The sequence below is a fragment of the Scyliorhinus torazame genome, chromosome 11, assembly GCF_047496885.1.
Source record: "Scyliorhinus torazame isolate Kashiwa2021f chromosome 11, sScyTor2.1, whole genome shotgun sequence".
NCBI classification, from domain to species: domain Eukaryota; kingdom Metazoa; phylum Chordata; class Chondrichthyes; order Carcharhiniformes; family Scyliorhinidae; genus Scyliorhinus; species Scyliorhinus torazame.
Genome location: NC_092717.1, coordinates 112,748,579 through 112,892,757, shown reverse-complemented (window position 1 = coordinate 112,892,757; position 144,179 = coordinate 112,748,579). Strand labels below are relative to the sequence as shown.

Sequence of the window (144,179 nt, the reverse complement as noted above, 5' to 3'; positions counted from 1 at the left end):
TCTCAGGTCTTCTCTCCCAGAATTCTGACATAATAAACTGCTTTTTTTTTTACTTATACTCAGGCTTATATTTTCTATTTATATTTCTTTACTTATATTTTCACCTCTAACACTTGGCGTAGTCTGGCGGGATGTTGCTGAGCCGGTGGACAAGGCGAGTAGTCAAACCTTTGACCGCCAGAAATCAGAGTCACACAGCGAGACGGACGGACAGCAAAGCAACATCCAACGAATCTAGTATCAAGGCCAAGTGAGTAAAAGACTCAGTTTAAAATTTCTTTTTTTGGGTTTGGTTTTGTTGGTCCGCTATACCATTTTCTTTAGTACTAATTGGCTGCTCGAGGACCCATGCTGAGCCTGAATTAAGGGGGCAATTGAGCTCTCACATGACGGCCAGAATTAGTTGGGAATCCGAGACGCACAGGCTGTTGAGTGAATAACGGGTCGCGAAATTTATCGTGACACAGTGCCAAGCGACATGACCTCCAGTCTACGGGAGTGGACAATAGGTTCAGCCTTTGAGCACAGTCGCCTAGTCACACCGAATACGCAGGTGAGAGAGATGACACGGTTAACACATCATGGAAAAGAAAAGAGAGGCACAAGGACACTTTTCGGGGGTTCCCAGGGATCCATGAGTCTGGCGTTCGGGTAAGAGCAAAATACTCTGGTACAAAAAAACAATGATCAAAGATGGGTGGTGTTTTGTTATGCTCTTGTCGTAGCATAAGCTGCTTCCTTGATGTGCACTCTGACAAAGGAAGGTTCAGACTTGGAGATAGCTTTAACATGTTTATTAAACTATTAACAATTCTCCTACTTGGATTCGACTCTACTGTTAATCCTGATTATATCTACTCAGACTGACTAACCAGTCGGCTACAATCCACGTGGTGAGTGTGATGTTCAATGAACCCTGTGTCTGTACTCACTGAGTGTCTCCACTGGAAAGAGACTGAGCATGTGTGATGTGTCCTTTTATATGCGTTGGTGTAATGCCCTCCTGTGGTAGTGTCACCTCTGTGTGTATCATGACTGTCCATTGGCCGTGTCCTATCTTACTGATCTATTGGTTGACTGTCTGTGCATCATGTCTCTGGTGTTCTCTCTAGTATCTAGCTAGGTGTAGTTTATGTACATTAACCCTTTGTGCACTTACAGTGATGTATATCACCACAGCCCCCCTTTTTTCATGTTACATATTTTCTGCACAGTGTTAAAGAAAATTGAATAAACTAGGTAGATGAGTGATACTCTGTACAAGTTATGATAACAGTGATCATTAAACATTAAGTCCAAATCATATGCATGAGTCCAAAGTTCATTAATTATTATGGTCGAGTGGCTTTCTTGTTTGGTTGGTGTTTTGGTGATGTTGATGTTGCATTGTAAACGGCATCAATGTCCCTGTGCTGAAGGAACCAAGAAGTGGTCACATCACTTTGTTGTCTGATTTGGACTCTTTTTTTCTTCTTTCGATGCTTGTGGTGGTAATTCTTGATGGCATCTGTCCTGAAAGCCAGGTTGCCTGTTGGTAGTGCAGCAAACGTGAATTGGTAAGATGCATCGTCCTGCCATGACATGTCATTGTACTGAGCTGAGCAGTAACAGTATCCCTCATTTGCAGAGTTGTACCATGTCGTACCAGTCGTAGTCCCATAGGTGTTGTTTTTGTCGTGCTTGTTGTCGATGTTGTTGCCTTTGGTATGCTTCTTGCTATTGTCATTGATGTTGTTGTGTTGGTTGGTTTTGTTGTCGTGTTTGCTGCGCTCAAGGACCACACTCTGTGAATAATACGAGTCCTTCACACAGTTACTCGTGTTAGCGTGCTTTGTGGCATCTGCTGTTTCCTTGAGCGTGCCGTCATTGAGTTTGCGGCGCTCCCCGTCTGGAGTCATGTCCGGCTTACTTGAATCAGCTTTGGCTTGTCGATGCTCCCCGTCTGGAGTCTGGTCTGTTTCACCTGAATCAGCTTTGGTTTCTTGATGCTCCCCATCCGGAGTCACTGCAGGTTCACTTGAGTCAGCTGAGATTTCTTGATGCTCCCCGTCCGGAGTCATTTCAGGTTCACTTGCATCTTCTGAGGTTTCTTGATGCTCCACGTCCGGAGACAAAACATTCAGGAATGCATTTGCTTGTGGAGAGGCTCGAGCGAATGAGGTTTGAAGTAACGTGGTGTCACCGGAGTCACCAGTAGTCTCACTGTGATTGTCGAGTGCCTCTGTACATTCTAGCTGGGGTCTGTCATGTTGCACATCTGGTATGGGAAGTGGGATGCTGTCGTCACTTGTCTCACATACTGTGGGTAGAGCCTCAGTGTCTTCTTGTCGTTCACTTGAGCAGGGTAGACTGTCAGAGTCTTCTTCTTGTTCACTGAAGCGTGGTAGACTGTCATAGTCTGCTTGCTGGTCACTTGAGCAGGGCAGACTGTCATAGTCTTTCTGTTGTTCACTTGAGCGTGGCAGACTTGCATTGATTGCTGCTGGTTGCTCAGAGGAGGTTGCTAGACCCTCATGGTCTTGTTCAAGCAAGGACTGCGCTCTGGAGTCTTGCGTTCCTTCCATCGTGGAGTCTGTCCACGAGCTCGCTGTGGAGGCTTGTGTCACTCCCTCTGTGGAGTCTTGCAGCGTTCCCTGTGTGGAATTGTGCATTGGTCTCGCTATGGAGACTGTCATCACTTCTTGTTCATGCAAGGACTGCGCTCTGGAGTCTTGTGTTGCTTCTATCGTGGAGGCTGTCCACGAGCTCGCTGTGGAGGTTTGTGTCACTGGAGTCACTTCTTGTGTGGGGACGTGCAATTGTCTCGCTGTGGAGTCTTTCAGCGCTTTCTGTGTGGAGGCTGGGACCCTTCGTGGTGTGTGGACCACTCTCTGTGTGGAGTCGGGTACTCTTCGCGGTGCGTGGACCACTCTCTGTGTGGCAGCAGGCCGCTCTCTGTGGGCTTGTACCGCTCTCTGTCTCTTGGTGTCAGGCCGCAGCATCATCCTGCACTCACGAGTCGGGATGTCATATCTGCTGGGCTGAAGATTCCCCAATCCGAAGAACTCGTCGTCGGGGTTGTCAATGTGCAACACGTCTAGTTGCGGTTCGGATTTGGTACTGGGGTAGCCACCCAAGGTGAAATGTTCTTCTAGGACCATATCATCACGTTTTGTGTCGGAGCTGGCATTGGGCTCGCGATGTCCAAAGAAGAATTCAAGGTCTGAGTCATAGTCTTCAAGGACTGTATCATCTCTTTGGGAGGTGCTAACTGCTTGTTGCAGGGTTCTGCGGAGGTTACTTTCAGCTACTGGTCGAATGTCAGGCATTGTGCTGTCGTTCCAGGTGAAAGAATCTGGTTTTGAGGCTTTAAATTTTTTTTTGTGTGTTTTGGGACACTTCCCCTTTAAGTGGACGTGGTCCGATAAAATATTAAAACATGCTGCTGTGCAGAGAAACCTGGGTGTGCTAGTGCATGAGTCGCAGAAAGTTGGTTTTCAGGTGCAACAGGTGATTAAGAAGGCAAATGGAATTTTGTCCTTCATTGCTAAAGGGATGGAGTTTAAGACTAGGGAGGTTATGCTGCAATTGTATAATGTGTTAGTGAGGCCACACCTGGAGTATTGTGTTCAGTTTTGGTCTCCTTACTTGAGAAAGGACGTACTGGCACTGGAGGGTGTGCAGAGGAGATTCACTAGGTTAATCCCAGAGTTGAAGGGGTTGGATTACGAGGAGAGGTTGAGTAGACTGGGACTGTACTCGTTGGAATTTAGAAGGATGAGGGGGGATCTTATAGAAACATATAAGATTATGAAGGGAATAGATAGGATAGATGCGGGCAGGTTGTTTCCACTGGCGGGTGAAAGCAGAACTAGGGGGCATAGCCTCAAAATAAGGGGAAGTAGATTTAGGACTGAGTTTAGGAGGAACTTCTTCACCCAAAGGGTTGTGAATCTATGGAATTCCTTGCCCAGTGAAGCAGTAGAGGCTCCTTCATTAAATGTTTTTAAGATAAAGATAGATAGTTTTTTGAAGAATAAAGGGATTAAGGGTTATGGTGTTCGGGCCGGAAAGTGGAGCTGAGTCCACAAAAGATCAGCCATGATCTCATTGAATGGTGGAGCAGGCCCGAGGGGCCAGATGGCCTACTCCTGCTCCTAGTTTTTATGTTCTTATGTTCTTATGTCCGGGGTCTCTGACATCATGAAGCGTGTGACGTAGGTCGTAGGAAGCGATTGTGCATGTGCATATCGCTGTTCCTTTACTTGGGGCCTTGTTCTCAATTGCGCATGTGCGGCTTCTCCCGCATGCGCAAACAGACCTTCCCGTTCTGTGCGCTCTTCGCGCAACTGCGCATGTGCAGCACCTTTTCCAAGATGGCTGCAATTCAAACTGCCATTCGTTGCTGCAAGCCTACCTCGCAGTGAGTTTTGGCGCCTCTTTTACCTTTTCTTCTTGTATGTTCCTCGCAGAATTCTTGGACTTTGTCCAGGACTGCCTGGAAATCGCTCTTGTTTTGCCCCTTTGAGTATTTGAAGGTCTGGAAGATTTCAGCTGCTTCTGGACCCGCGATGGTAAGTAGAAGCTTTATTTTCTCTGCATCCGCCACGCCATCGAAGACGGAGCTACCAGGTAGATCTCGAATCTCTGCCTGAACCAACGCCAGTTTTCACTGAGATTGCCTTGGTACCTGAGCTGCTGTGGAAACGGAATCCCGAACATCATCTTGCCTGGCTGTTGTTGCTGGTTGTCACTGTTTGCTGAGTTGAAACTATATGGATTTAACAGTCACTCCTGGAACTATGTTTTGTTATGCTCTTGTCGTAGCATAAGTTGCCTCTGACAAAGGAAGGTTCAGACTTGGAGATAGCTTTAATATGTTTATTAAACTATTAACAATTCTCCTACTTGGATTCGACTCTACTGTTAATCCTGATATAGCTACTCAGACTGACTAACCAATCTGCTACAATCCACGTGGTGGGTGTGATGTTCAATCAACCCTGTGTCTGTACTCACTGAGTGTCTCCACTGGAAAGAGACTGAGCATGTGTGATGTGTCCTTTTATATGCGTTGGTGTAATGCTCTCCTGTGGTAGTGTCACCTCTGTGTGTATCGTGACTGCCCATTGGTTGTGTCCTATCTTACTGACCTATTGGTTGACTGTCTGTGTGTCATGTCTCTCGTGTTCCCTCTAGTGTCTAGCTAGGTGTAGTGTATGTACATTAACCCTTTGTGTACTTACAGTGATGTATATCACCACAGGTGGGATCCAGACGCAGCACCTGTAGAACAGAGAAAATGGTGAGATACACAGAAGCGAGATAAGACAAATAAAGCAGGAGTCATCTTAGTTCACCAGTTAAAAGAACAAATGACAGAAATTAAGCCTCACACCGTTTGAAAAACAGGCTAGTTCAAAGGAATTGAGCTCTCCCTCTCCCACATTCACAACAAATCATTTTAATCATAGCAATAAAGCGAGGAAAGATAGCGGCAGTACAGATTGTGCAAACTGGCAAAGAATCACAGGAAACTGCTACAATTATGGCTAAGGACTGTCCTGGAATGTCTCAAGGAGAGGGGAAAGAAACAGGCTCCCTGGGAATGGACATTTTAAATTAACTAAAAGTTTAGACATGTCCAAAGGAAAAGAAAGGAAAAAAATCAAATAAAGTATGATGTACCATCAATGACCACGAGATGAAAATGGTGAAACTATCGAGGCTTTATTGCACTAGATGTTGAGCCTCCTGCAGCTGGAACCAGAATGGAAGCAGCGCAGGAGAGCATACACTTTTATACATTGCCTGCTGGGAGGAGCCAGCAGACTGGGATTTACTGTGTTAACTGTAATACAGTGGCAGTACCATAATGCACGTAGTGTGTGATCAGTGGTGTTTACCACATTCACCCCCTGTTTAAATAAAAGTCCAGCGGGGGTGAAAAACAATGTTACAGATTAAGTCTGTCAGGGGCTGTGACCCTCCACTGTGATCGCCTCAGTCCTGGTTGTGGTGTGGGCGCCGATGTGGGTACCTTCGACTCTGGGAGCGTGTTGTCCTCTCCTTCTTCACCCAGTAGTGGATCCGGTGAGGGGACGGATTCTGCTGGACTGGGGGCTGCGGTGAGGGTCGCTGGTGGGAGGGTGAACGGCGCAGGTGTGGGGGAGGCAACTGGAGGGGGTGGGGATGGTACCAGGTTGGGGCTGGTGGTGGTTGTGGGTGGGGACCCAGCAGGTGCCAGGTCTCGGAGGGAGACTGTGTCCTGTCGCCCGTCGGGGTGTGCCACGTAGGCGTATTGTGGATTTGCATGGAGGAGAAGGACTTTTTCGACAAGGGGATCCGATTTATGACTCCTCACATGTTTCCGGAGGGGGGCGGGCCCAGGAACTGTCAGCCAGGTTGGGAGCGAGACCCCGAAGGTGGACTTCCTAGGGAAGGCAAACACACGTTCGTGAGGGGTCTCATTAGTAGCAGTGCACAGGAGCGACCGGATGGAGTGGAGCGCATCGGGGAGGACCTGCTGCCAGCAGGAGACCAGGAGATTCCTAGACCAAAGGGCCAGCAGGACGGCCTTCCAGACCGTCGCGTTCTCCCTCTCCACCTGCCCGTTTCCCCGGGGGTTGTAGCTGGTTGTCCTGCTCGAGGCGATGCCCTTGCTGAGCAGGAACTGACGCAGCTCATCACTCAGAAAGGAGGATCCCCAATCGCTATGGATGTAAGTGGGGAAACCGAACAGAGTGAAGATGCTGTGCAGGGCTTTGATGACCGTGACAGACGTCATGTCCGGGTCATGGGACGGCGAATGGGAAACAGGAGTACTCATCAATTATATTGAGAAAGTACACATTGCGGTCAGTGGAGGGGAGAAGTCCTTTGAAGTCCATGCTGAGGCGCTCAAAGGGGCGGGAGGCCTTCACCATATGCGCTCTGTCTGGCCGGTAAAAGTGCGGCTTACACTCGGCGCAGACTTGGCAGTCCCTGGTCACGGTCCTGACCTCCTCAATGGAGTAGGGCAGGTTGCAGGCCTTGATAAAATGGAAGAACTGGGTGACCCCCGGGTGGCAGAGGTCATTGTGGAGAGCCCGGAGTCGGTCCACTTGTGCGCTGGCGCATGTACCGCCTGGGGGCTCATTAAGCTCCCCGGGCGATACAAGATCTTGTAGTTATAGGTGGAGAGCTCGATCCTCCACCTTAAGATCTTGTCGTTCTTGATCTTGCCCCGCTGTGTATTGCTAAACATGAAGGCAACCGACCGTTGGTAAATGAGGGGAGTGAATTTCCTGCCGGCCAGGTAATGCCTCCAACGCCGCACAGCTTCCACAATGGCTTGGGCCTCCTTTTCGACAGAGGAGTGCCGAATTTCGCAGGCATGAAGGGTGCGGGAAAAGAAAGCCACGGATCTGCCCGCCTGGTTGAGGGTGGCGGCCAGAGCCACGTCCGATGCATCGCTCTCCACCTGAAAGGGGAGGGTCTCGTCGACCGCGTGCATCGTGGCCTTGGCGATGTCCGCCTTGATGTGGTTGAAGGCCTGGCGGGCCTCAGCCATCAGGGGAAAAACTGTGGACTTGATGAGTGGGCGGGCCTTGTCTGCATAATTAGGGACCCACTGGGCGGAGTAGGAGAAGAACCCCAGGCATCGTTTCAGGGCCTTGGGGCAGTGGGGGAGGGGGAGTTCCAGGAGTGTGCGGTCGGGGTCGGGCCCTAGGACTCCATTTTCCACAACGTAGCCAAGAATGGCTAAGCGGGTGGTGCGGAAAACGCATTTCTCCTTATTGTAGGTGAGGTTAAGGAGTTTGGCGGTATGGAGGAATTTCTGGAGGTTCGCATCGTGGTCCTGCTGATCGTGGCCGCAGATGGTGACATTAGCTAGGTACGGGAAGGTGGCCCGCAGCCCGTACTGGTCAACCATTCAGTCCATCTCTCGCTGAAAGACCGAGACCCCATTGGTGACGCCAAAGAGAACTCTAAGGAAGTGATAGGGGCGGCCATCTGCTTTGAATGCAGTGTATTGGCGGTCCTCCGGGCGGACGGGGAGCTGGTGGTAGGCGGACTTCAAGTCAACTATGGAGAAGACTCAATACTGCGCAATCTGATTGACCATGTCAGATATGCGTGGGAGGGGGTACGCATCGAGCTGCATGTACCGGTTGATGGTCTGACTGAAGTCGATGACCATCCGGTGTTTCTCCCCAGTCTTAACTACCAACACTTAAGCTCTCCAGGGGCTGTTAGTGGCCTCAATGACCCCCTCCCGCAGAAGCCGTTGGGACTTCCGACCTGATGAAGGTCCTGTCCTGTGCACTGTACAGTCTGCTCCTCGTGGCAATGGGCTTAAAGTCCGGGGTGATGTTTGCGAAAAGTGAGAGCAGATCAACCTTAAGGGTCGTGAGGCCACAGACGGTGAGAGGGGGCAGTGGTCCGCCAAATTTCAGAGTAAGGCTTTGGAGGTGGCACTGAAAATCGAGACCTAGTAACAGGGCAGCTCAGGGATTGGGGGAGGACGTAGAGTCTGAAGTTTCTGTAGTCTACGCCCTGTATGGAGAGGGTCGCAACGCAGTACCCCCGGATTTGCACGGAATGGGATCCGGAGGCCAGGGAGGTTTTCTGGGTGACGGGGTGTACCGGGAGGGAGCAGCGCCTTACCGTAGTGGGGTGGATGAAACTCTCTGTGCTCCCGGAGTCGAAGAGGCAGGTCGTCTCATGCCCGTCGATCCTTACAGTCGCCGTAGCGGTCGCGAGGTTGCGGGGCCGAGACTGATTGAGGGTGATGGAGGCGAGCTGTGTAAGATGTTGGGAATTGTTGGGCTGATCGGCGGTGGCTGAGGTATCGGCGGCCCGCGAACGGCCAGGGGTCCAGAGGCACGGTCCAAGATGGCGCCGAAGATGGTGGCGCTCACGGGGTGCACATGGCGGACGACATCCAAGATGGCGGCGCCCACGGTCCGCACGTGGCGGGCGGCGGGGAAGACAGCATGTGGGGGGTGTACCGATGCTGGGCCTGGAAACGGCAGCGACCTATCGGGCCTGGCAAATGGAGGCGAAGTGGCCCTTCTGCCACACCAATTGCAGGTCGCGCTCCGCGCTGGGCAGCGCTGCCTGGGATGCTTGCTCTGGCCACAAAAACAACATTTGGGCCCTCCGGGGTTAGCTGGCTGCCGCGTGGCGCAGGCTTGCGGTGTACCCGAGTCGGCAGATGGTGGGGCCCACGATGCCTACGAGAGTGCCGCGCGGTCGGAGGTGTAGGACTCCAGATTGGGGGAGGCCACTTCTAGGGAGTTAGCGAGCTGCACAGTCTCTGTAAGGTCGAGCGTACCCCCTTCCAATAACCGCTGGCGAACGTAACTGGACTTAATGCCCGTGACATAGGCGTCTCTGATCAACAGTTCTGTGTGTTGGACTGCTGACACTGCCTGGCAATTAAAGTTCCTACCAAGTATCCGCAGAGCACGCAAGAAATTGTCCTGAGACTCCCCCGGGAGTTACCGTATTGTGGCCAGGAGGTGTCTGGCGAACACTTGATTCACAGTCCTGATGTACTGTCCTTTTAGCAGCGCCATCGCTTCCGTGTTGCGTCACGAATGAGGGGGAAAACCTGTGGGCTCACCCGTGAGTAGAGGACCTGGACCTTCTGCGGGTGTGAGAGGGCTTCTGTGGATGCTCCGAGGCATCCATCAAAGCAGGCTTGCCAGTGCTCGAAGGTGGATGTGGCGTCGGCTGCGTGAGGGTTCAGCTCCAGTCAATCGGGCTTGATTAAGATGTTCATCGCTAAAATTCTAGTGCAATAAATTGATGTACCATCAATGACCATGAGATGAAAATGGTGAAACTATTGAGGCTTTATTGCACTAGATGTTGAACCTCCTGCAGCTGGAACCAGAATGGAAACAGCGCAGGAGAGCATACACTTTTACTGGGAGGAGCCAGCAGGCTGGGATTTACTGTGTTAACTGTATTACAGTGGCAGTACCGTAATACACGTAGTGTGTGACCAGTGGTGTTTACCACAAAGTAAAAATCCTAAAGATCAGAAAGGGGCTGAAACGCTCAATCAGCTTTTTGTTCAGAAATATCTGAGGATGACAAACCCCCCTCCCAAAACAAAAAAAAATGGGAGTAAAGTCAATACAAGGTTAAGGTTAGAAACTTAACAATGGATTCTTGTCCAGAATAACTTCAGATTGTTTCATGCCGTCCAGATAAACTCGGCAGTCATTCAATTCATTTGAATCAAAAAAAATAAACATCCAGTAATATCTCTTTCAAACACTGGTTAAATAGCGAACATTGAAAATTGAATTCAGTTTAAAGAACAAGAAAGATATTTGAGTAACATTAAAAGAAAGAATAAATAATGTTTGAGATCACGTAACGGACGCAAATGGCATCATTCCAAGTTCTCCGCCTCCTTCAGTACTGTACAAAAATTTAACCATTTCAGCAAGCAGGTCATCCGCACAAAAAGAATATACGTCTCTAAGAATAGCTAATTCCTATAGAATTAATCAGTGGAAATTGACTTAAATGGAATAACACAGACAAAGTTTTATGATGAAGGAGAATGGAAGATTTTGTTCAGTATTTTAATTCAGCAATTGTGAAATTGCTGTCTCTTTGAGAATCTGGGCTAACAGTTAACTTTGATATTTGCGACCTGTGAGAATGTGTGTGTGTTTGGTCTGTGAATGTTAATATCTCTCTGCTAAGATTTATCTTCTGAGTAGTAACCTTGAGTTTATAATTTGCAACTTAAGAATAGGCTCCAGAAGGATTTTTACCTAACTTATTTTGGTGTGTAGTCTGACATTGTGATTTAAAGATCATAGTTTGAGTATAGTTAAACAAATTTTTCTTTTCAAAGGTTATCATTGACATTTCCAGGGTAATTTTGATACACGAGGAATTTTAATCAGGGTACAAAATCATGAATGTAAGAATAAGAAAATATTAGTTTTATGGTGTTCATTGGAAGTTAGGATAGTTGAAATACATATAACAGTTGAAATATATATGACATATGACCTACCCGGTGTTTCATTAGTTCAGGGTTAAAACTTCCCTGACACAACGCAGATGTATTAATTCTGAGATTGCAGAATTAAGTGTAAAGGATGGGTAAATAAAATATGTCCATGATCATGTTTCTTGTTTAAACAAAAGAAGGGTGGTGACAAAATGACGTCTGGTAGAGAACTCTGGTAGAAAACCAAGATACAGCGCAAAATTGGTTCAGTCATATATTCAATGAGTTATTGTGTTTGATATTTTAAAATAAATGTTTTACATTAGCTTGGAAATTAAAACTTCAGACAATGTGGAAGCTGTTTTTAAAACAAAACACACAACTCTGATTAAAAGCAAATCTATATTCCAAGTGAACACATCGTTCTAAGACACTTGATAATGGGAATTTGGCAGCAATCCAGCTTTTACTCCATCCCCTTTTCAAACCAGTAGAGACTTGACCTGTGCTTGTTAACGCCTGGATTTGGTATGTCTCTCGTGTGGGGACCATGAATTTGGATTCAGTTGAATTGGTTTTTGAAGCAGGCGAGGAGCTGGATTAGGGGTTTGCCACTGTCCACACTCTGAGCTCTGGCTTTGTAACTCTGATAAAGTAATACATTTTAAAAAAGCTGAAGATGTATTTTTAATTGGAATTTAAAAGTTTTGAATTGGCAGATATATTCAGATTAGTTAACCCACTCTGTCCCATGCAGAATGGATCTTTTGTGTTAGAACATAGAACATGGAACATACAGTGCAGAACTTTACAAGTAACTACAAGTGCCACAATATTTGCAGTAGCTTCAGGAATTTGAGATAGTTGAGTTATTGTTAACTGGCTAATTAACCAGGCAAAAGCACGTCAAGGTCGGGTTCAAGCGCAACAGAATTAGGCGCGTAACCACGAGGAAAATAGATATGAAAAGGTTGTAATATATAAGAACTACTAACCCCTGAATAACTCACGTGTTCGGCCCATACAGGAAAAGTTTTATACGGACAATATCTAACACCTGGTGACGACCAGGACACTTTTCCACTTTTCCTTTAAATTTTTAGGTTAAACATTCAAGAAAGGCTGGAACGACAGCAGCAGCTGTGGGGACTCGTGATGGCTCTTGAGATCTCAGAACAGCTACAAGCACTTAAAAGAGCAGGAACATCACTGATTTCACAACGGACACAGGATGAACGTAGCTATATGAACTATGGTGCTTTATATAATTTTATTGACGGGATGTGCATCCCAGCAGCCAGAGACTGGAACAATTATATAGCTTATTTTAATGCTTGGCTGCAGCTACATTCGGGGAAAGACATCAGATGCATATACAACTTGTGTCTTTACTTCTTGCGCGTTCCGGTATTGTTGAGAGGGGCTGTTTAGCACAGGGCTAAATCGCTGGCTTTGAAAGCAGACCAAGGCAGGCCAGCAGCACGGTTCGATTCCTGCAACAGCCTTCCCGAACAGGCGCCGGAATGTGGCAACTAGGGGCTTTTCACAGTAACTTCATTTGAAGCCTACTTGTGACAATAAGCGATTTTCATTTCATTTCATTTATAATATGAAATAAATATATATAATGTTTTAAGTAAGGTTGTTATGAAGCAGGCTGACAATGACACGGGTGCCACTAGACTTTGAGGGCATGACAACCTACACAGGGTTAGAAGAGGCATAATCAATGATGCAATGACATGACTTAACACAGAAACTTCTATGGTAAAGTCACTAGACATGCAAAGGTTAAATGCAAAGGTGGAACAACTTACAGGAATAAGGAAGAGAATATTAGGGAAAGCAGAGAAAGGTCTAGCCAGCTCGGGAAAGATGGCCTGGATATACAATTGAATAGGACAATAGTGTTAGGGACACACACTAAGACAATCACATTAATTAACAAACTCATCAACCAATAAAGGGAGACAGCCGGAAGGCTCTGACAGGGGCAGCTAAGACACAACCTTGATCTTATCTAAAGGGAGGAGATGCCTGATTGAATAGACAGCCCGCAACTGGCTAAGCTAGCCAAATGACAAGGGATGCTGGACAACCGTACTCTGAAGGGAGTAACCAGAGTATACTCAGCGATCCCTGACTGCAACATAGACGAGATAACCGGGGTAGAGATGGTCCTGATGATCCCTATCATCACACCAGACTCAGGGCAACACCCTCACAACCAACTGGAGGATATTGGAATCGTACGGGCTAACACCTCCCTCAGGTACTATCTCATCGAGACCTCTGCTATACGCAGGTATAATATATGGGATATCCCTCACGTTTCACCCACCCGGTGGGACAGGGAGAGTTGGACGAATGTGGGTTAATCAGAACTCATGGTTGTGTCTTAGAGATTACACCTGCCCTCATGCATTTTAAGTTTACGGGGAAACGGAAATACTGCGTCTTCGCCGCCATAACCTCCTATCGCTATAATTTTTGTACCCCGTAGGCCCACCACTATAGGCCTAGCAAGGATCATTTGAGTCAGGATTATAAAGCGCCAGAGATGGTCTCACATCTTGCAGAAACTCTGAGGGAACGAAGACTCAAGATCAGTCAATCAGTTAAGCTTTACCACCAGATAATGGAAAAAATCCACGCTTTGAAAAATAAACACACAGAGGAACTACTTCAGTGACAGTTAGTGGCAGCGAGTATTGAACTGTTAGATGAGCTTACTTCAAAACTGCTATGAATAACATCATTTAATGACAGACAGCAGAGTTAGTCAGGGAGGCAGGAATGATTGATATCAAGACATTAAATGTGACATATCTGGGTTTGTTTGAGGGGTGATCATTGAATCACATGCACGGTGTACGTACGGAACATCTGGGAGGTTACATGCCCCAAAGGCCATATTAAACGCACCCTGCAGCCCTCGTATCATTTCATTGTGGTTGGTTGGAGTTCTGTAAACATCTTCCATGACCAAAAGAAGAGAATGTTTGTGGTGATCCACTGTAAAAGGAGATGTCAGGTAGGACCTGCACTACAGGTTCGCCGGTAGCTCCTGCCGGCTGGCTCCGCCCAGGGAGAACTGTATAAATATGCGTGACCTCCAGTACCCTGCCATTTCGCCAGCTGCAGCAGGAGGCCACGCATCTGACTGTAATAAAGCCACAGTTGTACCCAACTTTAGTCTTTGTGCAATTGATCGTGCATCAATTTATTACAGTCAGATTTTCCACAGAATGGATATCAGAATTAAGCCCGATCGCCTGCAGCTGGATCCTCACTCGCCCGACGGCAGGAAAGACTTTACTCACTGGCTAGCATGTTTTGAGGCCTACATCAACGCGGCGGACCCCGCGCCAACAGAGGCTCAGAAGATAAACGTCCTGTACTCCAGACTGAGCTCCAGTGTGTTCCCGTTGATCCAAGACGCCACGACTTACACAAAAGCGATGGAACTCCTCAAAGAACACTACACACAGAAGGCGAACACGCTCTTCGCCAGGCATGTACTTGCTACCCACTTGCAACTACCTGGTGAGTCCATCGAAGACTTCTGGCGGGCCCTAATTCCACTCGTCCGGGACTGTGACTGTCAGGCCGTCAAACACGCGAATCTCCTCATGCGCGATGCCTTCGTGACGGGGATTGCGTCGGACCACATCCAAGAATGATTGCTGGAAGGGGCCGCGCTCGAACTGGCGGAGATGAAAACCTTGGCACACTCCATGACGGTCGCATCCCGTAACGTACAATCGTACCTTTCCCGCCGTGCTGCCCACCCTTCTACCCCTTCCTACCCCTCCTGGACCCCGCCGACGAATTCCTCAGTCGGGGCCCTGCCTTCACAATACGCCTGCGCTGCACGCTGATCCACGCACCCCGCGGGTCCCCACTGCTACTTCTGCGGTTAGCAGAATCACCCCCGCCAACACTGCCCGGCCCGCACTGCAGTTTGTAAAGCCTGCAGTAAAAAGGGCCACTTCGAGGCTGTGTGCCAGGCCCACGCAGTCGCTGTGATCGCGCCCGCTATCGCCCCCTCCCCCATGCCAGACACACAATGGGAGCCGCCATCTTCTCCTCCCGGGTCCATGTGCGACCAATGGGTGGCGCCATCTTGTCCCGACCCCACAATGTGCGCACCATGGGCGCCACCATCTTGTCCCGACCCCGCAATGTGCGCACCATGGGCGCCGCCATCTTGTCCTGACCCTGCAACGTGCGCACCATGGGCGCCGCCATCTTGTTCCCCACAGGGTCCCCAGACATATCGACATTGGAACCACATCTGCTCGCCACCCGAAGCATCCGATGGCTACCCGCAGCTCGCTTCGATGACGCTGGACCAATCTCGCCCGCACAACCTGGCCACCGCGTCGACGACGGTTAAAATCAACGGCCTCGCGACCCTCAAGGTCGACCCCCCCTCCCTTTTTGCAAATCTAACTGCGGATTGCAAGCCCGTTGCCACTAGGAGCAGATGGTACAGCACCCAGGACAAGACCTTCATCAGGTCCAAAGTCCAGCGGCTGCTTCAGGAGGGTATTATCGAGGCCAGCAACAGCCCCTGGAGAGCCCAAGTGGTAGTGGTTAAAACTGGGGAGAAACACAGGATGGTTGTGGACTACAGCCAGACCGTAAATCGGTACACGCAGCTTGACGCGTAACCCCTCTCACGCATATCTGATATGGTCAATCAGATTGCGCAGTACCGGGTCTTCTCAACAATTGACCTGAAATCCGCCTACCACCAGCTCCCCATCCAGAAGTCGGACCGGCCATACACTACCTTTGAGGCGTACGGTCGCCTCTACCACTTCCTTAGGGTCCCTTTCGGCATCACAAATGGGGTCTCAGTCTTCCAAAGAGAGATGGACCGAATGGTCGACCAGTACGGTTTGCGAGCCACCTTTCCGTACTTAGATAATGTCACCATCTGCGGCCATGACCAGTAGGACCACGATGCCAACCTCGATAAATTCCTCCGCACTGCCACCCTTCTCAACCTGACCTATAACAAAGAGAAGTGTGTGTTCAGCACGACCCGGTAAGCCATTCTCGGCTATGTAGTCCAAAGTGGTCTTCTCGGGCCCGAGAAAGGCGGGAAAGGCCCGCCCACTCATTCAGTCCACCCAATTCCCCCTTGCGGCCGAGGCACAACACGCTTTCGCCCGCATCAGAGCAGACATCGCCGGCCTGGGATGCGCGCAGTGGACGAGTCACTGCCTTTCCAAGTAGAAAGCGACACTTCAGACGTCGCCCTTGCCGCCACTCTAAACCAGGCAGGCAGACCCGTGGCATTCTTTTCCCGCACCCTTCATGCCTCTGAAATTCGACACTTATCCATCGAGAAGGAGGCTCAAGCTACCATTGAAGCTGTGCGGCATTGGAGGCATTACCTGGCCGGTAAGAGATTCACTCTCCTTATGGACCAACTGTCGATAGCCTTCATGTTCAATAACACACAGCGCGGTCATGGCCAATCCACCTAACCTGCACATTTTTGGACTGGGAGGAAACCAGAGCACCTGAAGGAAACCTGCGCAGACATGGGGAGAGCGTACAAACTCCATTCACCCAAGATCAGAATTGAACTCAGTCCCTGGTGCTGTGAGGCAGCAGTGCTAACCACTGTGCCACCCATCTAAATCCTTGCTCATATTTCTTTATTCTCTTTGCCCCAAATGATTTTCTAGCTTCTTCTTAAATGCATTTTACTATCAGCTTCAAGCACTCCCTATGTCCCACATATGTTCCACATTCTCACCACTTTCTGGGTAAATACATTTATTTTTAATTCCCTATTGGATTTCTTGGTGACTATCTTATCCTGATGCCTTCCAGTTATGCTCTCATTCAGGAGGAAACATTCTCTCTTGATCTATTCTATCAAATCCTTTCACATTTGAAAGACCTCTTTTAGGTGGCCCTCAGCCTTCTTTTATCAAGAAAGAAGAGATTCAGCCTGTCAATCCTTTCCTACTACATATACCCATTCATTCAGGTATCATCCTTGTGATTGTTATGTGCACCCTCTCCAATATCTCTATATTAATTTTCTAATATGGTGACCAGAACTACATGCAGTACTGTTAGCATGAGCTAACCAAGGTTTGATACAGGTTCAGCATAACTTCCAAACTTTTCAATTCTATGCCTCTATAACTGAAGCCTAGTGATTGTTTTTTTTATGGGCTTTCTGACTAGTGGCACAACATTTAGCGATTTGTATATTTACAACCCGAGATCCCTTTGGTCCTCTACCCAGCTAAATTTACACCTTCCAGGTAATAACTACCTCACATTCATCTGTGTTGAACTACATTTGCCAATTATTTGCCCATTCTGTAAGTTTATTTGTTGCAGTTGCTCTCAGTATTGACCATCTTTTGACCACAATTTGGTGTCAGCTGAAAGTTTAGGGTGGGTAATTTTCTTTGGACCAAAGGTTGCTGGGGAAAGTTTAATTGAGTTCTACAACATTTTGAGGTGCCTAGATAGAGTATCCACTCTAAATGTTGTAGCCTTCAGGGCTAGGGACCAAGAGCTGGAAAATGGGATTGGGCCATATTTCTCTTTTTCAGCTGACACAGACACAATCAGCTGAATGACCTCCTTCTGTGCTGCAAACATTCCATGTTACTCCTGGTTTTAAAATATAAAACTTTGCACCACAATGGATAGAAATTAAAGCAAATTCAGCACTCTCCCAATCAAAGCTTTTATATTTGTCATATTTTAAAAATACAACATGGTCCAAGGCATTTCTCAGGAACATTATAAAAGCAAGTATGACACTGAGCCATATAAGGAGATATGGTCAATGTCCAAAAGCTTGGTCAAAGGGGTAGGTTTTAGGAAGTGCCTTAAAGGAGGAAAATGAGATAGAGGGGCAGAGAGGTGTAAAGAAAGAATTTGAGATCTTGGGCTAGGCAACTGAAGGTACAGCCAGCAATTATATTTGGAAATGCATAAGTGGTCAGAATTGAGGAGTTCAGATGTCTTGGAGAGTTCTGAGTTTGGAGGAGATTGCAGAGATAGGGTAGGGCAAGGACATAGAAATATTTGAAAACAAGGATAAGAATTTTTAAATCAAGATGTTATTTTACCAGGTCAATGTAAATTCACATATATAACACCTTTCATGACTCCCAAAGTGTTTTACAACTAATTAATTATATTGAAGTGTAGTCACCGTTGTAATGTGGAAAACATAGCAGACACCAGAGATCATTTCCCTGCTCCTCTTTGAAAGAGGGCCATGGGACCCTTTTCTATCTAAATGAAAGGGCAGATTGGACCTTGATTTTAGTGTCTTATTCGGAAGATGGCATGTGCAGTGGTCCCTCAGTGCTGCACTGGTGTCATGTTTGATTTTTGTGCTCGAATGTTGGGGTAAACCTTAACCCGTAATTTACTGTCTGAGGCGCGATTGCTACTAAATCATAAATCAATAGCCATCCTATGATGAACAGTGAACAAAATATCAACCTTCCTCCTCAGGGTGGGAGGGATTAAACATATAAATCAAATGTATGTATTCACGACATAGATGATGACTAGGAAGCCACATTTTTAAGTTTTCTGATGATGCAAAGACAGGTGACTTTGTAAACAGTGTGGATGGGAGCATAAAATCACAAAGATGTTAATAAATTAAGGGAATGGGCAAAACTGTAGAAAGTATATTTCAAAGTAAGAAAATATGAAGTTAAACACTTTCGACTTAAAAAGGATAGAAAGGAGTATTTCTAAATGGAGAAAAGCTAGAAACAGTAGCAGTCCAAAGAGATTGGGTGGGCTCAGGTACATTGATCATTTAAAAATATTATGGAGAGGTTGTGATGAATGTAAGAAATGGTCATATTTTATATTTTTTACAGTAATTTTATTGAAATATACGTTAAGATGCAGAAGGACAGCACGGTGGCACAGTGGTTAGCCCTGCTGCCTCACGGTGTCGAGGTCCAAGGTTCGATCCCGGCTTTGGGTCAGTCCATGTGGAGTTTGAATATTCTCCCCATGTTTGCGTGGGTTTTGCCCCCACAACGCAAAATGTGCAGGGTAGGTGGATTGGCCACACTAAATTGCCCCTTAATTAGAAAAATGAATTGGGAACTCTAAAATAAAATAAAAAAGATGCAGAAGGACAAAGCTAGAGCTGTAAGGTATTGTAAACGTGAGGTAATTATTGATTTGGAGGTGAAGTGTTTTGCTCATAGATCTGGAGAACAATTTACTTGTTTTTTGAGAGCTAGCTAATGGGATATTGTTTACTTTTGAAGGACCCCTGGGGGGTAAATAATTTATTAGGGGTATTGTATGTGGTCCTGGCTAAATAAGTCAGGGTACACCTTGTAAGAAAAGACCAAAGAATGCCTTTGCTTTGGATACAGATGATGTAGTTAATGGAAGGAGCCAGGTCTGTCTGAAAAGGTAGTTGGTTCTAGAACTCTCATCTGAACAGAGGAATTCCAGTGAGGTCCTCTCTCCAAGGATTCTGCACAGAGAAAAGCAAACAGAAACCTGGCGCGGAATTTTGAGTTCCAGCGGCTCAGTGCCAGCGCCAACAGAGAATCAGCGAGTGGTTAATGACAGGAAAATCAATGCGAACCCCTCACCGATTCCGGTGAGGGGCTAGCACTGGCGCCACGTGAACTACCTGCGAATCGCACGTGAAATGGCCAGAGAGTGGCCGGGTCCCGGGCCATGCATGCGCAGGGCTGATGGCCTGCTTCGGTCGTGCCAGAAATGGCGCCGGCCGTGCACGACCCCTAACCCATTGACTCCGACCCCACAGCCCAACCCCTGTCCACCTCCTAGCACTCCCCCCAGCCCTAGCAGAAGGCCCCAGCCAGCGACACGGATCCCGGATGAGTGTGGCGGTGCTGGACACCGTCTGCAGCCGGCACGCAGGGTTCCCATCCGCTGAGACCACACATGGCCCACGCCGTCGGGAACTTGGTCTATCGGGGCGGAGCATCGCGTGTGGGCCGGCCGAGGACGCGCCAACAGCCTTGCAACCGCATCCCAATGATGCCGGTTTGGAGGGGGTGGAGCATCACAAACCAGCATCAAACTGGCATCTGCCCCGAAGCCATTCTCCGTCCGGTCACCGATCACGATTTCGGTGTCGGGCTACAGAGAATCCTGCCCCTGGTTATCAACTTTATCATGAGTGGTGTTTGAAATATGTTGCTTTGCTTAATTGGAATATAGTGGCAGGTTTAGGAAGTAAGTTAGGGTTTTCTCTTTTACTTAAGAATTGTTGTAACTGTTGACTGTAAAGCTATTTCTTTGTTGTTGCTAAATGGTTAATTCTGTGATTAAATTAAAGTTTGTTTTGACATAGAAGACACCTGTGGGTCAGTGTGATCAACATTTTCAAGATGTTAGAGGAGAATTGACAGGGTAGATGAATACAAACTATTTCTGTTGTTATCTATCGAAGTCTAGGGCATGGTCCTAAAATTAGAGGCAGGCTTTTCAGGAGAGAATTCTGGAAACATTTTTACATGCAAGGGGTGGTAGAAGTGTGGAACTTTCTTCCATAAATAGCTGTTGATGTTAGGATAAGTGTTAACGTTAAAAAGATAGAGCTTTGATAACCAAGCTGTTATGGGATATGGTTCAAAGAAAATATCCAAAGTTAGGTTATGGATTATTTGTGACCTCGGTGAATGGGGAGGTTGGGAGAGGGGGGGTGGGGGGGTGGAAAGAGAATAGGCTTGAGGGACTAAATAACTCACTTGTGTTCGATGTTTTCCTCTGATTTTTATCTTCAGTCTTGATACAAAACAAAATTCCAAACCAAGGCAACAAAACCAAGATTAGACACTCACCATGCTGAGTATTGTTGGTGCATATCTGTACTCTTCTGCTCCATGTTATGGGAAGTAAAATAAAAACGTGCATAGTTCAGGAGTGGCTGTTCAGTTACAAAAAGAATAAACTGAATATTTTCACACCGTAAGAGAACACAAATTGCAGAAGTAAAATAAATGTGACTAAAAAGTAGTCGACTGAATGTATAAAACATTAATGGACTACTTATGTGTATTTAGTAATGTTCCGGTGATCACTACCCAGTCAAAAATAGATGCACAATCAGCAAAATCTTTGCTTGAGATCATTTAGGAGAAAGTCAAGCAGCACTTTGTAACTGCAAAGTCTTTTTAAAATAATATTTTTATTGGCATTTGTATTTAAAAACAGAGCTTCACAGACAAAGAACAATGCAAGAAGTAATACAAGTTAACACAATACAAAATGAAAAATGTGAGCCCTGCGCTGTCACCATGTCCCAGACTGAGGTCCCAGTACTATTTTACATTATTTAAAATAGTGTTCACTTATACAGTATTTTGAAGGGTTCTTCCTGGGGTTTCAACCGTAGAGTGGTAGGAGCTGTACCCAGCTTTGCCCATATATTTGCATATGTTGCTGGGACCCTTCCCCCTGCTTCCCAATTGTCTTCCTTTCGCTGATGGGAGGGGGGGGGGAAAGAAGTCCTATTCCCCCCCAGAGTGTTCGAGGGATGGTGGGTCGATCCGTTTTCCCAGTTTAGCCCATGTGGGAGGGGTTTGTGTTCCCTCCGGAGGGTGGCCCTCCTCCCCGTTCCTTCTCCACTATTTGCGATCTCCCTTCCATCCAGGCAGTGTTCCCTTCCCCCTTTCTCTAATTGGTCCCCCCCCCCCTCATAGTTAGCTGCTGATTGTGAACAGATTTGGGAAGAGGCATGTGAACTTTTTCAGCAGGCGTGGAATCTCTCCTGGCTCTTGTCCTTAGGGTAGTTACTACCTCTGGGCTCCTGGCGTGTGCGTGTGGGGGCGGGGGGGGGGGGGGGGGGGGGGGGCAGGGAATGGCATGATTCCAGCTCTCGGAGAGATGTCCCCGTGCAGGAGGCCTCCTCCATTCGGACCCAGTCCGCCTCAGGTTCCCTTAGCCACCCCCTTACCCTCTCCACGTTTGCTGCCCAGTGGTAAAATAGAAGGTTCGGTAGGGCCAGGCCTCCCACATGCCACCCCTGCTGTAATATAGTCTTATGTACCCTAAGAATTCCTCCCTCCCAAACGAAGGCCATAATTAACCTGTCAACCCTGGTGAAGGAGGATTTGGGGATGAAGATCGAGAGTGATCTGAATACGAAGAGGGACATAGGCAGCACGTTAATTTTGAACGCCTGTACCCTTCCAGGCAGCGAAAGAGGGAACGAGTTCCATCTTTGCAGGTCCCTCTTCACCTCTTTCATTAGGCTGGAGTGGTTCCATTTGTGGAGCCTCTTCCAGGTATGGGTCACTTGGATCCCCAGGTACCTGAACTTGGTTTGGCTTACTTTAAACGGCAGTCCCTCGAGCTCCACTACCTCTTGGGGTTTACTGGGAACATTTTGCTCTTTCCCAGGTTGAGCTTGTAGCTTGAGAAGGTGCTGAACTCCCTAAGGAGTCCGGTTGTCTTTCCTATACTGGCTAGGGGGTTCGACATGTAGAGCAGATCATGAAATGAAAATGAAAATCGCTTATTGTCACAAGTAGGCTTCAAATGAAGTTACGTGAAAAGCCCCTAATCACCACATTCCGGCACCTGTTCGGGGAGGCTGGTACAGGAATTGAAACGTCATGCTGGCCTGCCTGGGTCTGCTTTAAAAGCCAGCTCTTTAGCCCTGTGTTAAACCAGCCCCTATAATAATCGGATTATTCAGTGGCTATTCGGATGTTATCCAGTTACATCTTCAGGAAAATCCTGACCAGCACCAGATGTAGCCAGACTGGGTCATTTGAAAACCCCCTTTTAAAATCTGAGATTTGGAGAACTCTAATCTTATCTCAATGAGGATGGTAACTGTAAGTTCTGACTGAATGCACATGCCAGAAGATCCAATCCAACTGGTAGTTTTCAACACTCTGCATCCTGAGAAGATATACAACTACAAAGACTTCAACATCAGCAATAAGAACACTTCTCTCTTACTTCCATATTTTAATCCCCTATCATTTTACCCCTTTCCTTTCCTCTGTCTTGTGTGTGTTTGGGTAGAGGGCGGGACAGTCAAAGGGGTGGCATGGTATCACAGTGATTAGCATTGTTGCTTCACAGCGCCAGAGTCTCAGGTTCGATGCCCGGCTTGGGTCACTGTCTGTGCAGACTCTGCACATTCTCCCTGTGTCCGCGGTGCTCTGGTTTCCTCCCACAACTCCCGAAAGATGTGCTGTTAGGTGATTTAGACATTCTGAATTCTCCCTCTGTGTACCCAAACAGGCGCGAATGTGGCGACTAGGGGATTTTCACAGTAACCACCTCATTGCAATGTTGATGTAAGCCTCCTTGTGACAATAAAGATTATTATTATTAATAGATTAGCAGGCCGTTATTCTAGTTTAATTATTGTACGTTTTAACTCTTTTCCTGTTATAAACAAACAGTTATTGTATTTTTACTTACAAAAGTGGTGCCTATAACTCATTGGAGCAGGCTCGGGCCAAAGATCGAAAACTTTATGAGAATTACTGGTTAATTCACTTATGTTGCAACACCAGGTGGTGGTTGGGGGGTGCTGGAATTGACTGTGCCCGAGCCCAGGGTGTCGCAACAAGAAAATAATCAGAAAGGCTAATGGAATGCTTGCCTTTATAACTAGTGGATTGAAATGTAAAGGCAGAAGGATTATGCTGCAGCTATACAAAACCCTGGTTCGACCCCACTTGGAGTACTGAGAGCAGTTCTGGGCACCACACCGTAGGAAGGATATTTTGGTTTTGTGGGAGTGCAATGTAGGTTTACAAAAGTACCTGGACTACAGAGGTTAAGTTATGAGATGTTACTCAAATCAGACCTGTTTTCGCTTGAATTTAGAAAGTTAAGGGGTGAGCTGATCGAGGTATTTAAGATATTAACAGAGAAAGACAGGGTAGATAAAGATAAACTATTTCCACTGACTGTTGATTCTAAATCTAGGGGACATAGTCTTAAAATTAAGGTTTGACTGTTCAGGACAAATGTTAGGAAGCACTTCTTCACTCAAATCGTGGTAGTGGTTTGGAAATCTCTCCCACAAAGTAGTTGATTGGAGACATATTTTTGTGAAGCAAAGATATTAGCAAAGATTAGGGGCGGGATTCTCCGACCCCCCCGCCGGGTCAGAGAATCACCAGGGGGCGGCGTGAATCCCGCCCCCGCCAGCAGCCGAATTCTCCGGTGCCGGGGATTTGGCAGGGGTGTAAATCGCGCCATGCCGGTCGCTGGCAGCGGCCCCCAGGTGATTCCCCGGCACGCGATGGGCCGGTCCCGCCGGCGTAAATTAGAGTAGGTGCTTACCGGTGGGGCCTGGTGTCACGGACCGCCTCCGGGGTCCTCGGGGGAGCGCGGGGGGTTCTGGCCCCGGGAAGTGCCCCCACGGTGGCCTGGCCCGCGATTGGGGCCCACCGATCCGCGGGCAGGCCTGTGCCGTGGGAGCACTCTATTCCTCTGCGATGGCTGACGCATAATGATCCCCCCTCTGTGCATGCGCTGGGATGACGCCAGCACACGCTGGCACTCCCGCGCATGCGCCAACTTGCGCCAGCCAGCGGAGGCCCTTTGGTGCCGGTTGTCGTGGCGCCAAGCCCCTTCCTCACCGGCCGGCGCGTGCAAACCACTCTGCCGCCGGCCTCGCCCCTGAAGGTGCGGAGGATTCCACACCTTTGGGGGGCCCCGACGCCAGAGTGGTTCACGCCACTCCTGCGCGCCGGAGTTACCCGCCCCGCCGATTCCCGCAGAATCTCGCCCATGGAGTTAGGTCATAGATCAGCCATTTTCTTAATAAACGCCAGGTCAGGCTTGAGGAACTGAAGGCCTACCCCTGTTCCTATGCAAGGAGGATAAATTGCAGATTTGTAAATCTGTATTTGCAAGCTATCTGCTCAAAAATGAAAGTATGATATAAAGATATTTTATTCATGCTACAATGTAGGAACTGTCACGTAATGTAGGAACTAGTCCAAGGTAAGGCCCAGATGCAAGACTAGCTTTATATCAAGTAAAAAATAACAAACTGGGCATGTGCAGAGGACCTTTCCCAGCCTGATGAAAACATGCATGAACGTACGTGTGGCCATTTTCCAGCCTGCACATATACAGAACACAAAAATAACTATCTGCCCACCCAGGATTAGTGCACGCGCAGAGACTACTGAGACCCATCAGGAACTATAGTTCCGAACTCTGAGGTCCAATCTCTCTTTTTAAAAAGGTACGTTTTCCTCTTCTTCCGAGGTCTGTAACATCTTCTCCCTTGAAAGAAAAATTCACAACAGCAGAATGTTTCTTTACAATGTTCTTGCATCCACTTCACAAGAACTTATCATAAACATCTAATAAATAGCTTATTACATGCTATGCAAATACATTTTCCATCTTGTTTCACAACTACACATCATGTTGTAATTACAAAGATTTAAGCAAAACAAAGTCAGTAAATGTAATAAGACTAACAGAATTTGTGCATCATAGCATTATCATAACTCAATCCATGTTCTTTTTTCTCTTATTCAGTCTTTAACTCAGCAAAGAGTGTTTCATTCAAGTCCAGAGCCCAATAGTCCTTTTCCTTAGCTGTAAGTGCAATTCCATCCTCAAGCTCACTTCCTTTTAGTAGTTTCAAGGATATTGTTTTTTTTTAATAAACATTTTATTGAGGTATTTTGGGGTATTATGACAACATAATAAACAATGTATATGAAACTATAAACATAGTGCAAAAGCGGTCTCCCTCCCTTACAGGTCCCACCTTTATTAACCCCTTACTCTAAGCTAAACTAACCCCCCCCCTTCTGCTGACAATTAATTTTTCGCGAAGTAGTCAACGAATGGTTGCCACCTCCGGGCGAACCCGAACAGTGACCCTCTCAAGGCGAACTTGATTTTCTCCAAACAGAGAAAGCTAGCCATGTCCGATAGCCAGGTCTCCGACTTCGGGGGCTTTGAGCTAATAGTATCCGTCTTCGGGCTACCAGGGAAGCAAAGGCCAGAACGCCTGCCTCTTTCTCCTCCTGGATTCCCTGGTCTTCCGACACCCTGAAATTCGCCACCTCTGGACTCAGCGCCACCCTTGTTTTTAACACCGTGGACATGACATCTGCAAACCCCTGCCAAAATCCCCTAAGCTTTGGACATGCCAGAACATGTGGACATGGTTCGCTGGTCCTCCTGCACATTTTGCACACCTGTCTTCCACCCGAAAGAATCTGCTCATCCGGGCCACTGCCATGTGAGCCTGGTGAACGACCTTAAATTGTATCAGGCTGAGCCTGGCACATGTTGCGGACGCGTTGACTCTACTCAACGTGTCCGCCCATAGACCATCCTCTCTCTCTCCTCCCACTTGCGCTTCAGCTCCTCGGTCTGCTTCTCCTCTGACCCCGTAAGCTCCTTGTAAATGTACGAGACGCTCCCTTCTCCTACCCGCCCTCTGGAAACTACCGTGCCCTGAATCCCCCTTAGGGGAAGGAGCGGGAAGGTTGACATCTGTTTACGTAGGAAGTCTCGCACCTGCACATACCTGAATTTGTTTCCCCTCGCCAACCCAAACTTCTTCTCCAGCGCCCTCATACTCGGAAAGCTCCCCTCTATAAACATATTCCCATTCTCTTGATCCCTGCTCTCCGCCATATCCGGAACCCCCCATCCATACTTCCCGGGGCAAACCGGTGATTATTACAGATTGGGGACCAGACCGATGCTCCCTCTGCTCCCACATGTCTCCTCCATTGCCCCCAGACTCTCAGGGCCGCCACCACCACGGGGCTGGTGGAGTACCACGCCGGCGGGAACGGCAGAGGCAGTTACCAACGCCCCCAAACTGGTGCCCTTGCATGAAGCCCCCTCATATGCTCCCATGCTGACCCCTCTCCCACCACCCACTTCCTGATCATGGCTATATTCGCTGCCCAGTAATAGTTACTAAAAATTGGCAGCACCAGCCCACCCTCTCCCCGACTCTGCTCAAGCATTACCTTCCTTACCCACGGGGTCTTGCCCGCCCAAACAAAGCCAGAGATCACTTTGTTGACCCGTTTAAAAAAGGACCGCGGAATAAAGATGGGGAGACATTGAAACACGAACAGGAATCTCGGGAGGACCGTCATCTTCACCGTCTGCACCCTCCCAGCTAATGACAACGAGAGCGTGTCCCATCTCCAAAAATAGTCCTTCATTTGGTCTACTTGCCGGGCCAGATTTAATTTATGCAGCCGGTCCCATTCCCGCGCCACTTGAATGCCTAGGTACCTAAAGATTCCCCCCACTAATCTAAACGGCAGCTCCCTCAATCGCCTCTCCTGTCCCCTCGCCTGGTCCGCAAACATCTAATTTTCCCCCATATTTAGCTTATACCCCGAAAAGCAGCCAAATTCCCCCAGAATCCTCATGATTTCTTCCATCCCCTCTAATGGGTCTCCCCAGGCTGTTTCCTCACATTTCAAAATTTCTGACTGTACGTCTCCGAGACAATTCACATGCACCAAGAATAGGCTTCTTAGCAGCATCATAATCATAAAATTCCTACAGTGCAGGAGGCCATTCGACCCATCGGGTCTACATCGACCCTCCAAAAGAGCACTCCACCCAGGTCCACTCCAACCTATCCCAGGAACCTAACCTGTACATCCCTGGACACAAAATGGCAACTCAGCATGGACAATCCACCTAACCTGCATATCTTTGGACTGTGGGAGGAAACTGGAGCTCCCGGTGGAAACACACACAGACACAGGAAGAATGTGCATACTCCAGTCACCCAACTGAATTGAACCCAGGTCCCATGCGCTGAGGCAGCAGTACCAAAACACTGTGCTACTGTGCCATCCAAATTCATAGGCTCCTCTTCTGCATAAATCTCATAACCTCTACCCATCTTTGTAGAAACAATGTCCAGACTTCTTTTGGCCATTTCATTTGCTTTGCTATCTTCTCATACAAAATAAAGAATGTCTCTACATCCATTTCTTTAAACTTTGAAAGGACTTTTACGAAGTTAAACATCTCCCCACTGGGCTTGGAATGGGGTGCTTTTTCACCATCAGAATTTTCCTGAGTATGAGACCTCTTGCTTTAATACCAAGGGCAGGATGCTTCGCCCCACAGGGCCACATTTCTGCCTCACCACGCCGGCGGGATGCTCCCTTACGCCGGCCGGTCAATGGGTTTCCCCTAGTGGGGCAGCCCCAAGCCGTTGGGAAACCCCCGGGCGTCAGCAAAACGGAGCATCCCGCCGGCGGAGAATCCTAACCCAGTTGTTAAAGTCGGTTTCCCTTTCTTGCACCTTCTCCCTTGCCCTTGCCTCTCATCCCATCACTTTCCTCCCTTGCTAATTTCTCTCTCTGAAGTTAGGTTCAAGCCTTTTCATTTCCATTTCTCACTCCAATTCAAGTTTTTCAGTTCCTTTCCATGTTCTTTTTTAAAATATAAATTTAAAGAACCAAATTATTTTTTTCCAATTAAGGGGCAATTTAGTGTGGCCAATCCACCTAACCTGCACATCTTTGGGTTGTGGGGGTGAAACCTATAGACATGGGGAGAATGTGCAAACTACGCATAGTGACCCAGATCCAAGATCGAACCCGGATCCTCAGCTCCATAGACAGCAGTGCTAACCACTGCACCGCCATGTCGCCCTCCTTTTCATGTTCTAGCTGCTTCATTTGCTCCTGAATCCTAGCTAACTCAATTTACTCACCCCTGGAGAATGTGATCTTTTTTGTATTCCTTCCAATTTCATAAGCTGTGCTATTACTTCAACTATGCCTTTTTTCCTTGCCCTTATGCTCAATTCTAACTGCAATTTATCTGCTAATTCCGTTATCTAAGCCTTGGTTACTTTGTAAACCAGTCAGCATTATTACATTTGAAAACCAGTCAGGAATAAATCTTCCATCTTTAAAAAGGTCTCAGCAACTTCCAACGGCATTTTGAATTTAAACCCATACAATATACCTCACGGTAACTCCAATACCTATGTCTAGTTCCTTAGTACCTCCACGTACTGTTTTTTAAGGATTCACATGTCCCACCAAAAGTCCAGAATTTCTAATCCCAAAGGAGATTCCGCTTTATTACGATAATCCCAGACGAGCTCCCTTTACCATCCCAACTGATATTACTAATGGACAAGTTAATCCAAAAGTGGAATCTGACTTGATAGATTATTTTATTTTTTGCTTAGAAATATGGAAGGTGGCTACCAGACAGTCATAGGAGTCTGCAGATGAACTTCTAAAAAAAATCAAAGAAAAGATTAACTATACTACATTACTCCTTCACCTACAACTATACCTTTACAGATATATACAGATGCATAAGGATAACACAAGTTACAAATGTGATCGATTTTAACATCCACAGTAAGCCTACTGTCATGTAAACTAATAGGTGAACTGTTGTCGGACACCCCACACTCTGAAACCAAGTGACAGACTCCACCAAAACTACTTTATTGGATCTCTCATCACCACCCCCCTCTCCCCAGACACTGGCCAACCAGTCTCACTGAGCCCTTTCTTTCACGAGGGTTTACAATCTCCACTCTTGAAGAATTCATTGTGGAATTTTCTCCCAAATGGCACTTTCTCTCACACGTCTTCAACAAAGATCCGCCTCTAGAATTTCGATCTCTCCTTCCGTCTTTCCTCTCCAGCATATGTGCAGAGATTGCTTAAGCCTATTTGGAACTGCAGTTCCCAACACAGAGGCCCAATCTCCATTTTTCTCTTCTTCTTCTGGGATCTAAAATATTTATACCTGTTAAGTTCGTAGTTAGCTACTTGAGTAGTATCAAAGGATTATAACAAGTGCCCTGATTGGAGGAGATCTTACTTTTCTGTTGACAATATTACCCAGAACTTCCAGTTTTCAAAAACACAACACAGGAGTAGGCTGCAAGGCCCATCAAGCTTGCTCCACCATTCAATATGATTTACGGGGTTGGTCTTGAACTTAACTCCATTTTCCCACCCACTTGCTATATCGCTTAATTCCTTGAGAGACAAAAATCTATCTATCCGCCCATTAAATGTATTCAACAATGATACATCCACAACCCTTTGGGTAGAGAATTCCAAAGATTCACAACCTTTTGAGTGAAGTAATGTCTCCTCATCCCAGTCCTAAATGATTGGTTCCTTATCCTGTGACTGTTACCCCATGTTTTAGATTCTTGTGTCCAGCAAAAACAATCTCTCAGCATCTACTAGATCAAGCAGCTTCAGAATTTTGTAGGTTTCAATTAGGTCGCCTCATTCTTCTAAACTGCAGAGAATATGAGCCCAATTTATTCAACTTCTCAACATAGTACAACCCCTCTTCCCAGGGTCTAATTTAGTGAATCTTCGATGTACTGCCTCCAATGCATGTATATCCTTTTTTCTTAAATGAGGAGATCAAAACCTCACCCAGTGTTTTAGATGTGGTCTCGCCAGAACTTTGTACACAATTGTAGCAAGACCTCTTTATTTCAATACATCAATCCCCTTACAATAAAGGCTAATTCAGTTTGGTATATCTTATGTAGAAGCCCTTTAATTTCAGGTAATTTAAGAAACAGATGGATTTTAGCCCCTAATTAGATTCTAATTACTTTCAGCATTTAAATTCTCAATTGTTGTATAAAATAGAACAATTTGTATATACATGCACTTCTGAGTGCTGGTTTTCATAGTCTGAACAGGAAATAGTTCATTTCATTCAAAAAGAAAAAACATAAACATTAAGTTTAAAAAGCACTAACTTTATTGCATGTATTGAAAACAAATTTGTAACTGAGTTTCACTGTAGTTTCTCATTTTCATCAATCTCACAATTCACTCAACAGATCTATATAAACAATGTGAATCCAGCATTAAATTATAATCCATCAGAGTGGTACATCACTGTTTTCAATTAGCTCCTGCTGAAAGGCCAATCTTTTCATTCTGCAAAAGTAACAACAGTATGATTTCTTAAATATGGATTCAAAGTGAAGACAAAATAGCAGATTATCTCACAAAAGCAGATTGGAAAATGGTGTTGATCAGCACAAAAAATTGCAATCTCACTATCAGGAGTTCATTGAGATGATTAAACTAAGAATTGTGACCTTTCTTTTGTCTTGCAACATAGCTATTATTGTTTAAAGCTAAATGTCAATAATGTGTGTATTCCCAAAGATCTTTTCACTATTTCTTTTTAACAAGATAAAAATGGCTAAATTGAACAAAATTTCTGAACTTCCTCATTAATTAAATTAATTTCAATAGTAACTTGTTCAACAGTTAATTATCAATCATGAGTAAGTGCATCTTAAGACTCCTCAAAACAAGAGGCTCGGCACTTGAAACAAAGCATGCCTTAATATTTACCAAGTAATAAGGTACAACTCAGTCTAATTTTGAAGGACAGTGTATCAACATTAGCCAGTGCACCCGATTAAATGTTTAACGGAGTGGAGGATCAATAGATTTGGTCAGTAATGCTTTAGAGAAAATCTCTTCTCAATTCCGCCTCATTTACATTTTTCAAAAGTCAGAGGTGATTTTAATCTTCATATAGATTAGATGAATCAGATTGGCAAAGATAGCCTGGAAGATGATTTCACAGTGCATTTAGGATAATTTCTTAGAGCAGTTATGTTGTAGTGCCAAGCAGAGGACAGTCTATTTTAGACCTGGTAATTTAGACTATGAGACCGATGGAGCAGAAGTAAGCCATTCAGCCCATCAAGTCTGCTGATCCATTCAATTTGCAATGAGACAGGGTTAATTAATTACTTCATAATAAAACAGCCTCTAGGCAAGTGATCATAACATCACATTCAGTTTGAGAGTGAGAAATGCGCATGCAAGAGCAATGTCTAAAACTTAAAGAAAGAAATATAAAGAGTTTATGAAGAAAAAATTGGCCAAGTAAACTGAAAAATAGATTAAAAGGTAGGAGAGTAAAGAAGCAGTGCCAGACATTTAAGGAGCTATTTCTTAACTCTCAACAGATATATTCCATTGAGAAAGAAATATTCTATGAGAAGGATGCACCATCTGTGGCTAACTAAGGAAGTTAAGGATCGTATCTAATTGAAAGAAAAGGCATACAGTCATGTGAAGATTGATGATGGTCAGATGTTTGGATAGATTTTAGAAACCCGCAAACAAAGACTGAGAAGAGGGAGAAATCTAGCTAGAAATATAAAAATAGATAGGAAGAGTTTCTAAAGAAATGAAGTATCTGAAGTGACCATTGGTCACTTAGAGGGTGTGACTGGGGAATTAATAATGGGAAATAAGGAAATGGTGGAAGTGTTAAACATATATTTTCTATCTATCTTCACTGTTGAAGACAGATTGCAGAATACTTGAGAATCAAGAGGTAAAATGGAGGGTGCAATTTGTTGAGGTGTTGGGGGTCTTTCCTGCCAGGTAGAGATCAATGAGACATCCTGCTGCCTCTTTTAGGGAAGGCTTGCCAATTGCTGGTATTGAAGGGCTATTTTATTAGGAAAGATTGAGCAGACTGGGCCTATGCCCATGGGAGTTTAGAAGAAGTGATTTTATTGAAACACAATATTCTTAAGGGACTTGACAGGATAGATATTCAGAGGATGTTTCCCCCTGTAATGGAGTCTAGAATTACAGGATAGTTTTAAATTAGGGGTCTCCTATTTAAGACAAAGATGAGAATTGTTTTCTCTCAAAGGGTCGCTAGTATGCGGGATTCTCTTCCCCAGTCAGCAATGGAGGTAAAGTCATTGAATGTATTCAATGCAGAGTTGGATAGATTTTTGATCAAGAATGAAGGGAAGGGTTATGAAGAGGTAGACAGGAAAGTGGAGTTGAGGTCAGGCAGATCAAACATGATCTTATCAAATGGAAAGCAGACTCGAGGGCTTAATTCTTGTGTTTTTTCCGAGAGGGGAAAGTTTGTTGAAACCATGGCTTAAAAGACAAATTCTCTACTTAACGGTTTAAATTCTGGATAAACAAAAGACTTTAAACTAAATGGAATTGTTCTCAATCAACATCATAAGCTATTTTGCATGTACTAAAGTCCATTGCGAATATATTTTTTCCAGAACTACTTTCATGTTATTGGCAGCAGGGTACTGAGAAAGCAATGATTAAGCAGAATCAGCATGGTTTTATGAAAAGGAAATAGTGTTTGATAAAACTATTGGAATTTTTTGAGATGTAACTAGCAGCATCAATAAATCACTGGATTTAAAAAGCATTCGATAATATGCCACTTGAAAGGTTATTGCACAAGGTAAGCGTTCGTGGTCTTGGGTTATATAGTAGTATCGATAGAGAATTGATTAAAGGATTGAAAAGAGTGTGAAGAAATAAATGGGTCATTCCCAGGTTGGCAGGCTGCCACGAGTAGGGTGCTGCAAGGATCGTTTTTTTGCAGTCAGATGTTTACAATCTCAATGAATGATTTAGACAAAGGTATGTGCAATTGATTTGAGTTTTGCTGACGATCTAAAGCTATGTTGAAAGCAAGCTGTGAGGGGGACGCCAAGGGGTGGTATCTTATTGAGCCGCCGAGGGAATCCCTGCTGGTGGGAGACCCCCGCCACCTCATCTTGAGAAGGACTGCCAAACCATCACAGTACCAGGGTCCCAGGGTCGATTCCCAGCTTGGGTCACTGTGTCTGTCTGGAGTCTGCACGTTCTCCCTGTGTCTGCATGGGTTTCCTACGGGTGCTCAGGTTCCCTCCCACAAGTCCCGAAAGATATGCTGTTAGGTAATTTGGACCTTCTGAATTCTCCCTCTGTGTACTGGAACAGGCGCCGGAATGTAGCGACTAGGGGCTTTTCACAGTAACGTCATTGCAGTTAATGTAAGCTTACTTGTGACAATAAAGATTATCTTTATACTCTTGATGGTTTGGCAGTCCTTCTCAAGATGAGGTAGCGGGGGTCTCCCACCAGCATGGCTAGGCCAGTGGTGGGCTTCCTCTTGAATCAGCACCCCAGGGGTGGAAGTCTCGTCTACCCGGAGCTGCCAGTCACAATTCCTGGTTTCCAGTAACACACCTTTTAATGGAGAAAAATGAATAGAAGCACCAAGGCAGGAAAATCCTTTTATAGGGTAGAATTTAATACTCCCCTCAAGGTGCATCAGGAGCCCAGAGAACCCACCTGCCCAAACCCAGATTGAATTTCATGCTTGGGCTGGGAGGGCCTCAGGCAGGAAACCGGGCCTGGAGAGGAAGAGCATGTACTGGGGTTCAGGGGATGAAGCAAATGCCATGGGCCCAAAGAAAGAAGAGAGTGCTGTTGGCCTGGGGGAAGAAGCAAGTGCCATGGACTTTGAGGAGGAGAGACTGGTTGCAAGGCATGGGAGTGAGTTGCTGCATGTCTGAGGTCAGAGAAAGGGCAGGGGGGAGGTTGGGAAAAGGCTGGCTGACATGAGTGAGATTTTAGATTTAGATTGGTCACGTGTACCGAGGTACAGTGAAACGTAGTCTTCTGCGTACAGTCCAGGCAGATCATTCCATACATGAAAAACATAGGACATACGAAAAATACACAAATTAAATACATAGACATCGGGTGAAGCATACGGAGTGTTGCACTACTCAGCAGAGAATATACGTGGAGAGATCGGTTCAGTCCATAAGAGGGTCATTCAGGAGTCTGATAACAGCGGGGAAGAAGCAGTTTTTGAATCTGTTCGTAAGTGTTCTCAGACTTTTGTATCTCCTGTCCAATGGAAGGAGGTTGGAAGAGAGAATAATCCGGGTTGGAGGGTCTTTGAGTATGCTACCTGCTTTCCCTAGCCAGCAGAATGTGTAGACAGTCAATGGATGGGAGGAGAGTTTGCATGATCAGGAAGTGTTCACAACACTCTGTAGTTTCCTAGTTTTGGGCCGAGCAATTGCCATACCAGGCAGTGATGCAGCCAGATAGGATGCTTTCTATGGTGCATCTGTAAAAATTGGTAGGAGTCAATATCGACATGCCAAATTTCCTTAGTTTCTGACGAAGTATAGGTGCGGTTGTGCTTTCTTGGTCGTAGCGTCAATGTGGGTGGGCCAGGATTGTTGGTGACATGCACACCTAGGAATTTGAAGCTGTCGACCATCTCCATCTCGCCACCATTGTGCAGACAGGAATGTGTATGATACTTCGTTTCCTGAAGTCAATGACCAGCTTGAGTGTACATCACCACCATTTTCAAAAAAAGGAGACAATGCGGACTGGGAGAACTACAAACGCAGCTCCCTACTCTCCAGTGCTGGGAAGATCATCGCCCGAATCCTCGCTAACAGTCTTCTCCCAGTCTCTGAAGAAATTCTCCTGACCAAATCGTGGCACAGCGGACATGATTTTCACTGCTGGGCAACTCCCAAGACAAATGCCAGAAACAACATCAGCCACTCTACGTGGCCTTCATCGATCTGACCAGGGCTTTTGATTTGGGTGGCACGGTAGCACAGTTGCTTCACAGCTCCAGGGTATTAGGTTCGATTCCCGGCTTGGGTCACTGTCTGCGCGGAATCTGCACATTCTCCCCATGTCTACGTGGGTTTCCTCCGGGTGTTCCAGCTTCCTCCCACTGTCCAGAGATGTGCAGGTTAGGTCGATTGGCCATACTAAATTGCCTTTAGTATCCAAAAAGGTTAGGTGGGGTGACTTGATTACGGGGATAGGGTGGGCTTAAGGGCTGGTGCAGACTCGATGGGCTGAATGGCCTCCTTCTGCACTGCAAATTCTATGATTTTATGATTCAGTCATCAGGAAGTTCTATGGAAGACCCTGTTAAAAGTCAGCTGTCCAAAGAGGTTCATCAACATCCTTCGACTCTTCCATGACAAGATGTTGGTGACAGTCCTCACTGACAGAAATAAGACAGAAACTTTCTGAGGTCAAGACTGGAATTAAGCAGGGTTGTGTCATCGCCTCCACCCTTTTCTTCATCGCCACCATCCTTCACCTGTTCAAGCATAAGCTTCCCAGTGGAGTGAACATCGTCTACAGGATGGATAGAAAACCTTTCAACCTCAAACGGTTGAAATCCAAGAAGAAAACAACACTGACATCACTCGTCGAACTTCAGTGTGTGGCTGACATTGCTATCCCCACTCTCTCAGAAGAGAATCTCCAAACCATGGTTGACATCTTCGCGGAAGCATACCGAAGAATCGGTCTCTGCCTCAACTGAAGACTCAATTCCTTTACCAACCCGCCCTAGGGCAGGATATGGTCTCTACTTCCATCAAGATCAACGAAGAATCCCGACCAAACATGGAACATTTCCTATACCTGGCGAGCCACAGTCCTTTCAGGCTGACATTGATGCGGAGATCCAATATCATGTCCAATCCGCAAGTGCCTCCTTTGGACGCCTAAGGACGAGAGTCTTTGCTGACCGCAGCATTCGTGCTGACACCAAGATCCTCGTGTACAAAGCGGTTGTCCTCCCAACTTTTCTATGCTACTTCAAGATCCCAGAGAGGTACCATCAACGCTGTCTGAGATGGATTCTCCGCATCAGCTAGGAGGACAATGAGCCAAGAGCACCAGAATTGAGGCCAGGTGGATTGGCCATGCTAAACTGCCCCTTAGTGTCCAAAGGATTGGGTCGTGTTATGGGGATGGGTGGGGGAGTGGGCCTAGGTACAGAGGGTCAGTGCAGACCTGATAGGCCTAATGGCCTCCTTCTGCACAGTAGGGATTCTATGATCATCCAAATCCAACTCCACTGGGTCGGCCATGTGTTTAGGACGTAGAGTCCCAACTGTCAAAGCAAATCTTCTTTGCCCAGCTCAAGGAAGGCTTCTGACCAAGTGGAAGTCAAAGGAAGTGCTTCGAATACACCCTGAAGGAATATCTCAAGAAATGCAACATCGATGTCAACATTTGGGTGCCCTTTGCTCAGAAGAGGCTTACTTGGAAGAACTTCTTGATTGAAGAGGCACAATTCTCGGTGGACACCCGACGGCGCGGAGCAAGCCTGGAAAAGGAGCCTGAGAAAGAAATACCAGCAATCTAGAGTGCAAGGACCGATCCCACCACCTAGAAACACCTGCCATATGTGCGGTCGAAAATGTGGCTCCAGGAATGGGCTCATCATCCAGGCAAGAACCCATGACCAGTAATATGGAGTTTCTTAGGTGGACAATCATACTCGTTAGCGAGTGATCGCTGAAGAAGACTTGTGGGATTGAGAGTGAGAGAGTCAGTGATTGAGGAATAGAGTGAGGGATGTGGCTGAACAGCCACCTAAGATGGCGTTCTGCATAGGATGCTGGCAGAATTGGCCAAGCAGGCTGCAGCTCAAATAAACATTGATGAGCTAGCTGCAGCCTAGACTCCAGCAATACACAGGAAAAAGACCATCTCCAGGCCATCCCAGGAACAGAACTATCCTGTCAATCACACTTGTTTACCAGACACAAATGGCACCTAAACTCCTTTTTTGTAAGGGCTTACCTGCCCCCAGCACTTGCAGGCATGGCCACTGAGTGTCCACTCGGACATCGATGTGGCAGCCCCTGATTGGACTTGGTCGATCAGGGTGATCGAGCCCTAATCAATTGATTAGCAATGATCGAGCGAACGTCCAAAAGGGCACGGAATCCAAGCAGGTTAAAGTGCTGCACCATCTTAGAATCTCTCTCTGCAGCAGCAACAAAACAATGGTGATCTTCACCAGCCACCACGAGGAGGACCATCACGCTACCAACAAAAGGAAGACCGGAGCCAGACCAGACCAAGGACTGGACATTGAGGACTACAGGATTCAGCACACAAATAAAGACCAATATCTGTCTGGTACTTGCTAGTCACTCTAAAGTTAAATTAAGGTCTAGTATGAACTTTTAGTACTCTGTAGAATAACTTGTGTTGATGGTGTGATTGATTAACTGTAACACTGTGTGAACATGAATAAATACTATTTGATTAAAACAAAGTTGACTCACAGTCATGTGTCCACCACAAACGGGTTAAAGACACATTGTGGTAGCAACAGGGACTACAAGAGAGTGAATGAGAGAGTGAGTGTGTGTCTTGTGGGAGTAAGAGGATGTGTGAGTGAGAACGCATGTGTGTAATTGAGTGAGTGTGTGCAGTATGTCTTGTGTCTTTTTAAACTTAATAATCTAATGCCATGGCATTATTTTTACTCTTTGTGTAATACATTAACTTTTTTTAAAATTCTGTTTAATGTTGTGGGAAGCCTTATCTTTCCGCAATTTGCTTATCTGCCCCTTCGAGTGAGAAAATAATGGAAGTGCTGCCCCCCAAAGCGAAAAGGTTGGACAAGCCTGATTTAGTTGATATTCCTCAGAAATGGCTAAGTATACATGGAGTTTCACAAAACAAAGCCTCGAGTCCTTCAAAGAGCAGTCTTTGAAAAAAAAATCCAAAATTGCGGCAAAGATCAATTTACAATAAAAACTAATTTTGGATAAATTTAACCAAGGGACTTTCACTTTGAGAGACTATTTCTTTCTCTGTCATCAGATGTTGTCAAAAGTGCAATTGGATGTAGACACTCGTGATTGGGATTTAGGATGGGTCACTCCATTTCAGGCTAAACCAGTGTCAACTTGCATGGTTATACTTATTAATGGTAGGCACATCGTGTTCTAGTTGCCACTTCTAGCGAGGATATTAATGCAGCACAAAAGGGCCGAGCCAAAATTTCAACCCCCAAAACGATATATCTTACCATAATTCTACCTACAAGAATTACAGGATCTCCATCTCGGAGTTATACAGAGTAGGAAGGCCCCAGGTTTGATTCCACTGCATGCTGTTAGTTGATTTCAACCATGAAAGTGATGGATGAACGATTTGGGCATAATTTTAAGGAAAGGTGAAAATGCCCAAGGCTCCCACTCTTGATTACTCTATAGTCACACAACTAGAAGTGCATTTGTACCATGGTTTGGCTGTGGTGTCTTCCAGTGAACTAAAATGGCAGCATTCACTGGATAAAAGCAAATTACTGCGGATGCTGGAATCTGAAACCAAAGAGAAAATTTGGTAAAGGATCACCTGGACTCGAAACGTTAGCTCTTTTCTCTCCCTACAGATGCTGCCAGACCTGCTGAGATTTTCCAGCATTTCTCTTTGGTGCCAGCATTCACTATTGTAGAGGGTTCCATCTCTGCTACTCCACTACTGGGCCGATATCTGGGGTTTGAGTATCTGTGTGTGTCTCTCTCCAGCTGGCACTGAAACTTCAGAGGCCAGGGGATGCCGCACTGGGACACCTCCACGGAAGAGAGCACTGAATCAAGCCTGCCGTTTATCCCTAACCGGAAGCCTGAGGCTTATATCACACTGATATCCAGACCCCCACCAATGCCCAGGTGATTCTCTCTCTTGCCGGTGGTGCAACACCCACCCGGTTCCTACTTCGCTGGAGTAGCTTTCCCAAGAGAGAGAATAGGACACTGCTGTTTATTACCTAACCAGCAGCCTGTCCTGAGTGAACGGGTTTGAATCGTTCAAGATGACCCTAGATTCTCGACCCCGGAATTAAGGTGAGGAATATCTTAACAATGACTTGGTCAGAGATCGCTGGTGAGAGATTGAAGAATTGAAACGACTCCAATTATCAGCAAATCAAGGTTTATTGCAAAACCCAGGTCAAAATCATCAAACAGAAGAAATTATAATAAAATCTTAAACTCTAACACAAACTAAGTCTATTCAGAAAGTACTATAACGGACACAACGTAAAATCTTATTGTTACACAATTTTAGCAAGGGCACAAAACACAAATCAAGCCCCCTTCCCCAAAGCCTCAACCACTATCAAGGTCAAGGGAGTTTTGCAAGCTGCTGCAGGGTACTTACAGTCACAGGCTGCAGGAGGTCAAGTCAAAGGTGGAGAGGTCAAGCCAAGAGACCCTCAATCGAAACACAGCCCCTTTTATATCCGTTTTACCTGGCTTTTTCCTGTGTTCGGCCAGCCCCTTTTGCATTGAATCCATAAGGTTTAAAGTTCCCGCTGGTCCTGCCCCCTTTGAGCCGGTCAGACCTGTCAAGATGGGAGTACCTCCCCTAGGTCCGCCTCCAGTCTGCTTTTTGAGATAATGAGGTTGAGCTCCCTTGTGAAGATTTTCAAAGTCTTCCATCTGCTCCGGAGATCGCTGCTATGTTGATGGGGTGTTGATTGGATTCTGCTCTGCTGGAGGCCAAGTCATTTACATCTGCATGGGGCTATGACCATCCCATTGTCCTGCTTGCAGGCAGGCCCCTTGTGTATTCCCGTGCCCCTTTGTCTGTGTTTTAATCTTATCTAGTTGTCTGGCTCCTTCTTCCTTGTAGCTCCTGGGGGGGGGGGTTTGTAAATACCTATGCCCCTACTCGGCTCAGCGGACCAAGCCTGCTGGGAAATTTGGTTACGTTCCCTTGGCTGAAAAGTGTCCAGTTTACAGTCTCTGGGTTTTATTCTTGGGCAGTCCAAAAAGGGCCGAATTGCCCGAAAACCTTACACTATCGAGCTTACCGATGAGCTCCTGCGTACTGGAGATGGACCAGTGTCTACAGAAGCATACTTATTCAGGAGAGGGAAGATTGAAACAGTAGAATATATTTTAAAATGTACCAAGTTAACACTGCAGATAGTTTCCCAAAATTAATCATTTGTGATTTTCTGAGACAATGCAGATGAAAAATGTAAAGGGAACAGCGAGCAGAGTCGATGATTGCTTATGAATCACAATGAATCACAATAAAAATGTACACATGCAAATTTCTAAAAGGTTTCCCCATTGATAATGTGCATTATCTGGAATTATGATCATTTCTAATTTGGCAAATTAAGGACTACAAACAATTCAAACTTTTCAAATGCTCTCAAAAAAAGTTTTGCTCAATAACATTTGCTAATCATTTTCTTCATGCATCAAAAAAATTCTCTGTTCCAGTTTCACTATTTTTTATAGGAATACCACAGGCTGAGATCATAAAATAGCTTCATTCACAGATGTTAGCCTGTAAAATACAGACCAGTATCTAAAGTCAGCTTTTCGAAAACAATTAAACTAACCATATAGTAACTGACTTTGTAATCAGGCTCAATATCGGTGATTGATACCAGGAAAGACACCACCTTTATCAATCTAACCTTTTTATAAAAACAGAAAATATCAGCTGTGTCTCTCCTCTTGGGTTGAGCTATTTACATTTAAAAAAGGACAAGACATTTGCATTTTGAAAAAATCCTCAAGAGTAAACTCTATTCCAAGGATTCGTTCTGAAGTATTCCTTGAAGTATTACAGAGTTTTAACAAGATTATGTTACTTCAAACTTTCTTTACCAGTTTAAAGAAAGAAATTTGAAACATACTATAGACAGTAAGTGGAATAGCCAGGAGGGAAAGTTCAATGTTTAACTGTTATTATTTATAAGGAGCCAAAACTTGGGAAAAGTATCTGAAAAGGTACACAAGTATAATAGACAAAGACATGGTGGCACAGTGGTTAGCACTGCTGCACCACGGCACTGAGGACCCAGATATGATCCTGGCCCCGGGTCACCGTCCATGTGGACATTCCAACAGCCCAAAGATATGCAGGGTAGGTGGATTGGCCATGCTACATTACCCCGAATTGGAATTTCAGGGTGACACGGTAGTACAGTGGTTAGCACTATTGCTTCACAGCACCAGGGACCTGGGTTCGAATCCCGACTTGGGTCACTGACTGTACGGAGTCTACACGTTCTCCCAGTGTCTGCGTGGGTTTCCCCTGGGTGCTCCAGTTTCCTGCCACCGTTCAAAGATGTGCAGTGTAGGTGGATTGGCCATGCTATATTATCCTGAATTGGAATTTAAGGGCAGCACGGTAGCACAGTGGTTAGTACCATTGCTTCACAGCGCCAGGGCCCCGGGTCCGATTCCCGACATGGGTCACTGTCTGTGCAGAGTCTGCAGGTTCTCCCCGTCTCTGCGTGGGTTTCCTCGGAGTGCTCCGGTTTCCTCCCACCGTCCAAAGATGTGCGGGTTAGGTGGATTGGTCACGCTAAAATGAAAATGAAATGAAAATCGCTTATTGTCACAAGTTGGCTTCAAATGAAGTTACTGTGAAAAGCCCCTAGTCGCCACATTCCGGCGCCTGTTCGGGAGGCTAGTACAGGAATTGAACCGTGCTGCTGGCCTGCTTTCAAAGCCAGCGATTTAGCCCTGTGCTAAACCAGCCCTGTAGTGTCCAAAGGTAAGGTGGGGTTGCTGGGTTACGGGGATAGGGTGGAGATGTGGACTTAGGTAGGTTGCTCCTTCAGAGGCCGGTATAGACACGATGGGCCGAGTGCACTGTAAATTCGATATGATTCAATAAATTCAACGATCGCTTTCACAGATGAGTGGGTACTTTTCCATTGAATTGAATAACAATTTTAGACAGTAACATAAATGCTAATAACATATTAATTTGAAAATAACATGCTCCAGAACATCAACTCATTTGACCAAAACATTTGAAATTTTAGTACAAATAAATACATTTTTATCCTGCTGGAAACTCAGAACAAGTAGATATCCACATGACTTTTATATCAGATGGGTAAACGACAAAGGTAATCTTCATTGTTCCAGTTATAAATGTATAAAGTTGCAAAGATATTTGAACAAATCGTTAATCACATTTACCTTTGTCGAAATCACTGAAGAATCATTCGAAGACCGAGCCTTCCTTCACACACCTATCAGAATATGTATGCATGGTCATCACCTGGAATCATTATATTATTCAAAAATAATAATAAATATGCAAACATCTTATAAACTAATGATGCATCCAACATATGTCAATTACAACAGGCAGCTGAAAATTTTAAAAATCTTTTTCCTCAGTTAACTGTCTGTGTGGAGTTTCCACATTCTCCCAGTGTCTGCGTGGGTTTCCCCCAGGTGCTCCGGTTTCCTCCCACCGTCCAAAGATGTGCAGTGTAGCTGGATTGGCCATGCTATATTACCCCAAATTGGAATTTCAGGGTGACACGGTAGTACAGCGGTTAGCACTATTGCTTCACAGCACCAGGGACCTGGGTTCGAATCCCGACTTGGGTCACTGACTGTACGGAGTCTACACGTTCTCCCAGTGTCTGCGTGGGTTTCCCCTGGGTGCTCCAGTTTCCTGCCACCGTTCAAAGATGTGCAGTGTAGGTGGATTGGCCATGCTATATTACCCTGAATTGGAATTTAAGGGCAGCACGGTAGCACAGTGGTTAGTACCATTGCTTCACAGCGCCAGGGACCCGGGTCCGATTCCCGACATGGGTCACTGTCTGTGCAGAGTCTGCACGTTCTCCCCGTGTCTGCGTGGGTTTCCTCGGAGTGCTCCGGTTTCCTCCCACCGTCCAAAGATGTGCGGGTTAGGTGGATTGGTCACGCTAAAATGAAAATGAAATGAAAATCGCTTATTGTCACAAGTAGGCTTCAAATGAAGTTACTGTGAAAAGACCCTAGTCGCCACATTCCGGCGCCTGTTCGGGAGGCTGGTACGGGAATTGAACCGTGCTGCTGGCCTGCTTTCAAAGCCAGCGATTTAGCCCTGTGCTAAACCAGCCCTGTAGTGTCCAAAGGTAAGGTGGGGTTGCTGGGTTACGGGGATAGGGTGGAGATGTGGACTTAGGTAGGTTGCTCCTTCAGAGGCCGGTATAGACACGATGGGCCGAGTGCACTGTAAATTCGATATGATTCAATAAATGCAACGATCGCTTTCACAGATGAGTGGGTACTTTTCCATTGAATTGAATAACAATTTTAGACAGTAACATAAATGCTAATAACATATTAATTTGAAAATAACATGCTCCAGAACATCAACTCATTTGGTCAAAACATTTGAAATTTTAGGACAAATAAATACATTTTTATCCTGCTGGAAACTCAGAACAAGTAGATATCCACATGATTTTTATATCAGATGGGTAAACGGTCAAGGTAATCTTCATTTTTCCAGCTATAAATGTATTAAGTCGCAAAGATATTTGTACAAATCATGAATCTCATTTACCTTTGTCGGAATCACGGCAGAATCATTCTAAGACCAAGGCTTCCTTCACACAGCTATTAGAATATGTAGGCACGGTCATCACCTGGAATCATTACATTATTCAAAAATAATAATGAATATGCAAACATCTTGTAAACTATTAATGCATCCAACATATGTCAATGAGATGTGCGGGTTAGGTGGATTGGCCATGCTAAATTGCCCTTAGTGTCCAAAAAGATTAAGTGGGGTTACTGGGTTACGGTGATAGGGTGGAGACATGGGCTTGGGTAGGGTCCTCTTTCCAAGGACCGGTACAGATTCGATGGGCCGAATGGCCTCCTTCTGCACTGTAAATTCTATGATTCTATGAATTACAAGAGGCAGCTGAAAAAAACATTCATCTTTTTCCTAGGGTTCCCTACGTTTCAGCAATCATTTTTAAAAGATCTTTGATTCGATGCATGGTCGCTGGTAAGGCCAGAATGTATTGCCTTACCCTCGAGAAAGAGAGGGTGAGCTGCCATCTTGAAGTGCCACAGTCCAATGGATACAAGTACACCGACCATGCAGTTCTGGAAGGATGTACCAGGTTTTTGAACTGGTAACGTAGTTTCAAGTCAGGATGGCATTACTTGGAAGAGAACTTGCAGGTAGTAGTGTTCCTCTGCATCTGCTGCCTTTGCCCTAGGTGCAAGAGGTTACAGGTGCTATTGAAAGGGCTTTGGCAAGCTGTTGTATGCATTGTCCAGATGGCACACAATCGCTGATGTAGGGAGTGAATATTTAGGGTGGGAAATGGAGTGCCAATCAAGCGGGCTACTTTGTCCTCAATTAACTTCTTGAGTGTTGTTGGGAGTGCACTCAACCAGGCAAGTGCAGACTATTACATTACACTATTGACTTGTGGCTTACAGGTGGTAAACTGGCATTCAGGAGTCAGGGGGTGGGCTACTTATCTGCTCTTGGAGCCACAGTATTTATATAGGTGGTCCAATGGGGTTTCTGGTCCATAGTAACCTTCTTGGACATTGGTAGTGGGGGATTCAGCAATGGTAATGCCGGGTCAAGAGGAAATGGCTAGATTCTCTCGTGCTGGAGATGATTATTGCCTGGCACATGTGTGGCACAAATGTTACTTGCCACTTCTCAGCCCAAGCCTGAATCTGTCCAGGTCTTGCTGCACATGGACAAGGACTGCTTCAGTATTGAGATGTTATGAATGGTACTGAACACTGTGCAATCAGTAGCGGACATCCCCACTTCCGATGTTATGAAGGAAGATCACGGATGAAGGAGCTGAAAGTGGTTGGGTATAGGACACTACTCTTGAGGAACTGCAACACTAATATCCTGGGGCTGTGATGATTGGCATCCAACAACCACAACCATCTTTCTTTGTGCCAAGTATGCCTCCAAACAGTGAAGAATTTTCCCCTATTCCCATTAGCTTCTGTTTTGCTAGGGGTCCTTGGTGTCACACTTAATTAAATGCTGCCTTGACAGTCACTCTCACCTCCCTGTTTAATTCAGCTGTTTTGTCCATATTTGGACCATGGAAAGGAGCCACGTTGCCCTGATAGAACCCAAACTGTGCATCAGGAAGGAGGTTATTGCTGTCTTAAGTAACACTTGAGAACACTGTTGACGATGCCGTCCATTAACTGGCTGACAGATCAAAGCTACACACTCAGTAATTAATGTCAAAAGCACTTTGAGACATCTCAAACAGGTTGGCACAGTAGTTAGCACTGCCGCATCACAGCGCCAGGAGCCCAGGTTTGATTCCGACCTCGAGTAACTGTCTATATAAAGTTTGCACATTCTCCCAGTGCCTGCGTGGGCTTCCCCCGGGTGCTCCGGTTTCCCTCCGCCGTCCAAAGATGTGCGCATTAGGTGGATTGGTCACGCCAAAATTGCCCTGTAGTGACCAACGGTTAGGTGGGGTTGCTGGGATAGGGTGGAGGTGTGGACAGAGGTAGGGTGCTCTTTCAGAGGCCGGTGTAGACTCGATGGGCCGAATGGCCGCCTTCTACACTGTAAACTCTACATGATACAATAAATTTATCGCTTTTACAGATGAGTGGGTACAGTCACATTGAATTAAATATTCGTTTTAGACAGTAACCTAAATGCTAATAACATATTAATTTGAAAATAACATGCTCCAGAACATCAACTCATTTGACCAAAACGTTTGAAATTTTAGTACAAATAAATACATTTTTAACCTGCTGGAAACTCAGAACAAGTAGATATCCACATGACTTTTATATCAGATGGGTAAACGACAAAGGTAATCTTCATTGTTCCAGTTATAAATGTATAAAGTTGCAAAGATATTTGAACAAATCGTTAATCACATTTACCTTTGTCGAAATCACTGAAGAATCATTGGAAGACCGAGCCTTCCTTCACACACCTATCAGAATATGTAGGCATGGTCATCACCAGGAATCATTATATTATTCAAAAATAATAATAAATATGCAAACATCTTACAAACTAATGATGCATCCAACATATGTCAATTACAACAGGCAGCTGAAAATTTTAAAAATCTTTTTCCTCAGTTAACTGTCTGTGTGGAGTTTCCACATTCTCCCAGTGTCTGCGTGGGTTTCCCCCAGGTGCTCCGGTTTCCTCCCACCGTCCAAAGATGTGCAGTGTAGCTGGATTGGCCATGCTATATTACCCCAAATTGGAATTTCAGGGTGACACGGTAGTACAGCGGTTAGCACTATTGCTTCACAGCACCAGGGACCTGGGTTCGAATCCCGACTTGGGTCACTGACTGTACGGAGTCTACACGTTCTCCCAGTGTCTGCGTGGGTTTCCCCTGGGTGCTCCAGTTTCCTGCCACCGTTCAAAGATGTGCAGTGTAGGTGGATTGGCCATGCTATATTACCCTGAATTGGAATTTAAGGGCAGCACGGTAGCACAGTGGTTAGTACCATTGCTTCACAGCGCCAGGGACCCGGGTCGGATTCCTGACATGGGTCACTGTCTGTGCAGAGTCTGCACGTTCTCCCCGTGTCTGCGTGGGTTTCCTCGGAGTGCTCCGGTTTCCCTCCGCCGTCCAAAGATGTGCGCATTAGGTGGATTGGTCACGCCAAAATTGCCCTGTAGTGACCAACGGTTAGGTGGGGTTGCTGGGATAGGGTGGAGGTGTGGACAGAGGTAGGGTGCTCTTTCAGAGGCCGGTGTAGACTCGATGGGCCGAATGGCCGCCTTCTACACTGTAAACTCTACATGATACAATAAATTTATCGCTTTTACAGATGAGTGGGTACAGTCACATTGAATTAAATATTCATTTTAGACAGTAACCTAAATGCTAATAACATATTAATTTGAAAATAACATGCTCCAGAACATCAACTCATTTGACCAAAACGTTTGAAATTTTAGTACAAATAAAAACATTTTGATTCTGCTGGAAACTCAGAACAAGTAGATATCCACATGACTTTTATATCAGATGGGTAAACGACAAAGGTAATCTTCATTGTTCCAGTTATAAATGTATAAAGTTGCAAAGATATTTGAACAAATCATTAATCACATTTACCTTTGTCGAAATCACTGAAGAATCAATCGAAGACCGAGCCTTCCTTCACACACCTATCAGAATATGTAGGCATGGTCATCACCTGGAATCATTATATTATTCAAAAATAATAATAAATATGCAAACATCTTATAAACTAATGATGCATCCAACATATGTCAATTACAACAGGCAGCTGAAAATTTAAAAAATCTTTTTCCTCGGCTTGATTCCGCCCTCAGTTAACTGTCTGTGTGGAGTTTCCACATTCTCCCAGTGTCTGCGTGGGTTTCCCCCAGGTGCTCCGGTTTCCTCCCACCGTCCAAAGATGTGCAGTGTAGCTGGATTGGCCATGCTATATTACCCCAAATTGGAATTTCAGGGTGACACGGTAGTACAGTGGTTAGCACTATTGCTTCACAGCACCAGGGACCTGGGTTCGAATCCCGACTTGGGTCACTGACTGTACGGAGTCTACACGTTCTCCCAGTGTCTGCGTGGGTTTCCCCTGGGTGCTCCAGTTTCCTGCCACCGTTCAAAGATGTGCAGTGTAGGTGGATTGGCCATGCTATATTACCCTGAATTGGAATTTAAGGGCAGCACGGTAGCACAGTGGTTAGTACCATTGCTTCACAGCGCCAGGGACCCGGGTCCGATTCCCGACATGGGTCACTGTCTGTGCAGAGTCTGCACGTTCTCCCCGTGTCTGCGTGGGTTTCCTCGGAGTGCTCCGGTTTCCTCCCACCGTCCAAAGATGTGCGGGTTAGGTGGATTGGTCACGCTAAAATGAAAATGAAATGAAAATCGCTTATTGTCACAAGTAGGCTTCAAATGAAGTTACTGTGAAAAGCCCCTAGTCGCCACATTCCGGCGCCTGTTCGGGAGGCTGGTTCGGGAATTGAACCGTGCTGCTGGCCTGCTTTCAAAGCCAGCGATTTAGCCCTGTGCTAAACCAGCCCTGTAGTGTCCAAAGGTAAGGTGGGGTTGCTGGGTTACGGGGATAGGGTGGAGATGTGGACTTAGGTAGGTTGCTCCTTCAGAGGCCGGTATAGACACGATGGGCCGAGTGCACTGTAAATTCGATATGATTCAATAAATTCAACGATCGCTTTCACAGATGAGTGGGTACTTTTCCATTGAATTGAATAACAATTTTAGACAGTAACATAAATGCTAATAACATATTAATTTGAAAATAACATGCTCCAGAACATCAACTCATTTGGTCAAAACATTTGAAATTTTAGTACAAATAAATACATTTTTATCCTGCTGGAAACTCAGAACAAGTAGATATCCACATGATTTTTATATCAGATGGGTAAACGGTCATTTTTCCAGCTATAAATGTATTAAGTCGCAAAGATATTTGTACAAATCATGAATCTCATTTACCTTTGTCGGAATCACGGCAGAACCATTCTAAGACCAAGGCTTCCTTCACACAGCTATTAGAATATGTAGGCACGGTCATCACCTGGAATCATTACATTATTCAAAAATAATAATGAATATGCAAACATCTTGTAAACTATTAATGCATCCAACATATGTCAATGAGATGTGCGGGTTAGGTGGATTGGCCATGCTAAATTGCCCTTAGTGTCCAAAAAGATTAAGTGGGGTTACTGGGTTACGGTGATAGGGTGGAGACATGGGCTTGGGTAGGGTCCTCTTTCCAAGGACCGGTACAGATTCGATGGGCCGAATGGCCTCCTTCTGCACTGTAAATTCTATGATTCTATGAATTACAAGAGGCAGCTGAAAAAAACATTCATCTTTTTCCTAGGGTTCCCTACGTTTCAGCAATCATTTTTAAAAGATCTTTGATTCGATGCATGGTCGCTGGTAAGGCCAGAATGTATTGCCTTACCCTCGAGAAAGAGAGGGTGAGCTGCCATCTTGAAGTGCCACAGTCCAATGGATACAAGTACACCGACCATGCAGTTCTGGAAGGATGTACCAGGTTTTTGAACTGGTAACGTAGTTTCAAGTCAGGATGGCATTACTTGGAAGAGAACTTGCAGGTAGTAGTGTTCCTCTGCATCTGCTGCCTTTGCCCTAGGTGCAAGAGGTTACAGGTGCTATTGAAAGGGCTTTGGCAAGCTGTTGTATGCATTGTCCAGATGGCACACAATCGCTGATGTAGGGAGTGAATATTTAGGGTGGGAAATGGAGTGCCAATCAAGCGGGCTACTTTGTCCTCAATTAACTTCTTGAGTGTTGTTGGGAGTGCACTCAACCAGGCAAGTGCAGACTACTACATTACACTATTGACTTGTGGCTTACAGGTGGTAAACTGGCGTTCAGGAGTCAGGGGGTGGGCTACTTATCTGCTCTTGGAGCCACAGTATTTATATAGGTGGTCCAATGGGGTTTCTGGTCCATAGTAACCTTCTTGGACATTGGTAGTGGGGGATTCAGCAATGGTAATGCCGGGTCAAGAGGAAATGGCTAGATTCTCTCGTGCTGGAGATGATTATTGCCTGGCACATGTGTGGCACAAATGTTACTTGCCACTTCTCAGCCCAAGCCTGAATCTGTCCAGGTCTTGCTGCACATGGACAAGGACTGCTTCAGTATTGAGATGTTATGAATGGTACTGAACACTGTGCAATCAGTAGCGGACATCCCCACTTCCGATGTTATGAAGGAAGATCACGGATGAAGGAGCTGAAAGTGGTTGGGTATAGGACACTACTCTTGAGGAACTGCAACACTAATATCCTGGGGCTGTGATGATTGGCATCCAACAACCACAACCATCTTTCTTTGTGCCAAGTGTGCCTCCAAACAGTGAAGAATTTTCCCCTATTCCCATTAGCTTCTGTTTTGCTAGGGGTCCTTGGTGTCACACTTAATTAAATGCTGCCTTGACAGTCACTCTCACCTCCCTGTTTAATTCAGCTGTTTTGTCCATATTTGGACCATGGAAAGGAGCCACGTTGCCCTGATAGAACCCAAACTGTGCATCAGGAAGGAGGTTATTGCTGTCTTAAGTAACACTTGAGAACACTGTTGACGATGCCGTCCATTAACTGGCTGACAGATCAAAGCTACACACTCAGTAATTAATGTCAAAAGCACTTTGAGACATCTCAAACAGGTTGGCACAGTATTTAGCACTGCCGCATCACAGCGCCAGGAGCCCAGGTTTGATTCCGACCTCGAGTAACTGTCTATATAAAGTTTGCACATTCTCCCAGTGCCTGCGTGGGCTTCCCCCGGGTGCTCCGGTTTCCCTCCGCCGTCCAAAGATGTGCGCATTAGGTGGATTGGTCACGCCAAAATTGCCCTGTAGTGACCAACGGTTAGGTGGGGTTGCTGGGATAGGGTGGAGGTGTGGACAGAGGTAGGGTGCTCTTTCAGAGGCCGGTGTAGACTCGATGGGCCGAATGGCCGCCTTCTACACTGTAAACTCTACATGATACAATAAATTTATCGCTTTTACAGATGAGTGGGTACAGTCACATTGAATTAAATATTCGTTTTAGGCAGTAACCTAAATGCTAATAACATATTAATTTGAAAATAACATGCTCCAGAACATCAACTCATTTGACCAAAACGTTTGAAATTTTAGTACAAATAAATACATTTTTATCCTGCTGGAAACTCAGAACAAGTAGATATCCACATGACTTTTATATCAGATGGGTAAACGACAAAGGTAATCTTCATTGTTCCAGTTATAAATGTATAAAGTTGCAAAGATATTTGAACAAATCGTTAATCACATTTACCTTTGTCGAAATCACTGAAGAATCATTTGAAGACCGAGCCTTCCTTCACACACCTATCAGAATATGTAGGCATGGTCATCACCTGGAATCATTATATTATTCAAAAATAATAATAAATATGCAAACATCTTACAAACTAATGATGCATCCAACATATGTCAATTACAACAGGCAGCTGAAAATTTTAAAAATCTTTTTCCTCAGTTAACTGTCTGTGTGGAGTTTCCACATTCTCCCAGTGTCTGCGTGGGTTTCCCCCAGGTGCTCCGGTTTCCTCCCACCGTCCAAAGATGTGCAGTGTAGCTGGATTGGCCATGCTATATTACCCCAAATTGGAATTTCAGGGTGACACGGTAGTACAGCGGTTAGCACTATTGCTTCACAGCACCAGGGACCTGGGTTCGAATCCCGACTTGGGTCACTGACTGTACGGAGTTTCCACATTCTCCCAGTGTCTGCGTGGGTTTCCCCCAGGTGCTCCAGTTTCCTGCCACCGTTCAAAGATGTGCAGTGTAGGTGGATTGGCCATGCTATATTACCCTGAATTGGAATTTAAGGGCAGCACGGTAGCACAGTGGTTAGTACCATTGCTTCACAGCGCCAGGGACCCGGGTCGGATTCCTGACATGGGTCACTGTCTGTGCAGAGTCTGCACGTTCTCCCCGTGTCTGCGTGGGTTTCCTCGGAGTGCTCCGGTTTCCCTCCGCCGTCCAAAGATGTGCGCATTAGGTGGATTGGTCACGCCAAAATTGCCCTGTAGTGACCAACGGTTAGGTGGGGTTGCTGGGATAGGGTGGAGGTGTGGACAGAGGTAGGGTGCTCTTTCAGAGGCCGGTGTAGACTCGATGGGCCGAATGGCCGCCTTCTACACTGTAAACTCTACATGATACAATAAATTTATCGCTTTTACAGATGAGTGGGTACAGTCACATTGAATTAAATATTCATTTTAGACAGTAACCTAAATGCTAATAACATATTAATTTGAAAATAACATGCTCCAGAACATCAACTCATTTGACCAAAACGTTTGAAATTTTAGTACAAATAAAAACATTTTTATCCTGCTGGAAACTCAGAACAAGTAGATATCCACATGACTTTTATATCAGATGGGTAAACGACAAAGGTAATCTTCATTGTTCCAGTTATAAATGTATAAAGTTGCAAAGATATTTGAACAAATCATTAATCACATTTACCTTTGTCGAAATCACTGAAGAATCAATCGAAGACCGAGCCTTCCTTCACACACCTATCAGAATATGTAGGCATGGTCATCACCTGGAATCATTATATTATTCAAAAATAATAATAAATATGCAAACATCTTATAAACTAATGATGCATCCAACATATGTCAATTACAACAGGCAGCTGAAAATTTAAAAAATCTTTTTCCTCGGCTTGATTCCGCCCTCAGTTAACTGTCTGTGTGGAGTTTCCACATTCTCCCAGTGTCTGCGTGGGTTTCCCCCAGGTGCTCCGGTTTCCTCCCACCGTCCAAAGATGTGCAGTGTAGCTGGATTGGCCATGCTATATTACCCCAAATTGGAATTTCAGGGTGACACGGTAGTACAGCGGTTAGCACTATTGCTTCACAGCACCAGGGACCTGGGTTCGAATCCCGACTTGGGTCACTGACTGTACGGAGTCTACACGTTCTCCCAGTGTCTGCGTGGGTTTCCCCTGGGTGCTCCAGTTTCCTGCCACCGTTCAAAGATGTGCAGTGTAGGTGGATTGGCCATGCTATATTACCCTGAATTGGAATTTAAGGGCAGCACGGTAGCACAGTGGTTAGTACCATTGCTTCACAGCGCCAGGGACCCGGGTCCGATTCCCGACATGGGTCACTGTCTGTGCAGAGTCTGCACGTTCTCCCCGTGTCTGCGTGGGTTTCCTCGGAGTGCTCCGGTTTCCTCCCACCGTCCAAAGATGTGCGGGTTAGGTGGATTGGTCACGCTAAAATGAAAATGAAATGAAAATCGCTTATTGTCACAAGTAGGCTTCAAATGAAGTTACTGTGAAAAGCCCCTAGTCGCCACATTCCGGCGCCTGTTCGGGAGGCTGGTACGGGAATTGAACCGTGCTGCTGGCCTGCTTTCAAAGCCAGCGATTTAGCCCTGTGCTAAACCAGCCCTGTAGTGTCCAAAGGTAAGGTGGGGTTGCTGGGTTACGGGGATAGGGTGGAGATGTGGACTTAGGTAGGTTGCTCCTTCAGAGGCCGGTATAGACACGATGGGCCGAGTGCACTGTAAATTCGATATGATTCAATAAATTCAACGATCGCTTTCACAGATGAGTGGGTACTTTTCCATTGAATTGAATAACAATTTTAGACAGTAACATAAATGCTAATAACATATTAATTTGAAAATAACATGCTCCAGAACATCAACTCATTTGGTCAAAACATTTGAAATTTTAGTACAAATAAATACATTTTTATCCTGCTGGAAACTCAGAACAAGTAGATATCCACATGATTTTTATATCAGATGGGTAAACGGTCAAGGTAATCTTCATTTTTCCAGCTATAAATGTATTAAGTCGCAAAGATATTTGTACAAATCATGAATCTCATTTACCTTTGTCGGAATCACGGCAGAATCATTCTAAGACCAAGGCTTCCTTCACACAGCTATTAGAATATGTAGGCACGGTCATCACCTGGAATCATTACATTATTCAAAAATAATAATGAATATGCAAACATCTTGTAAACTATTAATGCATCCAACATATGTCAATGAGATGTGCGGGTTAGGTGGATTGGCCATGCTAAATTGCCCTTAGTGTCCAAAAAGATTAAGTGGGGTTACTGGGTTACGGTGATAGGGTGGAGACATGGGCTTGGGTAGGGTCCTCTTTCCAAGGACCGGTACAGATTCGATGGGCCGAATGGCCTCCTTCTGCACTGTAAATTCTATGATTCTATGAATTACAAGAGGCAGCTGAAAAAAACATTCATCTTTTTCCTAGGGTTCCCTACGTTTCAGCAATCATTTTTAAAAGATCTTTGATTCGATGCATGGTCGCTGGTAAGGCCAGAATGTATTGCCTTACCCTCGAGAAAGAGAGGGTGAGCTGCCATCTTGAAGTGCCACAGTCCAATGGATACAAGTACACCGACCATGCAGTTCTGGAAGGATGTACCAGGTTTTTGAACTGGTAACGTAGTTTCAAGTCAGGATGGCATTACTTGGAAGAGAACTTGCAGGTAGTAGTGTTCCTCGCATCTGCTGCCTTTGCCCTAGGTGCAAGAGGTTACAGGTGCTATTGAAAGGGCTTTGGCAAGCTGTTGTATGCATTGTCCAGATGGCACACAATCGCTGATGTAGGGAGTGAATATTTAGGGTGGGAAATGGAGTGCCAATCAAGCGGGCTACTTTGTCCTCAATTAACTTCTTGAGTGTTGTTGGGAGTGCACTCAACCAGGCAAGTGCAGACTACTACATTACACTATTGACTTGTGGCTTACAGGTGGTAAACTGGCGTTCAGGAGTCAGGGGGTGGGCTACTTATCTGCTCTTGGAGCCACAGTATTTATATAGGTGGTCCAATGGGGTTTCTGGTCCATAGTAACCTTCTTGGACATTGGTAGTGGGGGATTCAGCAATGGTAATGCCGGGTCAAGAGGAAATGGCTAGATTCTCTCGTGCTGGAGATGATTATTGCCTGGCACATGTGTGGCACAAATGTTACTTGCCACTTCTCAGCCCAAGCCTGAATCTGTCCAGGTCTTGCTGCACATGGACAAGGACTGCTTCAGTATTGAGATGTTATGAATGGTACTGAACACTGTGCAATCAGTAGCGGACATCCCCACTTCCGATGTTATGAAGGAAGATCACGGATGAAGGAGCTGAAAGTGGTTGGGTATAGGACACTACTCTTGAGGAACTGCAACACTAATATCCTGGGGCTGTGATGATTGGCATCCAACAACCACAACCATCTTTCTTTGTGCCAAGTGTGCCTCCAAACAGTGAAGAATTTTCCCCTATTCCCATTAGCTTCTGTTTTGCTAGGGGTCCTTGGTGTCACACTTAATTAAATGCTGCCTTGACAGTCACTCTCACCTCCCTGTTTAATTCAGCTGTTTTGTCCATATTTGGACCATGGAAAGGAGCCACGTTGCCCTGATAGAACCCAAACTGTGCATCAGGAAGGAGGTTATTGCTGTCTTAAGTAACACTTGAGAACACTGTTGACGATGCCGTCCATTAACTGGCTGACAGATCAAAGCTACACACTCAGTAATTAATGTCAAAAGCACTTTGAGACATCTCAAACAGGTTGGCACAGTATTTAGCACTGCCGCATCACAGCGCCAGGAGCCCAGGTTTGATTCCGACCTCGAGTAACTGTCTATATAAAGTTTGCACATTCTCCCAGTGCCTGCGTGGGCTTCCCCCGGGTGCTCCGGTTTCCCTCCGCCGTCCAAAGATGTGCGCATTAGGTGGATTGGTCACGCCAAAATTGCCCTGTAGTGACCAACGGTTAGGTGGGGTTGCTGGGATAGGGTGGAGGTGTGGACAGAGGTAGGGTGCTCTTTCAGAGGCCGGTGTAGACTCGATGGGCCGAATGGCCGCCTTCTACACTGTAAACTCTACATGATACAATAAATTTATCGCTTTTACAGATGAGTGGGTACAGTCACATTGAATTAAATATTCGTTTTAGGCAGTAACCTAAATGCTAATAACATATTAATTTGAAAATAACATGCTCCAGAACATCAACTCATTTGACCAAAACGTTTGAAATTTTAGTACAAATAAATACATTTTTATCCTGCTGGAAACTCAGAACAAGTAGATATCCACATGACTTTTATATCAGATGGGTAAACGACAAAGGTAATCTTCATTGTTCCAGTTATAAATGTATAAAGTTGCAAAGATATTTGAACAAATCGTTAATCACATTTACCTTTGTCGAAATCACTGAAGAATCATTTGAAGACCGAGCCTTCCTTCACACACCTATCAGAATATGTAGGCATGGTCATCACCTGGAATCATTATATTATTCAAAAATAATAATAAATATGCAAACATCTTACAAACTAATGATGCATCCAACATATGTCAATTACAACAGGCAGCTGAAAATTTTAAAAATCTTTTTCCTCAGTTAACTGTCTGTGTGGAGTTTCCACATTCTCCCAGTGTCTGCGTGGGTTTCCCCCAGGTGCTCCGGTTTCCTCCCACCGTCCAAAGATGTGCAGTGTAGCTGGATTGGCCATGCTATATTACCCCAAATTGGAATTTCAGGGTGACACGGTAGTACAGCGGTTAGCACTATTGCTTCACAGCACCAGGGACCTGGGTTCGAATCCCGACTTGGGTCACTGACTGTACGGAGTTTCCACATTCTCCCAGTGTCTGCGTGGGTTTCCCCCAGGTGCTCCAGTTTCCTGCCACCGTTCAAAGATGTGCAGTGTAGGTGGATTGGCCATGCTATATTACCCTGAATTGGAATTTAAGGGCAGCACGGTAGCACAGTGGTTAGTACCATTGCTTCACAGCGCCAGGGACCCGGGTCGGATTCCTGACATGGGTCACTGTCTGTGCAGAGTCTGCACGTTCTCCCCGTGTCTGCGTGGGTTTCCTCGGAGTGCTCCGGTTTCCCTCCGCCGTCCAAAGATGTGCGCATTAGGTGGATTGGTCACGCCAAAATTGCCCTGTAGTGACCAACGGTTAGGTGGGGTTGCTGGGATAGGGTGGAGGTGTGGACAGAGGTAGGGTGCTCTTTCAGAGGCCGGTGTAGACTCGATGGGCCGAATGGCCGCCTTCTACACTGTAAACTCTACATGATACAATAAATTTATCGCTTTTACAGATGAGTGGGTACAGTCACATTGAATTAAATATTCATTTTAGACAGTAACCTAAATGCTAATAACATATTAATTTGAAAATAACATGCTCCAGAACATCAACTCATTTGACCAAAACGTTTGAAATTTTAGTACAAATAAAAACATTTTTATCCTGCTGGAAACTCAGAACAAGTAGATATCCACATGACTTTTATATCAGATGGGTAAACGACAAAGGTAATCTTCATTGTTCCAGTTATAAATGTATAAAGTTGCAAAGATATTTGAACAAATCATTAATCACATTTACCTTTGTCGAAATCACTGAAGAATCAATCGAAGACCGAGCCTTCCTTCACACACCTATCAGAATATGTAGGCATGGTCATCACCTGGAATCATTATATTATTCAAAAATAATAATAAATATGCAAACATCTTATAAACTAATGATGCATCCAACATATGTCAATTACAACAGGCAGCTGAAAATTTAAAAAATCTTTTTCCTCGGCTTGATTCCGCCCTCAGTTAACTGTCTGTGTGGAGTTTCCACATTCTCCCAGTGTCTGCGTGGGTTTCCCCCAGGTGCTCCGGTTTCCTCCCACCGTCCAAAGATGTGCAGTGTAGCTGGATTGGCCATGCTATATTACCCCAAATTGGAATTTCAGGGTGACACGGTAGTACAGCGGTTAGCACTATTGCTTCACAGCACCAGGGACCTGGGTTCGAATCCCGACTTGGGTCACTGACTGTACGGAGTCTACACGTTCTCCCAGTGTCTGCGTGGGTTTCCCCTGGGTGCTCCAGTTTCCTGCCACCGTTCAAAGATGTGCAGTGTAGGTGGATTGGCCATGCTATATTACCCTGAATTGGAATTTAAGGGCAGCACGGTAGCACAGTGGTTAGTACCATTGCTTCACAGCGCCAGGGACCCGGGTCCGATTCCCGACATGGGTCACTGTCTGTGCAGAGTCTGCACGTTCTCCCCGTGTCTGCGTGGGTTTCCTCGGAGTGCTCCGGTTTCCTCCCACCGTCCAAAGATGTACGGGTTAGGTGGATTGGTCACGCTAAAATGAAAATGAAATGAAAATCGCTTATTGTCACAAGTAGGCTTCAAATGAAGTTACTGTGAAAAGCCCCTAGTCGCCACATTCCGGCGCCTGTTCGGGAGGCTGGTACGGGAATTGAACCGTGCTGCTGGCCTGCTTTCAAAGCCAGCGATTTAGCCCTGTGCTAAACCAGCCCTGTAGTGTCCAAAGGTAAGGTGGGGTTGCTGGGTTACGGGGATAGGGTGGAGATGTGGACTTAGGTAGGTTGCTCCTTCAGAGGCCGGTATAGACACGATGGGCCGAGTGCACTGTAAATTCGATATGATTCAATAAATTCAACGATCGCTTTCACAGATGAGTGGGTACTTTTCCATTGAATTGAATAACAATTTTAGACAGTAACATAAATGCTAATAACATATTAATTTGAAAATAACATGCTCCAGAACATCAACTCATTTGGTCAAAACATTTGAAATTTTAGTACAAATAAATACATTTTTATCCTGCTGGAAACTCAGAACAAGTAGATATCCACATGATTTTTATATCAGATGGGTAAACGGTCAAGGTAATCTTCATTTTTCCAGCTATAAATGTATTAAGTCGCAAAGATATTTGTACAAATCATGAATCTCATTTACCTTTGTCGGAATCACGGCAGAATCATTCTAAGACCAAGGCTTCCTTCACACAGCTATTAGAATATGTAGGCACGGTCATCACCTGGAATCATTACATTATTCAAAAATAATAATGAATATGCAAACATCTTGTAAACTATTAATGCATCCAACATATGTCAATGAGATGTGCGGGTTAGGTGGATTGGCCATGCTAAATTGCCCTTAGTGTCCAAAAAGATTAAGTGGGGTTACTGGGTTACGGTGATAGGGTGGAGACATGGGCTTGGGTAGGGTCCTCTTTCCAAGGACCGGTACAGATTCGATGGGCCGAATGGCCTCCTTCTGCACTGTAAATTCTATGATTCTATGAATTACAAGAGGCAGCTGAAAAAAACATTCATCTTTTTCCTAGGGTTCCCTACGTTTCAGCAATCATTTTTAAAAGATCTTTGATTCGATGCATGGTCGCTGGTAAGGCCAGAATGTATTGCCTTACCCTCGAGAAAGAGAGGGTGAGCTGCCATCTTGAAGTGCCACAGTCCAATGGATACAAGTACACCGACCATGCAGTTCTGGAAGGATGTACCAGGTTTTTGAACTGGTAACGTAGTTTCAAGTCAGGATGGCATTACTTGGAAGAGAACTTGCAGGTAGTAGTGTTCCTCTGCATCTGCTGCCTTTGCCCTAGGTGCAAGAGGTTACAGGTGCTATTGAAAGGGCTTTGGCAAGCTGTTGTATGCATTGTCCAGATGGCACACAATCGCTGATGTAGGGAGTGAATATTTAGGGTGGGAAATGGAGTGCCAATCAAGCGGGCTACTTTGTCCTCAATTAACTTCTTGAGTGTTGTTGGGAGTGCACTCAACCAGGCAAGTGCAGACTACTACATTACACTATTGACTTGTGGCTTACAGGTGGTAAACTGGCGTTCAGGAGTCAGGGGGTGGGCTACTTATCTGCTCTTGGAGCCACAGTATTTATATAGGTGGTCCAATGGGGTTTCTGGTCCATAGTAACCTTCTTGGACATTGGTAGTGGAGGATTCAGCAATGGTAATGCCGGGTCAAGAGGAAATGGCTAGATTCTCTCGTGCTGGAGATGATTATTGCCTGGCACATGTGTGGCACAAATGTTACTTGCCACTTCTCAGCCCAAGCCTGAATCTGTCCAGGTCTTGCTGCACATGGACAAGGACTGCTTCAGTATTGAGATGTTATGAATGGTACTGAACACTGTGCAATCAGTAGCGGACATCCCCACTTCCGATGTTATGAAGGAAGATCACGGATGAAGGAGCTGAAAGTGGTTGGGTATAGGACACTACTCTTGAGGAACTGCAACACTAATATCCTGGGGCTGTGATGATTGGCATCCAACAACCACAACCATCTTTCTTTGTGCCAAGTGTGCCTCCAAACAGTGAAGAATTTTCCCCTATTCCCATTAGCTTCTGTTTTGCTAGGGGTCCTTGGTGTCACACTTAATTAAATGCTGCCTTGACAGTCACTCTCACCTCCCTGTTTAATTCAGCTGTTTTGTCCATATTTGGACCATGGAAAGGAGCCACGTTGCCCTGATAGAACCCAAACTGTGCATCAGGAAGGAGGTTATTGCTGTCTTAAGTAACACTTGAGAACACTGTTGACGATGCCGTCCATTAACTGGCTGACAGATCAAAGCTACACACTCAGTAATTAATGTCAAAAGCACTTTGAGACATCTCAAACAGGTTGGCACAGTATTTAGCACTGCCGCATCACAGCGCCAGGAGCCCAGGTTTGATTCCGACCTCGAGTAACTGTCTATATAAAGTTTGCACATTCTCCCAGTGCCTGCGTGGGCTTCCCCCGGGTGCTCCGGTTTCCCTCCGCCGTCCAAAGATGTGCGCATTAGGTGGATTGGTCACGCCAAAATTGCCCTGTAGTGACCAACGGTTAGGTGGGGTTGCTGGGATAGGGTGGAGGTGTGGACAGAGGTAGGGTGCTCTTTCAGAGGCCGGTGTAGACTCGATGGGCCGAATGGCCGCCTTCTACACTGTAAACTCTACATGATACAATAAATTTATCGCTTTTACAGATGAGTGGGTACAGTCACATTGAATTAAATATTCGTTTTAGACAGTAACCTAAATGCTAATAACATATTAATTTGAAAATAACATGCTCCAGAACATCAACTCATTTGACCAAAACGTTTGAAATTTTAGTACAAATAAATACATTTTTATCCTGCTGGAAACTCAGAACAAGTAGATATCCACATGACTTTTATATCAGATGGGTAAACGACAAAGGTAATCTTCATTGTTCCAGTTATAAATGTATAAAGTTGCAAAGATATTTGAACAAATCGTTAATCACATTTACCTTTGTCGAAATCACTGAAGAATCATTTGAAGACCGAGCCTTCCTTCACACACCTATCAGAATATGTAGGCATGGTCATCACCTGGAATCATTATATTATTCAAAAATAATAATAAATATGCAAACATCTTACAAACTAATGATGCATCCAACATATGTCAATTACAACAGGCAGCTGAAAATTTTCAAAATCTTTTTCCTCAGTTAACTGTCTGTGTGGAGTTTCCACATTCTCCCAGTGTCTGCGTGGGTTTCCCCCAGGTGCTCCGGTTTCCTCCCACCGTCCAAAGATGTGCAGTGTAGCTGGATTGGCCATGCTATATTACCCCAAATTGGAATTTCAGGGTGACACGGTAGTACAGCGGTTAGCACTATTGCTTCACAGCACCAGGGACCTGGGTTCGAATCCCGACTTGGGTCACTGACTGTACGGAGTTTCCACATTCTCCCAGTGTCTGCGTGGGTTTCCCCCAGGTGCTCCAGTTTCCTGCCACCGTTCAAAGATGTGCAGTGTAGGTGGATTGGCCATGCTATATTACCCTGAATTGGAATTTAAGGGCAGCACGGTAGCACAGTGGTTAGTACCATTGCTTCACAGCGCCAGGGACCCGGGTCGGATTCCTGACATGGGTCACTGTCTGTGCAGAGTCTGCACGTTCTCCCCGTGTCTGCGTGGGTTTCCTCGGAGTGCTCCGGTTTCCCTCCGCCGTCCAAAGATGTGCGCATTAGGTGGATTGGTCACGCCAAAATTGCCCTGTAGTGACCAACGGTTAGGTGGGGTTGCTGGGATAGGGTGGAGGTGTGGACAGAGGTAGGGTGCTCTTTCAGAGGCCGGTGTAGACTCGATGGGCCGAATGGCCGCCTTCTACACTGTAAACTCTACATGATACAATAAATTTATCGCTTTTACAGATGAGTGGGTACAGTCACATTGAATTAAATATTCATTTTAGACAGTAACCTAAATGCTAATAACATATTAATTTGAAAATAACATGCTCCAGAACATCAACTCATTTGACCAAAACGTTTGAAATTTTAGTACAAATAAAAACATTTTTATCCTGCTGGAAACTCAGAACAAGTAGATATCCACATGACTTTTATATCAGATGGGTAAACGACAAAGGTAATCTTCATTGTTCCAGTTATAAATGTATAAAGTTGCAAAGATATTTGAACAAATCATTAATCACATTTACCTTTGTCGAAATCACTGAAGAATCAATCGAAGACCGAGCCTTCCTTCACACACCTATCAGAATATGTAGGCATGGTCATCACCTGGAATCATTATATTATTCAAAAATAATAATAAATATGCAAACATCTTATAAACTAATGATGCATCCAACATATGTCAATTACAACAGGCAGCTGAAAATTTAAAAAATCTTTTTCCTCGGCTTGATTCCGCCCTCAGTTAACTGTCTGTGTGGAGTTTCCACATTCTCCCAGTGTCTGCGTGGGTTTCCCCCAGGTGCTCCGGTTTCCTCCCACCGTCCAAAGATGTGCAGTGTAGCTGGATTGGCCATGCTATATTACCCCAAATTGGAATTTCAGGGTGACACGGTAGTACAGCGGTTAGCACTATTGCTTCACAGCACCAGGGACCTGGGTTCGAATCCCGACTTGGGTCACTGACTGTACGGAGTCTACACGTTCTCCCAGTGTCTGCGTGGGTTTCCCCTGGGTGCTCCAGTTTCCTGCCACCGTTCAAAGATGTGCAGTGTAGGTGGATTGGCCATGCTATATTACCCTGAATTGGAATTTAAGGGCAGCACGGTAGCACAGTGGTTAGTACCATTGCTTCACAGCGCCAGGGACCCGGGTCCGATTCCCGACATGGGTCACTGTCTGTGCAGAGTCTGCACGTTCTCCCCGTGTCTGCGTGGGTTTCCTCGGAGTGCTCCGGTTTCCTCCCACCGTCCAAAGATGTGCGGGTTAGGTGGATTGGTCACGCTAAAATGAAAATGAAATGAAAATCGCTTATTGTCACAAGTAGGCTTCAAATGAAGTTACTGTGAAAAGCCCCTAGTCGCCACATTCCGGCGCCTGTTCGGGAGGCTGGTACGGGAATTGAACCGTGCTGCTGGCCTGCTTTCAAAGCCAGCGATTTAGCCCTGTGCTAAACCAGCCCTGTAGTGTCCAAAGGTAAGGTGGGGTTGCTGGGTTACGGGGATAGGGTGGAGATGTGGACTTAGGTAGGTTGCTCCTTCAGAGGCCGGTATAGACACGATGGGCCGAGTGCACTGTAAATTCGATATGATTCAATAAATTCAACGATCGCTTTCACAGATGAGTGGGTACTTTTCCATTGAATTGAATAACAATTTTAGACAGTAACATAAATGCTAATAACATATTAATTTGAAAATAACATGCTCCAGAACATCAACTCATTTGGTCAAAACATTTGAAATTTTAGTACAAATAAATACATTTTTATCCTGCTGGAAACTCAGAACAAGTAGATATCCACATGATTTTTATATCAGATGGGTAAACGGTCAAGGTAATCTTCATTTTTCCAGCTATAAATGTATTAAGTCGCAAAGATATTTGTACAAATCATGAATCTCATTTACCTTTGTCGGAATCACGGCAGAATCATTCTAATACCAAGGCTTCCTTCACACAGCTATTAGAATATGTAGGCACGGTCATCACCTGGAATCATTACATTATTCAAAAATAATAATGAATATGCAAACATCTTGTAAACTATTAATGCATCCAACATATGTCAATGAGATGTGCGGGTTAGTTGGATTGGCCATGCTAAATTGCCCTTAGTGTCCAAAAAGATTAAGTGGGGTTACTGGGTTACGGTGATAGGGTGGAGACATGGGCTTGGGTAGGGTCCTCTTTCCAAGGACCGGTACAGATTCGATGGGCCGAATGGCCTCCTTCTGCACTGTAAATTCTATGATTCTATGAATTACAAGAGGCAGCTGAAAAAAACATTCATCTTTTTCCTAGGGTTCCCTACGTTTCAGCAATCATTTTTAAAAGATCTTTGATTCGATGCATGGTCGCTGGTAAGGCCAGAATGTATTGCCTTACCCTCGAGAAAGAGAGGGTGAGCTGCCATCTTGAAGTGCCACAGTCCAATGGATACAAGTACACCGACCATGCAGTTCTGGAAGGATGTACCAGGTTTTTGAACTGGTAACGTAGTTTCAAGTCAGGATGGCATTACTTGGAAGAGAACTTGCAGGTAGTAGTGTTCCTCTGCATCTGCTGCCTTTGCCCTAGGTGCAAGAGGTTACAGGTGCTATTGAAAGGGCTTTGGCAAGCTGTTGTATGCATTGTCCAGATGGCACACAATCGCTGATGTAGGGAGTGAATATTTAGGGTGGGAAATGGAGTGCCAATCAAGCGGGCTACTTTGTCCTCAATTAACTTCTTGAGTGTTGTTGGGAGTGCACTCAACCAGGCAAGTGCAGACTACTACATTACACTATTGACTTGTGGCTTACAGGTGGTAAACTGGCGTTCAGGAGTCAGGGGGTGGGCTACTTATCTGCTCTTGGAGCCACAGTATTTATATAGGTGGTCCAATGGGGTTTCTGGTCCATAGTAACCTTCTTGGACATTGGTAGTGGGGGATTCAGCAATGGTAATGCCGGGTCAAGAGGAAATGGCTAGATTCTCTCGTGCTGGAGATGATTATTGCCTGGCACATGTGTGGCACAAATGTTACTTGCCACTTCTCAGCCCAAGCCTGAATCTGTCCAGGTCTTGCTGCACATGGACAAGGACTGCTTCAGTATTGAGATGTTATGAATGGTACTGAACACTGTGCAATCAGTAGCGGACATCCCCACTTCCGATGTTATGAAGGAAGATCACGGATGAAGGAGCTGAAAGTGGTTGGGTATAGGACACTACTCTTGAGGAACTGCAACACTAATATCCTGGGGCTGTGATGATTGGCATCCAACAACCACAACCATCTTTCTTTGTGCCAAGTATGCCTCCAAACAGTGAAGAATTTTCCCCTATTCCCATTAGCTTCTGTTTTGCTAGGGGTCCTTGGTGTCACACTTAATTAAATGCTGCCTTGACAGTCACTCTCACCTCCCTGTTTAATTCAGCTGTTTTGTCCATATTTGGACCATGGAAAGGAGCCACGTTGCCCTGATAGAACCCAAACTGTGCATCAGGAAGGAGGTTATTGCTGTCTTAAGTAACACTTGAGAACACTGTTGACGATGCCGTCCATTAACTGGCTGACAGATCAAAGCTACACACTCAGTAATTAATGTCAAAAGCACTTTGAGACATCTCAAACAGGTTGGCACAGTAGTTAGCACTGCCGCATCACAGCGCCAGGAGCCCAGGTTTGATTCCGACCTCGAGTAACTGTCTATATAAAGTTTGCACATTCTCCCAGTGCCTGCGTGGGCTTCCCCCGGGTGCTCCGGTTTCCCTCCGCCGTCCAAAGATGTGCGCATTAGGTGGATTGGTCACGCCAAAATTGCCCTGTAGTGACCAACGGTTAGGTGGGGTTGCTGGGATAGGGTGGAGGTGTGGACAGAGGTAGGGTGCTCTTTCAGAGGCCGGTGTAGACTCGATGGGCCGAATGGCCGCCTTCTACACTGTAAACTCTACATGATACAATAAATTTATCGCTTTTACAGATGAGTGGGTACAGTCACATTGAATTAAATATTCATTTTAGACAGTAACCTAAATGCTAATAACATATTAATTTGAAAATAACATGCTCCAGAACATCAACTCATTTGACCAAAACGTTTGAAATTTTAGTACAAATAAAAACATTTTTATCCTGCTGGAAACTCAGAACAAGTAGATATCCACATGACTTTTATATCAGATGGGTAAACGACAAAGGTAATCTTCATTGTTCCAGTTATAAATGTATAAAGTTGCAAAGATATTTGAACAAATCATTAATCACATTTACCTTTGTCGAAATCACTGAAGAATCAATCGAAGACCGAGCCTTCCTTCACACACCTATCAGAATATGTAGGCATGGTCATCACCTGGAATCATTATATTATTCAAAAATAATAATAAATATGCAAACATCTTATAAACTAATGATGCATCCAACATATGTCAATTACAACAGGCAGCTGAAAATTTAAAAAATCTTTTTCCTCGGCTTGATTCCGCCCTCAGTTAACTGTCTGTGTGGAGTTTCCACATTCTCCCAGTGTCTGCGTGGGTTTCCCCCAGGTGCTCCGGTTTCCTCCCACCGTCCAAAGATGTGCAGTGTAGCTGGATTGGCCATGCTATATTACCCCAAATTGGAATTTCAGGGTGACACGGTAGTACAGCGGTTAGCACTATTGCTTCACAGCACCAGGGACCTGGGTTCGAATCCCGACTTGGGTCACTGACTGTACGGAGTCTACACGTTCTCCCAGTGTCTGCGTGGGTTTCCCCTGGGTGCTCCAGTTTCCTGCCACCGTTCAAAGATGTGCAGTGTAGGTGGATTGGCCATGCTATATTACCCTGAATTGGAATTTAAGGGCAGCACGGTAGCACAGTGGTTAGTACCATTGCTTCACAGCGCCAGGGACCCGGGTCCGATTCCCGACATGGGTCACTGTCTGTGCAGAGTCTGCACGTTCTCCCCGTGTCTGCGTGGGTTTCCTCGGAGTGCTCCGGTTTCCTCCCACCGTCCAAAGATGTGCGGGTTAGGTGGATTGGTCACGCTAAAATGAAAATGAAATGAAAATCGCTTATTGTCACAAGTAGGCTTCAAATGAAGTTACTGTGAAAAGACCCTAGTCGCCACATTCCGGCGCCTGTTCGGGAGGCTGGTACGGGAATTGAACCGTGCTGCTGGCCTGCTTTCAAAGCCAGCGATTTAGCCCTGTGCTAAACCAGCCCTGTAGTGTCCAAAGGTAAGGTGGGGTTGCTGGGTTACGGGGATAGGGTGGAGATGTGGACTTAGGTAGGTTGCTCCTTCAGAGGCCGGTATAGACACGATGGGCCGAGTGCACTGTAAATTCGATATGATTCAATAAATGCAACGATCGCTTTCACAGATGAGTGGGTACTTTTCCATTGAATTGAATAACAATTTTAGACAGTAACATAAATGCTAATAACATATTAATTTGAAAATAACATGCTCCAGAACATCAACTCATTTGGTCAAAACATTTGAAATTTTAGGACAAATAAATACATTTTTATCCTGCTGGAAACTCAGAACAAGTAGATATCCACATGATTTTTATATCAGATGGGTAAACGGTCAAGGTAATCTTCATTTTTCCAGCTATAAATGTATTAAGTCGCAAAGATATTTGTACAAATCATGAATCTCATTTACCTTTGTCGGAATCACGGCAGAATCATTCTAAGACCAAGGCTTCCTTCACACAGCTATTAGAATATGTAGGCACGGTCATCACCTGGAATCATTACATTATTCAAAAATAATAATGAATATGCAAACATCTTGTAAACTATTAATGCATCCAACATATGTCAATGAGATGTGCGGGTTAGGTGGATTGGCCATGCTAAATTGCCCTTAGTGTCCAAAAAGATTAAGTGGGGTTACTGGGTTACGGTGATAGGGTGGAGACATGGGCTTGGGTAGGGTCCTCTTTCCAAGGACCGGTACAGATTCGATGGGCCGAATGGCCTCCTTCTGCACTGTAAATTCTATGATTCTATGAATTACAAGAGGCAGCTGAAAAAAACATTCATCTTTTTCCTAGGGTTCCCTACGTTTCAGCAATCATTTTTAAAAGATCTTTGATTCGATGCATGGTCGCTGGTAAGGCCAGAATGTATTGCCTTACCCTCGAGAAAGAGAGGGTGAGCTGCCATCTTGAAGTGCCACAGTCCAATGGATACAAGTACACCGACCATGCAGTTCTGGAAGGATGTACCAGGTTTTTGAACTGGTAACGTAGTTTCAAGTCAGGATGGCATTACTTGGAAGAGAACTTGCAGGTAGTAGTGTTCCTCTGCATCTGCTGCCTTTGCCCTAGGTGCAAGAGGTTACAGGTGCTATTGAAAGGGCTTTGGCAAGCTGTTGTATGCATTGTCCAGATGGCACACAATCGCTGATGTAGGGAGTGAATATTTAGGGTGGGAAATGGAGTGCCAATCAAGCGGGCTACTTTGTCCTCAATTAACTTCTTGAGTGTTGTTGGGAGTGCACTCAACCAGGCAAGTGCAGACTACTACATTACACTATTGACTTGTGGCTTACAGGTGGTAAACTGGCGTTCAGGAGTCAGGGGGTGGGCTACTTATCTGCTCTTGGAGCCACAGTATTTATATAGGTGGTCCAATGGGGTTTCTGGTCCATAGTAACCTTCTTGGACATTGGTAGTGGGGGATTCAGCAATGGTAATGCCGGGTCAAGAGGAAATGGCTAGATTCTCTCGTGCTGGAGATGATTATTGCCTGGCACATGTGTGGCACAAATGTTACTTGCCACTTCTCAGCCCAAGCCTGAATCTGTCCAGGTCTTGCTGCACATGGACAAGGACTGCTTCAGTATTGAGATGTTATGAATGGTACTGAACACTGTGCAATCAGTAGCGGACATCCCCACTTCCGATGTTATGAAGGAAGATCACGGATGAAGGAGCTGAAAGTGGTTGGGTATAGGACACTACTCTTGAGGAACTGCAACACTAATATCCTGGGGCTGTGATGATTGGCATCCAACAACCACAACCATCTTTCTTTGTGCCAAGTATGCCTCCAAACAGTGAAGAATTTTCCCCTATTCCCATTAGCTTCTGTTTTGCTAGGGGTCCTTGGTGTCACACTTAATTAAATGCTGCCTTGACAGTCACTCTCACCTCCCTGTTTAATTCAGCTGTTTTGTCCATATTTGGACCATGGAAAGGAGCCACGTTGCCCTGATAGAACCCAAACTGTGCATCAGGAAGGAGGTTATTGCTGTCTTAAGTAACACTTGAGAACACTGTTGACGATGCCGTCCATTAACTGGCTGACAGATCAAAGCTACACACTCAGTAATTAATGTCAAAAGCACTTTGAGACATCTCAAACAGGTTGGCACAGTAGTTAGCACTGCCGCATCACAGCGCCAGGAGCCCAGGTTTGATTCCGACCTCGAGTAACTGTCTATATAAAGTTTGCACATTCTCCCAGTGCCTGCGTGGGCTTCCCCCGGGTGCTCCGGTTTCCCTCCGCCGTCCAAAGATGTGCGCATTAGGTGGATTGGTCACTCCAAAATTGCCCTGTAGTGACCAACGGTTAGGTGGGGTTGCTGGGATAGGGTGGAGGTGTGGACAGAGGTAGGGTGCTCTTTCAGAGGCCGGTGTAGACTCGATGGGCCGAATGGCCGCCTTCTACACTGTAAACTCTACATGATACAATAAATTTATCGCTTTTACAGATGAGTGGGTACAGTCACATTGAATTAAATATTCGTTTTAGACAGTAACCTAAATGCTAATAACATATTAATTTGAAAATAACATGCTCCAGAACATCAACTCATTTGACCAAAACGTTTGAAATTTTAGTACAAATAAATACATTTTTATCCTGCTGGAAACTCAGAACAAGTAGATATCCACATGACTTTTATATCAGATGGGTAAACGACAAAGGTAATCTTCATTGTTCCAGTTATAAATGTATAAAGTTGCAAAGATATTTGAACAAATCGTTAATCACATTTACCTTTGTCGAAATCACTGAAGAATCATTTGAAGACCGAGCCTTCCTTCACACACCTATCAGAATATGTAGGCATGGTCATCACCTGGAATCATTATATTATTCAAAAATAATAATAAATATGCAAACATCTTACAAACTAATGATGCATCCAACATATGTCAATTACAACAGGCAGCTGAAAATTTTAAAAATCTTTTTCCTCAGTTAACTGTCTGTGTGGAGTTTCCACATTCTCCCAGTGTCTGCGTGGGTTTCCCCCAGGTGCTCCGGTTTCCTCCCACCGTCCAAAGATGTGCAGTGTAGCTGGATTGGCCATGCTATATTACCCCAAATTGGAATTTCAGGGTGACACGGTAGTACAGCGGTTAGCACTATTGCTTCACAGCACCAGGGACCTGGGTTCGAATCCCGACTTGGGTCACTGACTGTACGGAGTCTACACGTTCTCCCAGTGTCTGCGTGGGTTTCCCCTGGGTGCTCCAGTTTCCTGCCACCGTTCAAAGATGTGCAGTGTAGGTGGATTGGCCATGCTATATTACCCTGAATTGGAATTTAAGGGCAGCACGGTAGCACAGTGGTTAGTACCATTGCTTCACAGCGCCAGGGACCCGGGTCCGATTCCCGACATGGGTCACTGTCTGTGCAGAGTCTGCACGTTCTCCCCGTGTCTGCGTGGGTTTCCTCGGAGTGCTCCGGTTTCCCTCCGCCGTCCAAAGATGTGCGCATTAGGTGGATTGGTCACGCCAAAATTGCCCTGTAGTGACCAACGGTTAGGTGGGGTTGCTGGGATAGGGTGGAGGTGTGGACAGAGGTAGGGTGCTCTTTCAGAGGCCGGTGTAGACTCGATGGGCCGAATGGCCGCCTTCTACACTGTAAACTCTACATGATACAATAAATTTATCGCTTTTACAGATGAGTGGGTACAGTCACATTGAATTAAATATTCATTTTAGACAGTAACCTAAATGCTAATAACATATTAATTTGAAAATAACATGCTCCAGAACATCAACTCATTTGACCAAAACGTTTGAAATTTTAGTACAAATAAAAACATTTTTATCCTGCTGGAAACTCAGAACAAGTAGATATCCACATGACTTTTATATCAGATGGGTAAACGACAAAGGTAATCTTCATTGTTCCAGTTATAAATGTAGAAAGTTGCAAAGATATTTGAACAAATCATTAATCACATTTACCTTTGTCGAAATCACTGAAGAATCAATCGAAGACCAAGCCTTCCTTCACACACCTATCAGAATATGTAGGCATGGTCATCACCTGGAATCATTATATTATTCAAAAATAATAATAAATATGCAAACATCTTATAAACTAATGATGCATCCAACATATGTCAATTACAACAGGCAGCTGAAAATTTAAAAAATCTTTTTCCTCGGCTTGATTCCGCCCTCAGTTAACTGTCTGTGTGGAGTTTCCACATTCTCCCAGTGTCTGCGTGGGTTTCCCCCAGGTGCTCCGGTTTCCTCCCACCGTCCAAAGATGTGCAGTGTAGCTGGATTGGCCATGCTATATTACCCCAAATTGGAATTTCAGGGTGACACGGTAGTACAGCGGTTAGCACTATTGCTTCACAGCACCAGGGACCTGGGTTCGAATCCCGACTTGGGTCACTGACTGTACGGAGTCTACACGTTCTCCCAGTGTCTGCGTGGGTTTCCCCTGGGTGCTCCAGTTTCCTGCCACCGTTCAAAGATGTGCAGTGTAGGTGGATTGGCCATGCTATATTACCCTGAATTGGAATTTAAGGGCAGCACGGTAGCACAGTGGTTAGTACCATTGCTTCACAGCGCCAGGGACCCGGGTCCGATTCCCGACATGGGTCACTGTCTGTGCAGAGTCTGCACGTTCTCCCCGTGTCTGCGTGGGTTTCCTCGGAGTGCTCCGGTTTCCTCCCACCGTCCAAAGATGTGCGGGTTAGGTGGATTGGTCACGCTAAAATGAAAATGAAATGAAAATCGCTTATTGTCACAAGTAGGCTTCAAATGAAGTTACTGTGAAAAGCCCCTAGTCGCCACATTCCGGCGCCTGTTCGGGAGGCTGGTACGGGAATTGAACCGTGCTGCTGGCCTGCTTTCAAAGCCAGCGATTTAGCCCTGTGCTAAACCAGCCCTGTAGTGTCCAAAGGTAAGGTGGGGTTGCTGGGTTACGGGGATAGGGTGGAGATGTGGACTTAGGTAGGTTGCTCCTTCAGAGGCCGGTATAGACACGATGGGCCGAGTGCACTGTAAATTCGATATGATTCAATAAATTCAACGATCGCTTTCACAGATGAGTGGGTACTTTTCCATTGAATTGAATAACAATTTTAGACAGTAACATAAATGCTAATAACATATTAATTTGAAAATAACATGCTCCAGAACATCAACTCATTTGGTCAAAACATTTGAAATTTTAGTACAAATAAATACATTTTTATCCTGCTGGAAACTCAGAACAAGTAGATATCCACATGATTTTTATATCAGATGGGTAAACGGTCAAGGTAATCTTCATTTTTCCAGCTATAAATGTATTAAGTCGCAAAGATATTTGTACAAATCATGAATCTCATTTACCTTTGTCGGAATCACGGCAGAATCATTCTAAGACCAAGGCTTCCTTCACACAGCTATTAGAATATGTAGGCACGGTCATCACCTGGAATCATTACATTATTCAAAAATAATAATGAATATGCAAACATCTTGTAAACTATTAATGCATCCAACATATGTCAATGAGATGTGCGGGTTAGGTGGATTGGCCATGCTAAATTGCCCTTAGTGTCCAAAAAGATTAAGTGGGGTTACTGGGTTACGGTGATAGGGTGGAGACATGGGCTTGGGTAGGGTCCTCTTTCCAAGGACCGGTACAGATTCGATGGGCCGAATGGCCTCCTTCTGCACTGTAAATTCTATGATTCTATGAATTACAAGAGGCAGCTGAAAAAAACATTCATCTTTTTCCTAGGGTTCCCTACGTTTCAGCAATCATTTTTAAAAGATCTTTGATTCGATGCATGGTCGCTGGTAAGGCCAGAATGTATTGCCTTACCCTCGAGAAAGAGAGGGTGAGCTGCCATCTTGAAGTGCCACAGTCCAATGGATACAAGTACACCGACCATGCAGTTCTGGAAGGATGTACCAGGTTTTTGAACTGGTAACGTAGTTTCAAGTCAGGATGGCATTACTTGGAAGAGAACTTGCAGGTAGTAGTGTTCCTCTGCATCTGCTGCCTTTGCCCTAGGTGCAAGAGGTTACAGGTGCTATTGAAAGGGCTTTGGCAAGCTGTTGTATGCATTGTCCAGATGGCACACAATCGCTGATGTAGGGAGTGAATATTTAGGGTGGGAAATGGAGTGCCAATCAAGCGGGCTACTTTGTCCTCAATTAACTTCTTGAGTGTTGTTGGGAGCGCACTCAACCAGGCAAGTGCAGACTACTACATTACACTATTGACTTGTGGCTTACAGGTGGTAAACTGGCGTTCAGGAGTCAGGGGGTGGGCTACTTATCTGCTCTTGGAGCCACAGTATTTATATAGGTGGTCCAATGGGGTTTCTGGTCCATAGTAACCTTCTTGGACATTGGTAGTGGGGGATTCAGCAATGGTAATGCCGGGTCAAGAGGAAATGGCTAGATTCTCTCGTGCTGGAGATGATTATTGCCTGGCACATGTGTGGCACAAATGTTACTTGCCACTTCTCAGCCCAAGCCTGAATCTGTCCAGGTCTTGCTGCACATGGACAAGGACTGCTTCAGTATTGAGATGTTATGAATGGTACTGAACACTGTGCAATCAGTAGCGGACATCCCCACTTCCGATGTTATGAAGGAAGATCACGGATGAAGGAGCTGAAAGTGGTTGGGTATAGGACACTACTCAAGGAACTGCAACACTAATATCCTGGGGCTGTGATGATTGGCATCCAACAACCACAACCATCTTTCTTTGTGCCAAGTATGCCTCCAAACAGTGAAGAATTTTCCCCTATTCCCATTAGCTTCTGTTTTGCTAGGGGTCCTTGGTGTCACACTTAATTAAATGCTGCCTTGACAGTCACTCTCACCTCCCTGTTTAATTCAGCTGTTTTGTCCATATTTGGACCATGGAAAGGAGCCACGTTGCCCTGATAGAACCCAAACTGTGCATCAGGAAGGAGGTCATTGCTGTCTTAAGTAACACTTGAGAACACTGTTGACGATGCCATCCATTAACTGGCTGACAGATCAAAGCTACACACTCAGTAATTAATGTCAAAAGCACTTTGAGACATCTCAAACAGGTTGGCACAGTAGTTAGCACTGCCGCATCACAGCGCCAGGAGCCCAGGTTTGATTCCGACCTCGAGTAACTGTCTATATAAAGTTTGCACATTCTCCCAGTGCCTGCGTGGGCTTCCCCCGGGTGCTCCGGTTTCCCTCCGCCGTCCAAAGATGTGCGCATTAGGTGGATTGGTCACGCCAAAATTGCCCTGTAGTGACCAACGGTTAGGTGGGGTTGCTGGGATAGGGTGGAGGTGTGGACAGAGGTAGGGTGCTCTTTCAGAGGCCGGTGTAGACTCGATGGGCCGAATGGCCGCCTTCTACACTGTAAACTCTACATGATACAATAAATTTATCGCTTTTACAGATGAGTGGGTACAGTCACATTGAATTAAATATTCGTTTTAGACAGTAACCTAAATGCTAATAACATATTAATTTGAAAATAACATGCTCCAGAACATCAACTCATTTGACCAAAACGTTTGAAATTTTAGTACAAATAAATACATTTTTATCCTGCTGGAAACTCAGAACAAGTAGATATCCACATGACTTTTATATCAGATGGGTAAACGACAAAGGTAATCTTCATTGTTCCAGTTATAAATGTATAAAGTTGCAAAGATATTTGAACAAATCGTTAATCACATTTACCTTTGTCGAAATCACTGAAGAATCATTTGAAGACCGAGCCTTCCTTCACACACCTATCAGAATATGTAGGCATGGTCATCACCTGGAATCATTATATTATTCAAAAATAATAATAAATATGCAAACATCTTATAAACTAATGATGCATCCAACATATGTCAATTACAACAGGCAGCTGAAAATTTAAAAAATCTTTTTCCTCGGCTTGATTCCGCCCTCAGTTAACTGTCTGTGTGGAGTTTCCACATTCTCCCAGTGTCTGCGTGGGTTTCCCCCAGGTGCTCCGGTTTCCTCCCACCGTCCAAAGATGTGCAGTGTAGCTGGATTGGCCATGCTATATTACCCCAAATTGGAATTTCAGGGTGACACGGTAGTACAGCGGTTAGCACTATTGCTTCACAGCACCAGGGACCTGGGTTCGAATCCCGACTTGGGTCACTGACTTTACGGAGTCTACACGTTCTCCCAGTGTCTGCGTGGGTTTCCCCTGGGTGCTCCAGTTTCCTGCCACCGTTCAAAGATGTGCAGTGTAGGTGGATTGGCCATGCTATATTACCCTGAATTGGAATTTAAGGGCAGCACGGTAGCACAGTGGTTAGTACCATTGCTTCACAGCGCCAGGGACCCGGGTCCGATTCCCGACATGGGTCACTGTCTGTGCAGAGTCTGCACGTTCTCCCCGTGTCTGCGTGGGTTTCCTCGGAGTGCTCCGGTTTCCTCCCACCGTCCAAAGATGTGCGGGTTAGGTGGATTGGTCACGCTAAAATGAAAATGAAATGAAAATCGCTTCTCGTCACAAGTAGGCTTCAAATGAAGTTACTGTGAAAAGCCCCTAGTCGCCACATTCCGGCGCCTGTTCGGGAGGCTGGTACGGGAATTGAACCGTGCTGCTGGCCTGCTTTCAAAGCCAGCGATTTAGCCCTGTGCTAAACCAGCCCTGTAGTGTCCAAAGGTAAGGTGGGGTTGCTGGGTTACGGGGATAGGGTGGAGATGTGGACTTAGGTAGGTTGCTCCTTCAGAGGCCGGTATAGACACGATGGGCCGAGTGCACTGTAAATTCGATATGATTCAATAAATTCAACGATCGCTTTCACAGATGAGTGGGTACTTTTCCATTGAATTGAATAACAATTTTAGACAGTAACATAAATGCTAATAACATATTAATTTGAAAATAACATGCTCCAGAACATCAACTCATTTGGTCAAAACATTTGAAATTTTAGTACAAATAAATACATTTTTATCCTGCTGGAAACTCAGAACAAGTAGATATCCACATGATTTTTATATCAGATGGGTAAACGGTCAAGGTAATCTTCATTTTTCCAGCTATAAATGTATTAAGTCGCAAAGATATTTGAACAAATCGTTAATCACATTTACCTTTGTCGAAATCACTGAAGAATCATTTGAAGACCGAGCCTTCCTTCACACACCTATCAGAATATGTAGGCATGGTCATCACCTGGAATCATTATATTATTCAAAAATAATAATAAATATGCAAACATCTTACAAACTAATGATGCATCAAACATATGTCAATTACAACAGGCAGCTGAAAATTTTAAAAATCTTTTTCCTCAGTTAACTGTCTGTGTGGAGTTTCCACATTCTCCCAGTGTCTGCGTGGGTTTCCCCCAGGTGCTCCGGTTTCCTCCCACCGTCCAAAGATGTGCAGTGTAGCTGGATTGGCCATGCTATATTACCCCAAATTGGAATTTCAGGGTGACACGGTAGTACAGCGGTTAGCACTATTGCTTCACAGCACCAGGGACCTGGGTTCGAATCCCGACTTGGGTCACTGACTGTACGGAGTCTACACGTTCTCCCAGTGTCTGCGTGGGTTTCCCCTGGGTGCTCCAGTTTCCTGCCACCGTTCAAAGATGTGCAGTGTAGGTGGATTGGCCATGCTATATTACCCTGAATTGGAATTTAAGGGCAGCACGGTAGCACAGTGGTTAGTACCATTGCTTCACAGCGCCAGGGACCCGGGTCCGATTCCCGACATGGGTCACTGTCTGTGCAGAGTCTGCACGTTCTCCCCGTGTCTGCGTGGGTTTCCTCGGAGTGCTCCGGTTTCCTCCCACCGTCCAAAGATGTGCGGGTTAGGTGGATTGGTCACGCTAAAATGAAAATGAAATGAAAATCGCTTATTGTCACAAGTAGGCTTCAAATGAAGTTACTGTGAAAAGACCCTAGTCGCCACATTCCGGCGCCTGTTCGGGAGGCTGGTACGGGAATTGAACCGTGCTGCTGGCCTGCTTTCAAAGCCAGCGATTTAGCCCTGTGCTAAACCAGCCCTGTAGTGTCCAAAGGTAAGGTGGGGTTGCTGGGTTACGGGGATAGGGTGGAGATGTGGACTTAGGTAGGTTGCTCCTTCAGAGGCCGGTATAGACACGATGGGCCGAGTGCACTGTAAATTCGATATGATTCAATAAATTCAACGATCGCTTTCACAGATGAGTGGGTACTTTTCCATTGAATTGAATAACAATTTTAGACAGTAACATAAATGCTAATAACATATTAATTTGAAAATAACATGCTCCAGAACATCAACTCATTTGGTCAAAACATTTGAAATTTTAGTACAAATAAATACATTTTTATCCTGCTGGAAACTCAGAACAAGTAGATATCCACATGATTTTTATATCAGATGGGTAAACGGTCAAGGTAATCTTCATTTTTCCAGCTATAAATGTATTAAGTCGCAAAGATATTTGTACAAATCATGAATCTCATTTACCTTTGTCGGAATCACGGCAGAATCATTCTAAGACCAAGGCTTCCTTCACACAGCTATTAGAATATGTAGGCACGGTCATCACCTGGAATCATTACATTATTCAAAAATAATAATGAATATGCAAACATCTTGTAAACTATTAATGCATCCAACATATGTCAATGAGATGTGCGGGTTAGGTGGATTGGCCATGCTAAATTGCCCTTAGTGTCCAAAAAGATTAAGTGGGGTTACTGGGTTACGGTGATAGGGTGGAGACATGAGCTTGGGTAGGGTCCTCTTTCCAAGGACCGGTACAGATTCGATGGGCCGAATGGCCTCCTTCTGCACTGTAAATTCTATGATTCTATGAATTACAAGAGGCAGCTGAAAAAAACATTCATCTTTTTCCTAGGGTTCCCTACGTTTCAGCAATCATTTTTAAAAGATCTTTGATTCGATGCATGGTCGCTGGTAAGGCCAGAATGTATTGCCTTACCCTCGAGAAAGAGAGGGTGAGCTGCCATCTTGAAGTGCCACAGTCCAATGGATACAAGTACACCGACCATGCAGTTCTGGAAGGATGTACCAGGTTTTTGAACTGGTAACGTAGTTTCAAGTCAGGATGGCATTACTTGGAAGAGAACTTGCAGGTAGTGGTGTTCCTCTGCATCTGCTGCCTTTGCCCTAGGTGCAAGAGGTTGCAGGTGCTATTGAAAGGGTTTTGGCAAGCTGTTGTATGCATTGTCCAGATGGCACACAATCGCTGATGTAGGGAGTGAATATTTAGGGTGGGAAATGGAGTGCCAATCAAGCGGGCTACTTTGTCCTCAATTAACTTCTTGAGTGTTGTTGGGAGTGCACTCAACCAGGCAAGTGCAGACTACTACATTACACTATTGACTTGTGGCTTACAGGTGGTAAACTGGCGTTCAGGAGTCAGGGGGTGGGCTACTTATCTGCTCTTGGAGCCACAGTATTTATATAGGTGGTCCAATGGGGTTTCTGGTCCATAGTAACCTTCTTGGACATTGGTAGTGGGGGATTCAGCAATGGTAATGCCGGGTCAAGAGGAAATGGCTAGATTCTCTCGTGCTGGAGATGATTATTGCCTGGCACATGTGTGGCACAAATGTTACTTGCCACTTCTCAGCCCAAGCCTGAATCTGTCCAGGTCTTGCTGCACATGGACAAGGACTGCTTCAGTATTGAGATGTTATGAATGGTACTGAACACTGTGCAATCAGTAGCGGACATCCCCACTTCCGATGTTATGAAGGAAGATCACGGATGAAGGAGCTGAAAGTGGTTGGGTATAGGACACTACTCTTGAGGAACTGCAACACTAATATCCTGGGGCTGTGATGATTGGCATCCAACAACCACAACCATCTTTCTTTGTGCCAAGTATGCCTCCAAACAGTGAAGAATTTTCCCCTATTCCCATTAGCTTCTGTTTTGCTAGGGGTCCTTGGTGTCACACTTAATTAAATGCTGCCTTGACAGTCACTCTCACCTCCCTGTTTAATTCAGCTGTTTTGTCCATATTTGGACCATGGAAAGGAGCCACGTTGCCCTGATAGAACCCAAACTGTGCATCAGGAAGGAGGTTATTGCTGTCTTAAGTAACACTTGAGAACACTGTTGACGATGCCGTCCATTAACTGGCTGACAGATCAAAGCTACACACTCAGTAATTAATGTCAAAAGCACTTTGAGACATCTCAAACAGGTTGGCACAGTAGTTAGCACTGCCGCATCACAGCGCCAGGAGCCCAGGTTTGATTCCGACCTCGAGTAACTGTCTATATAAAGTTTGCACATTCTCCCAGTGCCTGCGTGGGCTTCCCCCGGGTGCTCCGGTTTCCCTCCGCCGTCCAAAGATGTGCGCATTAGGTGGATTGGTCACGCCAAAATTGCCCTGTAGTGACCAACGGTTAGGTGGGGTTGCTGGGATAGGGTGGAGGTGTGGACAGAGGTAGGGTGCTCTTTCAGAGGCCGGTGTAGACTCGATGGGCCGAATGGCCGCCTTCTACACTGTAAACTCTACATGATACAATAAATTTATCGCTTTTACAGATGAGTGGGTACAGTCACATTGAATTAAATATTCATTTTAGACAGTAACCTAAATGCTAATAACATATTAATTTGAAAATAACATGCTCCAGAACATCAACTCATTTGACCAAAACGTTTGAAATTTTAGTACAAATAAAAACATTTTTATCCTGCTGGAAACTCAGAACAAGTAGATATCCACATGACTTTTATATCAGATGGGTAAACGACAAAGGTAATCTTCATTGTTCCAGTTATAAATGTATAAAGTTGCAAAGATATTTGAACAAATCATTAATCACATTTACCTTTGTCGAAATCACTGAAGAATCAATCGAAGACCGAGCCTTCCTTCACACACCTATCAGAATATGTAGGCATGGTCATCACCTGGAATCATTATATTATTCAAAAATAATAATAAATATGCAAACATCTTATAAACTAATGATGCATCCAACATATGTCAATTACAACAGGCAGCTGAAAATTTAAAAAATCTTTTTCCTCGGCTTGATTCCGCCCTCAGTTAACTGTCTGTGTGGAGTTTCCACATTCTCCCAGTGTCTGCGTGGGTTTCCCCCAGGTGCTCCGGTTTCCTCCCACCGTCCAAAGATGTGCAGTGTAGCTGGATTGGCCATGCTATATTACCCCAAATTGGAATTTCAGGGTGACACGGTAGTACAGCGGTTAGCACTATTGCTTCACAGCACCAGGGACCTGGGTTCGAATCCCGACTTGGGTCACTGACTGTACGGAGTCTACACGTTCTCCCAGTGTCTGCGTGGGTTTCCCCTGGGTGCTCCAGTTTCCTGCCACCGTTCAAAGATGTGCAGTGTAGGTGGATTGGCCATGCTATATTACCCTGAATTGGAATTTAAGGGCAGCACGGTAGCACAGTGGTTAGTACCATTGCTTCACAGCGCCAGGGACCCGGGTCCGATTCCCGACATGGGTCACTGTCTGTGCAGAGTCTGCACGTTCTCCCCGTGTCTGCGTGGGTTTCCTCGGAGTGCTCCGGTTTCCTCCCACCGTCCAAAGATGTGCGGGTTAGGTGGATTGGTCACGCTAAAATGAAAATGAAATGAAAATCGCTTATTGTCACAAGTAGGCTTCAAATGAAGTTACTGTGAAAAGACCCTAGTCGCCACATTCCGGCGCCTGTTCGGGAGGCTGGTACGGGAATTGAACCGTGCTGCTGGCCTGCTTTCAAAGCCAGCGATTTAGCCCTGTGCTAAACCAGCCCTGTAGTGTCCAAAGGTAAGGTGGGGTTGCTGGGTTACGGGGATAGGGTGGAGATGTGGACTTAGGTAGGTTGCTCCTTCAGAGGCCGGTATAGACACGATGGGCCGAGTGCACTGTAAATTCGATATGATTCAATAAATTCAACGATCGCTTTCACAGATGAGTGGGTACTTTTCCATTGAATTGAATAACAATTTTAGACAGTAACATAAATGCTAATAACATATTAATTTGAAAATAACATGCTCCAGAACATCAACTCATTTGGTCAAAACATTTGAAATTTTAGTACAAATAAATACATTTTTATCCTGCTGGAAACTCAGAACAAGTAGATATCCACATGATTTTTATATCAGATGGGTAAACGGTCAAGGTAATCTTCATTTTTCCAGCTATAAATGTATTAAGTCGCAAAGATATTTGTACAAATCATGAATCTCATTTACCTTTGTCGGAATCACGGCAGAATCATTCTAAGACCAAGGCTTCCTTCACACAGCTATTAGAATATGTAGGCACGGTCATCACCTGGAATCATTACATTATTCAAAAATAATAATGAATATGCAAACATCTTGTAAACTATTAATGCATCCAACATATGTCAATGAGATGTGCGGGTTAGGTGGATTGGCCATGCTAAATTGCCCTTAGTGTCCAAAAAGATTAAGTGGGGTTACTGGGTTACGGTGATAGGGTGGAGACATGAGCTTGGGTAGGGTCCTCTTTCCAAGGACCGGTACAGATTCGATGGGCCGAATGGCCTCCTTCTGCACTGTAAATTCTATGATTCTATGAATTACAAGAGGCAGCTGAAAAAAACATTCATCTTTTTCCTAGGGTTCCCTACGTTTCAGCAATCATTTTTAAAAGATCTTTGATTCGATGCATGGTCGCTGGTAAGGCCAGAATGTATTGCCTTACCCTCGAGAAAGAGAGGGTGAGCTGCCATCTTGAAGTGCCACAGTCCAATGGATACAAGTACACCGACCATGCAGTTCTGGAAGGATGTACCAGGTTTTTGAACTGGTAACGTAGTTTCAAGTCAGGATGCCATTACTTGGAAGAGAACTTGCAGGTAGTAGTGTTCCTCTGCATCTGCTGCCTTTGCCCTAGGTGCAAGAGGTTACAGGTGCTATTGAAAGGGCTTTGGCAAGCTGTTGTATGCATTGTCCAGATGGCACACAATCGCTGATGTAGGGAGTGAATATTTAGGGTGGGAAATGGAGTGCCAATCAAGCGGGCTACTTTGTCCTCAATTAACTTCTTGAGTGTTGTTGGGAGTGCACTCAACCAGGCAAGTGCAGACTACTACATTACACTATTGACTTGTGGCTTACAGGTGGTAAACTGGCGTTCAGGAGTCAGGGGGTGGGCTACTTATCTGCTCTTGGAGCCACAGTATTTATATAGGTGGTCCAATGGGGTTTCTGGTCCATAGTAACCTTCTTGGACATTGGTAGTGGGGGATTCAGCAATGGTAATGCCGGGTCAAGAGGAAATGGCTAGATTCTCTCGTGCTGGAGATGATTATTGCCTGGCACATGTGTGGCACAAATGTTACTTGCCACTTCTCAGCCCAAGCCTGAATCTGTCCAGGTCTTGCTGCACATGGACAAGGACTGCTTCAGTATTGAGATGTTATGAATGGTACTGAACACTGTGCAATCAGTAGCGGACATCCCCACTTCCGATGTTATGAAGGAAGATCACGGATGAAGGAGCTGAAAGTGGTTGGGTATAGGACACTACTCTTGAGGAACTGCAACACTAATATCCTGGGGCTGTGATGATTGGCATCCAACAACCACAACCATCTTTCTTTGTGCCAAGTATGCCTCCAAACAGTGAAGAATTTTCCCCTATTCCCATTAGCTTCTGTTTTGCTAGGGGTCCTTGGTGTCACACTTAATTAAATGCTGCCTTGACAGTCACTCTCACCTCCCTGTTTAATTCAGCTGTTTTGTCCATATTTGGACCATGGAAAGGAGCCACGTTGCCCTGATAGAACCCAAACTGTGCATCAGGAAGGAGGTTATTGCTGTCTTAAGTAACACTTGAGAACACTGTTGACGATGCCGTCCATTAACTGGCTGACAGATCAAAGCTACACACTCAGTAATTAATGTCAAAAGCACTTTGAGACATCTCAAACAGGTTGGCACAGTAGTTAGCACTGCCGCATCACAGCGCCAGGAGCCCAGGTTTGATTCCGACCTCGAGTAACTGTCTATATAAAGTTTGCACATTCCCCCAGTGCCTGCGTGGGCTTCCCCCGGGTGCTCCGGTTTCCCTCCGCCGTCCAAAGATGTGCGCATTAGGTGGATTGGTCACGCCAAAATTGCCCTGTAGTGACCAACGGTTAGGTGGGGTTGCTGGGATAGGGTGGAGGTGTGGACAGAGGTAGGGTGCTCTTTCAGAGGCCGGTGTAGACTCGATGGGCCGAATGGCCGCCTTCTACACTGTAAACTCTACATGATACAATAAATTTATCGCTTTTACAGATGAGTGGGTACAGTCACATTGAATTAAATATTCGTTTTAGACAGTAACCTAAATGCTAATAACATATTAATTTGAAAATAACATGCTCCAGAACATCAACTCATTTGACCAAAACGTTTGAAATTTTAGTACAAATAAATACATTTTTATCCTGCTGGAAACTCAGAACAAGTAGATATCCACATGACTTTTATATCAGATGGGTAAACGACAAAGGTAATCTTCATTGTTCCAGTTATAAATGTATAAAGTTGCAAAGATATTTGAACAAATCGTTAATCACATTTACCTTTGTCGAAATCACTGAAGAATCATTTGAAGACCGAGCCTTCCTTCACACACCTATCAGAATATGTAGGCATGGTCATCACCTGGAATCATTATATTATTCAAAAATAATAATAAATATGCAAACATCTTACAAACTAATGATGCATCCAACATATGTCAATTACAACAGGCAGCTGAAAATTTTAAAAATCTTTTTCCTCAGTTAACTGTCTGTGTGGAGTTTCCACATTCTCCCAGTGTCTGCGTGGGTTTCCCCCAGGTGCTCCGGTTTCCTCCCACCGTCCAAAGATGTGCAGTGTAGCTGGATTGGCCATGCTATATTACCCCAAATTGGAATTTCAGGGTGACACGGTAGTACAGCGGTTAGCACTATTGCTTCACAGCACCAGGGACCTGGGTTCGAATCCCGACTTGGGTCACTGACTGTACGGAGTCTACACGTTCTCCCAGTGTCTGCGTGGGTTTCCCCTGGGTGCTCCAGTTTCCTGCCACCGTTCAAAGATGTGCAGTGTAGGTGGATTGGCCATGCTATATTACCCTGAATTGGTATTTAAGGGCAGCACGGTAGCACAGTGGTTAGTACCATTGCTTCACAGCGCCAGGGACCCGGGTCCGATTCCTGACATGGGTCACTGTCTGTGCAGAGTCTGCACGTTCTCCCCGTGTCTGCGTGGGTTTCCTCGGATTGCTCCGGTTTCCCTCCGCCGTCCAAAGATGTGCGCATTAGGTGGATTGGTCGCGCCAAAATTGCCCTGTAGTGACCAACGGTTAGGTGGGGTTGCTGGGATAGGGTGGAGGTGTGGACAGAGGTAGGGTGCTCTTTCAGAGGCCGGTGTAGACTCGATGGGCCGAATGGCCGCCTTCTACACTGTAAACTCTACATGATACAATAAATTTATCGCTTTTACAGATGAGTGGGTACAGTCACATTGAATTAAATATTCATTTTAGACAGTAACCTAAATGCTAATAACACATTAATTTGAAAATAACATGCTCCAGAACATCAACTCATTTGACCAAAACGTTTGAAATTTTAGTACAAATAAAAACATTTTTATCCTGCTGGAAACTCAGAACAAGTAGATATCCACATGACTTTTATATCAGATGGGTAAACGACAAAGGTAATCTTCATTGTTCCAGTTATAAATGTATAAAGTTGCAAAGATATTTGAACAAATCATTAATCACATTTACCTTTGTCGAAATCACTGAAGAATCAATCGAAGACCGAGCCTTCCTTCACACACCTATCAGAATATGTAGGCATGGTCATCACCTGGAATCATTATATTATTCAAAAATAATAATAAATATGCAAACATCTTATAAACTAATGATGCATCCAACATATGTCAATTACAACAGGCAGCTGAAAATTTAAAAAATCTTTTTCCTCGGCTTGATTCCGCCCTCAGTTAACTGTCTGTGTGGAGTTTCCACATTCTCCCAGTGTCTGCGTGGGTTTCCCCCAGGTGCTCCGGTTTCCTCCCACCGTCCAAAGATGTGCAGTGTAGCTGGATTGGCCATGCTATATTACCCCAAATTGGAATTTCAGGGTGACACGGTAGTACAGCGGTTAGCACTATTGCTTCACAGCACCAGGGACCTGGGTTCGAATCCCGACTTGGGTCACTGACTGTACGGAGTCTACACGTTCTCCCAGTGTCTGCGTGGGTTTCCCCTGGGTGCTCCAGTTTCCTGCCACCGTTCAAAGATGTGCAGTGTAGGTGGATTGGCCATGCTATATTACCCTGAATTGGAATTTAAGGGCAGCACGGTAGCACAGTGGTTAGTACCATTGCTTCACAGCGCCAGGGACCCGGGTCCGATTCCCGACATGGGTCACTGTCTGTGCAGAGTCTGCACGTTCTCCCCGTGTCTGCGTGGGTTTCCTCGGAGTGCTCCGGTTTCCTCCCACCGTCCAAAGATGTGCGGGTTAGGTGGATTGGTCACGCTAAAATGAAAATGAAATGAAAATCACTTATTGTCACAAGTAGGCTTCAAATGAAGTTACTGTGAAAAGACCCTAGTCGCCACATTCCGGCGCCTGTTCGGGAGGCTGGTACGGGAATTGAACCGTGCTGCTGGCCTGCTTTCAAAGCCAGCGATTTAGCCCTGTGCTAAACCAGCCCTGTAGTGTCCAAAGGTAAGGTGGGGTTGCTGGGTTACGGGGATAGGGTGGAGATGTGGACTTAGGTAGGTTGCTCCTTCAGAGGCCGGTATAGACACGATGGGCCGAGTGCACTGTAAATTCGATATGATTCAATAAATTCAACGATCGCTTTCACAGATGAGTGGGTACTTTTCCATTGAATTGAATAACAATTTTAGACAGTAACATAAATGCTAATAACATATTAATTTGAAAATAACATGCTCCAGAACATCAACTCATTTGGTCAAAACATTTGAAATTTTAGTACAAATAAATACATTTTTATCCTGCTGGAAACTCAGAACAAGTAGATATCCACATGATTTTTATATCAGATGGGTAAACGGTCAAGGTAATCTTCATTTTTCCAGCTATAAATGTATTAAGTCGCAAAGATATTTGTACAAATCATGAATCTCATTTACCTTTGTCGGAATCACGGCAGAATCATTCTAAGACCAAGGCTTCCTTCACACAGCTATTAGAATATGTAGGCACGGTCATCACCTGGAATCATTACATTATTCAAAAATAATAATGAATATGCAAACATCTTGTAAACTATTAATGCATCCAACATATGTCAATGAGATGTGCGGGTTAGGTGGATTGGCCATGCTAAATTGCCCTTAGTGTCCAAAAAGATTAAGTGGGGTTACTGGGTTACGGTGATAGGGTGGAGACATGGGCTTGGGTAGGGTCCTCTTTCCAAGGACCGGTACAGATTCGATGGGCCGAATGGCCTCCTTCTGCACTGTAAATTCTATGATTCTATGAATTACAAGAGGCAGCTGAAAAAAACATTCATCTTTTTCCTAGGGTTCCCTACGTTTCAGCAATCATTTTTAAAAGATCTTTGATTCGATGCATGGTCGCTGGTAAGGCCAGAATGTATTGCCTTACCCTCGAGAAAGAGAGGGTGAGCTGCCATCTTGAAGTGCCACAGTCCAATGGATACAAGTACACCGACCATGCAGTTCTGGAAGGATGTACCAGGTTTTTGAACTGGTAACGTAGTTTCAAGTCAGGATGGCATTACTTGGAAGAGAACTTGCAGGTAGTAGTGTTCCGCTGCATCTGCTGCCTTTGCCCTAGGTGCAAGAGGTTACAGGTGCTATTGAAAGGGCTTTGGCAAGCTGTTGTATGCATTGTCCAGATGGCACACAATCGCTGATGTAGGGAGTGAATATTTAGGGTGGGAAATGGAGTGCCAATCAAGCGGGCTACTTTGTCCTCAATTAACTTCTTGAGTGTTGTTGGGAGTGCACTCAACCAGGCAAGTGCAGACTACTACATTACACTATTGACTTGTGGCTTACAGGTGGTAAACTGGCGTTCAGGAGTCAGGGGGTGGGCTACTTATCTGCTCTTGGAGCCACAGTATTTATATAGGTGGTCCAATGGGGTTTCTGGTCCATAGTAACCTTCTTGGACATTGGTAGTGGGGGATTCAGCAATGGTAATGCCGGGTCAAGAGGAAATGGCTAGATTCTCTCGTGCTGGAGATGATTATTGCCTGGCACATGTGTGGCACAAATGTTACTTGCCACTTCTCAGCCCAAGCCTGAATCTGTCCAGGTCTTGCTGCACATGGACAAGGACTGCTTCAGTATTGAGATGTTATGAATGGTACTGAACACTGTGCAATCAGTAGCGGACATCCCCACTTCCGATGTTATGAAGGAAGATCACGGATGAAGGAGCTGAAAGTGGTTGGGTATAGGACACTACTCTTGAGGAACTGCAACACTAATATCCTGGGGCTGTGATGATTGGCATCCAACAACCACAACCATCTTTCTTTGTGCCAAGTATGCCTCCAAACAGTGAAGAATTTTCCCCTATTCCCATTAGCTTCTGTTTTGCTAGGGGTCCTTGGTGTCACACTTAATTAAATGCTGCCTTGACAGTCACTCTCACCTCCCTGTTTAATTCAGCTGTTTTGTCCATATTTGGACCATGGAAAGGAGCCACGTTGCCCTGATAGAACCCAAACTGTGCATCAGGAAGGAGGTTATTGCTGTCTTAAGTAACACTTGAGAACACTGTTGACGATGCCGTCCATTAACTGGCTGACAGATCAAAGCTACACACTCAGTAATTAATGTCAAAAGCACTTTGAGACATCTCAAACAGGTTGGCACAGTAGTTAGCACTGCCGCATCACAGCGCCAGGAGCCCAGGTTTGATTCCGACCTCGAGTAACTGTCTATATAAAGTTTGCACATTCTCCCAGTGCCTGCGTGGGCTTCCCCCGGGTGCTCCGGTTTCCCTCCGCCGTCCAAAGATGTGCGCATTAGGTGGATTGGTCACGCCAAAATTGCCCTGTAGTGACCAACGGTTAGGTGGGGTTGCTGGGATAGGGTGGAGGTGTGGACAGAGGTAGGGTGCTCTTTCAGAGGCCGGTGTAGACTCGATGGGCCGAATGGCCGCCTTCTACACTGTAAACTCTACATGATACAATAAATTTATCGCTTTTACAGATGAGTGGGTACAGTCACATTGAATTAAATATTCGTTTTAGACAGTAACCTAAATGCTAATAACATATTAATTTGAAAATAACATGCTCCAGAACATCAACTCATTTGACCAAAACGTTTGAAATTTTAGTACAAATAAATACATTTTTATCCTGCTGGAAACTCAGAACAAGTAGATATCCACATGACTTTTATATCAGATGGGTAAACGACAAAGGTAATCTTCATTGTTCCAGTTATAAATGTATAAAGTTGCAAAGTTATTTGAACAAATCGTTAATCACATTTACCTTTGTCGAAATCACTGAAGAATCATTTGAAGACCGAGCCTTCCTTCACACACCTATCAGAATATGTAGGCATGGTCATCACCTGGAATCATTATATTATTCAAAAATAATAATAAATATGCAAACATCTTACAAACTAATGATGCATCCAACATATGTCAATTACAACAGGCAGCTGAAAATTTTCAAAATCTTTTTCCTCAGTTAACTGTCTGTGTGGAGTTTCCACATTCTCCCAGTGTCTGCGTGGGTTTCCCCCAGGTGCTCCGGTTTCCTCCCACCGTCCAAAGATGTGCAGTGTAGCTGGATTGGCCATGCTATATTACCCCAAATTGGAATTTCAGGGTGACACGGTAGTACAGCAGTTAGCACTATTGCTTCACAGCACCAGGGACCTGGGTTCGAATCCCGACTTGGGTCACTGACTGTACGGAGTCTACACGTTCTCCCAGTGTCTGCGTGGGTTTCCCCTGGGTGCTCCAGTTTCCTGCCACCGTTCAAAGACGTGCAGTGTAGGTGGATTGGCCATGCTATATTACCCTGAATTGGAATTTAAGGGCAGCACGGTAGCACAGTGGTTAGTACCATTGCTTCACAGCGCCAGGGACCCGGGTCCGATTCCTGACATGGGTCACTGTCTGTGCAGAGTCTGCACGTTCTCCCCGTGTCTGCGTGGGTTTCCTCGGAGTGCTCCGGTTTCCCTCCGCCGTCCAAAGATGTGCGCATTAGGTGGATTGGTCGCGCCAAAATTGCCCTGTAGTGACCAACGGTTAGGTGGGGTTGCTGGGATAGGGTGGAGGTGTGGACAGAGGTAGGGTGCTCTTTCAGAGGCCGGTGTAGACTCGATGGGCCGAATGGCCGCCTTCTACACTGTAAACTCTACATGATACAATAAATTTATCGCTTTTACAGATGAGTGGGTACAGTCACATTGAATTAAATATTCATTTTAGACAGTAACCTAAATGCTAATAACATATTAATTTGAAAATAACATGCTCCAGAACATCAACTCATTTGACCAAAACGTTTGAAATTTTAGTACAAATAAATACATTTTTATCCTGCTGGAAACTCAGAACAAGTAGATATCCACATGACTTTTATATCAGATGGGTAAACGACAAAGGTAATCTTCATTGTTCCAGTTATAAATGTATAAAGTTGCAAAGATATTTGAACAAATCATTAATCACATTTACCTTTGTCGAAATCACTGAAGAATCAATCGAAGACCGAGCCTTCCTTCACACACCTATCAGAATATGTAGGCATGGTCATCACCTGGAATCATTATATTATTCAAAAATAATAATAAATATGCAAACATCTTATAAACTAATGATGCATCCAACATATGTCAATTACAACAGGCAGCTGAAAATTTAAAAAATCTTTTTCCTCGGCTTGATTCCGCCCTCAGTTAACTGTCTGTGTGGAGTTTCCACATTCTCCCAGTGTCTGCGTGGGTTTCCCCCAGGTGCTCCGGTTTCCTCCCACCGTCCAAAGATGTGCAGTGTAGCTGGATTGGCCATGCTATATTACCCCAAATTGGAATTTCAGGGTGACACGGTAGTACAGCGGTTAGCACTATTGCTTCACAGCACCAGGGACCTGGGTTCGAATCCCGACTTGGGTCACTGACTGTACGGAGTCTACACGTTCTCCCAGTGTCTGCGTGGGTTTCCCCTGGGTGCTCCAGTTTCCTGCCACCGTTCAAAGATGTGCAGTGTAGGTGGATTGGCCATGCTATATTACCCTGAATTGGAATTTAAGGGCAGCACGGTAGCACAGTGGTTAGTACCATTGCTTCACAGCGCCAGGGACCCGGGTCCGATTCCCGACATGGGTCACTGTCTGTGCAGAGTCTGCACGTTCTCCCCGTGTCTGCGTGGGTTTCCTCGGAGTGCTCCGGTTTCCTCCCACCGTCCAAAGATGTGCGGGTTAGGTGGATTGGTCACGCTAAAATGAAAATGAAATGAAAATCGCTTATTGTCACAAGTAGGCTTCAAATGAAGTTACTGTGAAAAGACCCTAGTCGCCACATTCCGGCGCCTGTTCGGGAGGCTGGTACGGGAATTGAACCGTGCTGCTGGCCTGCTTTCAAAGCCAGCGATTTAGCCCTGTGCTAAACCAGCCCTGTAGTGTCCAAAGGTAAGGTGGGGTTGCTGGGTTACGGGGATAGGGTGGAGATGTGGACTTAGGTAGGTTGCTCCTTCAGAGGCCGGTATAGACACGATGGGCCGAGTGCACTGTAAATTCGATATGATTCAATAAATTCAACGATCGCTTTCACAGATGAGTGGGTACTTTTCCATTGAATTGAATAACAATTTTAGACAGTAACATAAATGCTAATAACATATTAATTTGAAAATAACATGCTCCAGAACATCAACTCATTTGGTCAAAACATTTGAAATTTTAGTACAAATAAATACATTTTTATCCTGCTGGAAACTCAGAACAAGTAGATATCCACATGATTTTTATATCAGATGGGTAAACGGTCAAGGTAATCTTCATTTTTCCAGCTATAAATGTATTAAGTCGCAAAGATATTTGTACAAATCATGAATCTCATTTACCTTTGTCGGAATCACGGCAGAATCATTCTAAGACCAAGGCTTCCTTCACACAGCTATTAGAATATGTAGGCACGGTCATCACCTGGAATCATTACATTATTCAAAAATAATAATGAATATGCAAACATCTTGTAAACTATTAATGCATCCAACATATGTCAATGAGATGTGCGGGTTAGGTGGATTGGCCATGCTAAATTGCCCTTAGTGTCCAAAAAGATTAAGTGGGGTTACTGGGTTACGGTGATAGGGTGGAGACATGGGCTTGGGTAGGGTCCTCTTTCCAAGGACCGGTACAGATTCGATGGGCCGAATGGCCTCCTTCTGCACTGTAAATTCTATGATTCTATGAATTACAAGAGGCAGCTGAAAAAAACATTCATCTTTTTCCTAGGGTTCCCTACGTTTCAGCAATCATTTTTAAAAGATCTTTGATTCGATGCATGGTCGCTGGTAAGGCCAGAATGTATTGCCTTACCCTTGAGAAAGAGAGGGTGAGCTGCCATCTTGAAGTGCCACAGTCCAATGGATACAAGTACACCGACCATGCAGTTCTGGAAGGATGTACCAGGTTTTTGAACTGGTAACGTAGTTTCAAGTCAGGATGGCATTACTTGGAAGAGAACTTGCAGGTAGTAGTGTTCCTCTGCATCTGCTGCCTTTGCCCTAGGTGCAAGAGGTTACAGGTGCTATTGAAAGGGCTTTGGCAAGCTGTTGTATGCATTGTCCAGATGGCACACAATCGCTGATGTAGGGAGTGAATATTTAGGGTGGGAAATGGAGTGCCAATCAAGCGGGCTACTTTGTCCTCAATTAACTTCTTGAGTGTTGTTGGGAGTGCACTCAACCAGGCAAGTGCAGACTACTACATTACACTATTGACTTGTGGCTTACAGGTGGTAAACTGGCGTTCAGGAGTCAGGGGGTGGGCTACTTATCTGCTCTTGGAGCCACAGTATTTATATAGGTGGTCCAATGGGGTTTCTGGTCCATAGTAACCTTCTTGGACATTGGTAGTGGGGGATTCAGCAATGGTAATGCCGGGTCAAGAGGAAATGGCTAGATTCTCTCGTGCTGGAGATGATTATTGCCTGGCACATGTGTGGCACAAATGTTACTTGCCACTTCTCAGCCCAAGCCTGAATCTGTCCAGGTCTTGCTGCACATGGACAAGGACTGCTTCAGTATTGAGATGTTATGAATGGTACTGAACACTGTGCAATCAGTAGCGGACATCCCCACTTCCGATGTTATGAAGGAAGATCACGGATGAAGGAGCTGAAAGTGGTTGGGTATAGGACACTACTCTTGAGGAACTGCAACACTAATATCCTGGGGCTGTGATGATTGGCATCCAACAACCACAACCATCTTTCTTTGTGCCAAGTATGCCTCCAAACAGTGAAGAATTTTCCCCTATTCCCATTAGCTTCTGTTTTGCTAGGGGTCCTTGGTGTCACACTTAATTAAATGCTGCCTTGACAGTCACTCTCACCTCCCTGTTTAATTCAGCTGTTTTGTCCATATTTGGACCATGGAAAGGAGCCACGTTGCCCTGATAGAACCCAAACTGTGCATCAGGAAGGAGGTTATTGCTGTCTTAAGTAACACTTGAGAACACTGTTGACGATGCCGTCCATTAACTGGCTGACAGATCAAAGCTACACACTCAGTAATTAATGTCAAAAGCACTTTGAGACATCTCAAACAGGTTGGCACAGTAGTTAGCACTGCCGCATCACAGCGCCAGGAGCCCAGGTTTGATTCCGACCTCGAGTAACTGTCTATATAAAGTTTGCACATTCTCCCAGTGCCTGCGTGGGCTTCCCCCGGGTGCTCCGGTTTCCCTCCGCCGTCCAAAGATGTGCGCATTAGGTGGATTGGTCACGCCAAAATTGCCCTGTAGTGACCAACGGTTAGGTGGGGTTGCTGGGATAGGGTGGAGGTGTGGACAGAGGTAGGGTGCTCTTTCAGAGGCCGGTGTAGACTCGATGGGCCGAATGGCCGCCTTCTACACTGTAAACTCTACATGATACAATAAATTTATCGCTTTTACAGATGAGTGGGTACAGTCACATTGAATTAAATATTCGTTTTAGACAGTAACCTAAATGCTAATAACATATTAATTTGAAAATAACATGCTCCAGAACATCAACTCATTTGACCAAAACGTTTGAAATTTTAGTACAAATAAATACATTTTTATCCTGCTGGAAACTCAGAACAAGTAGATATCCACATGACTTTTATATCAGATGGGTAAACGACAAAGGTAATCTTCATTGTTCCAGTTATAAATGTATAAAGTTGCAAAGATATTTGAACAAATCGTTAATCACATTTACCTTTGTCGAAATCACTGAAGAATCATTTGAAGACCGAGCCTTCCTTCACACACCTATCAGAATATGTAGGCATGGTCATCACCTGGAATCATTATATTATTCAAAAATAATAATAAATATGCAAACATCTTACAAACTAATGATGCATCCAACATATGTCAATTACAACAGGCAGCTGAAAATTTTAAAAATCTTTTTCCTCAGTTAACTGTCTGTGTGGAGTTTCCACATTCTCCCAGTGTCTGCGTGGGTTTCCCCCAGGTGCTCCGGTTTCCTCCCACCGTCCAAAGATGTGCAGTGTAGCTGGATTGGCCATGCTATATTACCCTGAATTGGAATTTAAGGGCAGCACGGTAGCACAGTGGTTAGTACCATTGCTTCACAGCGCCAGGGACCCGGGTCCGATTCCTGACATGGGTCACTGTCTGTGCAGAGTCTGCACGTTCTCCCCGTGTCTGCGTGGGTTTCCTCGGAGTGCTCCGGTTTCCCTCCGCCGTCCAAAGATGTGCGCATTAGGTGGATTGGTCACGCCAAAATTGCCCTGTAGTGACCAACGGTTAGGTGGGGTTGCTGGGATAGGGTGGAGGTGTGGACAGAGGTAGGGTGCTCTTTCAGAGGCCGGTGTAGACTCGATGGGCCGAATGGCCGCCTTCTACACTGTAAACTCTACATGATACAATAAATTTATCGCTTTTACAGATGAGTGGGTACAGTCACATTGAATTAAATATTCATTTTAGACAGTAACCTAAATGCTAATAACATATTAATTTGAAAATAACATGCTCCAGAACATCAACTCATTTGACCAAAACGTTTGAAATTTTAGTACAAATAAAAACATTTTTATCCTGCTGGAAACTCAGAACAAGTAGATATCCACATGACTTTTATATCAGATGGGTAAACGACAAAGGTAATCTTCATTGTTCCAGTTATAAATGTATAAAGTTGCAAAGATATTTGAACAAATCATTAATCACATTTACCTTTGTCGAAATCACTGAAGAATCAATCGAAGACCGAGCCTTCCTTCACACACCTATCAGAATATGTAGGCATGGTCATCACCTGGAATCATTATATTATTCAAAAATAATAATAAATATGCAAACATCTTATAAACTAATGATGCATCCAACATATGTCAATTACAACAGGCAGCTGAAAATTTAAAAAATCTTTTTCCTCGGCTTGATTCCACCCTCAGTTAACTGTCTGTGTGGAGTTTCCACATTCTCCCAGTGTCTGCGTGGGTTTCCCCCAGGTGCTCCGGTTTCCTCCCACCGTCCAAAGATGTGCAGTGTAGCTGGATTGGCCATGCTATATTACCCCAAATTGGAATTTCAGGGTGACACGGTAGTACAGCGGTTAGCACTATTGCTTCACAGCACCAGGGACCTGGGTTCGAATCCCGACTTGGGTCACTGACTGTACGGAGTCTACACGTTCTCCCAGTGTCTGCGTGGGTTTCCCCTGGGTGCTCCAGTTTCCTGCCACCGTTCAAAGATGTGCAGTGTAGGTGGATTGGCCATGCTATATTACCCTGAATTGGAATTTAAGGGCAGCACGGTAGCACAATGGTTAGTACCATTGCTTCACAGCGCCAGGGACCCGGGTCCGATTCCCGACATGGGTCACTGTCTGTGCAGAGTCTGCACGTTCTCCCCGTGTCTGCGTGGGTTTCCTCGGAGTGCTCCGGTTTCCTCCCACCGTCCAAAGATGTGCGGGTTAGGTGGATTGGTCACGCTAAAATGAAAATGAAATGAAAATCGCTTATTGTCACAAGTAGGCTTCAAATGAAGTTACTGTGAAAAGCCCCTAGTCGCCACATTCCGGCGCCTGTTCGGGAGGCTGGTACGGGAATTGAACCGTGCTGCTGGCCTGCTTTCAAAGCCAGCGATTTAGCCCTGTGCTAAACCAGCCCTGTAGTGTCCAAAGGTAAGGTGGGGTTGCTGGGTTACGGGGATAGGGTGGAGATGTGGACTTAGGTAGGTTGCTCCTTCAGAGGCCGGTATAGACACGATGGGCCGAGTGCACTGTAATTTCGATATGATTCAATAAATTCAACGATCGCTTTCACAGATGAGTGGGTACTTTTCCATTGAATTGAATAACAATTTTAGACAGTAACATAAATGCTAATAACATATTAATTTGAAAATAACATGCTCCAGAACATCAACTCATTTGGTCAAAACATTTGAAATTTTAGTACAAATAAATACATTTTTATCCTGCTGGAAACTCAGAACAAGTAGATATCCACATGATTTTTATATCAGATGGGTAAACGGTCAAGGTAATCTTCATTTTTCCAGCTATAAATGTATTAAGTCGCAAAGATATTTGTACAAATCATGAATCTCATTTACCTTTGTCGGAATCACGGCAGAATCATTCTAAGACCAAGGCTTCCTTCACACAGCTATTAGAATATGTAGGCACGGTCATCACCTGGAATCATTATTCAAAAATAATAATGAATATGCAAACATCTTGTAAACTATTAATGCATCCAACATATGTCAATGAGATGTGCGGGTTAGGTGGATTGGCCATGCTAAATTGCCCTTAGTGTCCAAAAAGATTAAGTGGGGTTACTGGGTTACGGTGATAGGGTGGAGACATGGGCTTGGGTAGGGTCCTCTTTCCAAGGACCGGTACAGATTCGATGGGCCGAATGGCCTCCTTCTGCACTGTAAATTCTATGATTCTATGAATTACAAGAGGCAGCTGAAAAAAACATTCATCTTTTTCCTAGGGTTCCCTACGTTTCAGCAATCATTTTTAAAAGATCTTTGATTCGATGCATGGTCGCTGGTAAGGCCAGAATGTATTGCCTTACCCTCGAGAAAGAGAGGGTGAGCTGCCATCTTGAAGTGCCACAGTCCAATGGATACAAGTACACCGACCATGCAGTTCTGGAAGGATGTACCAGGTTTTTGAACTGGTAACGTAGTTTCAAGTCAGGATGGCATTACTTGGAAGAGAACTTGCAGGTAGTAGTGTTCCTCTGCATCTGCTGCCTTTGCCCTAGGTGCAAGAGGTTACAGGTGCTATTGAAAGGGCTTTGGCAAGCTGTTGTATGCATTGTCCAGATGGCACACAATCGCTGATGTAGGGAGTGAATATTTAGGGTGGGAAATGGAGTGCCAATCAAGCGGGCTACTTTGTCCTCAATTAACTTCTTGAGTGTTGTTGGGAGTGCACTCAACCAGGCAAGTGCAGACTACTACATTACACTATTGACTTGTGGCTTACAGGTGGTAAACTGGCGTTCAGGAGTCAGGGGGTGGGCTACTTATCTGCTCTTGGAGCCACAGTATTTATATAGGTGGTCCAATGGGGTTTCTGGTCCATAGTAACCTTCTTGGACATTGGTAGTGGGGGATTCAGCAATGGTAATGCCGGGCCAAGAGGAAATGGCTAGATTCTCTCGTGCTGGAGATGATTATTGCCTGGCACATGTGTGGCACAAATGTTACTTGCCACTTCTCAGCCCAAGCCTGAATCTGTCCAGGTCTTGCTGCACATGGACAAGGACTGCTTCAGTATTGAGATGTTATGAATGGTACTGAACACTGTGCAATCAGTAGCGGACATCCCCACTTCCGATGTTATGAAGGAAGATCACGGATGAAGGAGCTGAAAGTGGTTGGGTATAGGACACTACTCTTGAGGAACTGCAACACTAATATCCTGGGGCTGTGATGATTGGCATCCAACAACCACAACCATCTTTCTTTGTGCCAAGTATGCCTCCAAACAGTGAAGAATTTTCCCCTATTCCCATTAGCTTCTGTTTTGCTAGGGGTCCTTGGTGTCACACTTAATTAAATGCTGCCTTGACAGTCACTCTCACCTCCCTGTTTAATTCAGCTGTTTTGTCCATATTTGGACCATGGAAAGGAGCCACGTTGCCCTGATAGAACCCAAACTGTGCATCAGGAAGGAGGTCATTGCTGTCTTAAGTAACACTTGAGAACACTGTTGACGATGCCATCCATTAACTGGCTGACAGATCAAAGCTACACACTCAGTAATTAATGTCAAAAGCACTTTGAGACATCTCAAACAGGTTGGCACAGTAGTTAGCACTGCCGCATCACAGCGCCAGGAGCCCAGGTTTGATTCCGACCTCGAGTAACTGTCTATATAAAGTTTGCACATTCTCCCAGTGCCTGCGTGGGCTTCCCCCGGGTGCTCCGGTTTCCCTCCGCCGTCCAAAGATGTGCGCATTAGGTGGATTGGTCACGCCAAAATTGCCCTGTAGTGACCAACGGTTAGGTGGGGTTGCTGGGATAGGGTGGAGGTGTGGACAGAGGTAGGGTGCTCTTTCAGAGGCCGGTGTAGACTCGATGGGCCGAATGGCCGCCTTCTACACTGTAAACTCTACATGATACAATAAATTTATCGCTTTTACAGATGAGTGGGTACAGTCACATTGAATTAAATATTCGTTTTAGACAGTAACCTAAATGCTAATAACATATTAATTTGAAAATAACATGCTCCAGAACATCAACTCATTTGACCAAAACGTTTGAAATTTTAGTACAAATAAATACATTTTTATCCTGCTGGAAACTCAGAACAAGTAGATATCCACATGACTTTTATATCAGATGGGTAAACGACAAAGGTAATCTTCATTGTTCCAGTTATAAATGTATAAAGTTGCAAAGATATTTGAACAAATCGTTAATCACATTTACCTTTGTCGAAATCACTGAAGAATCATTTGAAGACCGAGCCTTCCTTCACACACCTATCAGAATATGTAGGCATGGTCATCACCTGGAATCATTATATTATTCAAAAATAATAATAAATATGCAAACATCTTATAAACTAATGATGCATCCAACATATGTCAATTACAACAGGCAGCTGAAAATTTAAAAAATCTTTTTCCTCGGCTTGATTCCGCCCTCAGTTAACTGTCTGTGTGGAGTTTCCACATTCTCCCAGTGTCTGCGTGGGTTTCCCCCAGGTGCTCCGGTTTCCTCCCACCGTCCAAAGATGTGCAGTGTAGCTGGATTGGCCATGCTATATTACCCCAAATTGGAATTTCAGGGTGACACGGTAGTACAGCGGTTAGCACTATTGCTTCACAGCACCAGGGACCTGGGTTCGAATCCCGACTTGGGTCACTGACTGTATGGAGTCTACACGTTCTCCCAGTGTCTGCGTGGGTTTCCCCTGGGTGCTCCAGTTTCCTGCCACCGTTCAAAGATGTGCAGTGTAGGTGGATTGGCCATGCTATATTACCCTGAATTGGAATTTAAGGGCAGCACGGTAGCACAGTGGTTAGTACCATTGCTTCACAGCGCCAGGGACCCGGGTCCGATTCCCGACATGGGTCACTGTCTGTACGGAGTCTACACGTTCTCCCAGTGTCTGCGTGGGTTTCCCATTGGGTGCTCCAGTTTCCTGCCACCGTCCAAAGATGTGCAGTGTAGGTGGATTGGCCATGCTAACTTGCCTTTTAGGGTGGGATTGCAGGAATATGATGGGTGATAGGGCCTAGGTAGTGTGCTTGCCAAAGGGCGGTGCAGACCCGTTGGGCCGAATGACCTCCTTCTGCACTGTCGGGATTCTGTGAGTTTAGGGACTATTTAAACTAGGTAGTGCATTGCAACGTGGCTGACGTTGAAATAATCTTCCTGAGTTGAATTGTAAAAGTATGTTAAAGGTTTTATCTTCATCAAACCTTGTGTCATACTTTTGATTAATACTGCCATTTCCTAAAGTCTGCACCTATTGGTGTTAAACACTGAGGGAGCACTTCTCGCAGATATGAAGATGTAGTCTCTGGTATCACAGTCAGCCATGTCCTGCCTCGTTGGATATGGGAATTTGTTCCCAAATTCTAGAAAAATATAATTAAAAGTCTGGCAACATTTGAAAAAAATAATAGTGCAGTGGAATTACGTTTCAAAATAAAAAGAAATTAATAACAAACCTTGGAACAAATCCAGACCAATCTTGGAGGTGGTGCTGGCAAAGAGGGATCTCAACTCCGCTTCAGGCCTTCAATTTATAATCTTTTAAAGAGTTGGTAAAAATCAATAAAAATCTGTTTTGAATAATATATTGTAGAAAACATCTGTTCCAATCCATGACCCGGGAATTAAGAGTCCCATTATGGGCTCTGTAGGAAATACCTGCCTTTATACAGCTATGCACACTCTGCGGTTAGAGAAATGAACTATTTTTCATTCAGATATTTTTATGTACTGCTGCGGTAATTGGAAAGTGATGAAAATTAAAGATGGCATTCTTTCACTCTCATTATCAAATCTCGAACTCGCGACTGAAACAGTAAGCTTTTAAATGCTTGGGCAGCACGGTAGCATTGTGGATAGCACAATTTCTTCACAGCTCCAGGGTTTCAGGTTCGATTCCGGCTTGGGTCACTGTCTGTGCGGAGTCTGCACATCCTCCCCGTGTGTGCGTGGGTTTCCTCTGGGTGCTCCGGTTTCCTCCCGCAGTCCAAAGATGTGCAGGTTAGGTGGATTGGCCATGATAAATTCCCCTTAGTGTCCAAAATTGCCCTTAGTGTTGGGTGGGGTTACTGGGTTATGGGGGTAGGGTAGAGGTGTTGACCTTGGGTAGGGTGCTCTTTCCAAGAGCCGGTGCAGACTCGATGGGCCAAATGGCCTCCTTCTGCACTGTAAATTCTATGATTAGCAAATTTTAGAGATAACATGGTCATTTAGTTATGCTTTTATGGGGGGAGCAATATTCAACCAGACTACCCAGTACATCATAAGAAAAAAATAATTTAAAACCCGACAGCTGACATTCCATATACATGGTTAAACTTGTAGTTTAAACTGGTCCAGGGCCAAAGTAACATGCACCCCCTTCTTGGTGGGAGAAACACTGAAAATTGCAGTTCAAATATGCATCCTGGTGCCTGGCTGTCAGTGTCAAGTGTTGGTGTGTCCAAAGACAACACTTGAATAGATCCAATGAACACATACCACGATCTCAGCTCCAGGACATCACTGCAGGAGTTCCTCAGGGTAGTGGCCTCGGCCAAACCATATTCAGCTGTTTCATCAATGACCTCTCTTCTATCATAAGGTCAGATGTGGGGATGTTCGCAGATGACTGCACAATGTTCAGCACCATTCGCAGCTCCTCAGATAATGAAGCAGTCCATGTCCAAATGCAGCAAGACCTGGACAATATCCATGCCCGGCCTGACAAGTGGCAAGTTACATTCATGCCACGCAAATGCGGGGAAATGATCATCTCGGTTTGTTAAACTCGGTTTGTTCTCCCTGGAGCGAAGGAGGTTGAGGGGAGACCTGATAGAGGTATACAAAATTATGAGGGGCACAGACAGAGTGGATAGTCAGAGGCTTTTCCCCAGGGTAGAGGGGTCAATTACTAGGGGGCATAGGTTTAAGGTGAGAGGGGCAAGGTTTAGAGTAGATGTACGAGGCAATTTTTTATGCAGAGGGTAGTGGGTGCCTGGAACTCGCTACCGGAGGTAGTGGAAGCAGGGACGATAGGGACATTTAAGGGGCATCTTGACAAATATATGAATAGGATGGGAATAGAAGGATACGGACCCAGGAAGTGTAGAAGATTGTAGTTTAGTCGGGCAGCATGGTCGGCACGGGCTTGGAGGGCCGAAGGGCCTGTTCCTGTGCTGTACATTTCTTTGTTCTTTGTTTGTATCTCCAACGAGAGGATCTACCCTTCGCCCCATGACGTTCAATGGCATTACCATCGCTGAATGCCCCACAATCAACGTGCTGGGGACTACCATTGATCAGAAACTGAACTGGACTAGCCATATTAATACTGTGGCTACCAGAGCAGATCAAAGCAACCTACGGCGAGTAACTCACCCCCTGACCCCCTTGAAGCCTGTCCACCATCTACAAGTTACAAGTCAGGAGTGTAATGGAATACTCTCCACTTGCCGGAATGAGTGCAGCTCCAACATCACACAAGTAGCTCGACACCATCCAGGACCCAGTAGCCCGCTTGATTGCACCTCCTTCTACAAACATTCAAACCCTCCACCATCTGTGAACAGTGGCAGCCATGTGAACCATCTAAAAGATGCATTGCAGGAACTCGCCAAGGTTCCGTAGACAGCACCTTTCAAACCATGACCGCTACCGTCTAGGAGGACAAGAACAGCAGATACCTGGGAACCCACCATCTGGAGGTTCCCCACGAAGTCACTCACCACCCTGACTTGGAAACAAATCGGCATTCCCTCACTGTCGCTGGGTCAAAATACTGGAACTCCCCCCCCCCCCCCCCCACCCCCCCCGAATAACATACCACATGGACTGCAGTGGTTCAAGAAGACAGCTCAACACCACCTTCTGAAGGGCAACTAGGGATGGCAATAAATGCTGCCCTAACCAGTGACACTCACATACTGTAAATTAATTTTTAAAACGTTACCTCAATGGTCACAGTTCTTTGTTTGAAAATATGTATTTTGAGGTTCTGGATATTTTGCTGCTGGAAACTCAGAATTTATAAATGATATCATCATTATAATATCAGATGGGTAAACGGCATTGATATTCATCATTGTTCCAGTAAAATTCAAATCCAACTCAAACACAGAAATATTTTAATGACATACACTTAAAAACCTTTAAACAAGTTTTTTTCAAAGCTACTCAATGGAATCCTTTGTAGACTTTCTCTTGCAGGTTTTATGAATCATAAGAAACAAATATATAATTTTACCTTCTTCAGATTCACCAAAAGAGCATTATGGTAGATAAAGGGTCAATCCAAACATCTTGTGTTTCCAACAGGAGTAATTTTTAAATTGCGTGAATCAGAGGTCTGATGAAAATATTTGCCATCTGTAATAGTTAATAATAACATACAAGTTAATTAAGTCATGATTTTAATCTTCCAAGTTCAAACAAAGGTGTACATTCAAAACAACAAATTGGTCTCCTTTCAGAAGCTGAGGAACCTATTCTGCATTTTTTGCTTTATTTTCATGGTTTATTTGCTGTTCCTATTCAACACTGATAATTGTTCACCTTCATTACTAATTGTGAAAGGGGATACATTGTACAATGCTAATAAAATGTTAAACAAATAGCTACAATGGACAATGTGTATTGATGGTCAATTTATAGTCCCAAGCTTGTATAAGGCAGTAGTTAAGAAACATTTTTTTAAATGAAAATACATCTGTACATGCAAAATAGGAGTAGTAGACCATTCAACCACTTGAGCGTGCTCCACCATGGTTGATCTGATTAGGGCCTCAATTCTACTTTCCTGTTATCTTCTTATACCTTTTGACTCCCATGTCAATCAAGGATCTAACTCAGCCTTAAATTCATTCAATGACCTTCCTCCACTGCTCTCTGGGAAAGAAAATTTCAAAGATTAACAACCCTCAGAGAAGAAGGTTCTCATCACCTTCTTAAACAGAAATCCCTTATTTTTAAACTGTGTCCCCCATTTCCAATCTTTCTCATAAGGGGAATCATCCTCTCGCATCCACCCTGTCAACTCCGCTCAGGATCTCGGGCGTCATTCTCTGACCCCCCGCCGGGTCGGAGAATGGCCGTAGGCCGCCGTGAATCCCGCCCCCGCCGAAGTCTCCGGTACCAGAGATTGGGTGGGGGCGGGAATCGGGCCGCGCCGGTTGGCGGGACCCCCCGTTCAATTCTACGGCCCGGATGGGCCGAAGTCCCGCCCAGAAATTGCCTGTCCCGCCGGCGTAAATCAAACCTGGTATTTACCGGCGGGACCAGGCGGCGTGGGCGGGCTCCGGGGTCCTGGGGGGGGGCGCGGGGCGATCTGACCCCGGGGGGTGCCCCCTCGGTGGCCTGGCCCGCGATCGGGGCCCACCGATCCGCGGGCGGGCCTGTGCCGTGGGGGCACTCTTTCCCTTCCGCCTCCGCCACGGCCTCCACCATGGCGGAGGCGGAAGAGACTCTCCCCACTGCGCATGCGCGGGAAACTGACAGCGGCCGCTGGCGCTCCCGCGCATGCGCCGGGAAACTGACAGCGGCCGCTGACGCTCCCGCGCATGCGCCGAATTTCCGCTCCAGCTGGCGGGGCAACAAACGCCATTTCCGCCAGCTGGCGGGGCGGAAATCCCTCCGGCGTCGGCCTAGCCCCTCAATGGTGGGGCTAGGCCGCCAAAGATGCGGAGCATTGCAGCATTCCGCACCTTTGGGCCGGCGCGATGCCCGTCTGATTGGCGCCGTCTTTGGCGCCAGTCGGCAGACATCCCGCCGTTGGGGGAGAATTTCGCCCCTCATGTTTCAATAAGGTCACCTCTTATTCTTCTAAACTCCAATAGATACGGATCAAACCTTTTCTCACAAGATAACCGTCATCTCAAATATAAGTTGAATGAATCTTCCCTGAACATTACAGCAACATTCAGTGTCAAAAAAGAGCACGGGCTTTCTTGTGTGAAGTTGCAACTACTCAAGTTTTTAAGCAATCAAAGGAGTTAGCTCAGAGATTACAAGATCGGTTTGACAAAATTATGTTTGTGGGCACAAAAATACAAAATGAAGTCTAATACAGAAACGTATCAAGAATTCAACATACTAAAGGAAAAACTGGGTGACAAAAATATTCCATAAGTGCTGTTGAAAGAACTCTGTGAATAGACAAAATGCTTAATATATTCAATCAATAGAGACGAAGAAATAAAACTAATAGAACGTTAATAGCTAAAACAGCAGAATGCATATATACAGTGCTCTGGTCAGAGTGTACATTGAATGTACACAGTTCATCATGAAATAAGAGCCACATTCTAGCACTGGGAAGCAGCAGTGCTTAAAAAATCAAGCTGATCCATGTGTAAAACATCTAAGTTATAAGGAAGACTGGATTTTCATGGATTTTCAGCCTTGAAATAAAGAATATGACCCATGACAGTAGTATAAAATAGCGAAAGATAGGGTCAAGATAAATCTGGTATATTACCTCATCAGAAACACAAGTTCAAACAAGTAAACGGTATGGTTTGGAGAAAATCCTGCTTCTACAAACTAATTCATTGTAATATAGATACAGTTTAAATATAAGGATGTTTATCAATTTACCAATGATCAAACACAATAAAGTCATTATGAACTAAAGGGGGTTTATTTAAACTGATGCCCTACATATCCATATAATAAAAAACCTAACCAGTCCGATGACATATGCAAATCTGTTGAAAGATTAATGTCCAAAGTACAAAGGTCATGGCTCCACATCGTAGTAACACTGGTCCCAATACAACCAGAGTGGCATTTTTACTGCAAGTTCATTTCAAAACTTTGACCCACACTAAAATTACGATACCACAGAGACAACTGAAACAGAATTAAATCTCTGACCACTCTTCTGCTTCTTTAGAGAACAAGGGCATGGTCAGGTCCACTGGACAGCTCGAACCACGATGCCCCTGTGGCAAGGGCCAATTTATCATCTAAATTAGAACATACAGCTGCTAACATGATTTATGATGACAACTTCACTAGCTAGACTAAGAAATGCCGCATGTCTTTTTGTAGCCTAATTTATCATTTATGGACATGTTAAAAATTATAACTCAATTTTGCTATATGATACACAAGACATTCCAGAGACAATTTTAATATTTTTGCAAAAAGATAAACTAGGCAACTGAACACTAGTTATTTTTAAGAGTATTGTCGGTGTGATGAATGGAAAGCTTCATCACATTTCACATCAAGAGGAAAGCCTTTGTACTTTGAATTTCTACTAAAAGCATTTACACAGGTTAATAAGGCCACAAAAAAAGCAAACAAAGCACTGGGGTTCATTTCTAGAGGGACAAAATTGAATAGCAGAAAAGTTGTGTTAAATTTGTACAGAACCATGTTCAGATCAAACTTGGGGCAAAATTTTATGATGTCCCCCCCCCCCCAGGTTTTGATGCGGGGGAGGAGGCATAATGGATGGGATCTTCTTTCACCCCCCCCCCCCCCCCCGGGACCCTCACCACCAGAAACCAGACGCAATTTCACCTTTGGGAGGGGAGGGCCTTGAAGCGGGGAACCCACCCATGAGTCTATTAAGGTCCTTAAGGGATTTCTTAATGGCCACTTAAAGGCCTTACCCCACCCATCTCGGCTGCCGGGGAGAGAATAGGGTGGGGAATTTCAAAGATGTGGATGAACAGAATCACATGACTTCCAATTAACCTTTAACAAAAGAATAAAACATTTTTTCACATGAAAAAAATAGACAATAATACCCCAGCTATATCTTCACAGATGTACACAGGTTTTTATGGATAACACAAGTTACAAAATATAGCTTATACTATAATGTTATCAGTGAGTACACAGTCCATATAAACCAACAGGCCAACTGTGATGGACACACCACACTCTGAAGCCAAGTAGCAGCAATACAACTTCTGTGGACTTCTCATCAACCCCTCCCTCCCAAATGCTCATCACATTGCAAGCCAACTGGCCTCACTGGCTGAGAGATTTACAGATGAAATTCTACACCTTTGGTTTTTGGCAGTTGATGGCATGGCCACAAATGCTGGCGTGAGTAAAGTTAGCAATACTCAAGAGGTCAGAAATAAAAAAAGTGAAGATATCTCAAATGGGTTAGGGTTAGACTGGTGGAGATTACAGAGATAGGGAGGAGAAGCCACAAAGAGATTTGAAAACAAAGGATGAGAATTTTAAAATCAAAGCAACGGCTATACCCTGTACCAGAATTACAGCACATTGTCTTTGTCAGTTCTGTTACAGTGACTCAGCTAGTCCCACTCCTCCCTCTTTTGACCTGTAACCCAGTAAAATAAATTTATCTTCAGATAATTATCCAGTTCCCCTTTGAAAACTATAACTGAATCTGTCTCCGCCATAGAGTGCCGCTCTGGCAGTGCATTCCTGATCCAAACCACTTGTTGCATAAAGAGGTTTTTTTTCATGTCAGTTCTGGTTCTTTTGTTAATCACCTTGGGTTCTCGACCTTCTGCTAACGGGAACAGTTTTTCCCCATTTACGCTCTCCAGCCCCCTCTTGATTCTGAACATGCCTACGAAATCCCATCTCAACCTGCGCTTCTCCAAGAACAGCCAATCGATCCACATAACTGAAGTCTCTCATCTTCAGAACCAATCTTGTACCTCTTTTCTGCAGCATTTCCAAACCATTAGTCTTCCTGCTGAGGCTGAATCAGTATTTTACAAAGGTTCATAACTTGCTTTTGTACTCTGTGCCGCTATCTATAAAACACAGGATTCAGCACAATTTATTAACTGCTTTCTCAACCTGTCCTGCCATTTTCAATGGTGTATGCACATTTCCACCTTAGTCCCTCTGTTACTGCAATTCCTTTAGGATTTACCCTTTATTTTTTGTCACCTCTCCACGTTCCTCTAATCAATTTATCACTTCACACATCTCTACATTAAATTTTGTCTACCCATTGTAGCCATCTGAGATGGCCACCTGCAAAGGACCATGGGAATTGTGGCCAACCCAGGACTCAGACAGATACAGAGCTTGTGTGAATTTGCAACCCAGATAGCTAGACCTGATCGAAACCCCCCCCCCCGCTCGTTTGCATTCTAATGGCCTATTTCCCCAGAATAGGACTGCACTCAAGAAACCGATACAGGCACAGAGTGATCGGCACCACCCCCCTTTATTAAGAGAGCCCAACAGCCAAGGTCAATGACCGCTAAGGACATGCCCAGCCACCAAGTCACCCGCTCCTTTACTGGCCAAAATCGAAGGCAATGATCAGAGCTCTGTCGAACTATTGGATCCAAAATTAAGGACCGCCCCAAAGAACACAAAATCCCAGAGGGATAAAAAGAGACACAGCCATGTGTTCGGTCTCTTTTGGACCCGGCCTGTGCCAGCCTCTTTTGGACGCGGCCTGTGCCAGCCTCTTTTGGATCCGGCCTGTGCCAGCCCAACTGCAGCATAACAACCAGACAGCCAAGTTGAAGACCAACGATCGCTACCTGACGGATGACCCCAGCAGAGACAGAGCCACTTCTTCAAACCAGCCACCTGAGATCTAGATAAAGGCCTTATCCATTTGCACAGTGCCGGTCGCCCTGAAGTTAAGTATAGGTTATTGTAGCTGATAGATGTAGTTTAACTCGGGTAGATATTGTGTTTGCATGTCAAAGTAACCCTTGTGTATGTAAATAAACCATCTTTTGAACTAACTAACTGGTTGCGTGGTCATTTGATCAATATACGGGAAAGCCTTGTGGTTCAGTAAGAGAAATAGAAACACCCACAGTATTGGCGACACTGTTGGGACATAACATCATATCATAAAAACAGCCTCATTCATTAAATTAGTAACACCATTACACTAGCCTATCTGCATGATCTTGAAGTCTGTCACTGTCCACACAGTTCACAATACTTCCAAGTCTTGCATCATCTTCAAATTTTGAAATTATGCCCTGTGCGCCCAGGTTTTGGTTATAAATATAAATCAAGAAAAGCGGTGATACCTCCACATGCCATCTATCCGTAGTCTTCCGTAATTCATATTTTTAATAGGATTTAATTAAGTAATTAAACTGTTACAAAATGAAATTCTAGCTACGCTAAAGACTAACATTTCAAAATACCACATAGGTCAAAATGAAATGCCTGCTGGAACTAATATCTTTCACTTAAAAAGTACAGTTTGGGGACTAAAATGATTAATACATAGGAAAACAATGTAATAGTAGATTTAGAAATGATATGGCAACAGATTTTCTTAGAGCTGCTGCAAATCAAAATTTCCCACTGCACCATTGCTAAACAGGAGATTGTATGGCATCCCGTGTGGTCTCCTGTGAAACATACCACAGTTAAGAGGTACAAAAGTAAAATGCTGAAGCTGGAAACCTGAAATAAAAACACAAAATGTTGGAAATACGCAATAGGTTACACAGCATCTGTGGAGAGAAAGAGTTAACTTCTCAGGTTGATGACCTGGCCGGTTTTGTCTTCCTGGCAGATGACCTGACCGGTTTTGTCTTCCTGGCAGTTGAATTGATAACTGAGTTACATCCTGTTTTAATGATAATCTATGATGTGGAGATGCCGGCGTTGGACTGGGGTGAGCACAGTACGAAGTCTTACAACACCAGGTTAAAGTCCAACAGGTTTGTTTCGATGTCACTAGCTTTCGGAGCGCTGCTCCTTCCTCAGGTGAATGAAGAGGTCTGTTCCAGAAACACATATACAGACAAATTCAAAGATGCCAAACAATGCTAGGAATGCGACCATTAGCAGGTGATTAAATCCTTACAATCCAAAGATCTGTAAGGATTTAATCACCTGCTAATGGTCGCATTCCTAGCATTGTTTGGCATCTTTGAATTTATCTATATATGTGTTTCTGGAACAGACCTCTTCATTCGCCTGAGGAAGGAGCAGCGCTCCGAAAGCTAGTGACATCGAAACAAACCTGTTGGACTTTAACCTGGTGTTGTAAGACTTCATACAATGATAATCTAGTTTAACATAAAGCTTTGACAATTCAACCTCTAGTTTCTTTCAATTGTTAGGGAAAAGAAAATAAGCTTGCAAATTCTAACACAATGAGAGGACACAATCTTGAACAAAGACTAAAACACAGAATGCGGACAGGGATTTCAGAATTTCCTCATCATTAATGCTGACAATGGAAAATGTCCATTTTAAATGTTGATACAATAACTTTGCTGAAAAAGTGACAATAAGATGCACATGTTACATACAGAATTTTTAATAAAACAAAATCCCCAGGAGCAGTAATAATGCACCAAAGTCACCAAAATAGAAAATGTCAGAAAACTAACAAATAGACAGAAGCTTGATATTTCTGGGATCCTGTCAGACACTAAGTCTAGCAAATCCTGATTTTGTTACCAATGATTGGGCAGGAATAAAACAGAAGGATGATATTCAGATTGAAGTCTTTGATCTTCAAGTTACTTGGTTAACATGCAGAACTATTCAATGTTGTAAATTTAAGTTCAGGATGCCATTCGTTAATAAACGAGTGTTTACTTAATCGTTTCCATGTGCTTTGTATTATTCACAGGATAGAGCATATTAATATTAATCAATCAGAAACACACGGTGTGTGGGAAATCGCTTTTCACATTTCACTAAAAAGAAAGGGCCATTAATCTGGTAATATTTCTTGCCAGATCAGTTTACAGAGTCATTAGACAATGACTGGACTATATTTTCACTGCGTTTACGATTTAAACCGGGCCACACGCATAAGGCGAAGTGATACTAAATATCGTGGAATAAACGTTTCTCTTTTACAAAGATGTTGGAGTTGCAGAAAGCGATTCCTCCCTCCTTATCATACCGAATAAGTGGAACTTAAGCGATTCACCCCGTTCCACGGTGCCTGTTTCCCTCCTGAACCACGATCCAGGCTTTATCCCGGCCCTCCTCGCCCACGATCCAGGCTTTACCCCGGCCCTCCTCGCCCACGATCCAGGCTTTATCCCGGCCCTCCTCGCCCACGATCCAGGCTTTACCCCGGCCCTCCTCGCCCACGATCCAGGCTTTACCCCGGCCCTCCTCGCCCACGATCCAGGCTTTATCCCGGCCCTCCTCGCCCACGATCCAGACTTTACCCCGGCCCTCCTCGCCCACGATCCAGGCTTTATCCCGGCCCTCCTCGCCCACGATCCAGGCTTTATCCCGGCCCTCCTCCCTCGATCCAGGCTTGATCCCGGCCCTCCTCTCCCTCGATCCAGCGCTCTTACCGCGGTTCCGTGACCCGTGGACGGGATGCACTTTGTGTCTTCATCCGGGGGCAGCGTTGATCGCGGAGTCGGAGCCGACTAGGCCGCTGCGTCCGAAGAGACACGATTCCCGCAATCGTCATCTCCGCGCCCAGGGTCACAACCTCCGACCGTTGAACGGTGGCCGGGCGCGCGCATGTGCCGCCGACGGGAATGCGCGGCGCGATCACGTGGTAAACTGGGCCTCAATAATCAGGAGCGGCGGTTTGTCACCAATAATACCGGCGATAATCCCAGAGCGGTGGTTTGTTACCGCTAATACAGACGGTAATCCCAGAGCGGTGGTTGTTACCGCCAATAAAGACGGTAATCCCAGAGCGATGGTTGTTACCGCCAATACAGACAGTAATCCCAGGTGGTTGTTACCGCCAATAAAGACGGTAATCCCAGGTGGTTGTTACCGCCAATACAGACGGTAATCCCAGAGCGGTGGTTGTTACCGCTAATACAGACGGTAATCCCAGAGCGGTGGTTGTTACCGCGAATACAGACGGCAATCCCAGAGCGGTGGTTGTTACCGCCAATACAGACGGCAATCCCAGAGCGGTGGTTGTTACCGCTAATACAGACGGTAATCCCAGAGCGGTGGTTGTTACCGCTAATACAGACGGTAATCCCAGAGCGGTGGTTGTTACCGCTAATACAGACGGCAATCCCAGAGCGGTGGTTGTTACCGCCAATACAGACGGTAATCCCAGAGTGGTTGTTACCGCTAATACAGACGGTAATCCCAGGTGGTTGTTACCGCTAATACAGACGGTAATCCCAGAGCGGTGGTTGTTACCGCCAATACAGACGGTAATCCCAGAGCGATGGTTGTTACCGCCAATACAGACAGTAATCCCAGGTGGTTGTTACCACTAATACAGACGGTAATCCCAGAGCGATGGTTAATACCGCCAATACAGACGGTAATCCCAGAGCGATGGTTGTTACCGCTAATACAGATGGTAATCCCAGAGCGCTGGTTGTTACCGCTAATACAGACGGTAATCCCAGAGCGGTGGTTGTTACCGTTAATACAGAAAGCAATCCCAAATCTTGACAAATATATGAATAGGATGGGAATAGAAGGATACGGACCCAGGAAGGGTAGAAGATTGTAGCTTAGTCGGGCAGTATGGTCGGCACGGGCTTGGAGGGCCGAAGGGCCTGTTCCTGTGCTGTACATTTCTTTGTTCTTTGTTCAGAGCGGTGGTTGTTACCGCTAATACAGACGGTAATCCCAGAGCGATGGTTGTTACCGCTAATACAGACGGTAATCCCAGAACGATGGTTGTTACCGCCAATACAGACCGTAATCCCAGAGCGGTGGTTGTTACCGCTAATACAGACGGTAATCCCAGAGCGGTGGTTGTTACCGCGAATACAGACGGCAATCCCAGAGCGGTGGTTGTTACCGCTAATACAGACTGTAATCCCAGAGCGATGGTTGTTACCGCTAATACAGACGGTAATCCCAGGTGGTTGTTACTACTAATACAGACGGTAATCCCAGAGCGATGGTTGTTACCGCCAATACAGACGGCAATCCCAGAGCGATGGTTGTTGCCGCTAATACAGACGGCAATCCCAGAGCGGTGGTTGTTACCGCTAATACAGACGGTAATCCCAGAGCGGTGGTTGTTACCGCGAATACAGACGGCAATCCCAGAGCGGTGGTTGTTACCGCCAATACAGACGGCAATCCCAGAGCGGTGGTTGTTACCGCTAATACAGACGGTAATCCCAGAGCGGTGGTTGTTACCGCTAATACAGACGGTAATCCCAGAGCGGTGGTTGTTACCGCTAATACAGACGGCAATCCCAGAGCGGTGGTTGTTACCGCCAATACAGACGGTAATCCCAGAGTGGTTGTTACCGCTAATACAGACGGTAATCCCAGGTGGTTGTTACCGCTAATACAGACGGTAATCCCAGAGCGGTGGTTGTTACCGCCAATACAGACGGTAATCCCAGAGCGATGGTTGTTACCGCCAATACAGACAGTAATCCCAGGTGGTTGTTACCACTAATACAGACGGTAATCCCAGAGCGATGGTTAATACCGCCAATACAGACGGTAATCCCAGAGCGATGGTTGTTACCGCTAATACAGATGGTAATCCCAGAGCGCTGGTTGTTACCGCTAATACAGACGGTAATCCCAGAGCGGTGGTTGTTACCGTTAATACAGAAAGCAATCCCAAATCTTGACAAATATATGAATAGGATGGGAATAGAAGGATACGGACCCAGGAAGGGTAGAAGATTGTAGCTTAGTCGGGCAGTATGGTCGGCACGGGCTTGGAGGGCCGAAGGGCCTGTTCCTGTGCTGTACATTTCTTTGTTCTTTGTTCAGAGCGGTGGTTGTTACCGCTAATACAGACGGTAATCCCAGAGCGATGGTTGTTACCGCTAATACAGACGGTAATCCCAGAACGATGGTTGTTACCGCCAATACAGACCGTAATCCCAGAGCGGTGGTTGTTACCGCTAATACAGACGGTAATCCCAGAGCGGTGGTTGTTACCGCGAATACAGACGGCAATCCCAGAGCGGTGGTTGTTACCGCTAATACAGACTGTAATCCCAGAGCGATGGTTGTTACCGCTAATACAGACGGTAATCCCAGGTGGTTGTTACTACTAATACAGACGGTAATCCCAGAGCGATGGTTGTTACCGCCAATACAGACGGCAATCCCAGAGCGATGGTTGTTGCCGCTAATACAGACGGCAATCCCAGAGCGATGTTGTTACCGCTAATACAGACGGTAATCCCAGGTGGTTGTTACTGCTAATACAGACGGTAATCCCAGAGCGATGGTTGTTACCGCCAATACAGACGGCAATCCCAGAGCGATGGTTGTTACCGCTAATGCAGACGGCAATCCCAGAGCGGTGGTTGTTACCGCTAATACAGACGGTAATCCCAGAGCGATGATTGTTACCGCCAATACAGATGGCAATGCCAGAGCGGTGCTTGTTACCGCTAATACAGACGGTAATCCCAGAGCGATGGTTGTTACCACCAATACAGACGGCAATCCCAGAGCGATGGTTGTTACAGCCAATACAGACGGTAATCCCAGGTGGTTGTTACCGCCAATACAGACGGTAATCCCAGAGCGGTGGTCGTTACCGCTAATACAGACGGTAATCCCAGGTGGTTGTTACCGCCAATACAGACGGTAATCCCAGAGCGGTGGTTGTTACCGCTAATACAGACGGTAATCCCAGAGCAGTGGTTGTTACCGCTAATACAGACGGTAATCCCAGAGCGGTGGTTGTTACCGCTAATACAGACGGTAATCCCAGGTGGTTGTTACCGCTAATACAGACGGTAATCCCAGGTGGTTGTTACCGCTAATACAGACGGTAATCCCAGGTGGTTGTTACCGCCAATACAGACGGTAATCCCAGAGCGGTGGTTGTTACCGCCAATACAGACGATAATCCCAGAGCGATGGTTGTTACCGCCAATACAGACAGTAATCCCAGGTGGTTGTTACCGCTAATACAGACGGTAATCCCAGAGCAGTGATTGTTACCGCCAATAAAGACGGTAATCCCAGAGCGATGGTTGTTACCGCCAATACAGACAGTAATCCCAGGTGGTTGTTCCCGCTAATACAGACGGTAATCCCAGAGCGGTGGTTGTTACCGCTAATACAGACGGTAATCCCAGAGCGATGGTTGTTACCGCCAATACAGACAGTAATCCCAGGTGGTTGTTACCGCTAATACAGACGGTAATCCCAGAGCGGTGGTTGTTACCGCTAATACAGACGGCAATCCCAGAGCGGTGGTTGTTACCGCCAATACAGACGGTAATCCCAGAGTGGTTGTTACCGCTAATACAGACGGTAATCCCAGGTGGTTGTTACCACTAATACAGACGGTAATCCCAGAGCGGTGGTTGTTACCGCCAATACAGACGGTACTCCCAGAGCGATGGTTGTTATCGCCAATACAGACAGTAATCCCAGGTGGTTGTTACCGCTAATACAGACGGTAATCCCAGAGCGATGGTTGTTACCGCTAATACAGATGGTAATCCCAGAGCGCTGGTTGTTACCGCTAATACAGATGGTAATCCCAGAGCGCTGGTTGTTACCGCTAATACAGACGGTAATCCCAGAGCGGTGGTTGTTACCGTTAATACAGAAAGCAATCCCAGAGCGGTGGTTGTTACCGCTAATACAGACGGTAATCCCAGAGCGGTGGTTGTTACCGCTAATACAGACGGTAATCCCAGAACGATGGTTGTTACCGCCAATACAGACCGTAATCCCAGAGCGGTGGTTGTTACCGCTAATACAGACGGTAATCCCAGAGTGGTGGTTGTTACCGCGAATACAGACGGCAATCCCAGAGCGGTGGTTGTTACCGCTAATACAGACTGTAATCCCAGAGCGATGGTTGTTACCGCCAATACAGGCGGCAATCCCAGAGCGATGGTTGTTGCCGCTAATACAGACGGCAATCCCAGAGCGATGTTGTTACCGCTAATACAGACGGTAATCCCAGGTGGTTGTTACTGCTAATACAGACGGTAATCCCAGAGCGATGGTTGTTACCGCCAATACAGACGGCAATCCCAGAGCGATGGTTGTTACCGCTAATGCAGACGGCAATCCCAGAGCGGTGGTTGTTACCGCTAATACAGACGGTAATCCCAGAGCGATGATTGTTACCGCCAATACAGATGGCAATCCCAGAGCGGTGCTTGTTACCGCAAATACAGACGGTAATCCCAGAGCGATGGTTGTTACCACCAATACAGACGGCAATCCCAGAGCGGTAGTTGTTACCGCTAAAACAGACGGTAATCCCAGGTGGTTGTTACCGCTAATACAGACGGTAATCCCAGAGCAATGGTTGTTACCGCTAATACAGACGGTAATCCCAGAGCGGTGGTTGTTACCGCTAATACAGACGGTAATCCCAGAGCCGTGGTTGTTACCGCTAATACAGACGGTTGTCCCAGAGCGGTGATTGTTACCGCTAATACAGACGGTAATACCAGATTAGTGGTTGTTACCGCTAATACAGACGGCATTCCCAGAGCGGTGGTTGTTACCGCTAATACAGACGGTAATCCCAGAGCGATGGTTGTTACTGCCAATACAGACGGCAATCCCAGAGCGGTGGTTGTTACCGCTAATAGAGACGGTAATCCCAGAGCGGTGATTGTTACCGCTAATACAGTGGGTTATCCCAGGTGGTTGTTACCGCTAATACAGACGGTAATCCCAGAGCGCTGGTTTGTTACCGCTAATACAGACGGCAATCCCAGAGTGGTGGTTGTTACTGCCAATACAGACGGCAATCCCAGAGCGATGGTTGTTACTGCCAATACAGACGGCAATCCCAGAGCGGTGGTTGTTACCGCTAATACAGACGGTAATCCCAGAGCGGTGATTGTTACCGCTAATACAGACGGTAATCCGAGAGCGGTGGTTGTTACCGCTAATACAGACGGTAATCCCAGAGCGCTGGTTTGTTACCGCTAATACAGACGGCAATCCCAGAGTGGTGGTTGTTACCGCTAATACTGACAATAATCCCAGAGCGGTGGTTGTTACCGCTAATACAGTGGGTTATCCCAGGTGGTTGTTACCACTAATACAGACAATAATCCCAGAGCGGTGGTTGTTACCGCTAATAAAGACGGTTGTCCCAGAGCGGTGATTGTTACCGCTAATACAGACGGTAATCCCAGAGCGGTGGTTGTTACCGCTAATACAGACGGCAATCCCAGAGCGGTGGTTGTTACCGCTAATACAGACGGTAATCCCAGAGCGATGGTTCTTACCGCCAATACAGACGGCAATCCCAGAGCGGTGGTTGTTACCGCTAATACAGACGGTAATCCCAGAGCGATGGTTGTTACCGCCAATACAGACGGCAATCCCAGAGCGGTGGTTGTTACCGCTAATACAGACGGTAATCCCAGGTGGTTGTTACCGCTAATACAGACGGTAATCCCAGCTGGTTGTTACCGCTAATACAGACGGTAATCCCACAGCGATGGTTGTTACCGCTAATACAGACGGTAATCCCAGAGCGGTGGTTGTTACCGCTAATACAGACGGTAATCCCAGAGCAGTAGTTGTTACCGCTAATACAGTGGGTTATCCCAGGTGGTTGTTACCGCTAATACAGACAATAATCCCAGAGCGGTGGTTGTTACCGCTAATACAGATGGTAATCCCAGAGCGGTGATTGTTACCGCTAATACAGATGGTAATCCGAGAGCGGTGGTTGTTACCACTAATACAGACGGTAATCCCAGAGCGGTGGTTTGTTACCGCTAATACAGACGGCAATCCCAGAGTGGTGGTTGTTACCGCTAATACAGACAATAATCCCAGAGCGGTGGTTGTTACCGCTAATACAGACGGTAATCCCAGGTGGTTCTTACCACTAATACAGACGGTAATCCCAGGAGGTTTGTTACCGCTAATACAGTCGGTAATCCCAAGTGGTTTTTGTCGCTAATACAGACGGTAATCCCAGGTGGATGTTACCGCTAATACAGACGGTAATCCCAGGTGGTTGTTACCGCTAATACAGACGGTAATCCCAGGTGGTTTGTTACCGCTAATACAGACGGTAATCCCAGGTGGTTGTTGTCGCTAATACAGACGGTAATCCCAGGTGGTTGTTACCGCTAATACAGAGGGTAATCCCAGAACGGTGGTTGTTACCGCTAATACAGACGGTAATCCCAGAGCGATGGTTGTTACCGCTAATACAGACGGTAATCCCAGGTGGTTGTTGCTGCTAACACAGACGGTAATCCCAGAGCGATGGTTGTTACCGCCAATACAGACGGCAATCCCAGAGCGATGGTTGTTACCGCTAATACAGACGGCAATCCCAGAGCGATGGTTGTTACCGCTAATACAGACGGTAATCCCAGGTGGTTGTTACTGCTAATACAGATGGTAATCTCAGAGCGATGGTTCTTACTGCCAATACAGACGGCAATCCCAGAGCGATGGTTGTTTCCGCTAATACAGTGGGTTATCCCAGGTGGTTGTTACCACTAATACAGACAATAATCCCAGAGCGGTGGTTGTTACCGCTAATAAAGACGGTTGTCCCAGAGCGGTGATTGTTACCGCTAATACAGACGGTAATCCCAGAGCGGTGGTTGTTACCGCTAATACAGACGGCAATCCCAGAGCGGTGGTTGTTACCGCTAATACAGACGGTAATCCCAGAGCGATGGTTCTTACCGCCAATACAGACGGCAATCCCAGAGCGGTGGTTGTTACCGCTAATACAGACGGTAATCCCAGAGCGATGGTTGTTACCGCCAATACAGACGGCAATCCCAGAGCGGTGGTTGTTACCGCTAATACAGACGGTAATCCCAGGTGGTTGTTACCGCTAATACAGACGGTAATCCCAGCTGGTTGTTACCGCTAATACAGACGGTAATCCCACAGCGATGGTTGTTACCGCTAATACAGACGGTAATCCCAGAGCGGTGGTTGTTACCGCTAATACAGACGGTAATCCCAGAGCAGTAGTTGTTACCGCTAATACAGTGGGTTATCCCAGGTGGTTGTTACCGCTAATACAGACAATAATCCCAGAGCGGTGGTTGTTACCGCTAATACAGATGGTAATCCCAGAGCGGTGATTGTTACCGCTAATACAGATGGTAATCCGAGAGCGGTGGTTGTTACCACTAATACAGACGGTAATCCCAGAGCGGTGGTTTGTTACCGCTAATACAGACGGCAATCCCAGAGTGGTGGTTGTTACCGCTAATACAGACAATAATCCCAGAGCGGTGGTTGTTACCGCTAATACAGACGGTAATCCCAGGTGGTTCTTACCACTAATACAGACGGTAATCCCAGGAGGTTTGTTACCGCTAATACAGTCGGTAATCCCAGGTGGTTTTTGTCGCTAATACAGACGGTAATCCCAGGTGGATGTTACCGCTAATACAGACGGTAATCCCAGGTGGTTGTTACCGCTAATACAGACGGTAATCCCAGGTGGTTTGTTACCGCTAATACAGACGGTAATCCCAGGTGGTTGTTGTCGCTAATACAGACGGTAATCCCAGGTGGTTGTTACCGCTAATACAGAGGGTAATCCCAGAACGGTGGTTGTTACCGCTAATACAGACGGTAATCCCAGAGCGATGGTTGTTACCGCTAATACAGACGGTAATCCCAGGTGGTTGTTGCTGCTAACACAGACGGTAATCCCAGAGCGATGGTTGTTACCGCCAATACAGACGGCAATCCCAGAGCGATGGTTGTTACCGCTAATACAGACGGCAATCCCAGAGCGATGGTTGTTACCGCTAATACAGACGGTAATCCCAGGTGGTTGTTACTGCTAATACAGATGGTAATCTCAGAGCGATGGTTCTTACTGCCAATACAGACGGCAATCCCAGAGCGATGGTTGTTTCCGCTAATACAGACGGCAATCCCAGAGCGGTGGTTGTTACCCCTAATACAGACGGTAATCCCAGAGCGATGGTTGTTACCGCCAATACAGACGGCAATCCCAGAGCGGTGGTTGTTACCGCTAATTCAGACGGTAATCACAGAGCGATGGTTGTTACCGCCAATACAGACTGCAATCCCAGAGCGGTGGTTGTTACCGCTAATACAGACGGTAATCCCAGGTGGTTGTTACCGCTAATACAGACGGTAATCCCAGAGCGATGGTTGTTACTGCCAATACAGACGGCAATCCCAGAGCGGTGGTTGTTACCGCTAATACAGACGGTAATCCCAGACCGGTGGTTGTTACCGCTAATACAGTGGGTTATCCCAGGTGGTTGTTACCGCTAATACAGACAATAATCCCAGAGCGGTGGTTGTTACCGCTAATACAGACGGTAATCCCAGAGCGGTGATTGTTACCGCTAATACAGACGGTAATCCGAGAGCGGTGGTTGTTACCGCTAATACAGACGGTAATCCCAGAGCGCTGGTTTGTTACCGCTAATACAGACGGCAATCCCAGAGTGGTGGTTGTTACCGCTAATACTGACAATAATCCCAGAGCGGTGGTTGTTACCGCTAATACAGTGGGTTATCCCAGGTGGTTGTTACCACTAATACAGACAATAATCCCAGAGCGGTGGTTGTTACCGCTAATAAAGACGGTTGTCCCAGAGCGGTGATTGTTACCGCTAATACAGACGGTAATCCCAGAGCGGTGGTTGTTCCCGCTAATACAGACGGCAATCCCAGAGCGGTGGTTGTTACCGCTAATACAGACGGTAATCCCAGAGCGATGGTTCTTACCGCCAATACAGACGGCAATCCCAGAGCGGTGGTTGTTACCGCTAATACAGACGGTAATCCCAGAGCGATGGTTGTTACCGCCAATACAGACGGCAATCCCAGAGCGGTGGTTGTTACCGCTAATACAGACGGTAATCCCAGGTGGTTGTTACCGCTAATACAGACGGTAATCCCAGCTGGTTGTTACCGCTAATACAGACGGTAATCCCACAGCGATGGTTGTTACCGCTAATACAGACGGTAATCCCAGAGCGGTGGTTGTTACCGCTAATACAGACGGTAATCCCAGAGCAGTAGTTGTTACCGCTAATATAGTGGGTTATCCCAGGTGGTTGTTACCGCTAATACAGACAATAATCCCAGAGCGGTGGTTGTTACCGCTAATACAGATGGTAATCCCAGAGCGGTGATTGTTACCGCTAATACAGATGGTAATCCGAGAGCGGTGGTTGTTACCACTAATACAGACGGTAATCCCAGAGCGGTGGTTTGTTACCGCTAATACAGACGGCAATCCCAGAGTGGTGGTTGTTACCGCTAATACAGACAATAATCCCAGAGCGGTGGTTGTTACCGCTAATACAGACGGTAATCCCAGGTGGTTCTTACCACTAATACAGACGGTAATCCCAGGAGGTTTGTTACCGCTAATACAGTCGGTAATCCCAGGTGTTTTTTGTCGCTAATACAGACGGTAATCCCAGGTGGATGTTACCGCTAATACAGACGGTAATCCCAGGTGGTTGTTACCGCTAATACAGACGGTAATCCCAGGTGGTTTGTTACCGCTAATACAGACGGTAATCCCAGGTGGTTGTTGTCGCTAATACAGACGGTAATTCCAGGTGGTTGTTACCGCTAATACAGAGGGTAATCCCAGAACGGTGGTTGTTACCGCTAATACAGACGGTAATCCCAGAGCGATTGTTGTTACCGCTAATACAGACGGTAATCCCAGGTGGTTGTTGCTGCTAACACAGACGGTAATCCCAGAGGGATGGTTGTTACCGCCAATACAGACGGCAATCCCAGAGCGATGGTTGTTACCGCTAATACAGACGGCAATCCCAGAGCGATGGTTGTTACCGCTAATACAGACGGTAATCCCAGGTGGTTGTTACTGCTAATACAGATGGTAATCTCAGAGCGATGGTTCTTACTGCCAATACAGACGGCAATCCCAGAGCGATGGTTGTTTCCGCTAATACAGACGGCAATCCCAGAGCGGTGGTTGTTACCCCTAATACACACGGTAATCCCAGAGCGATGGTTGTTACCGCCAATACAGACGGCAATCCCAGAGCGGTGGTTGTTACCGCTAATTCAGACGGTAATCACAGAGCGATGGTTGTTACCGCCAATACAGACTGCAATCCCAGAGCGGTGGTTGTTACCGCTAATACAGACGGTAATCCCAGGTGGTTGTTACCGCTAATACAGACGGTAATCCCAGAGCAATGGTTGTTACCGCTAATACAGACGGTAATCCCAGAGCGGTGGTTGTTACCGCTAATACAGATTGTAATCCCAGAGCAGTGGTTGTTCCCGCGAATACAGTGGGTTATCCCAGGTGGTTGTTACCGCTAATACAGAAAATAACCAAAGAGCAGTGGTTGTTACCGCTAATACAGACGGTAATCCTAGAGCGGTGGTTATTACCGCCAATACAGACGGCAATCCCAGAGCGGTGGTTGCTACCGCTAATTCAGACGGTAATCCCAGAGCGATGGTTGTTACCGCTAATACAGACGGTGATCCCAGGTGGTTGTTGCTGCTAACACAGACGGTAATCCCAGAGCGATGGTTGTTACCGCCAATACAGACGGCAATCCCAGAGCGATGGTTGTTACCGCTAATACAGACGGCAATCCCAGAGCGATGGTTGTTACCGCTAATACAGACGGTAATCCCAGGTGGTTGTTACTGCTAATACAGATGGTAATCTCAGAGCGATGGTTCTTACCGCCAATACAGGCGGCAATCCCAGAGCGATGGTTGTTGCCGCTAATACAGACGGCAATCCCAGAGCGATGTTGTTACCGCTAATACAGACGGTAATCCCAGGTGGTTGTTGCTGCTAATACAGACGGTAATCCCAGAGCGATGCTTGTTACCGCTAATACAGACGGTAATCCCAGAGCGATGGTTGTTAACGCTAATACAGTGGGTTATCCCAGGTGGTTGTTACCGCTAATGCAGACAATAATCCCAGAGCGGTGGTTGTTACCGCTAATACAGACGGTAATCCTAGAGCGGTGGTTGTTACCGCCAATACAGACGGCAATTCCGGAGCGGTGGTTGTTACCGCCAATACAGACGGTAATCCCAGGTGGTTGTTACCGCTAATACAGACTGTAATCCCAGAGCGGTGGTTGTTACCGCTAATACAGACGGTAATCCCAGAGCGATGGTTGTTAACGCTAATACAGTGGGTAATCCCAGGTGGTTGTTACCGTTAATACAGACAATAATCCCAGAGCGGTGGTTGTTACCGCTAATACAGACGGTAATCCCAGAGCGGTGGATGTTACCGCCAATACAGACGGTAATCCCAGAGCGGTGGTTGTTACCGCCGATACAGACGGTAATCCCAGAGCGATGGTTGTTAACGCTAACACTGACGGTAATCCCAGAGCGGTGGTTGTTACCGCTAATGCAGACGGTAATCCCAGAGCGATGGTTATTACCGCCAATACAGACGGTAATCCCAGAGCGATGGTTGTTACCGCTAATACAGACGGTAATTCCAGAGCGGTGGTTGTTACCGCCAATACAGACGGCAATCCAAGAGCGATGGTTGTTACCGCTAATACAGATGGTAATCCCAGAGCGGTGGTTGTTACCGCTAAAACAGACGGTAATCCCAGGTGGTTGTTAAAGCTAATACAGACGGTAATCCCAGAGCGGTGGTTGTTACCGCTAATACAGACGGTAATCCCAGAGCGATGGTTGTTACCGCCAATACAGACGGCAATCCCAGAGCGATGGTTGTTACCGCTAATACAGACGGCAATCCCAGAGCGATGGTTGTTACCGCTAATACAGACGGTAATCCCAGGTGGTTGTTACTGCTAATACAGATGGTAATCTCAGAGCGATGGTTCTTACTGCCAATACAGACGGCAATCCCAGAGCGATGGTTGTTTCCGCTAATACAGACGGCAATCCCAGAGCGGTGGTTGTTACCCCTAATACAGACGGTAATCCCAGAGCGATGGTTGTTACCGCCAATACAGACGGCAATCCCAGAGCGGTGGTTGTTACCGCTAATTCAGACGGTAATCACAGAGCGATGGTTGTTACCGCCAATACAGACTGCAATCCCAGAGCGGTGGTTGTTACCGCTAATACAGACGGTAATCCCAGGTGGTTGTTACCGCTAATACAGACGGTAATCCCAGAGCAATGGTTGTTACCGCTAATACAGACGGTAATCCCAGAGCGGTGGTTATTACCGCTAATACAGACGGTAATCCCAGAGCAGTGGTTGTTCCCGCGAATACAGTGGGTTATCCCAGGTGGTTGTTACCGCTAATACAGAAAATAACCAAAGAGCAGTGGTTGTTACCGCTAATACAGACGGTAATCCTAGAGCGGTGGTTATTACCGCCAATACAGACGGCAATCCCAGAGCGGTGGTTGCTACCGCTAATTCAGACGGTAATCCCAGAGCGATGGTTGTTACCGCTAATACAGAAAATAACCAAAGAGCAGTGGTTGTTACCGCTAATACAGACGGTAATCCTAGAGCGGTGGTTATTACCGCCAATACAGACGGCAATCCCAGAGCGGTGGTTGCTACCGCTAATTCAGACGGTAATCCCAGAGCGATGGTTGTTACCGCTAATACAGACGGTAATCCCAGGTGGTTGTTGCTGCTAACACAGACGGTAATCCCAGAGCGATAGTTGTTACCGCCAATACAGACGGCAATCCCAGAGCGATGGTTGTTACCGCTAATACAGACGGCAATCCCAGAGCGATGGTTGTTACCGCTAATACAGACGGTAATCCCAGGTGGTTGTTACTGCTAATACAGATGGTAATCCCAGAGCGATGGTTGTTGCCGCTAATACAGACGGCAATCCCAGAGCGATGTTGTTACCGCTAATACAGACGGTAATCCCAGGTGGTTGTTGCTGCTAATACAGACGGTAATCCCAGAGCGATGCTTGTTACCGCTAATACAGACGGTAATCCCAGAGCGATGGTTGTTAACGCTAATACAGTGGGTTATCCCAGGTGGTTGTTACCGCTAATGCAGACAATAATCCCAGAGCGGTGGTTGTTACCGCTAATACAGACGGTAATCCTAGAGCGGTGGTTGTTACCGCCAATACAGACGGCAATTCCGGAGCGGTGGTTGTTACCGCCAATACAGACGGTAATCCCAGGTGGTTGTTACCGCTAATACAGACGGCAATCCCAGAGCGATGGTTGTTTCCGCTAATACAGACGGCAATCCCAGAGCGGTGGTTGTTACCCCTAATACAGACGGTAATCCCAGAGCGATGGTTGTTACCGCCAATACAGACGGCAATCCCAGAGCGGTGGTTGTTACCGCTAATTCAGACGGTAATCACAGAGCGATGGTTGTTACCGCCAATACAGACTGCAATCCCAGAGCGGTGGTTGTTACCGCTAATACAGACGGTAATCCCAGGTGGTTGTTACCGCTAATACAGTCGGTAATCCCAGAGCAATGGTTGTTACCGCTAATACAGACGGTAATCCCAGAGCGGTGGTTATTACCGCTAATACAGACGGTAATCCCAGAGCAGTGGTTGTTCCCGCGAATACAGTGGGTTATCCCAGGTGGTTGTTACCGCTAATACAGAAAATAACCAAAGAGCAGTGGTTGTTACCGCTAATACAGACGGTAATCCTAGAGCGGTGGTTATTACCGCCAATACAGACGGCAATCCCAGAGCGGTGGTTGCTACCGCTAATTCAGACGGTAATCCCAGAGCGATGGTTGTTACCGCTAATACAGACGGTAATCCCAGGTGGTTGTTGCTGCTAACACAGACGGTAATCCCAGAGCGATGGTTGTTACCGCCAATACAGACGGCAATCCCAGAGCGATGGTTGTTACCGCTAATACAGACGGCAATCCCAGAGCGATGTTTGTTACCGCTAATACAGACGGTAATCCCAGGTGGTTGTTACTGCTAATACAGATGGTAATCTCAGAGCGATGGTTCTTACCGCCAATACAGGCGGCAATCCCAGAGCGATGGTTGTTGCCGCTAATACAGACGGCAATCCCAGAGCGATGTTGTTACCGCTAATACAGACGGTAATCCCAGGTGGTTGTTGCTGCTAATACAGACGGTAATCCCAGAGCGATGCTTGTTACCGCTAATACAGACGGTAATCCCAGAGCGATGGTTGTTAACGCTAATACAGTGGGTTATCCCAGGTGGGTGTTACCGCTAATGCAGACAATAATCCCAGAGCGGTGGTTGTTACCGCTAATACAGACGGTAATCCTAGAGCGATGGTTGTTACCGCCAATACAGACGGCAATTCCGGAGCGGTGGTTGTTACCGCCAATACAGACGGTAATCCCAGGTGGTTGTTACCGCTAATACAGACTGTAATCCCAGAGCGGTGGTTGTTACCGCTAATACAGACGGTAATCCCAGAGCGATGGTTGTTAACGCTAATACAGTGGGTAATCCCAGGTGGTTGTTACCGTTAATACAGACAATAATCCCAGAGCGGTGGTTGTTACCGCTAATACAGACGGTAATCCCAGAGCGGTGGATGTTACCGCCAATACAGACGGTAATCCCAGAGCGGTGGTTGTTACCGCCAATACAGACGGTAATCCCAGAGCGATGGTTGTTAACGCTAACACTGACGGTAATCCCAGAGCGGTGGTTGTTACCGCTAATGCAGACGGTAATCCCAGAGTGATGGTTATTACCGCCAATACAGACGGTAATCCCAGAGCGATGGTTGTTACCGCTAATACAGACGGTAATTCCAGAGCGGTGGTTGTTACCGCCAATACAGACGGCAATCCAAGAGCGATGGTTGTTACCGCTAATACAGATGGTAATCCCAGAGCGCTGGTTGTTACCGCTAATACAGACGGTAATCCCAGAGCGGTGGTTGTTACCGTTAATACAGGCAGCAATCCCAGAGCGGTGGTTGTTACCGCTAACGCAGACGGTCATCCCAGAGCGATGGTTGTTACCGCTAATACAGACGGTAATCCCAGAACGATAGTTGTTACCGCCAATACAGACCGTAATCCCAGAGCGGTGGTTGTTACCGCTAATACAGACGGTAATCCCAGAGCGGTGGTTGTTACCGCGAATACAGACGGCAATCCCAGAGTGGTGGTTGTTACCGCTAATACAGACTGTAATCCCAGAGCGATGGTTGTTACGCTAATAGAGACGGTAATCCCAGGTGGTTGTTACTGCTAATACAGACGGTAATCCCAGAGCGATGGTTGTTACCGCCAATACAGGCGGCAATCCCAGAGCGATGGTTGTTGCCGCTAATACAGACGGCAATCCCAGGACGATGTTGTTACCGCTAATACAGACGGTAATCCCAGGTGGTTGTTACTGCTAATACAGACGGTAATCCCAGAGCGATGGTTGTTACCGCCAATACAGACGGCAATCCCAGAGCGATGGTTGTTACCGCTAATGCAGACGGCAATCCCAGAGCGGTGGTTGTTACCGCTAATACAGACGGTAATCCCAGAGCGATGATTGTTACCGCCAATACAGACGGCAATCCCAGAGCGGTGCTTGTTACCGCTAAAACAGACAGTCATCCCAGAGCGATGGTTGTTACCACCAATACAGACAGCAATCCCAGAGCGGTGGTTGTTACCGCTAAAACAGACGGTAATCCCAGGTGGTTGTTAAAGCTAATACAGATGGTAATCCCAGAGCGGTGGTTGTTACCGCTAATACAGACGGTAATCCCAGAGCCGTGGTTGTTACCGCTAATACAGTGGGTTATCCCAGGTGTTTGTTACCGCTAATACAGACAATAATCCCAGAGCGGTGGTTGTTACCGCTAATACAGACGGTTGTCCCAGAGCGGTGATTGTTACCGCTAATACAGACGGTAATACCAGAGCTGTGGTTGTTACCGCTAATACAGACGGCATTCCCAGAGCGGTGGTTGTTACCGCTAATACAGATGGTACTCCCAGAGCGATGGTTGTTACCGCTAATACAGACGGTAATCCCAGAGCGATGGTTGTTACCGCCAATACAGACGGCAATCCCAGAGCGGTGGTTGTTACCGCTAATACAGACGGTAATCCCAGGTGGTTGTTACCGCTAATACAGACGGTAATCCCACAGCGATGGTTGTTACCGCTAATACAGACGGTAATCCCAGAACGGTGGTTGTTACCGCTAATACAGACGGTAATCCCAGAGCGGTGGTTGTTACCGCTAATACAGTGGGTTATCCCAGGTGGTTGTTACCGCTAATACAGACAATAATCCCAGAGCGGTGGTTGTTACCGCCAATACAGACGGTAATCCCAGAGCGATGGTTGTTACCGCTAACACTGACGGTAATCCCAGAGCGGTGGTTGTTACCGCTAATGCAGACGGTAATCCCAGAGCGATGGTTATTACCGCCAGTACAGACGGTAATCCCAGAACGATGGTTGTTACCGCTAATACAGACGGTAATTCCAGAGCGGTGGTTGTTACCACCAATACGGACGGTAATCCCAGAACGATGGTTGTTACCGCCAATACAGACCGTAATCCCAGAGCGGTGGTTGTTAACGCTAATACAGACGGTAATCCCAGAGCGGTGGTTGTTACCGCGAATACAGACGGCAATCCCAGAGCGGTGGTTGTTACCGCTAAAACAGACTGTAATCCCAGAGCGATGGTTGTTACCGCTAATACAGACGGTAATCCCAGGTGGTTGTTACTGCTAATACAGACGGTAATCCCAGAGCGATGGTTGTTACCGCCAATACAGGTGGCAATCCCAGAGCGATGGTTGTTGCCGCTAATACAGACGGCAATCCCAGAGCGATGTTGTTACCGCTAATACAGACGGTAATCCCAGGTGGTTGTTGCTGCTAATACAGACGGTAATCCCAGAGCGATGGTTGTTACCGCCAATACAGACGGCAATCCCAGAGTGATGGTTGTTACCGCTAATGCAGACGGCAATCCCAGAGCGGTGGTTGTTACCGCTAATACAGACGGTAATCCCAGAGCGATGATTGTTACCGCCAATACAGACGGCAATCCCAGAGGGGTGCTTGTTACCGCTAATACAGACGGTAATCCCAGAGCGATGGTTGTTACCACCAATACAGACGGCAATCCCAGAGCGGTGGTTGTTACCGCTAAGACAGACGGTAATCCCAGGTGGTTGTTACCGCTAATACAGACGGTAATCCCAGAGCGGTGGTTGTTACCGCTAATACAGACGGTAATCCCAGAGCCGTGGTTGTTACCGCTAATACAGTGGGTTATCCCAGGTGGTTGTTACCGCTAATACAGACAATAATCCCAGAGCGGTGGTTGTTACCGCTAATACAGACGATTGTCCCAGAGCGGTGATTGTTACCGCTCATACAGACGGTAATACCAGAGCGGTGGTTGTTACCGCTAATACAGACGGCATTCCCAGAGCGGTGGTTGCTACCGCTAATACAGACGGTAATCCCAGAGCGATGGTTGTTACTGCCAATACAGACGGCAATCCCAGAGCGGTGGTTGTTACCACTAATACAGATGGTAATCCCAGAGCGATGGTTGTTACCGCCAATACAGACGGCAATCCCAGAGCGGTGGTTGTTGCCGCTAATACAGACGGTAATCCCAGGTGGTTGTTACACCTAATACAGACGGTAATCCCAGGTGGTTGTTACCGCTAATACAGACGGTAATCCCACAGCGATGGTTGTTACCGCTAATACAGACGGTAATCCCAGAGCGGTGGTTGTTACCGCTAATACAGTGGGTTATCCCAGGTGGTTGTTACCGCTAATACAGACAATAATCCCAGAGCGGTGGTTGTTACTGCTAATACAGACGGTAATCCCAGAGCGGTGATTGTTACCGCTAATACAGACGGTAATCCGACAGCGGTGGTTGTTACCGCTAATACAGACGGTAATCCCAGAGCGCTGGTTTGTTACCGCTAATACAGACGGCAATCCTAGAGTGGTGGTTGTTACCGCTAATACAGTGGGTTATCCCAGGTGGTTGTTACCACTAATACAGACAATAATCCCAGAGCGGTGCTTGTTACCGCTAATACAGACGGTTGTCCCAGAGCGGTGATTGTTACCGCTAATACAGACGGTAATCCGAGAGTGGTGGTTGTTATCGCTAATACAGACGGCAATCCCAGAGCGGTGGTTGTTACCGCTAATACACACGGTAATCCCAGAGCGATGGTTGTTACCGCCAATACAGACGGCAATCCCAGAGCGGTGGTTGTTACCGCTAATACAGACGGTAATCCCAGAGCGATGGTTGTTACCGCCAATACAGACGGCAATCCCAGAGCGGTGGTTGTTACCGCTAATACAGACGGTAATCCCAGGTGGTTGTTACCGCTAATACAGACGGTAATCCCAGGTGGTTGTTACCGCTAATACAGACGGTAATCCCACAGCGATGGTTGTTACCGCTAATACAGACGGTAATCCCAGAGCGGTGGTTGTTACCGCCAATACAGACGGCAATCCAAGAGCGATGGTTGTTACCGCTAATACAGATGGTAATCCCAGAGCGCTGGTTGTTACCGCTAATACAGACGGTAATCCCAGAGCGGTGGTTGTTACCGCTAATACAGACGGTAATCCCAGAGCGGTGATTGTTACCGCTAATACAGATGGTAATCCGAGAGCGGTGGTTGTTACCGCTAATACAGACGGTAATCCCAGAGCGGCGGTTTGTTACCGCTAATACAGACGGCAATCCCAGAGTGGTGGTTGTTACCACTAATACAGACAATAATCCCAGAGCGGTGGTTGTTACCGCTAATACAGACGGTAATCCCAGGTGGGTGTTATCGCTAATACAGACGGTAATCCCAGAGCGGTGGTTGTTACCGCTAATACAGACGGTAATCCCAGAGCGATGGTTGTTACCGCCAATACAGACGGCAATCCCAGAGCGGTGGTTGTTACCGCTAATACAGACGGTAATCCCAGGTGGTTGTTACCGCTAATACAGACGGCAATCCCACAGCGATGGTTGTTACCGCTAATACAGACGGTAATCCCAGAGCGGTGGTTGTTACCGCTAATACAGACGGTAATCCCAGAGCGGGGGTTGTTACCGCTAATACAGTGGGTTATCCCAGGTGGTTGTTACCGCTAATACAGACAATAATCCGAGAGCGGTGGTTGTTACCGCTAATACAGACGGTAATCCCAGAGCGGTGGTTTGTTACCGCTAATACAGACGGCAATCCCAGAGTGGTGGTTGTTACCGCTAATACGGACAATAATCCCAGAGCGGTGGTTGTTACCGCTAATACAGTGGGTTGTCCCAGGTGGTTGTTACCGCTAATACAGAGAATAATCCCAGAGCGGTGGTTGTTACCGCTAATACAGACGGTAATCCCAGAGCGGTGGTTGTTACCGCTAATACAGACGGTTGTCCCAGAGCGGTGATTGTTACCGCTAATACAGACGGTAATCCCAGAGCGATGGTTGTTACCGCCAATACAGACGGCAATTCCAGAGCGGTGGTTGTTACCGCTAATACAGACGGTAATCCCAGGTGGTTGTTACCGCTAATACAGACGGTAATCCCAGGTGGTTGTTACCGCTAATACAGACGGTAATCCCAGAGCAATGGTTGTTACCGCTAATACAGACGGTAATCCCAGAGCGGTGGTTGTTACCGCTAATACAGACGGTAATCCCAGAGCAGTGGTTGTTCCCGCGAATACAGTGGGTTATCCCAGGTGGTTGTTACCGCTAATACAGAAAATAACCAAAGAGCAGTGGTTGTTACCGCTAATACAGACGGTAATCCTAGAGCGGTGGTTATTACCGCCAATACAGACGGCAATCCCAGAGCGGTGGTTGCTACCGCTAATTCAGACGGTAATCCCAGAGCGATGGTTGTTACCGCTAATACGGACGGTAATCCCAGGTGGTTGTTGCTGCTAACACAGACGGTAATCCCAGAGCGATGGTTGTTACCGCCAATACAGACGGCAATCCCAGAGCGATGGTTGTTACCGCTAATACAGACGGCAATCCCAGAGCGATGGTTGTTACCGCTAATACAGACGGTAATCCCAGGTGGTTGTTACTGCTAATACAGATGGTAATCTCAGAGCGATGGTTCTTACCGCCAATACAGGCGGCAATCCCAGAGCGATGGTTGTTGCCGCTAATACAGACGGCAATCCCACAGCGATGTTGTTACCGCTAATACAGACGGTAATCCCAGGTGGTTGTTGCTGCTAATACAGACGGTAATCCCAGAGCGATGCTTGTTACCGCTAATACAGACGGTAATCCCAGAGCGATAGTTGTTAACGCTAATACAGTGGGTTATCCCAGGTGGTTGTTACCGCTAATGCAGACAATAATCCCAGAGCGGTGGTTGTTACCGCTAATACAGACGGTAATCCTAGAGCGGTGGTTGTTACCGCCAATACAGACGGCAATTCTGGAGCGGTGGTTGTTACCGCCAATACAGACGGTAATCCCAGGTGGTTGTTACCGCTAATACAGACTGTAATCCCAGAGCGGTGGTTGTTACCGCTAATACAGACGGTAATCCCAGAGCGATGGTTGTTAACGCTAATACAGTGGGTAATCCCAGTTGGTTGTTACCGTTAATACAGACAATAATCCCAGAGCGGTGGTTGTTACCGCTAATACAGACGGTAATCCCAGAGCGGTGGATGTTACCGCCAATACAGACGGTAATCCCAGAGCGGTGGTTGTTACCGCCAATACAGACGGTAATCCCAGAGCGATGGTTGTTAACGCTAACACTGACGGTAATCCCAGAGCGGTGGTTGTTACCGCTAATGCAGACGGTAATCCCAGAGCGATGGTTATTACCGCCAATACAGACGGTAATCCCAGAGCGATGGTTGTTACTGCTAATACAGACGGTAATTCCAGAGCGGTGGTTGTTACCGCCAATACAGACGGCAATCCAAGAGCGATGGTTGTTACCGCTAATACAGATGGTAATCCCAGAGCGCTGGTTGTTACCTCTAATACAGACGGTAATCCCAGAGCGGTGGTTGTTACCGTTAATACAGGCAGCAATCCCAGAGCGGTGGTTGTTACCGCTAACGCAGACGGTCATCCCAGAGCGATGGTTGTTACCGCTAATACAGACGGTAATCCCAGAACGATGGTTGTTACCGCCAATACAGACCGTAATCCCAGAGCGGTGGTTGTTGCCGCTAATACAGACGGTAATCCCAGAGCGGTGGTTGTTACCGCGAATACAGACGGCAATCCCAGAGTGGTGGTTGTTACCGCTAATACAGACTGTAATCCCAGAGCGATGGTTGTTACGCTAATAGAGACGGTAATCCCAGGTGGTTGTTACTGCTAATATAGACGGTAATCCCAGAGCGATGGTTGTTACCGCCAATACAGGCGGCAATCCCAGAGCGATGGTTGTTGCCGCTAATACAGACGGCAATCCCAGAGCGATGTTGTTACCGCTAATACAGACGGTAATCCCAGGTGGTTGTTACTGCTAATACAGACGGTAATCCCAGAGCGATGGTTGTTGCCGCCAATACAGACGGCAATCCCAGAGCGATGGTTGTTACCGCTAATGCAGACGGCAATCCCAGAGCGGTGGTTGTTACCGCTAATACAGACGGTAATCCCAGAGCGATGATTGTTACCGCCAATACAGACGGCAATCCCAGAGCGGTGCTTGTTACCGCTAAAACAGACAGTCATCCCAGAGCGATGGTTGTTACCACCAATACAGACAGCAATCCCAGAGCGGTGGTTGTTACCGCTAAAACAGACGGTAATCCCAGGTGGTTGTTAAAGCTAATACAGACGGTAATCCCAGAGCGGTGGTTGTTACCGCGAATACAGACGGTAATCCCAGAGCCGTGGTTGTTACCGCTAATACAGTGGGTTATCCCAGGTGGTTGTTACCGTTAATACAGACAATAATCCCAGAGCGGTGGTTGTTACCGCTAATACAGACGGTAATCCCAGAGCGGTGGATGTTACCGCCAATACAGACGGTAATCCCAGAGCGGTGGTTGTTACCGCCAATACAGACGGTAATCCCAGAGCGATGGTTGTTAACGCTAACACTGACGGTAATCCCAGAGCGGTGGTTGTTACCGCTAATGCAGACGGTAATCCCAGAGTGATGGTTATTACCGCCAATACAGACGGTAATCCCAGAGCGATGGTTGTTACCGCTAATACAGACGGTAATTCCAGAGCGGTGGTTGTTACCGCCAATACAGACGGCAATCCAAGAGCGATGGTTGTTACCGCTAATACAGATGGTAATCCCAGAGCGCTGGTTGTTACCGCTAATACAGACGGTAATCCCAGAGCGGTGGTTGTTACCGTTAATACAGGCAGCAATCCCAGAGCGGTGGTTGTTACCGCTAACGCAGACGGTCATCATGAGCGATGGTTGTTACCGCTAATACAGACGGTAATCCCAGAACGATGGTTGTTACCGCCAATACAGACCGTAATCCCAGAGCGGTGGTTGTTACCGCTAATACAGACGGTAATCCCAGAGCGGTGGTTGTTACCGCGAATACAGACGGCAATCCCAGAGTGGTGGTTGTTACCGCTAATACAGACTGTAATCCCAGAGCGATGGTTGTTACGCTAATAGAGACGGTAATCCGAGGTGGTTGTTACTGCTAATACAGACGGTAATCCCAGAGCGATGGTTGTTACCGCCAATACAGGCGGCAATCCCAGAGCGATGGTTGTTGCCGCTAATACAGACGGCAATCCCAGGACGATGTTGTTACCGCTAATACAGACGGTAATCCCAGGTGGTTGTTACTGCTAATACAGACGGTAATCCCAGAGCGATGGTTGTTACCGCCAATACAGACGGCAATCCCAGAGCGATGGTTGTTACCGCTAATGCAGACGGCAATCCCAGAGCGGTGGTTGTTACCGCTAATACAGACGGTAATCCCAGAGCGATGATTGTTACCGCCAATACAGACGGCAATCCCAGAGCGGTGCTTGTTACCGCTAAAACAGACAGTCATCCCAGAGCGATGGTTGTTACCACCAATACAGACAGCAATCCCAGAGCGGTGGTTGTTACCGCTAAAACAGACGGTAATCGCAGGTGGTTGTTAAAGCTAATACAGATGGTAATCCCAGAGCGGTGGTTGTTACCGCTAATACAGACGGTAATCCCAGAGCCGTGGTTGTTACCGCTAATACAGTGGGTTATCCCAGGTGTTTGTTACCGCTAATACAGACAATAATCCCAGAGCGGTGGTTGTTACCGCTAATACAGACGGTTGTCCCAGAGCGGTGATTGTTACCGCTAATACAGACGGTAATACCAGAGCTGTGGTTGTTACCGCTAATACAGACGGCATTCCCAGAGCGGTGGTTGTTACCGCTAATACAGATGGTACTCCCAGAGCGATGGTTGTTACCGCTAATACAGACGGTAATCCCAGAGCGATGGTTGTTACCGCCAATACAGACGGCAATCCCAGAGCGGTGGTTGTTACCGCTAATACAGACGGTAATCCCAGGTGGTTGTTACCGCTAATACAGACGGTAATCCCACAGCGATGGTTGTTACCGCTAATACAGACGGTAATCCCAGAACGGTGGTTGTTACCGCTAATACAGACGGTAATCCCAGAGCGGTGGTTGTTACCGCTAATACAGTGGGTTATCCCAGGTGGTTGTTACCGCTAATACAGACAATAATCCCAGAGCGGTGGTTGTTACCGCCAATACAGACGGTAATCCCAGAGCGATGGTTGTTACCGCTAACACTGACGGTAATCCCAGAGCGGTGGTTGTTACCGCTAATGCAGACGGTAATCCCAGAGCGATGGTTATTACCGCCAGTACAGACGGTAATCCCAGAACGATGGTTGTTACCGCTAATACAGACGGTAATTCCAGAGCGGTGGTTGTTACCACCAATACGGACGGCAATCCAAGAGCGATGGTTGTTACCGCTAATACAGATGGTAATCCCAGAGCGCTGGTTGTTACCGCTAATACAGATGGTAATCCCAGAGCGGTGGTTGTTACCGTTAATACAGAAAGCAATCCCAGAGTGGTGGTTGTTACCGCTAATACAGACGGTAATCCCAGAGCCATGGTTGTTACCGCTAATACAGACGGTAATCCCAGAACGATGGTTGTTACCGCCAATACAGACCGTAATCCCAGAGCGGTGGTTGTTAACGCTAATACAGACGGTAATCCCAGAGCGGTGGTTGTTACCGCGAATACAGACGGCAATCCCAGAGCGGTGGTTGTTACCGCTAAAACAGACTGTAATCCCAGAGCGATGGTTGTTACCGCTAATACAGACGGTAATCCCAGGTGGTTGTTACTGCTAATACAGACGGTAATCCCAGAGCGATGGTTGTTACCGCCAATACAGGTGGCAATCCCAGAGCGATGGTTGTTGCCGCTAATACAGACGGCAATCCCAGAGCGATGTTGTTACCGCTAATACAGACGGTAATCCCAGGTGGTTGTTGCTGCTAATACAGACGGTAATCCCAGAGCGATGGTTGTTACCGCCAATACAGACGGCAATCCCAGAGTGATGGTTGTTACCGCTAATGCAGACGGCAATCCCAGAGCGGTGGTTGTTACCGCTAATACAGACAGTAATCCCAGAGCGATGATTGTTACCGCCAATACAGACGGCAATCCCAGAGGGGTGCTTGTTACCGCTAATACAGACGGTAATCCCAGAGCGATGGTTGTTACCACCAATACAGACGGCAATCCCAGAGCGGTGGTTGTTACCGCTAAGACAGACGGTAATCCCAGGTGGTTGTTACCGCTAATACAGACGGTAATCCCAGAGCGGTGGTTGTTACCGCTAATACAGACGGTAATCCCAGAGCCGTGGTTGTTACCGCTAATACAGTGGGTTATCCCAGGTGGTTGTTACCGCTAATACAGACAATAATCCCAGAGCGGTGGTTGTTACCGCTAATACAGACGATTGTCCCAGAGCGGTGATTGTTACCGCTCATACAGACGGTAACACCAGAGCGGTGGTTGTTACCGCTAATACAGACGGCATTCCCAGAGCGGTGGTTGCTACCGCTAATACAGACGGTAATCCCAGAGCGATGGTTGTTACTGCCAATACAGACGGCAATCCCAGAGCGGTGGTTGTTACCACTAATACAGATGGTAATCCCAGAGCGATGGTTGTTACCGCCAATACAGACGGCAATCCCAGAGCGGTGGTTGTTGCCGCTAATACAGACGGTAATCCCAGGTGGTTGTTACACCTAATACAGACGGTAATCCCAGGTGGTTGTTACCGCTAATACAGACGGTAATCCCACAGCGATGGTTGTTACCGCTAATACAGACGGTAATCCCAGAGCGGTGGTTGTTACCGCTAATACAGTGGGTTATCCCAGGTGGTTGTTACCGCTAATACAGACAATAATCCCAGAGCGGTGGTTGTTACCGCTAATACAGACGGTAATCCCAGAGCGGTGATTGTTACCGCTAATACAGACGGTAATCCGACAGCGGTGGTTGTTACCGCTAATACAGACGGTAATCCCAGAGCGCTGGTTTGTTACCGCTAATACAGACGGCAATCCTAGAGTGGTGGTTGTTACCGCTAATACAGTGGGTTATCCCAGGTGGTTGTTACCACTAATACAGACAATAATCCCAGAGCGGTGCTTGTTACCGCTAATACAGACGGTTGTCCCAGAGCGGTGATTGTTACCGCTAATACAGACGGTAATCCGAGAGTGGTGGTTGTTATCGCTAATACAGACGGCAATCCCAGAGCGGTGGTTGTTACCGCTAATACAGACGGTAATCCCAGAGCGATGGTTGTTACCGCCAATACAGACGGCAATCCCAGAGCGGTGGTTGTTACCGCTAATACAGACGGTAATCCCAGAGCGATGGTTGTTACCGCCAATACAGACGGCAATCCCAGAGCGGTGGTTGTTACCGCTAATACAGACGGTAATCCCAGGTGGTTGTTACCGCTAATACAGACGGTAATCCCAGGTGGTTGTTACCGCTAATACAGACGGTAATCCCACAGCGATGGTTGTTACCGCTAATACAGACGGTAATCCCAGAGCGGTGGTTGTTACCGCCAATACAGACGGCAATCCAAGAGCGATGGTTGTTACCGCTAATACAGATGGTAATCCCAGAGCGCTGGTTGTTACCGCTAATACAGACGGTAATCCCAGAGCGGTGGTTGTTACCGCTAATACAGACGGTAATCCCAGAGCGGTGATTGTTACCGCTAATACAGATGGTAATCCGAGAGCGGTGGTTGTTACCGCTAATACAGACGGTAATCCCAGAGCGGCGGTTTGTTACCGCTAATACAGACGGCAATCCCAGAGTGGTGGTTGTTACCACTAATACAGACAATAATCCCAGAGCGGTGGTTGTTACCGCTAATACAGACGGTAATCCCAGGTGGGTGTTATCGCTAATACAGACGGTAATCCCAGAGCGGTGGTTGTTACCGCTAATACAGACGGTAATCCCAGAGCGATGGTTGTTACCGCCAATACAGACGGCAATCCCAGAGCGGTGGTTGTTACCGCTAATACAGACGGTAATCCCAGGTGGTTGTTACCGCTAATACAGACGGCAATCCCACAGCGATGGTTGTTACCGCTAATACAGACGGTAATCCCAGAGCGGTGGTTGTTACCGCCAATACAGACGGTAATCCCAGAGCGGGGGTTGTTACCGCTAATACAGTGGGTTATCCCAGGTGGTTGTTACCGCTAATACAGACAATAATCCGAGAGCGGTGGTTGTTACCGCTAATACAGACGGTAATCCCAGAGCGGTGGTTTGTTACCGCTAATACAGACGGCAATCCCAGAGTGGTGGTTGTTACCGCTAATACAGACAATAATCCCAGAGCGGTGGTTGTTACCGCTAATACAGTGGGTTGTCCCAGGTGGTTGTTACCGCTGATACAGAGAATAATCCCAGAGCGGTGGTTGTTACCGCTAATACAAACGGTAATCCCAGAGCGGTGGTTGTTACCGCTAATACAGACGGTTGTCCCAGAGCGGTGATTGTTACCGCTAATACAGACGGTAATCCCAGAGCGATGGTTGTTACCGCCAATACAGACGGCAATTCCAGAGCAGTGGTTGTTACCGCTAATACAGACGGTAATCCCAGGTGGTTGTTACCGCTAATACAGACGGTAATCCCAGGTGGTTGTTACCGCTAATACAGACGGTAATCCCAGAGCAATGGTTGTTACCGCTAATACAGACGGTAATCCCAGAGCGGTGGTTGTTACCGCTAATACAGACGGTAATCCCAGAGCAGTGGTTGTTCCCGCGAATACAGTGGGTTATCCCAGGTGGTTGTTACCGCTAATACAGAAAATAACCAAAGAGCAGTGGTTGTTACCGCTAATACAGACGGTAATCCTAGAGCGGTGGTTATTACCGCCAATACAGACGGCAATCCCAGAGCGGTGGTTGCTACCGCTAATTCAGACGGTAATCCCAGAGCGATGGTTGTTACCGCTAATACGGACGGTAATCCCAGGTGGTTGTTGCTGCTAACACAGACGGTAATCCCAGAGCGATGGTTGTTACCGCCAATACAGACGGCAATCCCAGAGCGATGGTTGTTACCGCTAATACAGACGGTAATCCCAGCTGGTTGTTACTGCTAATACAGATGGTAATCTCAGAGCGATGGTTCTTACCGCCAATACAGGCGGCAATCCCAGAGCGATGGTTGTTGCCGCTAATACAGACGGCAATCCCACAGCGATGTTGTTACCGCTAATACAGACGGTAATCCCAGGTGGTTGTTGCTGCTAATACAGACGGTAATCCCAGAGCGATGCTTGTTACCGCTAATACAGACGGTAATCCCAGAGCGATAGTTGTTAACGCTAATACAGTGGGTTATCCCAGGTGGTTGTTACCGCTAATGCAGACAATAATCCCAGAGCGGTGGTTGTTACCGCTAATACAGACGGTAATCCTAGAGCGGTGGTTGTTACCGCCAATACAGACGGCAATTCCGGAGCGGTGGTTGTTACCGCCAATACAGACGGTAATCCCAGGTGGTTGTTACCGCTAATACAGACTGTAATCCCAGAGCGGTGGTTGTTACCGCTAATACAGACGGTAATCCCAGAGCGATGGTTGTTAACGCTAATACAGTGGGTAATCCCAGGTGGTTGTTACCGTTAATACAGACAATAATCCCAGAGCGGTGGTTGTTACCGCTAATACAGACGGTAATCCCAGAGCGGTGGATGTTACCGCCAATACAGACGGTAATCCCAGAGCGGTGGTTGTTACCGCCAATACAGACGGTAATCCCAGAGCGATGGTTGTTAACGCTAACACTGACGGTAATCCCAGAGCGATGGTTGTTACCGCTAATACAGACGGTAATTCCAGAGCGGTGGTTGTTACCGCCAATACAGACGGCAATCCAAGAGCGATGGTTGTTACCGCTAATACAGATGGTAATCCCAGAGCGCTGGTTGTTACCTCTAATACAGACGGTAATCCCAGAGCGGTGGTTGTTACCGTTAATACAGGCAGCAATCCCAGAGCGGTGGTTGTTACCGCTAACGCAGACGGTCATCCCAGAGCGATGGTTGTTACCGCTAATACAGACGGTAATCCCAGAACGATGGTTGTTACCGCCAATACAGACCGTAATCCCAGAGCGGTGGTTGTTGCCGCTAATACAGACGGTAATCCCAGAGCGGTGGTTGTTACCGCGAATACAGACGGCAATCCCAGAGTGGTGGTTGTTACCGCTAATACAGACTGTAATCCCAGAGCGATGGTTGTTACGCTAATAGAGACGGTAATCCCAGGTGGTTGTTACTGCTAATACAGACGGTAATCCCAGAGCGATGGTTGTTACCGCCAATACAGGCGGCAATCCCAGAGCGATGGTTGTTGCCGCTAATACAGACGGCAATCCCAGAGCGATGTTGTTACCGCTAATACAGACGGTAATCCCAGGTGGTTGTTACTGCTAATACAGACGGTAATCCCAGAGCGATGGTTGTTGCCGCCAATACAGACGGCAATCCCAGAGCGATGGTTGTTACCGCTAATGCAGACGGCAATACCAGAGCGGTGGTTGTTACCGCTAATACAGACGGTAATCCCAGAGCGATGATTGTTACCGCCAATACAGACGGCAATCCCAGAGCGGTGCTTGTTACCGCTAAAACAGACAGTCATCCCAGAGCGATGGTTGTTACCACCAATACAGACAGCAATCCCAGAGCGGTGGTTGTTACCGCTAAAACAGACGGTAATCCCAGGTGGTTGTTAAAGCTAATACAGACGGTAATCCCAGAGCGGTGGTTGTTACCGCGAATACAGACGGTAATCCCAGAGCCGTGGTTGTTACCGCTAATACAGTGGGTTATCCCAGGTGTTTGTTACCGCTAATACAGACAATAATCCCAGAGCGGTGGTTGTTACCGCTAATACAGACGGTTGTCCCAGAGCGGTGATTGTTACCGCTAATACAGACGGTAATACCAGAGCGGTGGTTGTTACCGCTAATACAGACGGCATTCCCAGAGCGATGGTTGTTACCGCTAACACTGACGGTAATCCCAGAGCGGTGGTTGTTACCGCTAATGCAGACGGTAATCCCAGAGCGATGGTTATTACCGCCAGTACAGACGGTAATCCCAGAGCGATGGTTGTTACCGCTAATACAGACGGTAATTCCAGAGCGGTGGTTGTTACCACCAATACGGACGGCAATCCAAGAGCGATGGTTGTTACCGCTAATACAGATGGTAATCCCAGAGCGCTGGTTGTTACCGCTAATACAGATGGTAATCCCAGAGCGGTGGTTGTTGCCGTTAATACAGAAAGCAATCCCAGAGCGGTGGTTGTTACCGCTAATACAGACGGTAATCCCAGAGCCATGGTTGTTACCGCTAATACAGACGGTAATCCCAGAACGATGGTTGTTACCGCCAATACAGACCGTAATCCCAGAGCGGTGGTTGTTAACGCTAATACAGACGGTAATCCCAGAGCGGTGGTTGTTACCGCGAATACAGACGGCAATCCCAGAGCAGTGGTTGTTACCGCTAATACAGACTGTAATCCCAGAGCGATGGTTGTTACCGCTAATACAGACGGTAATCCCAGGTGGTTGTTACTGCTAATACAGACGGTAATCCCAGAGCGATGGTTGTTACCGCCAATACAGGTGGCAATCCCAGAGCGATGGTTGTTGCCGCTAATACAGACGGCAATCCCAGAGCGATGTTGTTACCGCTAATAGAGACGGTAATCCCAGGTGGTTGTTGCTGCTAATACAGACGGTAATCCCAGAGCGATGGTTGTTACCGCCAATACAGACGGCAATCCCAGAGTGATGGTTGTTACCGCTAATGCAGACGGCAATCCCAGAGCGGTGGTTGTTACCGCTAATACAGACAGTAATCCCAGAGCGATGATTGTTACCGCCAATACAGACGGCAATCCCAGAGGGGTGCTTGTTACCGCTAATACAGACGGTAATCCCAGAGCGATGGTTGTTACCACCATTACAGACGGCAATCCCAGAGCGGTGGTTGTTACCGCTAAGACAGACGGTAATCCCAGGTGGTTGTTACCGCTAATACAGACGGTAATCCCAGAGCGGTGGTTGTTACCGCTAATACAGACGGTAATCCCAGAGCGATGTTGTTACCGCTAATAGAGACGGTAATCCCAGGTGGTTGTTGCTGCTAATACAGACGGTAATCCCAGAGCGATGGTTGTTACCGCCAATACAGACGGCAATCCCAGAGTGATGGTTGTTACCGCTAATGCAGACGGCAATCCCAGAGCGGTGGTTGTTACCGCTAATACAGACAGTAATCCCAGAGCGATGATTGTTACCGCCAATACAGACGGCAATCCCAGAGGGGTGCTTGTTACCGCTAATACAGACGGTAATCCCAGAGCGATGGTTGTTACCACCATTACAGACGGCAATCCCAGAGCGGTGGTTGTTACCGCTAAGACAGACGGTAATCCCAGGTGGTTGTTACCGCTAATACAGACGGTAATCCCAGAGCGGTGGTTGTTACCGCTAATACAGACGGTAATCCCAGAGCGATGTTGTTACCGCTAATAGAGACGGTAATCCCAGGTGGTTGTTGCTGCTAATACAGACGGTAATCCCAGAGCGATGGTTGTTACCGCCAATACAGACGGCAATCCCAGAGTGATGGTTGTTACCGCTAATACAGTGGGTTATCCCAGGTGGTTGTTACCGCTAATACAGACAATAATCCCAGAGCGGTGGTTGTTACCGCTAATACAGACGATTGTCCCAGAGCGGTGATTGTTACCGCTAATACAGACGGTAACACCAGAGCGGTGGTTGTCACCGCTAATACAGACGGCATTCCCAGAGCGGTGGTTGTTACCGCTAATACAGACGGTAATCCCAGAGCGATGGTTGTTACTGCCAATACAGACGGCAATCCCAGAGCGGTGGTTATTACCTCTAATACAGACGGTAATCCCAGAGCGATGGTTGTTACCGCCAATACAGACGGCAATCCCAGAGCGGTGGTTGTTACCGCTAATACAGACGGTAATCCCAGGTGGTTGTTACACCTAATACAGACGGTAATCCCAGGTGGTTGTTACCGCTAATACAGACGGTAATCCCACAGCGATGGTTGTTACCGCTAATACAGACGGTAATCCCAGAGCGGTGGTTGTTACCGCTAATACAGTGGGTTATCCCAGGTGGTTGTTACCGCTAATACAGACAATAATCCCAGAGCGGTGGTTGTTACCGCTAATACAGACGGTAATCCCAGAGCGGTGATTGTTACCGCTAATACAGACGGTAATCCGAGAGCGGTGGTTGTTACCGCTAATACAGACGGTAATCCCAGAGCGCTGGTTTGTTACCGCTAATACAGACGGCAATCCCAGAGTGGTGGTTGTTACCGCTAATACAGTGGGTTATCCCAGGTGGTTGTTACCACTAATACAGACAATAATCCCAGAGCGGTGCTTGTTACCGCTAATACAGACGGTTGTCCCAGAGCGGTGATTGTTACCGCTATTACAGACGGTAATCCCAGAGTGGTGGTTGTTACCGCTAATATAGACGGCAATCCCAGAGCGGTGGTTGTTACCGCTAATACAGACGGTAATCCCAGAGCGATGGTTGTTACCGCCAATACAGACGGCAATCCCAGAGCGGTGGTTGTTACCGCTAATACAGACGGTAATCCCAGAGCGATGGTTGTTACCGCCAATACAGACGGCAATCCCAGAGCGGTGGTTGTTACCGCTAATACAGACGGTAATCCCAGGTGGTTGTTACCGCTAATACAGACGGTAATCCCAGGTGGTTGTTACCGCAAATGCAGACGGTAATCCCACAGCGATGGTTGTTGCCGCTAATACAGACGGTAATCCCAGAGCGGTGGTTGTTACCGCCAATACAGACGGCAATCCAAGAGCGATGGTTGTTACTGCTAATACAGATGGTAATCCCAGAGCGCTGGTTGTTACCGCTAATACAGACGGTAATCCCAGAGCGGTGGTTGTTACCGCTAATACAGACGGTAATCCCAGAGCGGTGATTGTTACCGCTAATACAGATGGTAATCCGAGAGCGGTGGTTGTTACCGCTAATACAGACGGTAATCCCAGAGCGGTGGTTTGTTACCGCTAATACAGACGGCAATCCCAGAGTGGTGGTTGTTACCGCTAATACAGACAATAATCCCAGAGCGGTGGTTGTTACCGCTAATACAGACGGTAATCCCAGGTGGTTCTTACCACTAATACAGACAATAATCCCAGGTGGTTGTTACCGCTAATACAGACGGTAATCCCAGGTGGGTGTTATCGCTAATACAGACGGTAATCCCAGAGCGGTGGTTGTTACCGCTAATACAGACGGTAATCCCAGAGCGATGGTTGTTACCGCCAATACAGACGGCAATCCCAGAGCGGTGGTTGTTATCGCTAATACAGACGGTAATCCCAGGTGGTTGTTACCGCTAATACAGACGGCAATCCCACAGCGATGGTTGTTACCGCTAATACAGACGGTAATCCCAGAGCGGTGGTTGTTACCGCTAATACAGACGGTAATCCCAGAGCGGGGGTTGTTACCGCTAATACAGTGGGTTATCCCAGGTGATTGTTACCGCTAATACAGACAATAATCCGAGAGCGGTGCTTGTTACCGCTAATACAGACGGTTGTCCCAGAGCGGTGATTGTTACCGCTATTACAGACGGTAATCCCAGAGTGGTGGTTGTTACCGCTAATATAGACGGCAATCCCAGAGCGGTGGTTGTTACCGCTAATACAGACGGTAATCCCAGAGCGATGGTTGTTACTGCCAATACAGACGGCAATCCCAGAGCGGTGGTTGTTACCGCTAATACAGACGGTAATCCCAGAGCGATGGTTGTTACCGCCAATACAGACGGCAATCCCAGAGCGGTGGTTGTTACCGCTAATACAGACGGTAATCCCAGGTGGTT

At 46.2% G+C, this 144,179-nt stretch overlaps 1 long non-coding RNA gene across 22 annotated transcripts; it reads right to left on the bottom strand.

Annotated features, from left to right (window-relative positions):
• Nucleotides 1–30,689: 30,689 nt before the first annotated feature.
• Nucleotides 30,690–110,299, bottom strand: LOC140385455 (uncharacterized). 22 transcript variants are annotated; one of them, XR_011933366.1, is made up of 34 exons: nt 110,139–110,299; nt 102,128–102,249; nt 99,360–99,441; nt 98,110–98,191; nt 95,767–95,848; nt 94,381–94,462; nt 93,392–93,473; nt 91,044–91,125; nt 89,658–89,739; nt 86,108–86,189; nt 84,722–84,803; nt 81,172–81,253; nt 79,786–79,867; nt 77,438–77,519; nt 76,069–76,150; nt 74,683–74,764; nt 72,337–72,418; nt 70,951–71,032; nt 69,749–69,830; nt 67,401–67,482; nt 66,015–66,096; nt 64,145–64,332; nt 63,667–63,748; nt 62,281–62,362; nt 58,731–58,812; nt 57,345–57,426; nt 53,796–53,877; nt 52,410–52,491; nt 48,860–48,941; nt 47,486–47,567; nt 43,936–44,017; nt 42,567–42,648; nt 38,846–41,940; nt 30,690–30,894 (listed from the first exon to the last, which is right to left on the bottom strand). It is a non-coding gene; the product is annotated as an uncharacterized lncRNA (long non-coding RNA). The 22 variants fall into 22 exon arrangements; XR_011933364.1 differs by lacking the exon at nt 64,145–64,332; XR_011933368.1 differs by lacking the exon at nt 64,145–64,332 and having other exon boundaries at nt 42,567–42,619.
• Between the last annotated feature and the right edge of the window lie 33,880 nt (nt 110,300–144,179).